This window comes from Zingiber officinale, chromosome 7A (genome assembly GCF_018446385.1).
Source record: "Zingiber officinale cultivar Zhangliang chromosome 7A, Zo_v1.1, whole genome shotgun sequence".
Taxonomy (NCBI): domain Eukaryota; kingdom Viridiplantae; phylum Streptophyta; class Magnoliopsida; order Zingiberales; family Zingiberaceae; genus Zingiber; species Zingiber officinale.
The window spans coordinates 112,900,358-113,022,253 of record NC_055998.1 but is presented as its reverse complement, the minus strand read 5'-3'; the positions used below and the strand labels follow the sequence as shown (position 1 = coordinate 113,022,253).

Genomic DNA, 121,896 nt, shown 5'->3' with positions numbered 1-121,896 from the left:
GTAACTGACTCCTGCGGCTCCAAGCCGGACATGACATGGATCTGTCAGACGACGAGCGATCTAATCACAACATCGGCTCGCAGGCCGGAATAGGGACACGAAAGTCGAAGTACAATAGCGGCACGAAGGCCGAACACCCTCTCGGCTCGCAGGCCGACATACGACACGCAGGCCGGACAATACCAATAACTCAACGGCTCGATGGTCGGAACACAACACAACAAGCACAATACAAATCATGGAGGTCGTAGGTCAACCGATGGTGGGGGTGGCAGCAGTGGTCGCTGGAGGCTGAGACAGCGATGGTAGCAGCCGATGGAGGCGGCTGCGACAGCGATGAAGACCACCGGAAGCGACGTCGCCCGTTGGAGTCGACTACTGGATGTGGTCGCTGGAGGTGGCCGCTGGAGGTTGTGGCGGTGGTGACAGCAGGCAATAGAGGTGACTTCGACAGCGGCGGCGACCGCTGGTAGCGGAGACAACCTCCTGGGCGGCGTCGACGATGCGCGGTGCCGGCGGCAGCGGCGAAAGGTATCGAGGTCGTAGGAAGGAGGAGGTGGCCCCGAAAATGGTCGTCGTCGGCGGATTTGTCTGGCGGCCACGACGGAGGACTAAGGAGGAGCCGGAACCCCTTGTTGTGTTGGTTGAGGCGGAACCTAGCCCGAAGCAGCCCTCCTCTTGACGTTGGCAGTGCCAGCACGAAGAAGTCAGAGGAGAGGAGGTAGAGAAGGAGAGTGGTCGATCGCCGACGCCAGTGTCGGCAAGGAGTGTGAGAGGAAGTCAGTCCCTTTCTTCGTGGCCGCTCAAAGCACCGAACCCTCCCCCTTCCACAATGAACAGTGCGCCCTTAAAACAAGAACCCTGCTCCAGCCAAATGACCAAACTGCCCTCCTTCCTCTTTATTCCCTCTCTGCCCTCAAGTAATATCCGCATCAATAGTAAAATATTAAACTAGGTTATTTATTAAAACCTTCAAACAAACAAGTTTTTGTTACATTACCTATGTTGAATCAAACAACATTTAGTTATATTTTATTTTCCATAATCTTGATTATATGATTACTTGATAATTATATAATTAAAATTATATATGATAATTTGAACCAAACATACCTTAATAATGTAAATGGATCACTCAATAGTTTTTTTTTTTTTCGTCGAATATACAAGCCAACGCAAACACAAGTTACACAACCAAACAAAGACAATAAAATAAATCATTTCAGTTATCAGTCTTTTTTTCTGGAAAAAGGTTTTCCAACTTTTTAATGCAACGACTTGATCACGATAACCTCCCAAGTTGGATTAAGTTGAGCGTTACAGTATGATCATGCTTTTGAGATTGGAAAAAAAGAAAAGAAAAAGAAAGAGATCCAGACAAAATGTGTATTGTGTGAATGGGTGGGCCAAAAATTGCAAATTTAATTTAAATTATATTTTAGAATATCAAAATCTCTTTTTTTTTCCTTCGATTATTTACATTTTTAGACTTAAAATGGGCAAAAACATATGAACATTGTTGGTATGTCCATTTATAGAATGCTTATTGTATCTTACATGAGACAAACTTAAAAATAACCTCCTCCTCTAAACCCCATTTTGCTGATCCGATCCTAACATGACTTCTTAGGGTTCTATCTCTAGTTCCTCCATTCAAGTTCCTCTCGTCCAGGTTCATTAACCAGCCAGTTGAATTAATCGATCCAATCCGATCCAATTGGTCTGTTTAGAAACATGGTCTCCAACCACACCTTTTGTTGCTGGGAAAGGGCTATTCAAAATTCAGAATCTTAGATATTTTTTAAAGAAAAACGTGGGTGCTTTAACATAGTTAAATAGGTGATAAAGAGCTGAGGGTCAACCACTTCTTGTGATTTAATTAACAATGTATATAAAACTCCAACTAAATTTAACTGTTCCCCTGTTTTTCCTTACAGGAATCAGATTGATCGAGCTCCAAATATTGTTGTGATTGTTTGTCGAAGCTGCAATTTCTTGGATTGCATTGTTATGGAAAGATTTATCCTTCTTCTGAGTTAATTTGTAAGAGAGAAAAAAAGGGCTCTTCTTTGAAGATTGAAGTAGAAAAAGAAAAGATTATAAACAACTTTGCAGAAGAATAACTCAAGGAATTGAGCTCCCTGTTTTTGAGCTTTCATGGAAATTATTGACAAGTATATTGCTTCTTATGGCGGGCGGCGCCGTTTTCCTCCAAGACCTCGTCTGTCGTCTTGTCGACGAAGAGGAGGAGGAGAACAGCGTTGAGGATGGAGTTGAAGACCCACGCGCCGATGCCGTTGCACCCGCCGCCCTTAGCGAAGTGGAGGAGGAGCACGGCGAGGTCGCAGACGAGGTTGCAGCCGGTGAGCGTCGCCTGGAAGGCCAGCATCAGTAACGGTCCGCTCCGGGAGGCCGCCGGCAGCCCGACGCCGACCCAGAACCGGTGGCCGAAGACGACGGCCTGCGCCAGAGTGGAGCAGAGTATGACGACGACTTGAAACGACTGCGAGAACTCCAGCCAGAGGAAGGACATGCAGAGGCGGGCGGAGTGGCGAAAGACGCCGGCGAGGGTGCGGCGGCGACGGCGGAGGATGTGGAGGAAGGTGCGGAGGAGATGGAGGAACCGGGAGAGGTAGAAGGCGTAGGACCAGAAGAAGACGCGGCCAGAGGGGCGGGTGCCTGGCGGGAAGCAGAGGAGCCAGCGGAGCGGGGTGGTGGCGGAGCGGCCGCCCCAGGACCAGCGGGTGTCGCGGATCTCGGCGGCGACGGAGAGGAGCATGCCGAGAAAGATGGCTGCGGAGGAAAGGGACATGGCGAAGGAGTGGACGGCGAGAAGAGGGCCGAGAGGGAGGGGTTGGTGGATGCGAAGGAGGCGGAGGAGGAGGTTGAGGGAGGCGGCGGCGAGGGCGTTAAGGATTAGGAACTCTACGAGGAAGGACCAGGTGGACCCGAAGGAGTGGGCGTGGCTCCACCGGAATCCGACGATCACCGGGTGCTCCGCAAGCCAATATGTGATTCCGGCGGCTGCTGCTGTTGCTGCTCCTCCTCCTACTCCCCTGGTCGTGCTGATGCTTGTGGTCATGCTGCTATTGATCGCCTTCATCTCCATCGATCTTATCCTTCAAAATCCAAACCAAAATCGCAGCTTGAACGCGTACGTTCATTAGATTTCGTCAGCGTCAGAAGATGATCGATCACATATAAAGTGGCAAAGGCAAGCTTTTACCCAGCGCCCACGTCAGGACAAATATGGAGGAGCTCAATTGACTGAGAAGGTAGATGGATGATCGATCACATATAAATTACAGGAAAAATACGGTCAGTCAGTCTCATGACCATCAATGAAAAAATAAATCAAAAAAATTGTAATTAACCTCTAGATAAATATCATCTTCATATGTCAGACGTTTTCCAAATATTAGTAGTATATGTAATTTAACTCCACCGGGAGCCAGCATAATTACTTTTTACCAAGTTCTGTCCCTAAAAATTAACTTAATTTTACCTGGGTGCTAATTGATCACATATTAAGATCTTAGGTCTGGAAAGGAAACTTATTTTCAACGAGAAAGGCTTCGGATTTCATGTTCAGGTCATTTCATTAAGTTCTGTTATCAACATCTGAAAACGATATCAAAATTTTGCATCTGCGGCGATTTAGTTTATTTAAGCTGTTGTTTATATTTTCATAAATATAGGACGTAAAAATTAATTTATCCCTATCTAGAAAATTAACAACTCCCAGGCCACGTGACCCAAATCTTTTTGGTTTATTTTCCAATGAAAAGTCAAAGTTGGACGATGAAATTCTAGATGAAATGAAGCATGTTTGAATTTCAATGCTTTGTTTTTAATAATAATAATAATAATAATAATAATAATAAATTATCATTCTCATTTTTTTTCTTCCTGCTAACAAATATTTTGTTTTTTTTATTTGGTTTGTTATTTATTTGTTTTTTAAACACGTTTATTAATTAATGAATTGGTAGAGCCATGCTTCCCCTCTGGATGCTTCTAGAATTGATCGATGACTATTTATTTTCTAGATTTGCTGAATTGATTTATCAATTTCAAAGGAAGAAGAGTAAGGTAGATATGTTTGCATAGAATTCCTTGGCCCTTGCCCAAACTCATCTAAAAACATATGATTTGTAAAGTTCAAAACGAATTATCATATATTTTTAAAACAATTTTGACTCTTATTACATATTTTTAAAGAGCGAAGAAAAGTAGGAAAGCAAAATAAAATATCAAAAGAATTTCCTTTTTTTTTTCTTTTTTCTTGTAGTAGGATATGGCAAAAGTTGCTATGGATCTCGCGTGGCCTCCGTTCATTTTCCAACGTGAAATCCAAGCTTGGATGGGTCGAGAAGCAGCAACCTCCACCTCTCTAAAGGCAAAGCAAAAAATCGATCGGGTGTGACTGACTACCCATCCAACCACTGTGTCTATGTTCTATGTGCGCCTCTTAACTTAAAGTTAATCCCACAGAGTTATCCAAGATGATAAATGATAATTACGTTTGCAGCTAAGAACACGGAGTCTAATCATAAGGATGTCGAGACATAAATCTCCGAACCCTGTGTCTCTCACCCCATCCACTTCTTATCCTCTCGATTATCATGATTTATCTCTCTAGTGATATCTTATATTGAGTGCGACAGGAGCACTGGAGGAGCAATTTCGCCTTGTGCAACCTCTTAGCTTAAAGTTGCTTTGTAAACAATGCAAAGTACATTAAAACCTACCGGAGTCGCACTATTTTATTTCATTCCATGGTAAAATCTTAGCCAGCCATAACTTCACCACCTTATCCCAATAAAGTTAAAAGTGGTCATTTTCCCTCTGCCCTAATGCCTACCAAACCTGGGAGGAGGTTGCTCAATCAGCATCAATAACAGAGAGAGGGGCATCCTCTATCTACCAGCCCAATAAAAATTGATATCATACTCAATAGTTCGTCCACACTAAATTGTAGGCCCCTACTCTTTGTTCATGTTCGGTGTCAGAGAAGTAAACAGGCCAACTTACAAGTTGTAACTTATATTTATTTTAATTGCAAAACTAAAAACAATCACTTTTACCACTTTCTAGTGATAACAGAAAATACAGCAGCCACTCGTAATTTGCTTAATGGAAGGCTATAATGATTTGAAAAAGGTGGAGTGGTTAAAGGATGAAATGGTAGCGATAGGCGTTAGCATTGGAGAATTTTATAAAGATATGAAAAAGGTAGAGAAGTTGTAGGATAAGGTGGTAGCAATAGGTTTTGAAATAAGAGAATAGTATAAAGATAAGGTGGACAGGTGGGAGGAAGAGATGACAGAAAGACAATTCGTTCATCCCAGTGCCCTCGCCAAGTGCCCTCGCCAAGTCATCTTTAGACCATCACGAAGGAAGTAAATCACGGATGACTAACCATTAGTGTAAGTGGTAAGGCATGAAGAGAGACATGCTCGGACACACCAAGTGTTATCCCAAAAACCTTATGTGACAACACTCAATGCCTGTACCGCCCCGAGGGGACAGTAGGAAAGAAATATAGAAAGGTGGGGAATGAGTGTTAGCATATGAGAATTGACTGTGACTTATTTATTTTCTATGAACTGAAAAGTTGAAAACACTGCCATGGATAAATTAACATGGAAACACGGCAACGAAATCACATAACAAGGAAGCAATGGCGTTATTAACTTGACATCAAAATATGAAGCATGACAAGAAGATAAATTAGGTGGCACTGGAATCCAACGCATAGAAATTAAAACGTTGGTTTATGAAACAGCTCGGTCAAATTACTCATCCAAGTAGACATTTAACGTTTGAATAAACTTTAGCACATGGTTGGGATAAGTGAACTGTAATCACTAGCTCCTCTACTTGCTGAAAATACACAAACTGAATTGAACCTGAAATCTAGAAAAATAAGGAAAATTAATGTAGAGAATATTGACTATAAAAAGGGCATAAAATAGGTGCAACAAAAAAGTCAAATTTCACCAGTTTGTTTGGGCCGATCTATCTGTATTGCCAAAACTTCAGCAATTACAAACTACCAGAATGATAATTGTTTGAGCAACACATAATGAAAAAAAATCATCCAATATTGAAGATAGTGCAGTAGTTGATTACACGTAATTCTTCTGCAATGATTGTAGTTCTCATCCATGTCTCCTTTCCCCAGAACGAGAGCTAACGAGAGCTACCAAAATGAAATAATTTGAAAGTTGGAGAGGCATTCCACATCCAACAACAATCTCAGACGACTGACTAGGGCGACAAGCTAACTCTACTGATTGTGGGGAAGATTATGAAACCTGATTTTAGTATTTATGGGCAAATAAAGAGAGCTAAGCTTCCAAGCTTTAAGATAGAGATGTAGCAAGTATACAAACTAATAAATCATACAAAGTTGCTTCAGGAAGGTGGAGCAAGAAGGGATCAGATTGGAGGGGGTGATAATTCATTATGGCATTGGGCAAGTGAGCTTCACTGATGATTGCAGTTGCAATTTATGAGAAATGCAAGTGAGGATCACCAAAGCAATCAGAATTATGATATGGTCATGGTTGATCCAACTCATGAACAATGAATTTCTCCTAGCAATGACATAATTGACCAAGTTCCAGCAAGGGCAACCATATGCAGCCTCCAATGACTGTAGGTTATGAAAGATGTGCGAAAACGAGAGGAATCGAGAGGATCTAACTTATAAGGAAAAAAATTCTCTATGATCACTATCAAACAAGAAATTTCACAAATCTAAAAGATGGGCAGATAAGGCTAAGAAAGCAAGAACCTGGAAATAAAAAGATCCATCAAAGCTCGAGCTTGAGCTCCTCCTTCTCCTTGGTCAGGAAGTGGAGGACATACGGGGCGAGGCGGATGACGGAGACCCAGGCGCCCATGAAGGCTAGGTGAGTCCTTAGCTGCTTGTAGGCCGTGGCCTTGTCCGGGCGCCGCGGCATGTTGAACATGGCGAACTCAAGGCAAAACCCTAGCCGACGATCGAAGGTTTCAAGTGCGGTTTACTGCGTCCTTAGTTAGCGTGGAATATATATAGTGTGCCCTTGTCGGCTTAATCCATGTATCGGGTTTTGGGCTGGGCCAAGCTTCCGTCCATCGGCTTTGAAGCCCAGAAATATGATGTTGATTTTGCCTTGTTTGCAAATCAAGAACTTGAACCCCCAGAAAATTAAATTAAAAGGAATCTACATATTCAAGTTTTGCAATTGCTTGCATTTTGCTCTTAAAAGGAACTCGAAAAAAGTTCAAATAAAACTTAAGAGTGAATCAGAACGGAAGGTGGTTGAATTGAACATAAATACCAAGAGGGGCTGCACAAGCACAATAACAGGAACCATTGCCAGAAGCATGTTCATTTTCTTAAACAGTTCGACACACTTAAGAGACGTGAATTTAACATCAAGTTGACAGGCATACAAGTAGACCAAATTATAGCCATATTACCCATACCATCAATATTTTTTCTCCCATAACTAATTTGAATTTCTTTTGTTTACTTTGAGTCTTGCATTACTACTGCTTAAGGTGGGGGAAGCACTGATAGATATCATTCTTGGGATGCTTTGCTTCAGCGTGCTCTCTACACTTGACTTCTGACGTAGTACACATAAAAGTCTGCATGCATACCTTGCACTGGATTCACATCAACAAGCGTATAGTTAGAAAAAGAACACCATCAGCTTATTAAATAATAAATAATGAGACTTCTACTTAAATGGTTGATAATGAAATAAGAAACTAATTCACAGATAGCAGTAGGTGAAAGGACTTCGACATTGTTGATGTCCAAACACTGAGCATTGCTTCAAGAAATATGGTAGTAACTACACTGCATCTTAAAACAAGCAAAACAAGGGTGCATTTTTTTTTTGTTTAAAAAAAACATTAGCTTCATCTTTGATTTTAAGAAAAAAATGGCATGCCACAAATCATTTTAAAAGGGATGTGTAAAGGAGTTGTATCCAAGTTACATTGCAGTAGTCACATAAGCTAGGATAAGTAGTCGTTTAGCAAACACGAATTTGGTTGGACAAGACAAACACAAAGGTTACCAAACATATGCATATATTGCAAGTGATTTTTCGGAAAAAATGATAGAAGCATGGAGTTTGATGAATCTTTAACCGGTGCTTTACACCTATCTTCCCTTTAGATATATTGACTCTTTGCGATTGTAACAAACATACAGTAAATAAGTAACCTCTCTTTTTCTAAAAACAATAAGTTGGAGAGTATTAATGTACTAGCAACTAGTTTGGTCAAGATGCCCAAATTGAAGATTGAAGTGATAAGAATATGGTAGTGCATAAGCGACCGCATGAACGACTTGTACAAAACAATGGATCAAGTACTAGTTGTAGCTTATACTGATATTACTTACTAGATTAATTATTACACAATAAATGAAATTTGCAATAGAACTTAATACGAATATTGTAGCTGCTGCTAACAATTAAAGCTAACTTTCATAAATTTCAGGTTTATAAAAAGCTTAGAGGTTGCATCATAAACAAAATGCATTCAACAATTATATGACAACAACAACAACAACAACAACAAACACAGTTATTCCCAACTACTTGGGGTCGGATACACGGATCCTTAGATATTGAACTATAAGCAAGGCTAATATCTACGGAAGATCCATGCTACACATTTAAATTACCGTCTCAGGAAAAACATTGATTAAACACTCCATACGAAACTGACAGCGAATTTGCACAATTTTGTCATGGATAGTCCACAAGCTTCCAAATACGCATCCACTTAATCTAATTCAGAATCAAAAACCAAGGAATTCCCTCCAACTATATCCCAAATCCTCCATACTCCAACCAGAAATCGAATGAGACAAAGACAATCTAAAGAAAAAGAAGAGCGACAATAGAAAAATACAAGCAAAGGAAGCAAACCTGGATGGTCATAGACTTTTTGTTCGATTCCAGCTGACTCCCTGCCCAACGAAACAAAAATGATGAAGGATAAAAATAAATCAAATCCTCAGGCGACAAACAACACGGATCTGGAGTTACCCTTGGTAGGCTTATTCTTCTCCATGTTCTTCTCGCGGGCTGCCTTCGACTTCTGGCCATTACCGCCCCCCATCGCCGATCTCTTCTTCGCAGCTCTTTTTTCCTTTTTTCTTTTGGATCGAATCAAAGCCGATCTGTCGGCAAGGAGAGTAGAATTTGGTAGGAAAGAGAAAAGCGTAGGTTGGGCGAGGGATAAGAAGAGCGGATGCAAGAGAAGGAGAAGAGACGTGTGCCGTTAAAAAACTGTGGGCGATGCGTAGGAACGGCTCCGATGAAGCAATATATCGGGGCCGGGCCTTGGTTGATTTGATTAGGCTCTCATCAATGTGCGGAAGGTTCAAATTTACTTGGTCTCCCTTTTATATGTATCTAAATCATTTATTTAAAAGGGTTAATAAATACATTTAATCTGACGTCCATAACATATTTTCTCAAACATATTCACATTTTCAAAAAAAAAGAAGTAAATATAACTAACGTTGCATGACGAATTATTAGATAAATTTTAAAAAGAATAGGTTACATTTAACATATCTTTTTTTGCCTGAATAAATATTTCCGTAGTTTGCGAGGAAATTAGTACACAAGATTAATGGAATAAAAAGCATGTAAAATAACGACATTTTCTTATCCTACATAACAAATATATATATTTTTTGATCAACCATCCCAAAATTTACTTACCTTTTCAAAATACTCCCGGGGTTATTAGATTGTCAAAATATCCGCAAAGTTTTCATATTCTATCATTTTATCCTCCAACCAAGACCGTTAAGTCAATCCAATTATGAAATGACAATTTTTATTCCAATAAAGTGATACTATGATTGCCACATTATTACTCCATTACTGGATGAATATATACAACAGTTATTTAAATTACCAAGGGCGCATGTACCTTCCAATGCTAAACTCCACTACCCTCATTCGGCAGCTTTGCGATAAACCCATAGCATGAGAGTTCTTGGAACCGTCTAGCAGATATAGTGGCCAATGATCTGTATTGCATTTGTCGTATCAAGTTGTGTTTGCTCCAAACTATTTGGAATGCTGGACGAAATCAGATATGACATGTCACTGTGCATAAGACGAGCTTGAAACACCCCCAACTATAGCAGTTGGCAAGAAAGCAATATAAATGCTTCAAAATTTCCATGTTTCTTCAGGCTATTTCTGTAACCCAACTCACTATCAATGCAATCCCACGAAGGATATGCTTAGTTGAACCTGTTCAACATTACATGCACTTTCAGAAAAGTTGCTTGCATTATCATGATTTTAGAAAAAAGAAATGGCTCAAAGAATAAGGTTAGTTTCAATCACAGAGCAAAGGAGAAAGAGGGATTCAATACCCTGATCGTCGTCTCAAAAATGAAATAGTTTCTCCTTTACTGGAACTTCAAATTATATCCAATTATGTCATCTGCTGCCACCATCGGCGAATGCTAAAATAATAAGGCTCAAAAAAATCCTTAATTTTCCTTTGGCTCCTTTTTGCATGTTCAAGATCTAATGTCCGGTACGCCAGAGCAATCAAATAAATAGCAGGATGTAATCTCCTGCATTTAGGTTATCATGAACCATAAGATTGCTAGTTATAGATTCTTATTAAACATCAGCTGTGGAAAGATAAAGTGCTTCTGTGATGCCAATAAGACCAATGGATACCGTTTTCTACTTCAAGTAAACAAAGTATTATAAGTTCAATTTCCAATTTATAAAAATGTAATTCAATAAAAACGTTCAATTTCATCTAAGCATTTCTCTGCTCGTTTCAGATACATATAAAGGAATTGATGTGTAAATAGAAATCATGTTGGAAGTTTGCATATCATATAATGCAATCTGAGGTGTAACCTACACATTTCATTCATCAATAAGAAGGAAATGGAATGATGAGAAAGAATCATTGTTAACCATAAAATCCTCACAGAAATGAAGGGTGAGATAGACACCAGTGATTTAATTACATAGTGAAGTGCATTCATAAATGAGATAAGCAGGTGCTTCATACAATTATAAAGTATGAATTGTGGTTATGACTAGTAGATGAATTATAAATAAAAATATGATTCTAATTTTTTAGGTATACTCATTGTCGAAGAGATAGGAAATGAACATCTGAGAAATTATGATCTAAACAGAGTCCATGGACTTACTTTTCAGGGTGTTCAATCATACCATCCCACTGTCTTCTAGATAGGATGGTCTTTCCCTTCTTGTTCCGTCCATATGTTTCAATATACCAGCCACCAATATCATGAAGGCTACATCGAGGTTCAAACAGCCAATATCTGTAACATCATCTTGTTAATACCAAAGACAATCAGGAATACTGTGCTGCTAAACCATTACAACTAGGAAGTAATAGTTCAATATTACAGCCTTAAAGATTTTCCAATTTCAAATTCAACTAGGACCGATCCAATACTGAGTTTGAATGTGCAATTTTGAGGCAAACTACTCCAAGAATTGTCACAATTATGGAAGATTTCTTCATTGTTGTCATCAGTGTCAAGTAATTGTTCCAATTACCAATGGGTAGTAAAATAAATCTCATCCTCTACTGGCCTCTGTATAACACCATATCACTTGTAATATTTCAATCAATTTTATCATTTTATTTCAATATATGTTCACCAAATCAAGTATCAGGCACAATGCTAGATTAGAAAATAAAAAAACCATTTGCACAAATTTGTGTTTGCATTCAGATGATCCATCCATCTTTACATTTTGAATCGAATTTGTATTTTAGAGTTTAGATTTATAACCTTTATTATTTTCCTATATATATATATATATATTTTTTTTTTTTTATCATTTTAAATCTTTTATCTAACTTTCTATCTTCATTCATTAGTTTTGTTCTAGGCTAACCCAACAGGAGGGTTGATTAGCCACCTAGGCTAGTCCTACTTTACATTATTATCTTAGAAATATCCAACATCATGATGGTATGGGTCATCTGCAGATAAAAGTGATTGATATGCAAGAATCAAGTTGAGTAAAGAAATTAATGTAAAAAAAATTCAAGAATCCATTTACAAAATATTGATCAAGAATGGTCACACTTGGTACAGAAATATATATCTCATCTTTTTCAATAAATAAATAAAGGCCTTTTCCAAGTCTAGCAATCTTTTAAAGTATAAGGAAAATAATTTTCATTTAATGCCTACCAGCAACTATGAATTTAAAGACAGAAAACTAGTTTTAGTAAACCTGAGTAAAAGTCCTCATGCAGTTTATGTAACAAATAGAACCATGACTAACATAATACCTACTTGCTAGGTGGTAAGCAAGCTCTACTACATCGACACTCACAAGTTAAAGCTTCATCTTGAACTTGAAACCAATGCATGTGTTTAACCTGGGATTATGAAGGCAATCTCAAAGCGCAAATTGCAGTAAATAGATCAAAGTGAGAGATGCTGAAACAGAATGAACAAAAATGACATCTGTCCTGAAAATAACCCAAAGTCAACTTGCATCTTTTACCTTTATCATACCAAGTGAATCACAAACTAATCTGCTTGATACAAATGATTTTATTTTCAATTGTTACAGATGTTTCTGTATCCTATGTGGTTCTAACATACTGTCTAAAAGTGAAGTAATGAGAAAGAAATTCTTATCTGCAAAACAGAATAAATGAACAGTACATCATGTAGGAAAATTATTGTATTAAGTTTGGTATGATGCATTAGAAAATGCAAGTGAATAATATTAGATACATGATCAACATGTAGCTGTGCACCACAAGAAAAGGATTGCTTGTATAAACAAAAGAGAAGGACAAAAGAGATTTGTTATACATGAAGCATAATAAAGTTCCAAAAAATTGCAAAATATATGCACTGAAAATAAAACAATGATATTCATGTTAAGCAGTGAAGCATAAATACTGCACTATATCCATGTTAGAGACCAAAAACCGGCCTTTCTTTTTAAACATAAAGTAGCCTTGTTGTATGATATAATTGTTTGTAAAATGTATCGTTGAATTTTAAAAATAAACTACTACAATTAAAAAAAGGCAGCCCGGTGCATGAAGCTCCCGCCATGCGGGATCCCGGGAAAGGATCCATTGTACGCTGCCTTACCTGCATTTTGCAAGAGGTTGTTTCCAGGATTCGAACCTGTGACCTTTTGGTCACATAGCAACAACAATTTTAAAAATAAACTACTACAATTGAGAATACAAAAAGGATTCGAATGCTAAAGATCATTTGAACTGCTTGTCCCAAAAACTTCATCTTTTAGCAAAGGGCTCAAATTGTAAGGATGAAAGTATGTGCACAAATGTACCTGCCACATTGCATTCCTGTGAAAATCCATCTAGCCTAAATTGTAGTGATAATCTTTTGCATATATGCCCAAATCCAGACATGTTTAAATATTCAAGAATCCAGATAAATGGAGAGATTCCAATTGTTGTTGAATAAACTAAAAACAATTACTATTTAGTCAAAGTCCAGCATAATATTTTCTATGTTCCTTTTTCATTTTTACCTTTTCTTTAAACAATAGAAACCAGGTTTTTATATTAGTTTCCCATTTTTTAGTTTTACCTGTCCTATGCTTACAAAATATCCTCATCAATTCTCACATTTTGACATGACTATTGGATGAAAACTCAATGGACATGGACAGGACCATTGACAGGCTTGGACAGCAATTTTTGAAGCAGAATAATACTGATGGACAAAAACTGATGTCCACTTTAAGTCAGTATTCAATCCATTTTCTACCCGAACTAAAAGGATAAATGGAAAAAAGACTGTCAATTGTTCCACCTGTGACCTTGTCTATGATTTGTTCCACTACTGGTGTGGCATAGATGTATTCAATCTGCATATTATAACAATTATAGAAATTTAATTATTTAGAAGTATAACATATTGGTATTTAAGTACACAAACTGCTGGAAAAATAAGACCAAAAAGAGGTAGCCGATGCATAAACAGGGAGAGGCACAAACCAGTAAAGTTCTATGCTTCATAATCACGTGCGTTTTAACCCCAGTTCTATTATAAACAGAGCATGAATCTTCCTCCGTGCTCGTCCCAAGTCCCGTGACTATTCCCAGTAAAGTTCTTGATCCTGAGGAACCTGACGAAGCTGAGTTTTTGGCTCCATCTGTAGGCAGAAAGATATGTATATGGTCTTCTGAATCCACTATTGGCAAGTCAATGCATTTGCATCTCTGACTTCTGTTTGCTACAGCAACTACTCTCCCAAAAATATGGAGCTCAAGGTCTTTATAAGCATCTGATTCAGACACACTGCTTTGAGCCATTTCTGTCCCAGAAATATTGGCATTCCTTGAATGAGCAACCTTCCCTTCCACGATAGACTGCTCAACATCTTCATGAGCTCCATGAACCATGGAATAATCAAAATTGGTTATTTTTTCATGGAAAATATAAGATAATTCAGGAAGTCTGTCCACCAAATTAACAATTCCAAACAAATCACGTCCTGAGACTAGCTGAAGGACCTCTGAAGTTTCATATCCAGACCTTTCTTCAGCCTCAAAACAATCAGGAAGTAGATCAATAGACTCAATTGGTGGCCCATAATATGCCATCCGTATTGCCGAGTAGAATTCATTTTCTAGTTTATCAAAATAACTAGTGCCCGTTGCTACTCTCCTCTCCATAATAATATCATCAACAACAAGTCTGTACCATTTTAGCCATTCCACTACATTGCTATGTCTTGCCATCGTTAGTGAGGAGCTCTGGGAATAGATGGGTGAAGCAAATCCACACCGTTTTTGAAATGTTTGCCTTTGAGCAAGTAAATAGCTATCATAGTCAGCTCTTTTCTTAGAATCGGAAAGAATCTGCAAACAATCATAATGGACATTGAGTACCATTTTACATGTTTCAAAACAAGGTTCAACTGGATGCCGGGTAATCGTGTGTTGTACTTAATGTTTATTTCTCAAGACAACAATATAAAAGGATTATGGATAATGAAAAGCCCAAAGATATATTCGGACTGCATTAATCAGATGTTCGTCAAACGAATTAAAGAAACTAGAGACGACTAACGAGTGAAAATAGTTCATCCATTGATGTTCTGGGCTGAATCATGCTGTTCAAATTCTAACGATATGCCAAACAGACTACGATCCGCGATAATTACCTCATAAGCGGCGAGGACGTGGAGGAAGCGATCGGAGGCGGCAGCGTCGTCAGGCGAACCCGATGCGACCATATCAGGGTGGGTTTCCTTGGCGAGCTTACGGAACGAGGCCTTGATCTCCGCAAAGGAGCTCGACTCCGGTACCCCTAGCACCTCATAGGCGCTTCCGCTGTGGAACTCGCCGGAGGCGCCAGCATCAGCGGTGCTCAGCAGCCGCTTCCACCTTCCCCCGAGAGGAGCGGTGGAAGCGACGAGACGAAGGATCCTGCGGAGATCGAGCGCTCGGAACTCCATAGCCATCGAAGTCGTGGTAGCCAAGCGCCGGTCATTTCATCCGGTTGGTGGCTACGCGGCAGCCATTCACTGATGGGCTTTTTGGCCCATTTGCCATTTTTTTTAATCTTCTCGTAGTAAAGTTTTTTATTCTAATAAAAATATATTAAACTAGTATTGTGCACTTTTTCACACGTTGAACAACAATTTATTATTTATTATTTATTTTTATATTTTATTTTTCAATTTTGATTCCAGACCAACAATTTCAATATTATTAATTTATTTAGAACAGAAATAATTTGATTTAAAATATGCAAATGAAAGAATAATTAGCAATCTCATCGACACGTTAAGTGCCCCAAGGAAAAAAATATATATATCAGTGGGCCCAACCTTTTTCTACGCATTACGTAAAGTATTTGTTATCGCCTACATCTCTTCTTCTTCTTCTTCTCGCCGCGAGAAAAAGACAAGGCCACCGTCACCGATGGCACGCGACGCGACATCGACGTGGTCCGATCTCCTCGGCGGCGTCATCTCCGAGTCCCACCGCATCGTCGCCGCCCACTCCCGTCACTTCCTCGCCCTCTCCGTCCTCTTCCTCCTCCCTTTCTCCTCCATCCTCGTTGCTGCCCCTTCATTTTTCTTCACCTCCGCCCCCTCCACCTCCTCCCTCTTCTTCTCCCATCGCCACCGCCTCCCATCCCTTGCACCTCCTGTCCTCTTCTCTTTCGCCGCCCTATTCCTTCTCTCCGCCTCCGCTGCCATCTCCGGTAGCGCCCACCATGGCTTCTACGGCCGCCCCGTCAAGATCCTACCCGCCCTCCGCTCCCTCCCCGCCCGCCTCGCCCACCTCACCGCCACCCTCGCAGCCGCCCTACTTCCCCTCGCCACTCTCTTCCTCCTCCTCGCCTCCCTCCTCCTCCTCTCCCTCAAAGCCCTCACCTTTCTCCACCTCCCCCCTCGCCTTTCCCCCTTTCTCTACTCCATCTTCGCTGCCTTCGCTTTCCTCGCCCTCCTCCACCTCCATCTCACCTACTTCCTCGCCGGAGTCATCGCGATTTTGGAATCGAGTTGGGGTTTTGCGCCGCTCCGCCGCAGCGCCTACCTGATAAAGGGGATGCGGCCCGCTTCCCTGTGCCTCAATCTCTTCTTCGCGGTCGCCATCGGGCTCACTCTGTGGGGCTGCGCTGTGGGAAATCCGGGGAGCATGGCGGCGGCGGCGGCGATCGCCCGCACGGTGTTCGCGACGGGGATCACGGCGGCGTTGCTGCTGTACTGGATGGTGGCGGCCGTGGTGGCGTACATGTACTGCAAGGCGTTGCATGGGGAGCTCGCCGGGGAGATCGCCGAGGAGTTCGCATGGGAGTACGTTTCCCTCCCGTTTCACGACCGCTCGGTGCCGCATGCTGTTTCGGTGATTCGCCGGTGAGATCGCAGTGGAGTTGTTGAAGAAAGTACAGTCAAAGGAAGATTTTATCGAATCTTAAAAGATCTTTATGCGTAGATTTTAAGAAGTATCTTTGTAAATTTTTTTCATGATCTTTGGTTCTTTCCAGGCCTCTCAAATCAAATCACATACACTGCCGTTGTTAATCTCCGACTTCAATTTTCATTTTCATATATAATGTTTTAGCAATAAAATCTAGTGGACAACTGTGCTAAATGCATAATGATTTTAAAGGCAACTGATTTATGGACGAACTTCAACGTAATCAAGTTTTATTTTAATAATAATAATTTCAAAAGTATACCGATAAAACATATGAATTATAGTCTTAAAAATATCCGGGGTTATGGTTTATGTTCAGTTGTCCCCTAAATACATCAGATTTGGATTCAATGAGTCTTGCTAACAATCACCGCCGCTTAATAAAAATATTAAACTGAAAGTCCATGCAAAATGAATAATCAAGAAAAAAATGTTGAAGATTGTTGTGACAAAAAAATGATTCATTCGTCCCAGTGTTTCTGTCAATTATGACAACACCCCATACACTAGCCACTAGTCCATCTCAAGAGGACTAATGGTCAATTAAGGGGAGGTTAAATAGTTTGATCATCTCAACTTGATTTTCTTTTTAAAATGTTAGTTGTACAAGGGAATAATAATTGAAATAAAGTAAAAAAGAAAAAAAATTCTAACAAGATTATGTAATATGGTTGTGCTCCTATTCCATAATTTATTTTTTAGGTGGACAATCTCTTAATTTTTTGGTAAATTAATCCTCGATAATTTTCAACTAAAACTTACTCCTTTTCGATGAAGTGAAACCTCTCACGAATTTCTCTTTCTTTTTACCAGATAAAAACTTAGATTAGAAGGGAAAGAATTAGCTTGGAAGTTTCAAGGAACGACTTGGAGTATTTTAGCAAGAATTAGTAATCTCCTTCATCTCTCAAAGTTTCTTTAAATAGAGTGGAAAGAGTTGATCATATATCAACTCAGTTCCTGCACACCAGTCGACTGATGCTATCGTTGGATACAACCAACAACTACTTCGCAGAATCAGGGACTCTAATAACGGTAAATAACAACTACTTACCACTCGACTAATAAAGATATTAATCGATTGGTCGTTGCTGGCTGAACGAACAGAATGCTTTTGTTTGCTCCCAATTATCTACCTAGTATACTGACCAGTCGATTGGTCCCGGTTACACACTCAACTCTCATCCTATCTGGAGTCGTCCTTAAAGTCCTCTTCCTCAGCCTTTGTCCCTCAGACGCACTCGAGCTCGCGGCTCCTCTCTGTGTCATCCTTCACGTTGTCTTGAAATCCGCTTCCCTCTGACCCACTTCATTGCTCCTCATTCTGCGATCTCTCGGATGCATCATCCTCCACCGATCACAAGAACTCGAGCCATAGGATCAACTTTCCCTAAACTTGGTTGCACCAAGTTTCTTGTGTGTGATTTTACCAAGTCTTGCATAACTCAAACACACATATCAAACATATATAAAACATAACTTAAACTCTTTGACATACACATCAAAACTATAATCGTACCCGATCAAACCTAGGTCGATTGCTCCTAAAAAAAGAACATATGCAAATAATGAAGAATCATAAGACTGAATTACCTGAGATGTCTGTTTCTATAAGAAACCTCGGAGCCACCCATTAATACTAATATAACTTTGCGTAAAGTTTCCTCCTGTAATATGAGTTACTACTTCTTAATCACTTATAGTACCCCAAACATCCGACTGCATTTTCCAACTGAAATGGAAAATAACTACCAAAATATAGTTGTACATCCAGAATAAACCTAAGAAAAATGATAAACTTAATTAGTTTTATTGACTAGGTCTGGAGATGACCTAGAATATACTTAAGAAGACATGATCCCAGGTGGATACTCGACATGTCCACCCTCTTCCAGATCTATGGAAATGAAAATTAAGACTTACTTTATCAGGGATCCAACGAAAACTACGAGTAACTAAAAATACCTTTTAGCGGTATCAATATAGTTACATGGATCATAAATACACGAATATGATAGACTAAAAAAATCTACCGTTCCTAATAGAATAGGTAACAAAGCAATTTTACTGACTACTACTACCACCCAGAGTTGTTATGCCAAGTGCTAAAGCATGGGTATTTTAGACCCATTGAGCAAGGATGGATTAGAAGGGGAGGCTTGATGCAAGATAAAGTTGTTGCTTTGTGATCAAAAGGTTACAAGTTCGAATCTTAAAATTTCAGTACCATACTTCACGCTGCCTCATCGATTCAGGTTTCGATCGCCTGCCTCCTCTTCGCTCCATCTCCTCCACGGATCGAACTCATCGGCTGTCTTAAATTTCATAGGAGATGTGCGGAATTGCTCTCCTTGTTTCAGGAATCGATATCGTCGGGTGTGATCTCTGCAGGGAATCCCTCGACCCCCCATCATTCGACGACGACGAGGTGAAACTCTTATGAAATCTCTTCCTTGCTCAAACGGTGAAATCTAATCGACGAGATGACAACTGACTTACGTTTTTTAATTTCCCCAGCCAGCTCTGGTGGTGGAGGATCTCAAAGACGCGATCGGAAGAAGAGGACCCGATAGCCTTGGCTCCAAAAAGGTTTTCCTTACATTAAAAAGTGCACAATCTTCTCGTAAACACGGTGATATATCTGTGGACATCCTGTTTAAGTGTTACTTCCTTGCACATGCTGCCGATTGTATATGCTTGTGGCTTCTAACTGGGAAAGACTTGATTTTTAGATGAAGGCCGCGTGGAGGAGGATTTGGATGTATCTATTGAGGCAGATGCAAATGAAAACCTCTGTTCTAGATTTGAAGGTGTTAAAGTACGTGATCATAGTAATAGCCAATCATATGGGGAACTTTATTTCTTAGGCGCAACACTGCAGCTGAGGGGTGTAAGTCACATTATTCAGCCATTGGTGGATTCATCTGGAAATATTCTCCTCTTTAATGGTGATTTCCAAATTCTTTCTGGCATGCTGATTATTTACCATTGCATTCACCATGTAAATTGTTCTTTCATGTTCTATATGATACTCTTACTTTGCTGTGGATTGCAATAAGAATGACCTCCTGATGTTACTTGTCATCTAAATGCCTATGACTTGGGACATTGGTGACAGGTCCGCAATATTGCTTGTAGCCAAGCTATAATCGTGGATTTTAAAGAAGTTGAAACCTTCTTCGTTCCAAATTCAAGGGACGGATGCCAAGTACATAGAATCCATTCATTTTAAATCCTCAGTTGAATTTTCTGGACTATCATCTCCATTAATGATAGTAAAAATTTTCTGTTGATGGCTTGACATACTGATCAATAATTGATACTTGCAATAATGATACAGAATTTCATATAGTTACAGCTTGGACTATTGTAATATGTCATTCTTTCTGAAGGTATAGCTTGTTGGCTAGAGTCTTGGGATGACTCAACTGTAAATTGGTCAAGTGCCTAGGTTCCCTATTTTATACTCACACATATGTGTACGAATGTATGTATACTTATCCGCATTCCAAGGTAAATTGTAGAAGATTGACGATGCCTGCATTATGTTCTTAGGCTTAGTTCAAGCTTGTTGTACAGTTATTGCACTAGATATTTAATACTTGTCCGGCTACCTGGATTATTGTTATATGTGAAAAATGTTGATTCAAGTAATGTCGCTTTTAATTTTCCTCATCTAATGCTCCTTCAGATCTGTTTTGTGCTATATTTATTTTTTCTTTGACTCAAGATTGGTTCTTTGTTACATTTTTCATTTCCAAAGGTGAAATATTTGGTGGAATTCATGTTAGTGATGATAGAAATGATGCTGAAACTCTTTTGCATGTATTGGAAAGACATTGCTGCTGCAATGACAATGGAAAAGAAAAAGTTTGTTCATGCAGTGAGGCCAAGGTGCAACACATTTCTGAGACTATTTCGATGATCAAGGGCCCTTGGGCCTTGGTATATTGGCAGGTAGCTTAGTTATTCTGTTTCCTCTAGCATACTCTGGATGAGATTTTTTTGATGCTTTTTGTATAACTCTCTGCTGAATACACTATTCACACATTTGACTCATAGAGAAAATCAAGAACCTTGTGGTTTGGGCGAGATGTATTCGGAAGGCGAAGCCTCCTTGTTCACTGGCCTACTTTGGGTGACCCAAGACTTCTTCTATCTTCTGTATCACCAGCTTCAGCTATAAGGAAGGCTTCTTGTAAGTATAATATTTTGGATTCATTACTAATTAGTTTCATAAAATTTTCTCATTGCAGATTCATAACTATTTATTTAAGCTAGCTGCATGTTATCTTAGATATTTGGATCCTCTTTTCTAATTGTTTTATGGAAATATTTTGTTTATAGTTGCTGTAATATGATCTTTTCAGGTACTCTTGTTAACATCCTTTTGTCTTTCTTATCATTGCTTATATGCTTGTAGGCACCCAAACCAGTCTAGATACTGAAGCTGAACATTCAACTACTATAGGTTCTTACTGGGAAGAACTTCCTTGTGGGATATACAGTATTCATTTTAAGGCTTTTGAGACAAGTGTGAATCTTGAGAAAAATCTTGCTGGCGAGGTTAGAAAGCACAACTGGATTGATACTTCATTAAATAAGCTAGTCAAATGGGAAAGAACATCCATAGATCCAAAGATGGAATTGTTTTCCTCCAAACATCATCAAGGTCAACCAGAGCAACTTGCTTTGCCTTCAGCCTTTCTCAAAGGAATGAATCATGCACGAGCAAGTTCAGATATTCATAACCACATGCCAGGTTGCTAATGCTGGACAAACTGTTTCTTTTACCATTTGAAAGCATTTTTCTAGTTAAAACCTCTTGAATGCTGGTATTGGTGGTCAGGTGATGTTCAGCCAGCAGAAAAAGTACTCAGTGCACTAAGAAAATCTGTGAGGCGACGGACTGTAAACAGATTCATTCAGGTAAAAGTCATAAATTATTATATTGGGATTTTCCAATAAACTCCTTGCCAGACGTTGTTTGCTTTAACTTTTAATTTGTAGTAAGCATTCATAATTTATCTGGCTAAATTTTCTGAATCCTGTTAAATTAATTAGCATCCTTGGCTTTCTTAAGCCATTGTTTCATCTGTGCATGCCTGTGCTGTCATCTTTTTTATTTTATCTATTATGTTAATGTTGACATGATCACAATATAATTGAATAGCTGTCTAAATAAAATTGAATGATATGAATTTAACTTATCATGATTCTCATCTTGATTAATCTGTCTGGAAGCTAGCTAGATTGATTATTCAACCTTGCTATAGAATGGGCTGAAAGGGATCCATTGTCTCTTGTTTGTCTGATGATGGAGATCAGTATGCTCATTTTTTTGTAGACCCCCCAACATCAAGTTGGTTTTCCATGTGCCTTCTAGAAATTTTAGTTTGTGACCAGTCATATTTGAAAATTACAACCCTGCATGTAGAACTTGTGTTTTGAAGAAAACCTCCTAGACACCATGATTTTCTATATATATATATATGGTGTTATTATATTGAGGAGTGATGTAATTTTAAATCATGATAATAAAAGTTTTCCAACAGTAGGCAACTTGTCAGAAAGACAAAATGGATGATCATGCACCTATTGCTGTTCTCTTCTCTGGTGGGCTGGATTCCATGATACTTGCAGCAATATTGGATCAATGCCTTGATCCTGGATGTAAGTTCATCTTAAACACATGTCAATGACATGCATCTTATGCGATTTCTCCTTAAATTAAATTTCATCAATTTGCCAATAATGTATCTTAGAAAGTCATTGTTTCTGTGATTATGTTAGCTTGATCATTGTGCATTATTCCTGATGATATATTCATATTTGTTTCATTTGGATACATTTTTTATCATAATAAATTAGTTTTTTTTGAACTTGTCATGAGATACTTCAATTTTGGATGTGATTGTACTAGATCATGGGTCACTTCTCTATGACATCCTTCATTCTTGGATATGATTATGCTAGATCATGGCTCACTTTTCTATGGAACCCACACATATGTATTGTATTTTATACACTCTCAATTTGGCGATAAAATGCTTTTCTACAGATATAAATGATTAGTCAAAATAAAAGGAAACTCTAGTTGTCTTAATAGTTTTAATTGGTAGTTGATTGCTTCAAAAAAATGGGTCTTTTTTCGTTCCTTTTCTAATCTTTCTAGAATAACTTCTATGGACATAGGAGTTTGTGAAATGAAAAGCCAAACACATTGCTGTGTTACCCAAATCACAGTTCAATTTGTTCACAGTAGGTAATGAGTGCACAATGATATGTTTCTTTATAACAGAGTGCACACTGCTTTCTTTCAGTCACTTCTATAGGCTGCAATTTTCTTGCTCTATTTCATGTGTCCATATCATCCAGCATGGCTAACTATAAATATCACATACTGAACTACCTTTTACACCATATATGGAGATATTCCAGTAAGAAACTTAGGCCTTCTATGCCTGGCTTGCTATCTTCTGTGCTTTGTGTAAATTTTCAAGATTCTGATATTCCTTCAGTTCACAAGCCCCTACCTTTTTTTTTTTGGCTTTTATTTGATAGAAAAAAATTTCTTTTCGATTGTATCCTTTTGTTACTGCATGTTCCTGATGGAATCTTTTAACAATCTGGAAATTTCATCCAAACTAAAATGGTGAAGATCTTTTGCAACTGATTTGTATTTTACACTGTAGAGTATCTTAATTAACTTGGAGTCCTTTGCAATTGTCTTTTTTTTTTCCGCTAGTGTGTGGGTGTGTACTATAGCTTCATTTCCTCTTCATAAGAATTTTAATATGTTTTTTTATCTGTTTCATTAAATACTCTTTTTTTGTCAACTAGGAGGTGTACTATAGCTTCATTTCCTCTTCATAAGAATTTTAATATGTTTTTTTATCTGTTTCATTAAATACTCTTTTTTTGTCAACTAGGAGTGAAGACTAACAGTTTGTTGTTATATTCTTTTGCAGACACAATTGATTTGCTAAATGTGAGTTTTGATAGCCAGCTTGCTCCTGACAGAGTTTCTGCTAGGACAGGATTGGCTGAACTTCAAAAAATTGCTCCACATAGAAGGTAAATCTCCACCAGTGTATATGTATACTGTGACTTTGTCCAAGAGAATGCATTTACAAGTCTGCTTAAAATAGTACTCTTTTGATGTTTTGATGTAAGATCAGATGTTATTTGTGCATTGTCCATACAAAATGTTCATTTCAAGAAACAAACGCATCATAGGATGTTTTTTTTGGCTGGTATATGCAATTTGTGTATCTTAATCACCCTACTTGGAGAATTTTGTTTCTTTTGTCCTGTCTACTTTGAGGTCCTTCCAGAACCCTGAGATCCTTGGAACTGCAGGTACATCAATGTACATGCATTGAGTCATTAAAAATCAAGATTACAGCTTGGTGACTTCTTTACTATGAAACAAATGTCTCCATTTTTAATAATTAATCCATGTGCTTCGCAATGTAAGAAACCAAGAATGATTGTTAGAAACTATTCATTGTTAAAACATAGCAACTGCCTGTTTAGCTTATATAATTTCCTTTGTTCATGATATTAGTCCATTTTACCATTTTATATGGCTGTTCTTCACATTCTATCTGCTTAATGGCTGTGGATGTGCAGGATTGACCTTCAACCATTGAAATATGCCTTTTATGTACCATATCACCAGAGTTCAAAAATTTCTCCTCTACCATTAGAAATCCTAATTAGTGCATGCCAATTGGAAGATTCAAATTGTTGCTCCTTTTTCCAGCAATTACATATTGTTATTATTCGACTTCTTCTTCCCTTTGTCAGACAGGGTTCTGTTAGAGACTTAGAGAGAATACAAAAAGACTTATGATGTCTCTAGTTGAGGGGAGGAAAGAGGGAGAGAAAGGAATAGTGTGAAGGGAGGGAAGAAGGGAAGGAAGAGGCATTGGAGCTGTTTTGTTTGTTTTGCCTACTTAAAATGATATGAAAGAAGAGAATATGGGAGAAATGTCGAATTTAACCTTTTCATTTTGCCATTTGCAAGGCTTGCAAGCTAAACTAGTAAATTAAGACTTTTCATCTCCCTCTATTTGGGCTTCCTCTGTTTTGGGCTCTTCCATCTCTTAATGTCTTGGGTATTCCATTAAATGTTTTTCATATAACTGGTGATGTTTTTAGATCTAACAAATAAGGCATCTTGTCATATAAATCTGCTTATTTCTCATTCTGATTATTGGCATCTTTAGATAACAGGTGGAGGCTGGTGGAGATTGATGCTATTCTCTCTGATTTGACATGTGAAGCAAAGCATTTATTATCATTGATACATCCAGCAAAGACCTACATGGTATCTCTTTCATTGATGTTGTTAAGAAATATGTTTCTTATCTTGTCCAGTTTCTCTCAACCCTCTTGTTTAGATTGTTTCCAAATCTTGTTCTTGTCGGTTCTTTTATTTTACTTATACATGAGGGTTGTTCTATTCTGTTTGGGTCATAATTAGACTTGAGTCTGTTTTAGTCAGGTTGTGGAAAGTAAAAAACTAAAAAAAGCTTATATGAGGGTTCAAAGTGATTGCATGAGAAATTTTAGCATTGAAAATTGTTTGGGTTACTGAAAATGTTGTTTGTTTATCTCTAAGTTAATGTATTTGACAATCATGGAATGCAGTAAATCCTTGAATTTGTTATCCAAGTAGTGGAGTTGAGTGATGCAAAGGTCGTGAAAGTAATGGTTAAGTAGAGTTATGATCAAAGGAGAACTGAATTATAAACCATGTATGTAGGTGTATTATATACCTCAATGAGCAATACTTGATCATGATTAATTCAAAACTCCAAAAAATCCTCTCTATCTCTTATTGAAGGAGGCATGTGGTTCCCTTCTCAAAATGAGCCACATGAGATCTTTTGTTCTCTCTAAATGCTATATATCTCTTATTTGTCAGTTCCCATTCTTGTCCGTAGGCAATTTGCATTCATGTTTAACATGCCATGACGATCAGAAAATGCATTTGTAATATAACAAAGGTTTGGTTATGATGGTTGTTGTCTCAGGATCTTAATATTGGGATGGCATTATGGTTGGCTGCTGGTGGTGATGGCTGGGTGGATGGGAGCCTTTGTAATTTACAAAATAACAACCAGAGATATCAATATAAGTCATCTGCCCGGATTCTTATAGTTGGCTCTGGTGCTGATGAGCAATGTGCTGGGTATGGCAGGCATAGGACGAAGTATAGGCTTGGAGGGTATGTTTGGCATGGGATAGATGCATTTTCCTGTTCTTTCTCCAATTTCTTGATTATATATACCTTTCCTTGCATTACTTAATCTTAAACTCAACACTCTATGTACATTCTACAGATACTACTACTAGGCATGCCTTCCATTTCTGTTTGGCATGTATTGACTTTGTTCATAAAATCTTATGTAGTTGATATTTTTTTATTCTTGTGCTGAAAAGAGTTTATACCTGTGATCTATTAAACTTATAATTGATCTGTTACTTTGTTTCACTGCATGGTACTTTGTGACTAGTTCAGATCCTCAGTCCCGAAATAACTCTATCCCCATGTCCCTTTGTCGATCGGACGGTCATGACATCCTTAAGATGTGTACGGTATCCTCGTGATGTGCAAGACATCCTTGAGATGTAATATGATTCGTCCAATTGGCAAGGGGACACAGGACAGAGATATTTCGGGACAGAGGATCCGAACTCACTTTGTGACATCCACTTCCCGAAGCATAATGCTTTCTTCTTCTTTTTTTTTACTACTTACTCAAATATCGTATCCAGTAATCCTTTAATGCAATTTTTTTTACATTACTTTGAGCCTTCAGTTGGGTTGCACTTCATGAAGAAATGAGATTAGATGTGCAGAGAATTTGGAAAAGGAATATGGGTAGGGATGACAGATGCATTTCTGATCGAGGAAAGGAGGTATTCTTTTTGTTCCATTAACACTAAACCTCCTATTGCACCTTTTTTGCTTATACCATTTTTCGCTTTTCAGGCTAGATTCCCATTTCTCGACGAGGATGTTATTAGAACTCTACTGGAGCTCCCTCTGTGGGATATTGCTGACCTTGATAGACCTGTTGGGATAGGTGACAAGAAGATCCTCAGAGAGGTTTGTCCTGCAATTGGAATTTACAATTCGTTTAATTGTTGTAGATTCTCTAGTATATAATAATTGTCTTGTAACTCCTGTAGGATATTCAGATAAAAGCATTTTTTTTATATGCATAATTTTAAACATTGACGTATATGTATACACATTTGAAAAACAAAAGATCAATGAGAAAATATAGGCTGATTATGAAAAAGATGACTGATAGAGTCTAGTTACGAGAATAGAATCTATTATGAGGCGTGTGCCAAATTGAGTGGGAAAAACAAATAGAAGGAAATAAAGGGTAACCCAGCAAGATTCTCTTGTCTACATTCGATAGAAGAGAAAAACAACGAGACAGGATGGAAGAGTGTAGGAAACATTGAATATTGATGGGAACACTAAAATCCTGCATGTTTGGGAATGACAAACTCCATTCCCAATTACTCTTCCTTTCTGTCTCTTTCTCCTACAAGCAGACACACAGAGTAGAAGCTATAGTCCATTCCCAATTACTCTTCCTTTCTGTCTCTTTCTCCTACAAGCAGACACACAGAGTAGAAGCTATAGAAGATAGAGGTAGACAAAAAAAAAAATTAAATATGTAATAAAAAGTAATTTAATTGATTTGAATATTACTAACAATCTTGCATAAAGATTAATGGTCAAATTAATGTAACCAGTTCCAGATAGTAGAGACATAATTTGTGTCAAGGTGTGTTGAATTTGGTTGCTTTATCTCTTCAAGGTTTCTCGGTTGCTTGGATTAGAGCAAGCTGCTGCAATGCCAAAGAGGGCCATCCAGGTGCTTTATTTTTTTTTTGTCTAGATTGACGTTAGCTTCAGCTGACCACCAATTTATTTTGCATCCGACTAAGAAATTGTGATATCTTCCTGTACTGAACTCTTTGCAGTTTGGTTCGAGAATTGCAAGAGAATCTAATCGAAAAAACTTCGGAAGCAACCGGGCAGCAAACCAAGCTTCTGCTGGCAGTGTTGACATCCATCAATTGATAAACTAACACTAAGTTGGAGCTTTGTTATCTCCATCTGAGCACCGTTTGATTCTGCATCTAATTATCTCTCAAAGTTTCAGACGTTGCAAGTTCATCTCATATTGAACTCTTTACAATTTGATTCAAGAAAAACTTTGGAAGCAGCCGGGCAGCAACCCATGCTTCTGCTCGAACTGTTACAAGATCCATCACTTTGTAGCTTCAGCTGAGCCCCAATTTGTATTGCATCTAGTTATCCTTTGGAGTTTTAGACACTCACTGCCATATCATCATGTGTTGAACTCTTTACAGTTTGCTTTGAGAATCACAAGATAATCAAATAGAAGAAAATACTTCCGAAGCAATCATCTTGTGTTGGTGTCTTGAATGAATATCCTTTTCCTGATGAAATCTTGTGTAAAATATTGTCTGAGTTATCTCACAAGTATCCTGATGAATTAACCTTAGTCAAACAATTCTAGTTATTATTTTAATTTTTTGAAGTTAATATAACTTGCACACCATCTCAAGCAAACAAAGCTCTAAGGCTCTGTTTACCTGCTGAGGAAGAGAAGAAGATTTGATCCCTTCAGACCCATTTTACATGCAAAGAGATAAGTCGATCATTTTATTTCACTTCCTTTTTAATGGTGGCAAAAGACGAATACATTCGTCCTCAACGTCTTTCAATCTGTCCCAGAATCAATACAGAGGAGGTAAATCATGGACGGCTATTAGCCTTTGGAATAGTGACTAACACATAAGAGAGGTATTTACTTCGATTTTATCGAGATTCGAATTCCAGATTTCATGATGACATCACCTTATGTACTAGTCACTACATTCATCGGAGGCATTTCACTTCCTTTTTCATGCTTCAAATCAGTGTCAACTGATGACAATAACATCTTCGTGGAGTTATTCTCTGCGAGGATTGTATTTTCTTAACCAAAAAGGTGAGAAAAATAAAAGAAAACAAAAATTGAAGACGACGAGAAGATACGTACATACAACGACAAATGTAACAGTTCGTATTCAAACCAGGCCAAAAAATGCCATACTCAATTGAACATAAGTATTTAAGATTAAATTTTACTTTTATTTTTTTGTTTACCATGCTTCCAAATAAAATATAATAAATTTAGAAAACACATCCTTTTATTCTCTCTCCCCAATGTTTTTTTAAAGATAGATTTATACCATTCTTTTCCCTTCAAAAAATAGCACAAAAGAGCCATTTTGTACCTTCTGGTTCCTCACATTTCTATCCCTCGTAGGAAACAGACTATCTGAGTTTTGATGATGGGCCTGAAATTAAACAAACTGGATCCATAAATTCTAAAGATGCACACAAACTGAAGAAATTCTCCATCTCTAGTTTACAAACAAAACCTAATAACTATCAGAACTACATCTCCTACACCTACAAATAAGCAAGCACAAACATTGCTGCTACAGGTGAATTAGAATGTGAACATCATAGGTGTCACCTAAAGTACATGCCACAGCATTACATGAGTTAAGTGCGAGTTCCATATGAGTGTTAACTATTCTGATTCATTAATGGCCTGCACATTCTCAGCATCTGTCTCATTCTTCATCTTCTTCGTCCTCAGCTTCAGCCAATTTGGTCAGCTCCTCTTGGATTATGAGCTTTATCGATGCTTTCCGGGGGTTCAGATCCGCTCTATAGTGCGTAGCTGATGGAGAATTGACAAAATTATAACATTGTAGAAATTGATGAAAGAGAAGGAAAAGATAAGGGTTCTAAAGTACATACCAAGCAGCTTCAGAATATCTGTGAAAGTTGCCTGAAACAAACAAATAGGACGCTCAAAGTGATTAATAAGATCCAAATTCCAAAGAATTAGAAAGTTATCTGGAGATGGAAGAGAGCGCAGATACATAAGATTGGTATTTACCAAAATGTGGTCCAGTAATTTTTTTTTTATTCAAAAGGTGCCCAGGGTTCATTTTTCTCCATAATAACCAAATTTACCTCTAAAAGAAGCCACAAAGTGACTTATAACTATAAATTTATCTCATATTTGGTACTGAGGCATTTTCAAACTTGTAGATGTTGAAAATGAATTTTTTGGCTCTAAGTTTTGCTGTGAATTGATTTGCAAATTACCATACAGCACATTCTTTTATCACAATGCAACCTGATTTGGAAATTTGATTGAACCATAAAAATTATATATTTATCAGATGTTCAACTTTTTTTTTCTTCTAAATTTTGAGATAAACCAATTTGCAAATCACCTTGCACAGTCAAATAATAAATTTATTACATGTTTAGTTTTGAGACAGACACCCCAAGTTGCACATTTCAAGTTTTCAAATGTCTACATATATCTTTTGGCCCTAAATCTAGCCCATCTGTAGATCAACTCCAGCAGCTGTAGTGTCATTTTCCACCATGAAATTAATTCACAAATCAACTTGCATTATAAAATTTACAAATTTATCTTATATTCACCTTTGACACACCTCAAGTTGAACAGTTAGGGTTTTTGATATCCAAAAATGTTGTTTTTTAACCCAAATTCTTGTTGCAAGCTGATTTATGAATCAACTTACACGACCTGTCGAAGAAAAATTAAATCACTACCAAAGCTGTCATAGTAGAATCTGTGATCTTCCTCACTGTCTATTTGAGTGTATTTAAATATTATTGCATTGTTACCTTCGTACTGCTCCAAAGAAACAATTGAAGTGCATTTCTGGAACAATCTAAGTAATCTACATAAACAAACAATCTTAGTATACGTAGCTCACCGTGTTAAAGTCGACTTCCTTCAGAATTTCACATATTTTCTTTCGTAATTCCTCCTTGCTTGGTTGTTGGGCTTTGGATTTTGCTTTATTATCTTTACTAACCCTTTTACCTTGATCAAAAGTGAAATGCATTTCAGAACAAATGCCAAAAAAAAAAAACTAATTGTGCTAAAATCCAAAAGCAAAATTCATTGAAACTTGAAGCTCCTCTAAAAAAAAGGCAATTTGTAACAAAATGGATTTGCAACAGAAGTACTATCAATGATTTAAGCAAAATTTCCAGAATAGTGTTGCAATATCATTATATATAAATTCCAGCTTAAATGACATAACTCTATTTAACAGAGAAGGATAGTAAAGACAAGGGTGAAAAAAAAATGTCCTAGATCTCCTGTAGCCAGACAAATTATAATGACAATTTATGGCTAATAGATTACCAGTATCCTTTTCTTTCTTTGCTGATCTAATGGTTGACTTTTTCTTAGGTGAATCAGTCATTTTTTTCTTCCTGGAGAAGACCTTTGTACGTACATCATCAGCAACATCCTTTGTTTTGGTGTGTAAGGAAGATGATTGTTTAGTAGAATCCTTGGCAGTTGCAGCAACTAACTCTGCCTTAGAGTTGGTCCTCACAGTTTCCATACCAATAGAATCCTTCTGTTTAGAAACTCTCTTCTTCTCTTTGTTCCCCTTTTCTAGATCCTCTTTTTCATGTTCATTTTCTTTGGACATGTCATTAGTTTCATCGTCATCTTCACTCTCAGAAAGCTCAACTGATTTGCCTTTGAGAGGATCACTTTCATTGACTTCATCTCCATCGTCCATTTCTGATGAGCTTTTATCTCCTTCACTCAGAGAGGCATCATCTGTGTTCTCTTTCTGCATGTGAAAGAAAATTAATCGTCAAAGAGGACATAATCTAACTTTATCAATCACCATAACAAACCTACATGATGAAATATGAACTGAATAATAATAAAAAAATATGAAGTTTAAGTGCAAAGGGAAGGACACAGAATGATACTGCTGAATGTTAGATCCATTTTTTTCTGATACAGACCTTTCTAGACCTCTTTGAATGTGCACCTTCAATTCTCTTTGAAGAACTTCCCTTGGCTAGTCTCTTGCGTTTTCTGGATTTTGTTGATTGCTACAAAAAAAAAAAAAAAAGTATACAATGAGCATATGAATGAATCCCATCCATCAACATTAAGATACTAAGAAATAATCAAATAAAGCATAAGAGAGTTGTCTGATTCAGAAATAGTACTTCATTGTTAGGGTGAGGGGCAACCAAGAAGTCCAACAACTTTTCTACAAGTTCTTCCTGCAATATGTCATCCGAAATATGAGACAATCAGAAGCAAGCATAGATGAGAAGGCAATTTCACTTTAGATTAGAACCTTAGAAGTGGAGGATCAACCTACCTTTCTAGAATTGGCTTTGGAAGCCGGTAAATCAAACAGATCGCATAGATCCAACAGTGTATCTTTTACATACTTGTCAAGTTTCTCCTTCATTTTATCTCTCTGCTTTTCCTGGAGAAGATGAAATTTAGCTTGTGAGGAAAAATGAATAAAGAACTAGCACTAGGGTAAGTGCAAAACAAGTTATTCTTGAAGAAATGAGCTCTTACATCACTTTCATGCCATACAAAACCTGAAAACTGGAGAATATGATGTTTGAAATTCACTGCCTGCACTAAAATAAAACAATATCTTTCAGAAAGGCATTGGTAATGGAGACTGATGGCATCAAGTCTATAGGTACAGACAACCGTAGCATATTTCCAATTATTCAAATTTGCAGCACTTACTAGAGTTACGCCTTCTTTCAAGACACTCACTAGATTGAAAACATTAAGTGGAAAGCTTTGATTTAAAGCACATGAACAATACAAAGCAAGAGCAACAAAAATTCCCACAACATTCTCGTATAGACTCAAAGATACCATTCTTAAATTTGTTTAGGGATGTAAACATGGGCATTAAAAACCTCAACAGATAGTGACACTCATGTACATAAAAAAGAAAGTAACACAGAATGTACACCCTAGTCATTGTGGGAATCTTTCAACTAATGGAGGTAAAAGGCCTGCCAAGTTACCATCTCGAGAACCTCCATAATTGAAGGTAATCTTATTGCATTGCTCAGTATCTAAAAAGAGTATCTGAGAATGTTTGTTCAGATTGACTACTGTGTAATTTTACAGGTTATTAGTATCCTAAGTACCCTATGCAAGCATCTATAAGAGAAGCTAAAAAATAAGAAAGCAAAGATAAGTATCCTTCTGTGTTGATTTTCTACTTCTCTAGACTCTGGTTTAGATTCTCTGTGGATATAGTAAGAGGTTGGTTTAGCCCTAGCAATGACTATTAACCTGGCAAGGTCTTCAAGAATAAGGGTGGGATGACCTATATTAGGCTGCCACCCCTTTTGGTTCATTTGTTTTTCTATGCAAGGAATCCATTTGATGAACTTCAAAAAATTTATCTAATAATAAATTTCAATTAAATGAAACATAATGTGAAAATTTTGAAAGTAAAACAATGTGTCTCACAGAAACACTCATTTAATGCAAATAGTATTGTCAAAAGGTTAATAAAATTTTTTTAGGAAAACTAAAAATATACAAAGTGAAAAATCACAACTTTATGCAAAGAACAAAGTTCAAAATAATTTCGAATAAACCAAGAAGCATAGGCATGCAATATAAATTAGCTAGCTATTCACAGCAATACTTTTGCACTCGGATTGTAGAACATTGAGGCAGCATCAAATCTTTGAAACAAACATAATCACTACAAACAAATTATAAGGCAATCAGAAAATGATACTTATGTTGCAAATAACTTAGGCTACTACTTAAGCCCTAAAAGTGCACCACGCCTGAACAAACCATAGAAGAAATTAGAAAGAATGACAAGATATTATAGAGAATAAAGAAAGCATACTCCGCACCTTTCCTCTCCTTCCAAAAAGAGTATGATGAATCAATTTAATATCATCAGGTTTCTTCCTTGCTAGCTTGTGAGCCACTGGAGTGAAGAACCACACGTGCATGAAATATCATATAGTTAGAACATACTTGAGATATGAAGGAAAAGAAAAGTAAACTGTAGATATAAAGATGTGGCCTAAACTATAATACAATTTTGGATTTTAGATGTTAAATTATTAGAATCTTGACAACAATATTTACTTTTGGATTTTAGATGATAGCTAAAAGTTTTCATCTTGTTTAAGGGAATAGTTAATGTATATAAAATAAATAAATTTAAATTGGTGAATAAGTATTTAATCAAGTGGTAATGGTATCCTACAAATACAATTGAGAATAATTTCTACATGCATCCTTCCAATTTGTTTTGTCTATTTTGCCAGATAAATCTAATACACCAACAAGTTGAATAATGAACATACTTCTAATTGACCAGTGAAGAGCAACAATAAAAATGTATATCATATATAATAGGGAAAACAATGTTGCATGACAACTAAGTGAAGCATGAACAACCATCTCTAAAGGAAATTGTGTTTATCTAACAAATGTAAAGCAAAACAAATTTGACAAGGAGCAAAACAATCAATGCATAAGGAATGTTGGTTACGAAGATAAAGAACCACAATAAATGAATTGGTAACAAGACATTTAAGCATATAGACCAACTGGTAAGGACAGTCATATACAAGAAGTTCCTCCAAATATGAGACAATTTCTTGGTGCAAAAAGGAAACACACAAAATCATACATAATCGGGAAAACAATGCTGCATGACAACCAATTGAAGCACAAACAACCATTTCTAAAGGGAATTGTATTTATCTAAAAAATTTAAAATAAAACAAATTTGACAATTAGCAAAACAATGAAGTCTTACAAAGTTAATGAAACAAAAAAAAATGAATTGGCAACAAGATACTTGAGCACATACTGAAAAGCTCAGTCATATATAAGAAATTCCTCTGAATATGAAACAATTTCTTGATGCAAAAAGGAGAACATAACAAAATTCAAGAAAACAAAAGGTTTCCATTTTAATGTCAATATGAAACTTCTAAATTGGAATATATCATAAATAACATACCACTTGGTATATCCTTCAATGGAGTGCCACGTCCCTGTAACAAGAGATATCTCAAATATCCATTGATTAAAATAGAAACCTCAAAAGGCAAGATTAAGAGAAAAGTAAATGCATAATAAAACACCTTTTCAACTTGGAACTCCCTTGATGCCTCATTTTCAATTACTTCTACCAATCTCTCTACAGCTTTTCTTTCACGCACAGGACGTTCAATGGATGAAGAGATAGGACTATTTAGTAACTCCTTGGCTTTTGTCACACTTACACCTCCTTCTCTCTTTTTAATTTGAACCTGCGATCTTTTCCTTTTATACCCTACAGCTTCATTATCCCTGTTATCCTTCTGTTCAGTATTACCATTTTCTTCACCCTCCATATGATTTTTTGGTTCTTGCTTCACGCCCTCCTCTTCTTTTTCCACTCCCTCATTTTTTTCATCCTCTGCATCTACCATTTCCACATCCTCAACCGTGATTGCTTTATCACCTTCCACAACAATCATTTTTCCATCCTCAACAGCCTTTATTTTATGACCTTCCGCATCAGTCTTTTTCCCATCCTCAGATTTGGCAGTACTTGGGTCCTCAGTTCTGATACCTTCTTTTGATTCTTCTACATCATTTGATTTTGCAGTGGTAGTTGTCACACCCTTACCTGCTTTATCACCTTCTTCCTCAACCATTTCCGTATCCTCAATAGTAGCAATTGTATCGTCAATCTCATTTTTGTCTTTTGTATTTTTTATATCATTCTGTTTGGCCATTGTATCCACACCCTCAATTCTATTGTCATCTTTCGATTCTTCTGTAGTAATTTCTTTTCGCAGAGGTCTTGCGTCCTTAATTGTGTCGTCTTCTTTTGATTCTTCTATAATACTTTCTTTTTGCATAGGCCGTGCATCCTCAGTTATGTCGTCTTCTTTTGATTCTTCTACAGAACTGTCTTTCTGCACAGGTCTCGCATCCTTAGCTGTGTCATCTTCTTTTGATTCTTGTGAAGTACTTTCTTTTTGCACAGATCCAGAATCCTCAACCGTATCATCTCCTTCCAATTCTTCTACAGTATCTTCATTTTGCACTGGTCTTGCATCCTCAATTGTGTCATCTTCTTTTGATTCTTCTGCAGAACTTTCCATTTGCAGAGGTCGTGCATCCTCAGTTATATCATTTTCTTTGGATTCTTCTATAGGTCTTTCTTTTTGCACAGGTCTTGCATCCTCAGTCGTGTCATCTTCTTTTGATTCTTCTAAGGTACTTTCTTTTTGCACAGGTCCAGAATCCTTAATTGTGTCGTCTTCTTTTGGTTCTTCTACAGTATTTTCATTTTGCGCAGGTTTTGCATCGTCAATTGTGTTGTCTTCCTTTGAGTGTCTGATATCATTTTCTTTTGCAGTGTCCGTTTCTTCAATGTCCTTCTGTTCACCATTCTCCTCTATATTAACTGCACAGTCATTTCCCTTATCTCCAGATTCGAACACAGCATTCCTCAGATCCGGAGGACCAGATCCATTATCTATTGTGGCCTTATCCACCGTGCCACATTTAGGTTTAGTGTCCAACTCTTCAGAATCAACAGATACCAAAGTATTACCTTCAGGTGACAGAGCAGACCCACTTTCCGTCATAATTCCCCCCACTTCAGATGATGGTTTGTCTTCTGCCGTCCCAACAGGTTTAGACGCTAGAACCGTAACTCGATCTAAATAACATGGAAAGATTGAAACTTTAATGCAGAGGAGCAATGTTATGCATCGGCAGAACAAAAACAGTTGAGTTTAGGATATGAAGAGCAAATTAAAATGCAAACAAAAACAACAATTTCTAGAGAAACCTAATTATGGAACCCTATCTCCTCCACAATTCATCACATACACGAAACGCGAGGCAGACCTAGGGTAAACCAGAAGGGGAAAGAAAAGACTAGTCTCAAACGGCCGTTTCCAAAACCCTAGCTGGATCAAACGTCATCGATCTTGTTCAAAACAATATCTAAATCATAGCAAAAACGAGGAAAACATCAAGAATAATCTGATTGAAGCCACTAGAGGAGGCACCTGAGGAAGATACTCGAGCTGAGAGCGACAAAAGTTGGGGCTTCAGAGAGCAACAGTTCAAACTCGCCCGCTATTCCTTCCCTCCCTATCCATTTGTACGAAATCTCTGCTTGTCAGCTGCAGCTGCCGCGGAGAAATAGTAATAATAATTCACTTCGCCCCCGTAAACTTATTAATAGTTTTACAAACCCTTTCTAGCTTTAAAATTGTCAAAGTAGTCCTTGAAAATTCTAAAATAAAGTAGAACGAGTTTAAAATTCTAAAAATATTTTGGATTTGTTCAGCCAATCATCCATGCACCCAAGGGATCAAAATGAAATTATATTAATATTTACTTTCTTTTCACACTAAAACTAATTTTTCTCTAATTATTTTTTATATAAAAAAACATCTAATGATTCTATTTAGTATCACATTTTAAGATTAATAACACTGTGAGTAAAAAAACTTTTATAAATATCTTGGACTTATAATATTAGAAAATATACCTTTCTCAATTTTTGACTATCAAATATGATATTTATTATTATTAGTTTAATATTTAATATAAAAAATTAAATTATTTTTTTATGAGGATGAGTCATCCTTGAATTGCACCATTACATTGGCATGACACATCCAATTTATAGGACACTAATTTATGACACCTTTACCAAATTTAATTTATGGGCATAAGATAATAATTTACATTTAAGTTTACATAAAAAATAAATACTGTTATAATTCTATAAATACTTTGGATTATGAAAATATATTTTAAAACTTTTTATTATTAGTTCTATTTAATTTATCTCAACCGTATGGAATGATTAATTGACTAAAGTTTTAATAAAAACTAAAGTTAACAAATAAAAAAAAGACAGAAGCCAAGCAGAATCAATCGCCTCACGCCACCATTACCACCTCTCTCGCGATGAGGATAAATTCTCTGGACTGTTTTTTACGGTACGGGAATGATCCCTAAGTATCTATTTATGGAATGTATGGTCTTCATTTATAAAATAGGTGAGAATTATTCATCCTCATCAATACATATCTAGGGACTATCCCATGGACTGTAAAAAGCGGTAGAGGATTCGGGCTCGCTCAGGATCGGCAATCATGTGCTTGCCACCTTCGTCCCCACTGGCCGGTCATCTTGTTCACGAGACCGGTGAGTCGCTGCCACCTCTGGTCCTCCGGTGAGCCTTCCGCACGAAGGAATGACGGCGACGTTTCCTACTTGCGCTTGCCATTGATGCGATAATCGACTGCTGCTCGCCTTGGCCGCGACGATCGAACGCTACTCGCCCTCGCTGCGACGAAGGAACAATCAGTTGCTGCTCGTCCTCTCTGCGGCGATCAGCCTCTACTCATGCTCGACGAACGAACGACCGTGACTGCTTGCCCTCGCTGTGATGAAGGAATGATCGGCCGCTACTCGCCCTCGCTGAACGATCGGCCGCTGCTCGCCCTCGTTGAATGATCGGTCGTTGCGCCCCCTCTCTGCAGCGACTGGCCTCTACGCATGCTCGACGAACGAACAAACAACCACAGCTGCTCGCCCTCGCTGCGACAAAGGAAAGATCAGCCGTTGCTCGCCCTCGCTGCGACAATCATCCGCTGCTCGCGCTTGACGAACGAACGACAATAGTCGCATGCATTCTCATGATTTTATTCCCATTTTGATGATGTGGCGGGAATGCATGCAATCACCCGTTTCCTTTTGGGTTTGTTTGGTTCTGGGTTTTCTTGGTTATCCGCTAGTGGTTATCAACGATAACGATAATCCTATTTGATTCGAGGTTTTTCATTATGAAGTTTTTCTTAATTCTCAAACGTCAATAAATATCATCAATTTAGACATCTGAACTGGAATCATAAAATATCGGGTTGTTGGGCGGAGTCACGTTTTGATTTGTTGGGCAGCTGTCCCACCCTAATTTTGTGTAAATATCTCTAAAAAAATGTATAAATTATAAAAATATTAGAATCTTATCCTATTAAAAAAAATAAAAATATGAACAATACTGAAAATTTAAATTATTTTTATAAATCAATTTTTTCTCTCTCATATCTCTCCCTGCAACCCACATCCCCACTCCCCATTTGCATGTTTCCTTGTAAGTACAAATGCCATGGTTGGTTTTTCATTGTTCAAGTGTTGGACGATAACAATTTTTGCCCCACATGGTATAATGGGCCTAGCTCCATCCTTATTGGCGAGGTTTTTCTCGATTCCAGAAGTTAAATAAAAAAAAAAATCTAAAATTAACCTCTGAACAATCGGAGCATAATCGGAGCCGAGTACAATTGTCAAGCAAGGCGATGCCGAATCGATAGTGAGGCAGTGCTGGAGGTGATAGCAGGCGGTGCCAACAAGCACATTGCTCCTTCATGCACGTAGGTCGTTGAGGAAGCTTCATGCGTGCAGGATCAACACGATGACTGGAGGTGGCAGCAACAGACAGGCTACAAGTGACGGATGACGAGCAATGGGAGCTATAGTAAAAGTGAGGAAAGAAAGATGACAAAGGATTTTTTTAAACTTTGTTATTTTAATTAAAATCTTAAAAAATTAAATCAATCAACTAAATTAAATAGATTTAATCTAAAACTTCATAAAATTATCTAAATTTTTTTAAAATAATAATAAAAAAATTACTTAATTTTATTTATTTATATCATTAATAATAATAATAATATTTTTATTAAACGGAAGATAATATGATAAAATATACTAGGTTATATACTATTTTTTTTTAAAAAAAATTATTGTATTATTTAAATTGAATCAAATAATATTAAATTATGCTACATTTCCCGTAATCAAGGTTAAGCATAATAACCATAAATTAAACGCACCCAAACGATTTACCAAGTGAGATTAAACAATATAACTTGGATCGAGAACCCCAATCAAACTCACCCTTAACAGTATAATCGGCTGGCATGTGCATTTTCAATCTCAAATATAAGAAGACAGTATATTATCGAAAAGGTCAATAGCATGGAGCCATTCCTTTAGATTGTCATTGCCGTGCTGATCATAGCATGTTGATCGATTTGATGGCAAATGTAAAGTATACATGAAAGCATTCCCCACGTAACCATTAATACTTCCAAAAACAAAAGCTTAACTTTCAGTTACATTTGCATTTTAAAGACACAAGGGGAGGGGGGTTTGCAGCAATTCACCGTTTCCTGTCCTCACCACAATAATCCTATGGCAATCAAGCAGTTACAACTTGCAACGATGTTCATTGATGCAATGAAGAGTTAGATTGAATTCAACATCTTAACTTTTATGATCGATTACATCTGCTTTAAGAAACCTTGGTAGCATGGTTAATGATCATGTTTGAAGGCGATAAGATAATACATTGGCTTTGATAGGTAGTTACTCGACGAATAATAAGCTTCTCAAGATATAAAGGAAACTCTTCAACGATCTTGCATAGGGGTGTAATCGAATCAAGCCGAACTCTTGGATGTTTGAGTTTGACTCGTTTATAATCAAATCAAGCTTGAACTTTATTTAACGAATATATTCATGGCTCATGAACTTATTCAAACTTTTATCAAGCCTAAACGAGCTTAATAAATATAAATTATAAATTTAAATATTCATTAAAAATTAAATTATATATTTTAAAAAAATTATAATATTCTTATTAAAATTTATAATTTTATTCTAATAAATAAATTTAATATTTTTGTCTATATTTTTCATAAGTAGAATGTAAAATCTATAAATTCAATATCAAAACTATTATTTTTTTATTTAAAAGTTGATTTATGAGCTTCACGAACATGTTCACGAGCTAACAAGCCGAATATTGTGAAGCTTGAGCTTGGTTTGTTTATCTTAACGAGCCTCATTAAACAAGCTCACACGAACTTTTATCGAATCGAGTTTCAAATAGCTCACGAGCAGCTTGCCTCATTTACACCCTCCTGCGCACAGTCAGACGAGCCAACAAAATGTCAATGATCTAAATCCAGAGTGAGAATCCCTGGCTAGACCTTCTGACGCTCAAGTCAATTTTCTCGCTCGAAGGTGGAAGAAAAACAGTAATGAAAAAATGCAAGAAAGTAGGGTTTCAGATGCAGATGTTTGCGCTGCGTACCTTGCCAGCGGAGAGGATTCTCCTTGTTATATCATCTTACATAACCTCCGCGATCATAAGATGGTCCCCGATTTGTTAAAATTTGCTAGAAGATGAGAAAAGTACAACCTAGACGTTGTACCATAATCCTCCGAGAAATCTTTTTTCTACCCTAGATGTACTTCCTTTATCGTTTATAATCTTGGGCCCTTGATGAAATACTCGAAGTGTATTGCTGCAACTGATTAATTAATTAAGAAGTTTCGAGAGAATATTTCCTGACAAGTTCGTCAGGCTATCATAAGGTTGTCGACTATTTGTCTGCTAAATATATCTCGACTAGTTATTAAGCCGACCGTATATTGAAAATACCCTCAGTTGAATATATCTCGACCGATCATTAAACCGGTCGTATATTGATAATACCTTCTGTTGAATATATCCCGACTGATCATTAAGCCAGTTATATATTGAAAATATCTTCTGTTAAATATATTCCGATCGATCATTAAGTTGGTCGCATATTGAGAGTACCTTTAAGCTCACTCGGGTTTTTCCCGATCGAGCGCACACAGGCAACCTTACGTTCGTTCAGCCTTCGCTCAACCAATTGTATGCTTGCTTTATAAGACTGAGTGTCTTTAAGCTTGCTCGAGCTTTGCCCGGTCGAACGCACACAGACAACCTTATGTTCGATCGAATTTATAACCGGTCAACCCTATCTGAGCATCCTGCTCGGGAGACACTCGGGCATGCTTTCAGGGTGATCAACAAAACCAGGTACCAAACACCACCCTATCCTAATCTTGATCACTATCTCACCTCGACTTTAATATTCCTATCATTTTCTGAATCCGCTCGTCATAACCCATATCAATTAAGGACAACGGATATTAACATAGCTCTAGTAGAGAAATAACAGCGGTCTATTGCACTTACGGCTGTCCTGGTCGTCTTAGATCTATACGTGATACCTTAAATCAACAGATCTAACAGCAGCTGCACTAGCGAAAGTTGTGTTGATTCAGCAGATCCACTGGCTCGGATCAGCAACTTCCACTGCAGTGGTGACTGAAATCTGGAGATGCATTAAGGGATCCTCTAATCATAGCGTGCCTTGGGATTGTCCTGAAGTGCTCCCCATGTATTCTCTAAAGGGTTGAAATTTCCTAGAAAATATGCAGCGGATATTTAATAGACGCAATAAAAAACCCAAAAAACAGTATTTTCATATATTTTATCAAAAAGAGGTAAATTTGTTGCAAAAATAATATGTATGTATATACATTGTGAAGGCAACATATGGAAATTTGATACTCATACTTTCAGCTGATGCCCGAGTAGTGAATTTGTACCACGTTCCATGACTATTAATTCACAACTGTTATGATGAATTTACACAAACGTCTAGGAGTTGCTCAGGCAGCAGTTGAGAAACTAAGTCAAAGGAGCCCAAGTTAGGAGAAGTTTAGTTGAGCTACGGTTATTAAATTAGTTCTGCCTAGGTATGGAGAATGAGATGAAGTAGCATTCAACTAGATATAATTGCTTGAGGTTCAGTGTTGATCTATCTTGGGCCACAGAAAAGGGATATGGGCTGATAGTAAAAGCTTGAGTCGAGATGATTTTGGTTGGTAGTCCACAAAAGTGAACAAAAAACAGTGGCTTCCAGTGGAACAAAGTGAGGATGGAGGATGCCCGAGTTGGGAGTTACTTCTCTGCCCTCGTTTAAATTCTTCTACAATTCCCCAAACAATTGTGGTTGCCCCCTGTATAGGTCCTGGGAGTAAATGCCCATTCAAAGCCACCCAACGATGCATCACCTAACTAATAGATGACCCAATTGTCTTCCATTCTCACAACACCCATATATCCTGAAGGACCTAGATGTGTGCTGCTCCATGATTAGATCAACTTTCTTCTCCTAGATCACTCACTGTTCACACCAGTAGCAGTCTTTACATTTGTCATAACGACAATCCAATAATGACAAAATTCGTAGTGTTGTCTACCCATATAAATTAACAATGAATAAATTGAAGGGCAAAACATTGATGCAAAGTGAAGATGTTCTAACATTGGATATAAGACACCAAGTAGTTTGGATATCTTTCAGACTCTCTTTCTCAATAGACCCATCCAATGCATTGATTTAAATTTGAAATTTACTGAGGGGTTCTATTGAAATATACTTGTCTAGGTAGGCAAATTACACCAGTCGAAAGAGTTAATTAAAACTAGCATGCATCTCTCACTGTTTCATATATGACACAAGGATGCAATGCAATGCATCTCCAACTGCCACAGTTAAAGTAGGCATCCATGCATTTAATACCACCCCATTCGTAACTCCATCTAAAATCTTACATGCACAACCTATATATATAAAGGAAAAAAACTTTTATTATTTTGATTTCTAACTGTAAAAGGTAGTTGCCTTTACATTTATAATTGTGTGAGGAAGAGAATAAATGATTTCTGAGCATTGGTTGGAGTGCGAACATGTAACATGCACTGCCTACATACTGCACCATGATGAGGTGATGATGAACCTTCAGGTTATAATTACGTTGTCTCTCCGATGGACTCCAGTTGGTCGCATGTTAGGTTGGGAATAAATAAGGCCAACCGCCATTTTGAACAGGTTTTATTTTTTTAGCAAAAAATAATGTTCAATGCATGCATCCAGACATAATAATAATAATTGTTGATACTGGCAGCGGATATATGAATGATAGAACTTTGAAGAGACATCGTTATAAGCCTCATATTAATTTGCCTACAGACATTGTATGCCTACTGACATGTTCTTCTATATGAAATTTAAAAAGTCTCCAAATGATCCGTGGGAATTAATCAGACCATTGCTAGCTCGTTAACAAGGCAGAAACGTGTAAAATTTGAACATTTTTCAAAGCTGTATAACAGGACATGGAAATGTATTGACCAATCAAATCTTAAATGCTAAAACACACTACATTATGTATAGATAAGATATGCAGATATACAAAGCACAAGCACTACTTCGGACGAATAAATTATATACTTTTCTCCTAGTTTTTGCTGTATTTCAATTAGATGAATGTAATCTAATCTGCAAGGCTGTCATTTTAATCTCTCAAACATATAGATATTTTACACTCAGTTTGTTAAATATTATATCTTATCTAGCTACAGTTTTGGACATGTCAAGGATTAATGCATATATAACGTTGCCTTGTGCTATATTTTTTGGTCAAATTTTATACTAAACCTTTTTGATGTGCAGTTGTTTTATTTCCTACAACACGTCAATTTGTAAATCAAGTTGTGATCAACATATCTAATGTGAATATTATAGTACACTATCAAAATAGACGCATGCCTAGTTTTCCTTCTGATTTATTAACTTAACGTGTAGTTTATTCACTATTTACATGCATGGATGGAAGACGGCTACATTTGGGTGCCCATAAGCATCGCCACAACCATGCATTGTAACTAGGAAATGAAATCCCATGGAGAGAACCTCCATAAGATTGCTACGAGGGTCCTTTCTTTGCAGCAACATCTAATTTGGTTTTGATGTAATTTAGATCCAATTGAATCATGTGGCCAGGAAAGAGCCCTTTGTAGCAAATCCTAGACACTCCCCAGGATTTGCATTCATCAAACAAACTGAAGACGCATTTTGGTATGCTTTAACTTATACCATTAACTCACTTCCCTCCATCACATTTGGCATCCATTGGCAAACTATTCTTCCATTTTCCTAAATGATTCTGCCTCTCTAATCACTCAGCTCCTTCACATTGTCAAGATTAGTCTTAGAATCTTTTTTTTCTTAATTAGTATTCAAAATTAGTCTAAATCGATTCATATTCCAAGTAATATCTACATTAAGCAAGCATCTCACAAAAATAAGAACCAATCCAATCCCCCTCTATAGACAACTTTATATAATCTAGTTATTGTAGTTGTTCACAATATTGTAATATAGAGTGATAGCTCAATAGATTTAACTAAATTAAACCTTCTATAATTATTTCTTCTTCTGTTTCTTTTGACTTATATTAAAAAGAAAAAGAATGTGCATATGCAATTCGAAATGCAGTTGAGGAGTTAAAGCACATATATTCATGTGGGGTGGTAGGCATGTAGTCCATACATGTAGTACTCCCGCAGAGCATGTCTCTCTTCCTCACATGGAAGCTGTGAATGTGATGATCACTGAAACCCCATGTGAGTGCCTACAGAGAATTTATCGCCTGAATTAATGTCTACATATGGCAAGGTAAGCCAACTTGACAAATTATTAATACTAACAGACTCATAATTAACTCCCCAGCTGACAGTTTCGTTAATTATTTGTAGGACCACAAGAACAAGGTCCCCTTTTAAGTTGATCCCAATTTTCACCTCATGAAGGATATATCTGTGGACTAAGATAAATCTAAATATGGTAGTACTTAGGCTCCAAACACACATCACATGCTCGCCTTCAATTGGTTGATGGCCCACGGCTCATCGTACTGCCATGCTACATCACGTGATCCTACTGATGTGGCACCATCCATCTCCGCCATGTGGATTTTCACTTTCCACATCAGATAATATATGACTATAATCTGCCTTTTTATTAAAAAAAAAAAGATTAGGATATCATAAAGTTTTAGAATTAATCATCATTTGCACTTAATTAGTTTGTTTTAAATTGACTTCTACTCCCCTATAAAGTTCTCCCACTGGTGCTTAGTTCATCACTTTGGATTCCACATTTGCCAAGATGTCCAGCAGAAGGTCCAGGATCTCAGAGGAAGATATCAATGAGCTCATCTCCAAGCTCCAATCTCTTCTCCCCGACAACCGTCGCCGATGTCGTGGCTCAATCAGAGTAAGTTAATTGTAAACACATCGTGATCATGCAAGTAATGTAATAATAACATGTACTAATTAATTATCAACTGCAAAAATAGAATGCATGAGGCTTACTTACACATTGATGCAGGCTTCCGCAGCAAGTCTCCTACTCGAGACGTGCAACTATATCAAGAGCCTTCATCAAGAGGTCGACGACCTCAGCAATCAGCTCTCAGCGCTCGTGGAGACCATGGATTTCAACAGTGCCCAGGTGGAGTTGCTGCAGAGTCTCTTCCTGTCCTGATCAATCAGAATACTGAATTTAGCGGCATCTTGTTTCTAGTACAGATCTACCACATGCAAATAGTATCCCATGCAGATTGATGATCCGCACAAGTTCTATAGCTCATAAGACTATCTATGTTTAATATGCTAGGCAAGTAGCTAGTACTGGCTATATCTTATATTGGCTTGTCTTCATGTACAATTTTCTGTCTTCTGGTTCATGTTGATCATCTATAGACAACTGACCAATCACTAATTAGATTAAAGCATTCTACTGTCACTGCAACTTTTGCTTGTTTATACCAATGGCATCCATCTCAGTTCACAGTCAATATAAATTACAACTGCCTCTCACATTTAATTTGACATTAAGGATCCTAAATTGTTTCATTAATAAATTATACTAATGTTCTATTCATATGTTCAATATCTAATGAATATTAATATTATCCAGTGATCACCTCATTCTGTATTGACACTCAAATCGGTTTGACATATGGACCAATTCCTTTGAGAGTATTATGAACTTTTTCATTGACTTTAACCAAGTTATAAAGAATTACATATATGGAAAAAAGAATACGATAACAAGCTGAGAATATCCAAATAAGTTGAACTTTACTGATAACTAAAATCTTAAAACAGTTAAGCCTTGAAAAATTAGATCTAAGAACATCTACCTAATTTGTATACAGGCAGAAAAAAATACAGATGTAAAACAGTTGGAGATATTCTGAAGGAAAATACAGAACCAACAAATTGTTCCAGGTTATATATACTAAGTGTGATAGTGAATTGGAAGTTTCAAAAAGGAAATAAGATAGAATTTTAAATTTATAGTTTAGAGAAGCAAGTTGTTTTAATCAGAGAGTTATAATACAATGAAGAAAGGTTATTGTGGGAGTAATTGTGTAGAAAAAACGAAGAATAAAACAATGAATGAAAAAGAATAACACTTAAACAACTACTTGTGAAGTGCAAAAATCAGAAGAGTGAATATATATATATATATATATATATATATAAGATAAATTTTATGAACAATTCTTTTTGAAGGGTACATGCAGAGGTATGGTATTTATCACATCGTAATGTGAGAAACTTGATATATCTCACTGAGACATTCAAAGCATACATCGTTCAATGATGATATTAGATTCATATAACCAAATCAAAATATTTGTGAATCACCACTTCTTGACATTGTTAAATTCAAATGCAAGCTCATAATGCTCCACCGCAGTATGAAAATTGTCATTTGCCTCCATTGTTCCCCTATAATCTTCACCTCATAACCCAAACAAAGTATGATTGTACTAAATTTGTCAACCATCAAATCACTAAACTTATCTAATCTTATATCCCTGCACAACATCTAGCTTATTAAGACACGCCATTGTATAGAAGAAGTGCTGAAAAGAAGGTAACCTTACTGATAGAAAGAAGTCAAATCATTGTTCCCATCTATGGTGTTGATTACACATTTACAAGAGAAAAATCATGATTATAAATAAAACAAAACACCCAAAGAATATCTCCCAAGGTTAAATTTTCTCCATGTCCTAGATTACTCACATTCATATGAAATTATACCATAATTCAATAAACCAACAAGGTGGAACAATAATGACATCTATTTTGAGAAATTGGTATTCAGTCTTCAACTAGAGTGACATCACAATGTGGAAAAGATTTACTACTCATATGGAAGAGGAATCAGATTAATGCTTAGTTGGCACACTAGGCCCATTCCAGAGGTTCCTTTGCTCAAGAAGATAATAGACGGATTATAATGTACCAAAGTATGCAAATTCTCTCATTTGCTTCAGTGAAACAGAGAAGGCCTCTGGGTTGAACTACCACATACCCCAGTTTTAAATGAACATAAAACACAAAATCCCGTGATGTGGGAAAATTGAGGTCAAACAGATGCTTGATACAGTCGGAAAAACATTCTTATTGATGGGCAATCTCTCAGCATGTTATAGCTTGAAAACTAATAGAAAAAAGTTGCTTCCAGATTCCAGGACTAGAAGGAAGCGTATTTAGAAAGTGATGATGAAAGCAACTAGAATTATCTTAAGCAATTACGTGTCGGTTTCTACTTTCTAGACGGTCAATGGTCATGCACCCGATTAACAATTTTTCCCCCCTCTCAAGGGGACCATTTCTCACTTCAACTAGGAATGCATAACCACAAGACAACCTCCAGGGCCTGTCACAAACTGATTCGTGACAGAAAAAGACCACCCCATTTGCCATCAGAATTCAGAGACTTACAAAATACCACTAAAGATTAAACTGCAAATCTTCCAAAAACTCGAATCCAACAAATACATTACCAAAAATACTCTTTAGGGCAGCTAGCTTCCATGTCCATGCGTCTAGTTAACGATCAAGCTGAGGAGCAAAAACCCTAGAACACCGAAAAATCCTTTCCGAAAACCGATTCTGAATCATCTGACGGCTCAAAGAAAGCAGCTGGAGGACCGTCGAGGGCGCGAAAAAGGAGCCGTGGCAGGCGTTTGGGAACACAAGTCGTCCTATTCTCACGATCTCATCTCTCATAAGGCGATAGCCGATAGCCCATGCATATCAAAAGTAAATATCTTTAACTCCTATATTTTCTATTAAATTATATTTTACCTCCTATGTTGAAAAAAATAACACTTAAAAAAAATAAAAAATATAAAAGAGAATTATGTACTTATATTTTTATCATTTTCATAATATTAAGAGGAAAAAATATATATTAAATTAATGTAAAAAATAATTATATATGTTTTTAAATAGACTCTTTAATTATTAATTAGTTAGATAATAATGTACAACGGAAGAAAAATATACATAAAAATACAAAAAATATATAGAAGCATGGTACTCTTCTTCACTCGCTTGGATCTAGGGGTGAGCATTCGGTTAATTCAGTTAATTTGATATTAATTTTATATAAATTCTGTTTATTGTTATTTTAAACAAATTTAGTTAATTCGGTATTAACTGAAATAACTAATTCGATTAATTTAGTTTTAGTAAAGCTTTGATTTGATTCGGTTAATCAACACTAAATCGATTTTCGGTTAATTCGATTAATTTATGGACCGAATTAACCGAATGCTAACCCCTACTTGGATCTATGGTTGATATCGATTTGTCAGTGTGTCCGCTCTTAGTGTCCAACAAAATAAAGCTTGTCAGATGAGAGTTGACATTGTCGGTGTTACCCTCTTTGATGGTCAAGCCAGTTATGAACTGGGATGTGATGCTCGCGTGCATGCATGAGAAAGTAAAATAACTTGAAGAAGATGAAGAAAATTTATCTTTGTGTAAAAAAAAAAGAAAATTATACCTTCACCTATTTTCGTGGAACCTTATAGAATCGTAGACATAGGTGGATTTAAAATTTAAAATTTATGGAAAAGTAAAGAAAATAATTATTATATAGGTTGTCCGACGAAAATATACATTCTAAACTACTTAAATTTAATTTATTTATATAATTAAATATTAATTTTTATATATTATTGAAAGTTAGATATAATTTATTAATTTTAATTAATAAATCAACAGTCAATATTGAAAATATCAATTAAAATCTTAAATTATCTAGACTTAGTTCATATAGATAAAAGAAATAAAAATGAACATAAATTATTAATAAATTCAGTATAATTTTTTTCCCATACGATTATCAAAAAGATAATGATATAATTAACTTTTATAATTTTTTTATATTTAACTTTAGTTAAAGGAGATTAAATATTATTTTAAAAATATAAAGGTAAAATACTACTCGGTAGAAAATAGAGAGAATTAAAGATATTTTCTCCTATTCAAAACAAAGTAAAAATGGAATTGGCAAAAATAAATAGATAAATAAATAATGCTAAAGTCACAATTAACTGGCATTGTCACTGTTATTTTAGTTATTATGACATTTTAATTTTTAAAAGATTAAAATAGTGTTTTATCTTTTTATTTATTTTTAAATATATATTTTTTATATTATAAACGAAATGTTTAAAAGTAACACTTAGATCCATTATGCTATATACGACTGAATATTGAAATATAAATCAAGTACACGTGGAAAAACAAAACATAAGCAAAGTAAAGAAAATAAGAGTAGTAATAATAGAACGGTCTATTTAGATTGATCTATCATATTAGTCCATCATAATAAATAATTTAAATAAATTATGTTAAAATTTTATTAACCTAAGTCCAGTGTGGCCTGACTCGCCTAGGTTCATGACCTGTACATTTTATGTCAATTTATTATCTTTCTTTATTATAATTTTAAAATAAAGATAATATTTTTTAATACTCGTTTGTGTCCATTTATATTTAAAATATTTGTTTCTAGGTATATTTGATTGATGAAATCTTTTCAAAGTAAAATATTAAAAATATGAATTTTTTTTAAATTTTTGATAGGCACACGGTTTGACCTACCTAACCCGCCTTAGATTGTGTTGGTTAGGGATTTCCCAACCCACTAAGATGACGGACTGACTTGTGATGTCCCGCCCTGCCAAATGGTTGGCCCACCACTGACCTTCCTGCCCCGTCACGGGTTGACTCGTCTGATTGCTTTATAAGCGTGCTTGCACACATGCCTAAACCCCAAACTCTCAAGTCGCTCGGTTGAGTTACTGTTAGTGCAATTTCCCCTGGGTCAAGGTTAACTAAGCTTGAGTTAGCTGAATCTTGAGTCTTGATGTTTAAGTTTCGATATTTGACAATATATGGATATTACAGGTGAAATTATCCATATGGGAGATTGACGGTCAAAGGTTTATCAAAAGAGTCAAGTAGGTCAAGGTTGATCAGATTATTGGGACCTTGATGCCCAGTTAGAGGGGGTGAATAGTCTATCACCTAAAACATTGCTTCCTACATTCGTTAGTACACAGCGGAAATACAAAACAAAATACTAACAAGGAAGCTAAACCCTAAACAATAAAAAGACAAGAAATATAAATCCAATGACACGTTTATGTAACGTGGTTCGGAGATTAGGGCTCCTACTCCACGGTTGTTCGTAAGGTGGACGATCTCGATCCATCGGTGGGTGACTCCTCGAAAAACTTTGGCTAGCTCAAGTAGCTCCTTATGGGCGGAGAAACATCGCCACAACCTCGCACAAGTACACTTGATCATATGAGAGCTTGGAAAACTCTAATAGGGGTTAACCATCTCTATTTTCATTAACCTTAGCTAAGCACTCTGAGCTCTCTTAAATAGAGCTCGGGAGGAAACACCTAGATGTGTTTTCCGCCACCAATCGGCTAGTAAAATCACCAGTCGACTGGTCCTCTGTGGAATTCGATCGTTACATGCCAACGGCTCGATACCAGTTGACTGATTAATAACCTCCCTGGCTGTAACCAAGTAAATATGTTGTGCCTCTTTCCTTTTAGTCTCTTTTATTATTCTTATGCAAGTGTTATTTTAATTAAGTTATAAGTCGAGAAAGGTTCATTTGCTTAATTTATGTAGGGGCTATTCACCCTGCATCTTTTTGAGTTTTAATCTGATCAAAACACAGATTATGTGTTATCTAATCATTGGAAAAGCTAGTGTATAAGCCATGTGCATTTAGCCCAAGGAACATGGTTGGAAATTAATTTTAAAAATCATTTCAAAATATTTTTGGAAAACCTTGACAAAGGTTATCTTTTGATAATAACTATCATTGTATAGTTAAACATAAACTAGGAAGAAATATTGAAGTTTTTAATAGTTTTAAGTTTTGTGTCAATCTTTAAAAATGAGATGTATTTTCATATAAAACTATTTTTTTCATGATAGTATATGACTTAAATAATGTTTATACAAAATTTTATGATTTTTGAAAAATCGTAGAATTATTTAGGTATTTTTGAAATTCGACGAAAAGCTGATTTCAGAAAAATCAAAAACCCAATCGATCAGCTTGGAATCTATCAGTCGATCGATTGAACTAGGCTTCCCGCGAGCAGAAGCTCGCAGAATCGATCGGTTGATCGATTGACCCCTGTCTGGATCGATCGATTGATCGATTCAAGTGCTTTTTCACAAACAGAGCCTTGCTGAATCGATCAGTTGATCAATTGAAAGACTTCAATTGATTGAGTGCCAACTTTAATTGATTGGAAAAGCTTATTTTGGTTGTGTTGTCTGATTTCAGTCCATTAAGCTATGTTTAGCCGTGTTAACCATTCCTAACCCTAAGAGATTCATTTATGAATATTTAAGGGTTTTTCTTGATTAAAATAAGAATGTAATGGTTAAAGGAACTAATTTGAAGTTTAGGATGAGATTTTGTTTCAAAGTTCAATTTTTTTAACCTCAAAATTTCAAATTTTAGATTTCCTAAAAGTTTAAAAATTCCAAGTTATTATTAGTGCAATGACAGAAGTTTAGAGTATATTTTGAGGGGGAGGGGGGGCTATTCCTTAAAGACATGATTTTGATTTTATTCCAAAATAATAAAACAATGGAAGATTGGAAACTTTCATTGTGATGAATGCTCAAGGTTGAGTACTGGAAAATAATGAAAAATTGATATCTTTATTATAGAGTGTGAATGCTCTAGGATGAGTATTGTTTGATGGGTTAATGCTCAAGGGTGAGTATTGGACATAAAGAAGGGTATGATACCTTCATTGTGATATTGTGAATAACAAGTGAGGTTGTAAATAACATGTGGATAACTCTTTAAGAGAATAGTTTTTGATGTGGGCTAAAGAGGGGGAATGTAGGATTTAAGTTAGGCTTTCATTATCCAAAAGGATAGATTACCCTCTTAGAAAGGAGAAGAATGAAGGAAACACTCATTCATGTTTAAGCATGAAGAAAAGTTGAGGTTATGGGATTGACCTAACTTAAACATATTGTCAAACATTAAAAAGGGAGAGATTATTTGTGTAATTTCTCCCGGGTCAAGGTTGATCAGGTTAACCAAGCATGAGTTGGCTCAAGCTTGAGTTTTGATATTTGAGTTTAGATATTTTACAATATATGAATATTGCAGGTGCAATTGTCCATATAGGAGACTAACGATCAAGGATTTACCAGAAGAGTCAAGTAGGTTAAGGTTGACCCGATACTTGACAGGGAAGTCCTAACTAGAGGTTAGACAAGGGCGAGTCCAATGGGAAGATTAGAAGAAGAAGAAAATCTAAATGGGCCAGTGTTGATCGGACACTTGGTGTAAAAGTCCTAGTGAGTGAAGCTAGGCAACTGTAAAGTCCTGGTGAGTGAAGTCAGACAATTGGAAGGCCTAATAAATGAATCTAGGCAGATGGGAAAAGTCCTGGTGAGTGAAGCTAGGTGAAAAGCCTTAATGAGTGAAGTTAGGCAGTAAGAAAGTCTTAGCGAGGGAACCCAGGTTGTTGGGAAATCCTAGTGAGTGAAGATAGATAGTGAGAAAGTCCTGATGAGTGAAACCAGATAGTTGGTGATAGGATTCTTAGATCAAGAGATAAATATTTGGTTGGATCATACATAAGATAAATGTAGAAATATTTGTCAGAACGGAAGCACGGATGAGCCACATCTCTTATGAAAGAATTGGATCCTATTTGGTTTAGTCATGAATTAATTTGATTTAGCCATGAAGCAACTTGATTTAGTTATAAACCAAACTAAGGGGTTAATAGGATAATTTTTAGTTAAGGCATAATGGGTTGAATTGAGCTTTCTAATCCAACTCATTAAAGAGGACTATATATTGATTGGTTAAGAGAGAATTAACACACAATTCATTATTGACTTGTTTAGGTTTTAGAAATCTAAACCTAATACCTCTTTCTCACTCTCCCTCTTTCTTGCCACTGACCACAACAAGAGGATCTTCTCTTGTTGCTGTGAGCCATCCAAAGGAAAAAGATCTTCCTTTTGCTTCTTTTTCTTCTTCCTCTTCTTGATCCTTATCCTTCGCTCATGGCTAGTACCTTTCGAAGGCAAAGCTTGTTCTCTTGGAGTTGTCTTGAAGATCTCAGCGTGGATACAAATAAAGGTGATGTTTGATAACGTCGCAAAAAGGTTGATGCTTTTCTCATTACAGATTATCGTAAGGTATACCTGTTGGTGCAATATCCCTCAGGTCAAGGTTGACCTGGTTGACCAAGCTTGAGTCTTGGTTTGAGTTTCGATGTTTGACAATGTAGTTGTGCATTTGGGAAGATTGTCTGGTGCAATTCCCCTCTGATCAAGGTCTGATCAGGTTGGTTGAAGAAGAGTCAAGTAGGTCAAGGTTGACCGGATACTTGACTAGGAAGTCCTAACTGGGATGTTAGGCAAAAATGAAAATCCTGGTGAGTGAAGCCAGGTGAAAGACCTAGTGAGTGAAGCTAGGCAGGAGAAAATCCTAGTGAGTGAAACTAGGTGAAAATCCTGGTGAGTGAAGCCAGATGAAAGACCTAGTGAGTGAAGCTAGGCAGGAGAAAATGCTAGTGAGTGAAACTAGGTGAAAGTCCTGGTGAGTGAAGCCAGGCAGAAGAGGAAGTCCTGGTGAGTGAAGCCAGGCACGAGAGAAATCCAGATGGGTCAAGATTGACCAGACATCTGGTGAAAGTCCAAGTAGGTCAAGGGAGTAACCGGATACTTGGCAAGATGAAGAAAAGTCCAAGTAGGTCAAGAGAGTGACCAAATACTTGGCAAGATGAAGAAAAGTCCAAGTAAGTCAAGAGAGTGACCAGATACTTGGAAAGATGAAGAAAAGTCCAAGTGGGTCAAAGAGATTGATCGGACACTTGGTGAGGGAGTCCTAGCAGGTCAAGGGTGACCGGATGCTAGGCATGATGTTCCAACAGGTTAAGAATTGACCGGATGTTGGTTTGGGGGCTTTGGGACTTGGTTTTGGGCAAAAACAAACAACTGGATCGATCAGCCGATCGATTGGCTGGAGCTAAATCGATCGGTCAATCGATTGGGGTGTCCCTGCGAGAAGCCTTCGTCCCAATCGATCAGTGGATCAATTGGGAGGCAGTTGCGAGCGCACAGAAGCCTGCTGGATCGATCAGTGGATCGATCCAGAGGTCCCAATCGATTAGTGGATCGATTGGGAGCTGCGACTTCACGCGATAAGCCCTGGATCGATCAGCCGATCGATCTAGGCAAATTCTAAGAGCACAGAGGCGCTCTAGATCGATCAGTGGATCGATCCAAAGCCTCCCCGATCGATTGGGAGCATTCCAATCGGTCGGGATCCGACCGTTGGCGTCGATAAAGGCCGCAGGTGTTCATTTCCTTCGGTATCGCTTCACACGATTCATCACCGATCTACAGCAGCTTCTCCACAGTGATCTATCACTCTCAACGCCAGTTCTTGAAGGATCTTGGAGGTTCTTCCAAGTCAAGAGGCGTGACTACTACAAGAAGAAGAAGGTAGGGTTAGGGCTTTTGTACTCATTGTAAGCTTGTGCTTGTATTTCATTACCTTTCCCTTTCTTCTTGTATTGAGAGTCTTGAAGGGCTTCTTCGCCTTTGGTAGTAATCATAAAGGAGCATTTTATTAGTGGAGGGTGTGTGAGTAGGTGTGGATCCTTAGACTAGTCACCTCTTGTGAGGTGGATACCAAGTAAATCATCCTTGTTAGCGTTGTGTGTTTTTGTTTCTTGTATTTCCACTGCATATCTCTGAAGAAACAAGCAACGATGAGCACTTAGCACGCGAAGAGCTATTCACCCCCCTCTAGCTACTTTTCGGTCCCAACAATACCTAGAATAATTGTTATTCAATTTCGTTTTACTTTATGATCTTGTCTACGTGATTGAATCTTGCATGCATGTGGTATGTGTGATATAATAAATTAGTTTATTTATTTATCATTAAATCTTCCATTATGCACGTTTACGAAACATATTTTTAGCACACATCGCATCGGGCATATCCCAATAGTTGGGAAGTTCTAGTGAGTGAAGCTAGACAGTGAGGAAGTCCTGGTGAGTGAAGCCAGACAGTAGAAATTTAAGTGGGTAAAAGTTGACTGGACATCTGGTGATGGAAGTCCAAGTGGGTCATGGATAACCAGGCACTTAGCACGAGATGGTAAGTCCAACTAGGTTAAGGTTGATCGGACACTTGGCACGAGGAGAAAAGTCTAAGTGGGTCAAAGGGTTAATCGAAGACTTGGTGACAAAGTCCTAGCAGGTTAAGATTGATTAGATGCTAGGCAATAAGGAGTCCCGATAAATCAAGGTTGACCGAATGTTGGGCATGAGAACCATAGACTTGAGTTAAGCAAATTAGGGTTGGTCAATCGATCATGTCATCGATTGAACCAGAGCCCAATCGATCTATTGGGAGAGTGCTGTGAACAAAGGTGACCCAATCAATCAGCTGATTGATTGACAACCATTCTCGCGAGCATAGAAAGGTTCCGAATTGATCAACTGATCGATTGATTGATTGGGTTGGATTTTCTCGCGAGATCATGAGGTTGCTGATTGATCAATTGATTCCGGATCTTCTATGAGAGCACAGATGCACTTTGAATTGATCGATTGGGATGTGACCATTGTACAAGTTGCAAGTTTTGGATGGTTGTGATCGCTGGGATCTGATGTGACAATCAATTGAGAACAGACCCAATCGATTAGGAGCCTTAAAAGTGCAAATATAAAGGTGACGACTAGTTTAAATTCGACATCTCTTCTCTATAACTCTTCATCGATTTTTCTCCACCATTATCGTCGGTTCTTGAAGTTTCTTGGAAATAAGTGTTGTTGTACTTCCAAGGTTCAAGAGGTGATTACAAGCTATAAGATATCAAACAAGAAGAGGTTTTATTGTATTTTATGTGCATTTACTTCTTGTTTTGAGTTATATTCTTATGTGAGCTTGTACGAGGTTTCTCCACCTCCGGATTGTTCCGAGAAGGAGTGATTTTCATAGTGAAGAGTGTGTGGATCCTTGGATTAGTCACCTCATCTTGAGGTGGATACCAAGTAAATCCTTTGTGCTAGCATTGAGGAGTTCGTTTTGAGTATTTTCGCTGTAAAATATCATCATCGACTAAGTGAGTGAGCTATTCACCCCCTCTAGTTTCAGAGTGTCCCAACAATTATAAGTGTGTTTGCTCACACCCTTGAGTCCCAGACTCTCGAGCCGCTCGACCGCGTTATAAGCGAGCTTACTCTCGTGCCCGTATTCCAAATTCTCAAGACGTTCGGCCAAGTTCTAAGCGAACTTACTTTCGCACCGAAGTCTCATACTCTTGAGTCGCTTGATCAAGTTATAAGTGAGCTTGCTGATCTCACACCCAAGTCCTAGACTCTCAAGTAGTCTGGTCGAGTTATAAGTGAGCTTGCTCTCTTGCCTATATTCTAAACTCTCGTGTCATTCGATTGAGTCATAAGGGAGCTTACTCTCGTGCCCAAGCCCTAGACTCTTGTGTCAATCAGGCAAGTTATAAGTGCATGAGCTTTCTCTCGCACTCATATTCCAGACTCTCATGTCATTCATGCAAGTCATAAGTGTACTTACTCACACGCCTAAGTCCCAGACTCTCGATCTACTTGATCAAGTTATAAGCGAGCTTGTTCTCGTGCGTAAGTCCCGGACTCTTGAGATATTTGACCGAGTTATAAACGAGCTTGTTTTCGTGCCTATATTCCAGACTTTCTTGTCGTTCGACCAAGTTATAAGCAAGCTTGTTTTCGTGCCCAAATCTCAAGTGCTCGTGCTGATCGACTTGGTTATAAGCGAATTTACTTTCACACCTAAATTTAAGACTCTCGAGCTGCTCGCATAATAATAAAGATAAAGATATTAAAATAAATATGAGGGCATATAAAAATTGATAAGATAAAAAAAAGTAAAAAAATTAAAAATAAAATAAAATAGTGTTTATTGAAGAGAAGCTCTAAGGGAATATTAAGATAGATGAAATTGATAAGATTCAAAATAAGAACATTAAAAAAATTTAAAATATATTTCAACAAATGTGTTTAAGATGTCATATAGTTAAGGGATTAATAAATCTATGAGATTAAAGAAAACTTAATTAATAATATTAAAAATTATTTAAATATTAAAAAATGATATAATAGGATATTATCGAATCCGATGTTTAGGGATCGGATCCTCTGACTCCCTTGTCCTAGTCAGCTCCTGGACTGGGACAAGGGGATTGGTGAAAGACAATGATCTCTATCTGTTAACAAGTGGAGGGCCATTGTCCCCCACCAATGTAAAGACTGGATCATGAATTGATCCAATCTTTATGGACCAGAGGATCCGTCCCTCATGTTTGTCATGTAATCAATCTAGGATAAAGATTTTATTATTATTATTATTATATTTATTTCAATATTATTATAATAATTTTAAATAAAATATTCTCCTTATCTTTCCCAATCTCCATTCCCAGTAACAACACTTTATAACTTTCATAAAAAAAAAAAAAAGTATTTAAGATACCACTATGCACTCCTAAATTAACTTCCAAGTACTCCAACAATATTGAAAACTCACTATACCCCTCAAACTTCAACTCTCATTCATACTAATGCTCTGCCTTTGGCCTTGGCAGCAAAATAAATTAACGGATGAATTATACAGGATATCAGCAGCTACAAGTACCAAGATTTTGTGGGGGAAAAACTCCTCCCAATCTTAGCACTTGGCGGTCGGCTACCTCCTGGATGGGTTATGAGGGACGCCTGGGTACAACTAAGATTTTGTGATCTGAAATCTGAATACTGATAATGGGAGAATTTTAACATCTTGCTTTATCAACTTTCCTTGTGCATTGATTATTGGTGCAGTTCTGGACACGGTGAATGATGACATATCTGTATAGGCCAAACCAAGATAAGGCCTGGATGAATTATTTTAAGCTTCTTTGCATGCAATGTAATGGCTCTATGATGTGAAGTCAATGCCTAATCATGTTTGATCAACGAAATAAAAAAATTGATGGTGAGTTATCAGAACGTTATCCAAAGTACTATCAGGGACTGAAAGTGGTGCTTTCATGGCTGTTGGTGCTATCCAAAATATCAAGCCTGAATGGTTATTCTAATACAATGATAGATTTAAAATGTGATAGTTTAGGAAATCATTTCCGTTTTATTAAACGTAATATTACTTGTCGATTAGAAAGCCGAACAGCAAGCAAGATAAGACGGACGAATGACAAGCTTGGACTACTCAAACATGGACTAGTTAGGGAGGATGAGGACAAACCGTGGTGGTTAAATGCGATTAGGTAGGTTGAATAATTTGACGGATGGATTATATTATTGTAGATTTGGATGTTGATGGGTCAATATATTAAGGTGAATGAATGTACTCAGAAAGTTAGAATGCCCACCAAAGTATTATGATCAAAGCTTTGTCTCAAGGGGGGAATTAAGAGGATTGTTGCCATTGGAAGGAAAGGAGAGACAGAGACTAGTTATAGTTAATGCTACTAAATAACTTAATCCCTTACATAACTATAGATGTGAGACTATAATTTTTCCAGGAACCTCAGAAACTCTTCTTCTCCTCTTGTCTCCTTTCTTCTCCCTTCTCCCTGGCTGTTTTGTAAACTCTTTTTGCAGTAGTCATTGCTTATTTTGAAAATTTCCAACATGAACAGAAGGACAACAGACCTAAAAGTAGTGAACAGGTGGAGCAGCTGAGTCAGGCGAAATGAACAACCGAGCAAATTAAGCAGCTGGACAAACGAACCAAATAGGCATTGGGTGGACTAGCTAGGAAGATATATAGAATGGGCCACGCTGATCTTTGTCATGCTGCTGCTATATTAGCTGGCTGGTGCCACACGGTGCCATGCATCAGCTACCCATTCTTTACTTGCAGCTGCTCAATTATGCATTGCCTGATTGCCATCTACATCAACATAAAGTCGGATCCTAGATTTCCCACTAAATCTAGAAGCATTATTAACCCGCAACCCAATTCATAAAATGTAAACACAACCAAAAGAATCTATAGGGATGGAAAGAAAGAATTTATATTCTAAAATTGTAAGAAGCTCTTCCTTCTTTACTCTTCTGAGGCATGTAATTGAGTTACTATATATTGTTTTTTTTACTTGGTTGATGGATACAACAAAGCCTTCTTCAATTTTGTTTCTTTTCCTTGGACTAATTAAAAGGGTAAATTAACATAGCGTAGTAAGTAGTGTGCAAGTAATAATAGAGGATATATAAGTAGCTAGCGAGGACAAATTAATTCAAGTAGACACATTGAGCACGGAAGCAAACTAAAACGCTCACTTCCTTGTCAGTTTCCTCCCTCCGATCCATCCTCTACTTTTCTGTCATTATCCATCAACTCCCTGCAATTTACAGAGCAATGGAGGAGATCTCTTGCACCGGAAAAATGCATGGTTGGATCAGTCTTTGCAGCTGCTTTCCATCGTACGCAGGCCTCTTAACTCCCCACAGCTAGCTCTTACCAATCACCCATCTCATCATCACACATATATATATTTTTATATTTATATAAATACGTACCTTTTTTTAGATATTAATAATAATAATAAATTTTGATGAGGTGAGTTATGTTGTTATGTCAATCTCTATAATTCGAAGAAGAAAAATGAGGGGAAAAGACCATTAAAAGTGTGTTTGGCGGATTGCATCCTCTGCTCGAGTTGAAGAGGAGTTAATGGTAGAAAAGTATAAGGGAAGTTATTGCATACCTAATCACTCTATTGAATGCAGCCTATTTATGGAGGAAGATTAGGTTTGAGCTTCGAGGAGCAGATCAATTTGGCAATTGGTTTTGTATTGAAATCTACGCTATTCTTCAATATGTTTTGATATATAATATCCTAGTCAATTAACACGAGCGTGGATATATGCATGGTACAACTTTTATACAACTTTTATACAAAACCATATATCTGTAGAAGTAGTGTCCCTTAAGAATCCATTGAGATAATTAAGACCATTAGACATGGTTGTGAGCCTCAAATTTGTATGTAATTGTATTCTTTAATGAGTATCGTATGCGCCAGGGATGAAGAACAAGGCATTTAACTTGAATGTGCGCAGTGGTGTACAATTTGCTTCTTCAATGCGTGCAATGGTCTGCAGTGTGTTTTTTCATTTCGATGTTTATAACTAGGTGACGAATGTATAATGATGATCTGCTCCGTGAATGCTTGTTTCATTTGCACATTATGCATGACCCCATCGTTTCAATCAACAGAGCAATAATAATAATACTAATAATCTCTTTTCCCATTCAATCTCCGGTCTAATTTTGATAATAATTAATCCGGAATACTTTTACTTTGAGCAGAATGGTCTGATCGAGTGAGAAGGCCGTGGAACATGTGGATGAGCAAGATGATATATGGAGGAGACAGAGACAAAGATGATAAAGAGAAAGGCAGCTGTGCGTGGGGGGGCCTTGCCGATTATATTGATAGGTATCACCAATCACGGTTGCTTTGCTTTTAGCTGCATGCATGCCCTAGCTATGCCTCAGTGAATAAGCTAAGCTAAGCTAAGCTAAGTTGAAACATTTTGCTGGGTTGGGAGATAGATTTGAACCACCAGCAGCAGCACCAGCACCAGCAGCAGCTCCAGCCTCCTGCAGCAAACTAACTCCAAGTGGGGGCGGAGCAAAAGATGTCTCTCCCTATCGTCTTAGGGAGGGGCTGGTCCAGGTTGAGGTGGAATTGGTTGGACCATCAATTCGGCCGAATTAACCACTAGGACATCAATGCGGGTCATGTGCACCTTACCACAACCGGTCCAGGCATTAGGCCGGCGAGGAAAGACACTGCCAACGCAGACGCTTATATATAATTCCCAAGGTAGGTGACCATCGAACTCCCTTCCCTGCCACTGCTACAAATCCTTCGAGAACGGGAGGAGGCTAGGAGTATGAGGTGAGAGAGAGAGAGAGAGCGAGAAGGATTAATTGGAGATGATGAAGAGGCATCTGGTGGTGCTGAGGAGGTACGAGCCGGCGGGGAGGGTCCATGGCGGCGGCGGGAGGAAGCAGGGGGGGAAGGTCAGGTACGCGGAGTGCAGGAAGAATCACGCGGCCGCCACCGGCGGCTACGCCGTCGACGGCTGCGGCGAGTTCATTGCTAGCGTGGGCGAGGGAGCGGAAGCCGAGCTCCGCTGCGCCGCCTGCGGGTGCCACAGGAGTTTCCACCGAAGGGAGGTGGTTCGCGTCGAGGCGGCGGACGCGGCGGCGGAGGAGGAGGAGGAGGACTGCGATTGCAGGAGCACACCCGCTCTTCACTAGCCCTTAATTAATTAATTTGCCTAATTTGGATAAGTGATTATTATTATTATTATTATTATTATTATTATTATTAGTAGGTTTGGGATGGTGATTTTGATAATATTCTTGTGTAATTGAAAGTTTGAATTATGGATTTGGTTGCAAAATATATATATATAAAATATTTTATAAGGATGTAATTTGATGAAAAAATATTCTGAGAAATTTCGATTTCAATACTGTATGCTTTGTCTCTTTTTCCTACAAATTGTGTTTTGAGTTTTAGATTTGTCAAAAATTTCTGCATGATGTTGTTCTTTTACTTTGCCATTGCTAATTTTGATGGAGTTTTATTGATTTTAAGATTCTTTTTGGGACATTTGGACAAAAAACAAAAGAGTACAGTGGGGTGGAATAGAATTTAGTGGAGCGTGAACGTTGAGAAAGTGATCGTAATGGTAGGATTTTATCTCTTCCTTCTCCATTCCTATTTATTATATTCAAATCTATATCTATCTTTATATCCATTATATATTTAACTTTCATATCCATTTCTATATCATTGAAAGATCAAGACATTCATATTCTATCTATCATCTTATTATTATTTACCATATTTCTTTTAAAAAAAAATAAATCACTTTAATATACAATTGTATGTTCTTCCTTATCTCATGCTCTTTTAATCTTGTAAGTATTTTTTATGAAAAAAAAAAGATGAGATAGGTGTTAGTGATCAAATAAAGAGATAAATTAAATTTCTTTTCCAAGACGGAATGTGTGCTAAATTTTTTTTCTTTTTAAATAAAAAATAAAGTGTATATATATATTGGGTATCGAATAGGATATAAGTAAAATTTTATCATATCCATCTCTATATCCATATCTAAAAATATCGATATCTGATTATTATAATCGGTAAAAATTTTTTCATGTCTTTCTTCATTCGGGTCGGATGTCAAATTTTCTGACAGATTTAGGAAAAATTATCATTCCTGCCCGGAAAAGTAAACTCTGTTTACTCTCGCAGATTGGAAAGGGCTTCCACGGAACAAATGGGGAAAAAAAAAATTAATGTATATAATAATTCTGCCCCGCATGTACACCTAATTAAATTAAAAAAAGGGAAAATATCATTAAAAAGAAAGTCTGGTTTGTCACTCTTCAATCTTCATTGTCAACCTCATAATCGATTGATTTGAGTGTTCATCCTTTCAACTAGGATGTGTTTTTGTGGGTACTTTCCTATTTTTTTTTTTTTTTTAGTGTTGATGAAAAATTTTTACAGCACTAAACTTGTCATTCTCAGATTAATTAGGCCAGAGACTTGAATACCTAATACCAATTAAAAAAAATACTCACGCTGTGACACGACGCCTAATCTTGAATCGACTCGTCACATCTTTTCTTCATCAACTTTGTCTTGCTTAGACATTGCCTGCCCGATGCCAGGTAAACAAAGACATTGACTGTGAAATTTTTATTTTCCTTAGATTTGTACCATATCCCTCTCTCCGCTAGTGGGGTAAATGCTAAACACAAAGGAATGGAAGAAAATTGGAATAAATCTAATACGTGATTAAATTTAAATTAAATAGTTTTTAAGGCCCTGAAAAGAATATTAACTTTCCAAATAGCAGTAGATATTAATATTATTAGACTTCGATTTGAATTTGCATTCCAATAGTGTCGCTTAATTATCTGGTTCCATTTGATCCGAGTCATGTCAATTGTCAAGGCACTGTCAAGCCAGCTATATAATTTACATATTGTTATTTAAAAAAAAATTATTAAGGAAATATAATTTCAAGGGCTTCTTTTCTATATTACAGAATATAATAGGGTAAAATAAATTATTATATTATTTCTAATGAATAATATAATTTATTAATCAAACAAAGAGTTTTGCGATTATCGGATTTCGCATCGTACCTTGTCGGATTTTAGGCGGATTCTGCCGGACATCCTCCACCCGCCAACGCCCGGCATTTTCGTGGTTGCGGTGGTCGGACCGGTACGAAGGATAAGGTTCCAAGGAGTGACCGTGTGGACCGCGAAGTGGAGGAAGAAGACTCAAGCTCCGGACTTGAAATCGAAATCGCTGGCAAACAGTAGGTTCTCACGATCTCCTGATTCCTCTACTGCTTTACTCCGCTCCAGCACAGTCAATCGATCCCTGCAACTTTGTAGCCCTAGTTCTGGTCAACTTATTGGCTTCGTTTGATTGCTAAGTTTTTGTCGCGGTGAAGTCAGGAAATTTAGAGATTTAACTTATCAGTTTGGTCGATGATTGAAATGCAACAGCGGTCATAACTCTACATCTGATGCATGTTTAGGGATCCAAGTCTGGTGTTTTACAAATTTCTCCTCCTCATGGACCTTACTCTTGAATGAAGATGTGAAAAGTTCCTCTTTTTATGATTCTAATGTGTTGGCGGCTCAGCTTCTACTAAATATGTAGTTGAATGTGAAAATGTTATCACTAGCTCCGTATGTACTGCCTTATGTGTATATTCAGAATGCAAGTCATAGAAAAAATGGGTGCATCTAAAACATGTTTTTAGAAGCATGAGATGAGAGAATCATAACCTTGTGCACATATATATAAATGTACTCTGCCAAATTTTATTGTAGCTGGATGAGTACAAGCAATTTGAGTTTAATCAAGGCTGAGTTTTGATATGTTCAGTTCGTCTGAAGCGACCCTTGTTCAGTCAAGGTACCTTATGAGGCTATTGAGTTTGGTTGAGGTGGGACGATGCACTTTGGCTTAGATGGGATTTGGTTTGCCCCCGATGGACAATGTTGGAGGTGAGCAAGGATAGCGTGCCAAGGGGAGACTTATAGAACATGGATCCTTTTGGTCTCTCTCACTCTTTTGAAAGCTACTAACACTCGATAGATGCTGAAGTGGTGCTCTTCAAGCCCTCTGCAAACGCTATCAAAAGTCCATGACAGTACTATAGTGCTGCCGTATCTGTAGTTATGGTTATGAGTTCCAGCCTATGCCCTTAACCCATGTATTTCCTGATTTGGTCCATCTACCACCTATTTTACTGTGGTTGGATTACTGTGTGGACAAGTTTGATCTATACACATATCGACCATCCAAAGTAGTTGGTTAATAGGGTTGCTTATCTCCTATCACACTGCCTATTAAGCATTATAACTTTTTTTTCCACTAAGGAGATGTTAGGTACGTGACTAATGATGTTTCTTGTTATTATCATTGTTAGCCTTACTCATCCCGGTTGTATATTATTAACTTTCTCATGTTTTCTTGTAACATGTAGGACATAGGAGAGACAGCTATTGATTATACTGCAAAACATGTTGGTTACCTTTTCTTCTATCCATGTTTGCTATATCTGCTCCTCGGAACCAATTGGAAGGAAGCATTTTTGTATCCAATGTAAGTGATATCATGAAATCTTAATACTTAGGCTTCTGCAAACAATTACTCTGTGTCATTTGACTTTATAATCACACAAAAGAGCAGCCCAACCTTGATCGAAGAACACTTTTGTCTCAGCTTCTCAGGAAACTTTGCTTACCAGGAGGATTACTGCGATCTCCAGTGGGACCACATTGGTTTCTGGCCTAATATACAACACCCTTGCATTACCTATACGGGCAGAAGAAGATAACAATCAAAATGATCCAAAGGGCGAGGGAGACAATGGGGCTTTTGGCACTATCAAGTCGATATTTGACCCTGACGAAAAAACAAAGACTGGAAAGTTATTGCCAAAGGCTTACTTGAAGGATGCAAGGGAAGTCGTGAAGACCCTTCGGGAGTCGCTGGAGGAGGATGTGAAAGATGCTTCTAAGTTCAGAAGGAGCGCAGATGCAGCAAAGGAGTCAATCAGACAATATTTGAGTAACTGGAAGGGACAATCGACAGTCGTAGCTGAGGTATGCCAGCTTCACTCGGCTTTGGAGTAAGAGTATCATGATATTCACCAAATGCAGAACTTTTACCATCCAATATTTTTTTTCATCTGCTGCTTCCTATTGTCATGTGATCTACTAGATCATTAGATAACAGTTAACGAAATGCCTATCAAATTAAATATAAAGTTATTTCAGCCACTTCATTTTACTAAGAATAACAATCATAACTCTAGAAGTTATTTTGAAAGAGGTAAATCTTAAAATAAAATGAGACTTTACTAGAATTTATTAAGTTGCTCATTTTTTTTTATTGTTGTCGATGTCTTATTGTTTATAGTACCTTTGTTTACATCCAATTTAATTTCTCAGGAATCATATGCAGCAATTGAGAAGGCGATAAGAACACTAGCTAACTTCTATTCAAAGGAAGGTCCCTTCGCAACAATGACAGATGAGGTGAAAGCCACTATTTTGGGCGATCTAAAGACTGCGGAGGACTTTCTCTAGTATACTGGATCAAGTTGAGCTAGTGGGTTTGCATCTGGCTGGCTCTGTGAGGTCTATTCATTATTGAATTTGTTAGTTATGTTCTCTTGCTCCCTCAATGTGCTGTACGTGAGTAATGAATTATTTCATCCTAAACAATTGAAGGATTTATAAAATGATGATGTATGGCAAAGTAATCACATTTGTGATCTTAGTGCCAAACCTTTACATTTTTATCTCTTCTTAAAGACAAAAGAGGCCCTTGTGTTCACACGGTAACTAAAAGGATATACTATTTATTTTAATTTTCAAATTATTTAATTATTACAAACGAGGAGTTTTAAAATGAAAGAGCCCTTTCTTTTAATGACTTGCCAATTATAAATAAATTGTTTAATGAAGAAAAAAAAACAATTTTGTGAACCTATTTAAACCATGCCTTTGTTCCATGAAATGGATACAGCTAAAGGGCTTCCATTAAGAAGAGATCAATGGAGACTGCGCTCTACTCAAGTAATTAAGCTAGCCATCAATTTCTCTTTCTCCTTCATCCGAGTTGGTATGTGATGGGATGCTTGTCACATGAAGTCGCGGGGTCGAAACTCAGGATAGTTGGGACGTAAATCCCTGGTCCCTGTGCATCTCATCCCACCTGTCACATGCTCACTCAGGATGCTGTGATTTACCTCCCTCGTGATGGCCTTGGGTCGGATATGGCGGGGACAAACGATTTCGCTTTTTGCTACATGAGTTATCTAATTAATAGGGTGTTGAGGAGGAGATTGTGGAAGCTTGGCACATCAAAGACAGTGAGGAGGAAGAAGATCACAGATTACCTAAACACTGTGAGCCCAAGGAATTTGTTTCCTTGCACAAACTTGAAGGTCTTCTTCTCTTCTTCTTAAAACACAGACTTATGGGCTTGATTAAGCTTCTAATTGTTCTTGTATATCTTGTAGATTTGGAATTCGGACTTGGAGAGTCGGCAGTGATTATGAAAATGAAGAACAGGTGAAACAAATTCGTGAATCCCGAGGTTACTCTCACAGTGTTAGTATATATATATATTCTCGAGATCAGATTTTTTACTTAGGTTTTTACTTGGTGGAAGGAAGGCAGATTTAACCAAACATATAAACAGTGTTGAGTTTTATCATGGTGCAGTGCATTTTAGATTTGCATCCAGAGAGGCTGCCAAACTTTGAGCAAATACTGAAGAAGATCTTTGTGGAGCACCTGCACCTCGACGATGAGATCTCTTATTGCATCCAAGGCAGTGGTAATTTCTTAATCAAACAGGCAGCTAATTAAATATTGACTAATTAAGTACCACAATTAAAGCCAAATACATAATTAACTAAATCTCGGTAATTGTTGGCAAATTAAAGGGTATCATGATGTGAGGGATGAAAATGATCGATGGATCAGAATAGCAGTGAAGGAAGGGGTCATGATCTTGCTGCCTGCTGGGATTTATCATCGTTTAGCTCTCGACCTCAATAACTACCTCAAGGTTTTCGTGGAGTTCGTATTTATCTCAACTATTTAAGCATCGGAAACTGCTGTTTTGATCAAATTAATTACTTGATGGATAACTCATCATCAGATTCTAATCTTCAACGCCGGTCCAGCAGTCGGCATCACCACCTATGAACGTCCCGGTGATGACCTTCCGGCGAGGTGTGCATTTATTTTGTCGGCACGGCCAGTAGATTGCTTGTTCTGAATTGAACTGGGAATTGATAGTTTGAACATGCATATCATACAGGAAGCTGTACTTGGAGACGCTCCACAAGAAGGGTTGTTGATGGAGATTCGTATCATTCAGTATCTGTAATAGCCTTCAATTTGATCTCGAGTCTGTTTCACTGTGCTTTATGTTGAACTTAAATGTTTGTTTTCTTAAAGACAAACACTTGCAAAGATGTCTATCGATTGATTCTTTGCGCTTGTCGTCGGAAGGACGATTACGAGAGAACAGCTCTTCAAACTTTCAGGAACCAAATTCCACAAAATGCTTGAATGTTCTCTCTGAAAAATAAAGTTTTTCCACTCCCCTACTCTATTCTTGGACGACACACATATAAGGGGAAATAATAGACAGTTTTAAAAATTTGCAGTTTTTCCAACTACTTCCACTAATATCTCTCATTCGTTCAGATCAAGCAAGACCAAATAAAAATTTTCAATTCATAAAGGAAAAATGATTTGTGCTACAACAAGTGTACTAAGCAACCACTCATCCCGGTCAAGTCACAAAGACCAAATAAAAATATTCAATTCATACTTAAGGAAAAATGATTTGTGCGATAACAAACGTACTAAGCAATCACTTGTCTCGGTTAAGCCACAAAGACCAAATAAGAATATTCAATTCATATTTAAGGAAAAATGATTCATGCAACAACAAGCATACTGTGCAATTGAAGATAAAAAAGTTGTCACACTTTATATAACCGCTTGATACAGATATGAGTATGGGGCAGGGAAGGGATTAAAGGAAAAAGGAGGGGCAATTTGGTCTTTTCATTTGGTGGAGAGTTTTGAGGGTTTAAGGTGATACTGTAGCATGCACGTAAAAAAGGGGGGGGGGGGGGGGGGGGGGGTTGGCGTTTTCTCTCCGCCGCCAGGGAAGGAAACAGCCAGCTTCTTTCCTCCCGCGCGCAGCCCCTCGCCGGCGCCGGCCGTCGGCTCCTCACGCGAGCTCCCCTACTCTCCTCCTCCTCGCGATGCATGCACAACGCCTTCACCTCTACCCCTCTCTTTCTCCTCACCGACGATTACCTCCGCCACTCCTCCCTCTCTTTCTCCTGTGTTGTCGCCGCCGCATGGGTGCGGGTTGCCGCCGCCGCACGGGAGCACGTCGACGGCGTGAGGGACTGACACCAGCAGCCACAGTCGCGCTCGGACCACGCCCCTTCTCCTCCTCTCGACGCTGCCGCAGGGCAGACCGGCCGCAGCTCCCTCTCCTCCTCCTCGCTGCTTCCGCCGCCATCACGACGCGAGGGAGATCGCCACCACAGGAGCTGTTCTCCTCCCCACGCTCCTCGCCGGAGCCGAGGCCGGCTGCCAACCCCTTTCCTTTCCTTCTCCTCTTTGCGACACCCCAGCTTCTCTCCCTCACGCTCACCTTCTCGCCGACGCCGAAGATAGCCAGCAGCTGTTCTCCTCCTCGTCAACCTCCGGCCACACCACCGGACAGACCAACCTTTCTCCCTCCTTCTCCCCTTCGCAGCGCCGCTACCGGCGCTGGCCATGCCCGGCCAGATCCCCTAGCACCGAGCTGCCCACTATTATTGTTGTCATGGATTTGAGCGTCTTCCGGTCTCGTTGTGTGACGGCCTTCGTGCCGTTATCTCGTTCTCGCTTTGTATGATGTGGTGATGTGGTCTTCATGTCTCGGTTATTATTTGGCGTCACTGATTTAGCCGTATTCCGCTCTCGTTGTTTTCCCGGCCTGCGTGCCAACCTAGTGTCCCCGCCTGCGTGCCGGTCTCGTTTCCCGGCTGCGTGCCGGTCTCGTTTCCCGACCTGCGTGTCGATCTCGTGTTCAGGCCTGCGTGCCGCTAATACCCCCGGCCTGCGTGCAGGTGTTTTATCCCGACTTGCAGCTCGTCTTCCGGTCCCGTGCCACGTCCTGCTTCGCGTCGTCAGATCCAGCTCTATAGCCTGATCAGAGTCAGCTACTCTTCCGGGTCGCGACAACTCGAGCCGCGTCCCATCCGAGGGCGCCCCTGGGCCAGGGTACGTTTTCCGTACTCACCCCTTATTTATTCCATTATTATATCATTAGTCGATTACTCATATATTCGTTGGATCCGCCTCGAGACTCGGGGTACCGGGGGCCGGGTCAACCCGGTCACTGGCTGCAGGTAGCGTTGGCCAGAGGACTTCTAAAGACTTGGTCAACACGGGAGTCATCTCAGCACACCCCCCTCCGGGATGTCGCGACTCAGTCAACATTTCATCCACCTCACCCGGCGGTCCGTCCGACTCAGCTTCCGGACGGGATCACCGCTCATTAAAATAAATTGAAGACGTCAATATTTTGCATTTACCCTAGATTAAATAATTTAAATCAATATGAGTGATCTTGTTTGAAAGTGGAGGAGATAGCGCGCTGGGTACATAGGTGGCGACGCTGCTGACCGAGAAAAGACTTAGAACTGGATAAAAAGCTGATGGACTGGCGTGGAAAAGGGCTCCAAGCGCCTCCATAAGTTCAGTCGAGTGTTGAGTCGACCAACTATATACTGAGAATCACACTAGCAGTGGAGGACTGCATCCCATATGCTCGACCGACGCATTAAGGCCGGTCGGATTTTATCTGTGTATTTTGTTGATGAGTGGAACCACAGTCCTTTAAATTTGAACGACCGTAGGGCCAACTGACCATATACTGAGAGTTGTGCTCTAGGAATGGGAAGCTAGGTCCCTTGCATCTGCACGTATATAGGTCTACTCGGGTTAATGGCAAAGCGACCATCTATTAAACCTGATCAGTTAATGGCTGACCAAATATATACTAGGTATCTTAGTACGAGTGAATCACTAGGGCCCTCGAGTCCAGTCGTCCCTTTGTCTAGTCACCCTTGTATCGAGGCCTTAGTGAGGGATGAGGAGCGAAGTCTTGGTGAGAGTGACACGCTGGCTGCCACACCCCTTTGACTTTAACTGCCATATCTCCTTAATTTTAACTACCACGTCATCCCTGGGTTCACTCGTAATATCCCGTATCACTAGCCTTCTCTTCAAGTCTAGTAAAAGGAGGCTTGTAGTCGACTGACTAGACCCAAATCTCATTTTCATCTGATCGACCAATTTATTGGTTTGACCGGATAGATGTTCTTCTGCTCGCCCGTTACCAACCGCCTGTTAGAGCTATAAATTATCTTTCTTGGAAAAACACATGTCAGATTCTCGGTATGCTAAGTAGTGCGACAATGATATGTGGGAAGATGTTTTTCAGCATAATGATTCGACTGCCTCATCCATCATAAATGTCCATTTATGGACAAACGACGCGTGTTCCACTACCTCATTCTTTGAAGCGACTACTAACACACACCTTTTTATATAGACCAATGCCACTCCTATTGCAATTCAACAACCCCCAATAATTAGGCTATTTTTATCAAATGGTTGAGATTATAAAATATCTCACGACTTTTGATTAAAACCCCTAAGTGATATGGAAACCAATCACTTGCACTTCGTCTTCTCTGATCTTCTTTCCAGTGATTTTCATCAGAGACCTTCTTCTTGCAACCCGTGCTAGTAAGTTCCTCGATCTTCTTATGCTTTCCCTTCGTTTATCCATGGCTCAAGAATCTTTTGCTCCTTAGTATACTTCCCCTGTTCTAACTTTGATAACTATGATCGAGAGGTGCTGCACCTACAATTAGAAGTCCCCAAAAATTACTGCATCTATATTCCACCCCCAGGATCATCCTCATCGCCCTCATCTTATTTTTATTACCTTCTTTAAAGACCAACTTCTTGCAGGTTTACGTTTTCCCGTCCCACATTTTATATCTGAGATAAGCCATTATTTTAATATTCCTTTCCAACAATTTGCATCAAACACCTTCTGCACCATGTGAGGAATGTATATTCTATTTTGTTTGTGCGATATTCCTCTGACTCCCCTTAGCTTCTACTATTTTTCCTATCCCAAGAAATCGGAGTTGGGGTTTTTTTGTTCCAATCTCACCCTAAGGTAGTGTTCTTTAAAGACTTGTCCTCTTCAAATAAGGGATGGAAATCTCATTTCTTTTTTTTATTCAAATGTTCGAGTCCGTTTCTTGGCTGATCAAATGGCAGTCCGACCTTCCACATATTCCTAACCTCGGAAATTATAAGCGCAATCCATCTTTTATTTATGCCCGGAAGAAGCTGAGCGACATACAATTTAAGGTTGCCAAGTTGCTGCGTGAGGGCTTACTTTACTTGTTCAGACTGAGCCCCGTTCAAGTGCCGCTTCCATATTTTTTTGGTAAGTCTTGACAACTTAGCTATTATATTATCACTAACTTGTTGGTGCAATCGACCTCTAGGGTTTCGAAGTTTGATAATATAGCTAAGTTTGGTCAACTTGACCAAGGGTTAATCCAAACATGACTTAATGTTTAGGAGAGAGAAGTCTAGTCAGGACTAGATGACTAGAAAAGGTAAGTCCTAACCAAAGGTTAGACAAAATGGAAGTCTTGGTGAGTGAAGCTAGGCCCTAGTGAGTGAAGCTTGGTAGTGAAAGTCCTGATGAGTGAAGCCGGTCCCTAGTGAATGAAGTTAGGTGGTGAAAGTCTTGGTGAGTGAAGCTAGACCCTAGTGAGTGAAGGTAGGTGGTGGAAGTCCTAGTGAGTGAAGCCAGACCCTAGTGAGTGAAGCTAAGTGGTGGAAGTCTTGGTGAGTGAAATCGGGCCCTAGTGAGTGAAGCTAGGTGGAGGAAGTCCTGGTGAATAAAGTCAGACAATGGAAATCCTAGTGAGTGAAGCTAGGTAACCCTAGGGGGAGATTACCCTAGGTTATATGTGACCGACTGGTTTTCGGTCGACCACGCGCAGTCGACCGTACCATCGAATCTTGAATTATGTTAACACTATTTTACCTTACCATTTTATCTATTGTGCTAACTCAGTGTTGCAAGGAAGTTCAATTAGGTCGACAGACCGATCAGATAGCTGGCACGAAGTCCAAACTGATCGACGGGCTGATCGGATGTCTGGCAAAAGGTAAGTAAAGGTAAGTCACTGGAGGAGAGTGACTATGACAGTAGGCGTCAGTCCAGTTTAAGTCCATTTGGGATCCCTAAGTTGAGACCTTAACCAGTTCCTGGTCCTGGGAGGACAGGAATTAATTACTCTTTTTTATTTGTCTATGTTTGTGCTAATACTTGTCTTGCAGGGTATTTGGACTAACACGTTTTGTGCAGGGCAAGCAAGAAAGCAAGTCTACCTTCGGGTGAACAGTACCCGAAGGCGCCTTCTATGGCTATGAAAGGCACCTCGGTATTCTTCATAAAAGGCGTCTTCCATGGCTATGGAAGACGCCTTCCGTAGGATAGATTTTGACACAGTTGCAGATAAGTGCCGATTTGTTCGGGATAAGTTTTTCTTTATTGGAGGCGCCTTCCATGCTTATGGGAGGCACCCTCCAAGCCTTTTATAAGGCAGTCTCGAGTATACACTGAAATAACAACTATATAAGAGCTAGTGTACGTTCATTCAAGCTTCCAACTGCTCCCGATTGTTGCGACGACTCTACTATGAAGCTGATGGGCCAGACGATTGATCCGAGGAGTTCCTGTCACGTCCAGCAGACAGATATCAACACAAGAAGAGCTCTCATTTTGATCCATAAGAGTGTTGGTAACTTTGTCTTTTTACTTAATTACTATAAAAGAACAAGTGCAGTGTGTTGCACTTGACCTAACTTTTTGTACTCGATTCTCTCTTCCGGGGGTATTGGAAGAGGTTTTTTTATGGATTGCTCATTGATAGGTCTGTGAGACTTGGGCCTTGGAGTAGGAGTTGTCGAAGGCTCTGAATCAAGTAAAAATCGCCTGTATTTTCTTGTGTTTTGGTTTTTTGCTTTCTCATTTTTGTTTTTCACTGCGTACTCTGCTTTTAATTTTTAAAAGAAAATAAGTTTTAAAAAACACGTGATTCACCCCCACCTCATGTGCATCACGATCCAACATAACTAAGGTATTTTTATTTTATTTTATGCAGTGTATGCTTTCTTCGAGGCCCTGATCTCCTATCATATTCAATTAGAAGATTAAGAATTTGCTCGACAAGAGCAAATGCTTTTGGCAGAGCAAGTTTAACAGCCGACCCACCCTTCTAGCGAGGCAATCAAGTAGCCGGGCAGTTTCATCTAGTGAGGCAACCATACTAGCAAAGGAATCCTTCGACCCTCTGCCGAATTAAAGGCCACCCATACTGCCTGACTACTTCTAAATTTGAGTTGGCCGGATTTTCAGCCAAACTGACAGCCTCTTGGGCGGAGCTAACCGCCTACCGAATAGAAGAGGACGATCGGTTCAAGACAAATAAAACAACCCTCCTCTAATCACAAGACTTTAACATGCCGATTATTACTTCTATCAACAAAGCCCTTTTTCTTGGGACTAACGATACAATCACACAACTCTGGGAGGGGGCTACTTGGTGTCCAAACCCCGTGCTCACTTTCTAGACCGCTAGAAGCTAGTAAAAGAACGTCCTCTAGGGTTATTCTCTTTTCTCAAATAATTTGTTGTATTTTAACTTTCCTCTGGGTTGAAAACTCTGTGTAACTAAGGTTTTTTTATGCAACAAAGACTTTATTAGGTTTTGGATACTATTAATTCATGTTTTATTGCCTGAATGATGTTATTTATTCCAAGTATTTGTGATGACTTTGTGCGTCTAAAAGGAGGGCTATTCTTAGTTCATTTTATATATTAGGTAACTTAGAAGTCCAAGCACTTAATTATCAAGCAACAGGGCATCGAAGGTCTGATCAGATCTTGAGCCGATCGTGAGTATAATAAAGATCGCTTGGATAAGGATGGAACATTTATGAACCGTTCGAAGTTACATCCGTCTAGCCTTAGAACAGACTGTACTTTAGATGACTTCAACACTAAAATGGTTCGACCAGTCCTCAGGCCAATCGATTATGCAATAAGGAATACTTAAGAGACAAGAGAGATGAAGCCTTAACCACTTGGCAGTTCAATTTTATATATTGGATAACTTAGAAGTCCAAGCACTTAATTACTAAGTAACAAGACATCGAAGGTCCGATCAGATCTTGAACCGATCACGTGTATAATAAAGATCGCTTGGCTAAGGATGGAATATTTATGAACCGTCCAGAGTTACATTAGTCCAGCGTTAGAGCAGACTGTCCTTTAGATGACTTCAACACAAAAAGGTTCAACCAACCCTCGGGTCAATCGTTTATCCAATAAGGACTACTTAAGAGATGGGAGAGGCGAAGCCTTAATGGCTGGTCAGAGTTAAAGCTGATGGGCTTTTAGGTAACTTGGTGACTAAAAATGAAAAGTGGTTCGTATTGGTGCGTGCACCAACACTTCGGAATAATGATTCGTTTGTCACATTCATTATAAATGTGCGCCCCCTATTGTTGACACATGTTCAATACTCTCATTCCTTTGACATGACAATTGGTTCACAATTTTCCATACACATGGTGATTTACCTTCCTTTTGATCCTATGGTCACGATGTTTAGCATGCCTTTTTATCATCACAATCAAACAATCCCACTTAAAAAGGGGCTCGTACGATTTCCTTAAAAACCCTAGTGCCCTCATCTCCATGCATTCTTCTTTCTCACTAAACCTTCTGTTCTCGTGAGTTTTGTTAGATTCCCTCTTTCTTCGTTCTCCTCTAACCTTACCCTTGAATTTATATCATGGATGTTCTTGGCGTATTGTATACCCTACTTAAATCGAGTTTTGATGGGGTAGACGACCTTCGATTGATGTATGAAGTCCCCGATTCTATGCATTTGGTTATACCCATCAAACGGGCTCATCCGTGTGTTCCTCCCATGGGTTATACTACCTTTTTCAAAGAACAAGTTCTTGTGGACTTGCATTTTCCTATTCCCTTTTTTTTGTCGAGGTGAATCGATATTTCCGCCTCCCTCTGCAGCAATTGGTCCCTAATTCCATTTGCATCTTATGCGGGGTCATCATTGTGTTCCACTTATTTTGGTTGCCCTTAAATCCTCGAATATTGCACTACTTTTACCCCCATCAAATAACTAATGGTCTCTTTTGCTTACGAGCTCGCTCAAAAGTTACTCTTTTTGTTAAAATCCCTTATCATGCTGTTGAGTGGAGGGGCAAGTACTTTTTTATTTGACTCCCAACTCTCGTATGTTGGCCCACCAAGTGATAGCTGTCTCTTTCTCAAGTACTAGAGCTAGGTGATTTCCACTAGGATCTCACCTTTAACGAGGCTGCAAAGAAACTAGTCAGCTTGTAATTTGACATTTATATGCTACTTTAGAAAGGGATGATATACATGTTCGTGTTAAGCTCTTTCCGGCTAGGGCTGAACGACACTTGTAAGAGGTTTTAATTGTTTTTTTCTTTTGTTTTAGGCTGAAACTTTTTCTTTTTCTTGTCACAGCGACAACCATTTCCAACGTTCTCCTTTGCAAAACTGCCTGGCTGAATGACACCACATTAAACTGAATAGGAAAGGAAATTTTAGAAGTGCTTGAGGAAGGGCAAGAAGCTTCACAACCTAGCCGTCATCGAATATCTATTGCCACCCCTGAATCTCTGGACTCAGATATGCCACTTGCCTTTAGGTGTAAAAGGCGCTGAACGGACGCCCCAGCTCCCACTGAAAGGCTTAGGACCGAGCGGATCACTACTGTTATGCTTCATGCTCCCGTTGCCCAAGGAAAAGGCCCAAGTACAACCAACCTTCCTCCGGCCGAGCCCATTGTCCTGCGATCGATCGGTCCTTCTTTCGTGCCATCTACATCTGCACAACTGGATCGATCGACCGAGCCTTCATCCTCCGTGCGACCTCTCCAACTGATCGAGCCAAGCCACATACCTCCATCTTCTACATGCCCCGCACCACTAACGGGCCCTACCCCTGGTGCCTCTTCTTCAAGGTCGGGCTCCCCTCATGACCAGGATAGATAATTTTACTTCACCACAAACAGGGGATGATTTCCACCTCTTCGCCATCTTATGAGGTGGTGAAGTTGAAAGGGTCACTGGCTGAGCCCTAGACTAGCACGAGAAGATGACTAAGGGAATTCTTCATCTCCGAGCACGCGGATGAATACACCCAGAACATAACATCGGTAAGTTCTCATGTTTACTCTTTTTTTGGCAAGTAAAACCTCTTAATGTTATTCTTTTTCAGCTTTACACCGCCGAGCTAAACTTGAGCCACCTAGTGGTGGATTTGGAGTGGGATAATAAAATCCTAAAAGAGCGCGTGGAGGAATTAGAACTTTCTGCGTTTAACCCTAGCACTTAGGTGACCTTAAGAAATATTGCATCGATATCTCTCGATTATATTTTAGAGATGATTGCATGTTGCTACTAATCACTAATGAAAACATAACCCTTAGAGGTATCAAAATATCTTATAAAGATACACTTCTTACCCCTAGATCCTAATTTTTTATATTTGTGAGTTTATCATGGACATAGGTACATCAAGGTCTTAAATGACATAAATCTAATTTTTTGTCTGTCCAACGTTCATATGGGAGAGATGGAACATATTTAGAAGACACTCGATTAAGCATATAGATGACTGTTAATAATGCATCTCCCCAATAAGAAATATGCAAATGAGCTCGAACTATCATAGACCTAACCATATCTAGAAGAGTTCAATTTCTTCTTTCAATAACCACATTTTGTTGTGGAGTTCTTAGGATTGCTAATTGTATAATAATCATTTTATCATTATATATTATCTTGAACTAATCAGACAAATATTCATCCCATGGTGAGTGTGTAAGATTTTAACTTTATGATCTAATTGATTCTTAACTTCGTTCAAATAACATTTAAAGCAATTTAGTGCTTCAATTTTATGAGAAATCAAATAGACATGATCAAAACGTGTGAAATCATTAATAAATGTAATGAAATAAAAAGCTCGATTTATGTCTAGCCTTCAGATTCATTAGACTACAAATGTTCGAATGAATTAATTGTAATGGTGGTTTAGATCTAATAGTCTTTTCAAACAGTTTCCTAATTATTTTTCTAACAAGACAATGCCCAAATATAAATAGGTTAATCTTAGCATAAGTACCTAGCAGACCTTATTTAGCTAATTTATTCATATGTTCTTGTTCGATATGCCCTAATTTATCATGTCAATCTCGAACATTATTATATCAACATCACTAGTAAGAGCAATATTTAAAAAACAACCAACAATTCCATAATCAGTATACGATCTACATCAAGAACTATGAAAACTATTCGTTAAAAAAAATCATATCTCATTAATACATAGTTAATAATAAGTTTTACACACCTACTGTAAAAGTTCAAATTGTATCCCAATTCAAGAAGACATGTAACAAAAATCAACTTTTGTCAAATTTTAGGAGCATAAGGGATATCATATATAAACAAGGTACGCCCTCCACGTAGGTTGAGTTTGTATGTGTCAAGTCCTTTGACTTCAATACTTGTATTGTTTCCCACATATATCTACTTATTGTTAGTTGGTACCTGAAGGTACTTTATGAATATAGTTTGTTCATGAGCTATATGATTTGTTGCTCCTGAATTTATAGTTCACAAAGGATAAGTGGAACGTCCCTAAACTTCCCTCAATTTTTTTGTTACAACAAGAGACAACCTTCTAAACCTTTGCTATAAAAATAACCGTAGAAACAATCCCAACAGAATAACCACTTTACAGAACGATAGCATCCCAAACATGAGGTTAATTGAAAAGGTGCAAGATAACATCAACATGATTCCTTATACAAATGAAGAAGGACTCATAAGAGAACTAGCCTACTCAGCACTCCTAAGGCATCCGGACAGTGTGTCGTGCATCCATCTCGCCTCCTTGTCTACTCCGTCTGCATGCCCCCTATCATATCCTCGGAGGTATCTCCCTCACCTATAACGTAAGCATCGTGAGTTTATGAACCCAACAAATACAATCCAATATAAATAATATGACATCCATTAAGTAACATGTGCAATAACTAATAGGTATAGAACATAAACTCAATTACAAAATAGAGAAGGGAATTACGGTATGTAAAAGAATTTAAATAGCTAATACGGGTGGATATGTCACAAGGTGGTAACCACCATTTAAGTCAGTTAATCAGTCTCATGACCCTAGAGGTATTCCCTAGGAGAACATGCAGTCATATTATCAGTAATTATCAGTCAAGTTTGGAAGGACCCTCCCCGGAGCTCATCCCGGGGCATCCATTTGGTACTGTCACCACCTATGCTCATACCCATCCAATTAGCCCTAATCAATAAATTTAATCTACCCTTATCATTCTTTGCAGCCATACATGAACAGTAAAGGGATTTGGCTCTACTCACTCTACAGTCATGCTCATTTCTAAAACAATTAAAGAAGAACACTCTACTTTAAAAAAGAGAAGCACACATACACGAAAGAGAGCTAAAAGGGAAAACAAGTTGTATTCTATACCTACACATGTACACAAAAACCATTCCACACTAACTTCATGCAATACAGAAATAAATGGAAGAACAACAGTAACGCAAGAACTTACCTTAAAACCTAATCGACATTATAGAACCAAATGAAACAACAATCACATCATGACTCACTATATGCATTCACGATTTAAGATGCTAAAATAGAAAAGGAAAGCTTCAACATTCACATTCCAGATCAAAGTGAAACATTCGTTTAGAACTTCTTCGACAGGGACCAAGAAAACTCGAAAGAAATCGAAGATCACCATTAAATCAACTAATCGAAACAACCGAACAACTTAAAGTTGAACTCACAAATTCCATAATTAATCGAAGAAGCAAAACACATCAATTTGAATTCACACAAAGTTCGCTACAAAATGATGAAACAGAACATGATGCAAAACAACATCGAAGTTGAATTCCTTCGATCCCATAGGAATCCAATGGTGTAGAACAGAACACACAACCACTTCGAATTGAATCCATACTTCACAAACCCATCTAGTATTTCAGAATCAATGAGAAACAACAAGGCATCTTTGACCATGACTTAGAACTTCAACATTTGATCCAAAACTTTCGGAAGCAAATAGGAAAAAGTAAAACATTGTCCATCTAATCGAAACTACCACGATCTTGGTCCAAGACTCAAACCGCCAAGAAGATCCAAACCAAAACTCAATTCAATCACCAAACCCTAATCCATTGTAAGGGAAATCGGATAGAATCCCCTAACGGAACAAGAAAAACTCATGAAAATCAAATCGCAACTCATACGGTCAATCAGTCATCGTAAGCAACAAATCAACCTCTCCTAGGTTCCTACCCTTACCTCATTGGACCTTATACAATCATAGAGGAGTGAACTTGCAATGAAATCCTCATCATCCCAAGTTATGAAATAAAACAGTACACCTTCGAATAAAATCCATAGAGAAATCACAATTAACCGGAGGATTGACACATCATCGAAATGAACCTACTCATTTCCAAATCCGTTCAAGGTTACTGGCACAATAGATCACAAGAACATCATCGACCAAGGTCCCAAAACTGCACAACGTTTCTGAAGCAATAGGTCAACAAGTATCTCATCGATCAAGACTTAAAACTTCCACAACAGGAATTATCCGAAACCCAACCAGTAGAACCAAAATGGATCGTAAGAGAAAATAAAAAATTATGGAAATCAACAAGGAAACTGCACAATAAGACAAGAACAAGCATGAATATCAAGAACATCATAGAGAAAAATCATATCACAGTTCATCAGTCAATCGATCATCACAGCCAAACAAGTCCGACTAGCAATTTCGAAACCATAGGAAACCAAAGCTTGACTAATCAGAGCTTAAAGCACCGACAATCACAAGTACTCAATTGAAACTAGCCAAGCAATGGGAAGGAGTCGATACCAATGGAACCCCCAAGAACCCGACTCAAACGAGAATGCCCTAATCCTTACGGAAATCCCATAGGAGTCCCCAGCCAAAGCAAAAACCCCACGGAGTCCACAAATCTAAACAAGAATCTTGTGGGAAAACACAAGTAGGAGCATAAACATCTCAAAAACCTCAAACCAAATCAAACATCACGGAAAAACCTCAATCACATCTCATTCTACCAGTAAATCTTCATGTCAGACAATTGCCCTAACCCCTAAGCATCTATCCTTACCTCGCGGATTCCTTATCAACATAAATGATGTACTTGCCTTTCCCTCACTTTCCCCCTCCTCGTGCCACCTGATCTGGAAACCCACGTGCGGTGTTAGCGCCGCTGGTAAGGTCGTCAGAGGTCTCAGCGTCCGATCTCAGTGCCCCCCCTTGGGATCGCCAGCGTGGTGTGCTCCGTCAAGATCGACGGGAGTGGTGAGGTGTCGGTGATTTTAGGGCAGGGAAAGAAAAGATTCGAGCGGATCTTATATCACGCAAATTTTGGGTAATTAACCCAATCAACTCTTAATTTAATGGGGTGTTGTCTAGGCCTCCATCAATATTAATTGTTCTATCCTCTTAAACATGCCATACCGGTTCATTTTAAACCCCCCAAAAAAAATTTCTAAAAATTCGTAGAAAATTTTTGTAAATTAATTCATTAATTATGGCTTGTGTGACCTTACAATAAGAATCAATTAACAATACTGTACTAGAAACATAATGCTCATGAATAGAAGATAAATGTATATCTACCTTTTTTGGTTCAGTATATTTCCAAGCAAAGTGACCCTTCTTGCCACAGTTATAATAAGTTAGCTTGCTTTTAAGTTTCAGTTCATGCTTCTTCCCTTTAAATTTCTTTTTGTTTGGGCCTAACCCAGCAACAACATCAGTACTAGCTTCTTTTTCCTTTCCCTTTTAAATATTTTTTTTTATTCTTGGATCCAACAGAACCTTTAGCTACAAAAGTCTATATAGAAATCCTTACGAATTCTATTATCTCCGCCTCCAGTTCAACATGACATGAGATATCAACAAAAGTTTTGATACTTTTACTGAGAGTAAAATTCTATTTCATTATTTTCCAAGAATCGGAAAGGGAATGGATTATTGCCTAAAATTGTTGTTTATTAGTCAATTCATGACCAACATCGTTTAGCTCCCGAATCATATTCATTATTCCCTCAGGTGTCAGGCCATGGTGACATTCGGGTGCTTCTTGCAGTTGTCAAATTTAATAGTCAGCTGTCGAAATTTGTTCAAGTTTACTCCATTATATTTCTCTCTAAGGGCAACCTAGATAGCATGAGTCGTTGGTAATTGCTTATACTCACAAACTGGGTCATCATCCATAGAACTAATCAAGATTCCCTTAACAATAGAGTCCTTCTTCCATACCTTATGGATATCAAGACACACTTGTGTTGCATTATAGAACCATCAGTAGGTTCTTCTATAACCTGATTGACAATCTCAAGAACTTCATGTTCCTCAAGTACATGTCGCAACTTGAGATGTCATATTTTATAGTTATTTCCATTTAATTTCTCTCCTTTATTAGTTCATCTATGATATTCTTATTGGCCATAATCTTACATAAATAAATACATCATTTACCAATTCAGTGTAATCATAATGTATGTATGCAACATGATTAATTTAATGTTAATTTGATTTAGTTTACAAAATTAAATGGTAACAATGTTTTCACTTCATTCATGCGGTCAAATTTAACCAATATTGTTCAATTATACTATACACAACCTATCTAATTTATAATAAATAAATAAATCAGTTATAATAAATATGTTGTTAGAGTATCCACAATAGGAGAATATTTCTCCCCAAATATTTTTGGTCTTCAATTCCACATTACTTTTCAAATATCTCACTCTTTAAATATACCAAATCTCACACTCTAATATTTCACTAATCAAATACTTATGGTCTCATTCATTAAATATTTCACTCTCAAATATCCCTAATTTCACAATCAAATTTCTGGCCAACTAAATATTTATGGTCCTATAATCATTTTATTAATTTATATCTAATTTTATATTTGAATAAAATTAATTATATTTTTTAATTCTTTAATTTAATATATTTCATCTATTATTTATCTATAAATATTTTTACATATTATTTAATATAATATAATAAATATTTAATATAATTATTTTAATATTAATATTTTATTTAAAAAAATCAGTACAGACGTTGATTGAATTTTTCAAAAACTGACTGATTTTTTTTTTAAATAAAGCAATGTTGATTTTTTTTTTTTTTTCTAAAATATTGATTCATTCCAACATGATTGAATTAGAAAAAAAATTGACCGTCTCATCAAAAGTAGATCCAATTGCATGTCACAAAAGAGGAATTACTGGGTATAAATACCTTTTAAATATCTTCATCCAATGAGAGGATATTTGAAAAGGAAAATATTTAGAGATGTATTGTCTTCAAATATCTCCTATGGGATGCTCTTAACATATAACATCTTTTCAAGTTTTACATTCTAAAAATAGTAACGTACAAAATTCAAAAAACAGTTCAAATAAATATAGTGACAGCAACATGAACCATAAATAACTCTAAGAGAATAGATATGTCATTACTCTTTCCACTAGAATTAACAATAGTACAGTAATAACTAACATAATGTCTATCGCTATAGGTTCAACAAAGATATTGAACTCAGTTATATTGACATCAAAATCTTTTATAGAATTTTCATTCGGATCTTTTTATGGATCATTCTTAAACTCATCAGGATCCTCTCGAGGAGATGATACATCTTCATTTTCATGATTTATATTGACGAAAAAGCTCTATGATCAATTCCACATATGTGAAGTATCTTTCATAGCGCCGTCATATATAGTGTGTTATTTAATTTCTTCGAGATGTAATCACATAAATGGTGTGCCTCTCATAGCGCCCTCGTATATTATCAGAATTTTTTTTAAGTGAACAGTTTGATTTGACAGCACATGATTATCGAATATGATCATATAACTTGGACATCATGCATTCCAACTTTAGAAAGCGCTCATACCAATGTTGAACTTAAATATATGAACAGTTTGTTTTTTCATAAAGACAAACACTTGCAAAGATGTCTATCGATTGATCCTTTGTGTTTATCATCGGAATGACAGATTACGAGCGAACAACCAACCCTTCAATTATTCACGAATCAGATCCCACAAAATGCTTGAATGTTCCTTCTTCTAAAAAATAGAGTTTTTCCGGTCCCTCTCTAATCTTGGACGCCACATATAAAAGGGGAAATGAGCGGTTTTAATCCAACTGCTAATTAAAATTAAGATAGAAATTCACTGTAACTCCAAAAGCTTTTGTTTGTCGTTTAATTACGTACTTTTACATGGCCGCGTTCACGGCCTCATATGAATTCGATCTAGACCGTCAATCTGCAAATAGTCGGCAATTCTTGTGGAATTGGACGTTCAGTACCGCAAATCCAATTGGACGCAATCCTCTCCCTCCCTCCATCCTCAAAGGGAAGCACGCGATTCTTGGCCTCCTCTTTCTCTTTCCTTTCTCAGCGATTTCTCGTAACGAATCCACCGGCCAGTGCGAAGAATCAGTGAGACTGGTCGTTCCAGATCCATGAGAAGGTTAGCTACGATTTCTTCCATTGGTATCTTAGCTTGAACTTCTTTCCGCTCTTCCAATTTGGTTTCCCCATTTAGTGGTCTCGTTTCAGTAATCACTCGCCGGCCTCCTAAAACGCTGGGCCTAACATATGCTGTTTGGAGCCTCATCCATCTTCTTGACTCAGAAGTTGTTGTTAGTGCCCATCTTGTGTAGATCTAAATGGATGATAAGGAAATGGCGAAGCTGTTTGATGCGACCGTGGACAGATGGAAAGAGCGCAGCTTGGCAATGAACTCAGCAGTGGTGGGTTCTCTTGTGCAGTTCCAGAAGAATATCCAGAATTCTTTGGAGGTTCAGTGATCTCGACATCTTAAGAGTGTCAAAGCAGTCGTTTTGCTTCATGCTTCAATGATGAATATTTGCATTTGTTTTTATATATATCTCTATTTAATTAGGGACGTTTGAGGCAACTGGTGAATAGCAAACATCCAACTGATGCTACAAGGGCTCTGGCGCTGTTGGAAAATGAATCAGTAATCGGCTTGATGAAGGCCAGCTTTGAGAAGCAGCTTGAGGCCTGGAAAGTGAATCCATTCTGGGTTGATCAGCCTCCAGAGATCAAGGTGCTATTCTTTTATACATTACTGGAGCTAATTAAGATGTAAAATAAGCATTTAGTCATGCAGATGGTTTATCAAAAAGAATATATATTCCAATTTGAGCCAGTCCAAATGTGTCAACTTTAATTTAATTCTAAGTGCTTAAGTAAGATATATTTATGTATCTGCAAAAAAAAATTAATTCTAATACCATATTATGATTTTTGAAATTATAAAATTAATCTTACTAGAATGTTCTAATCTGTTATATCAATAAAAAAACAACAATTAGTCAATATGTTTGTTGTATTTTTATAATTCATCCTACTGGAGTTTAATTTAATTGTGTTTATAAATATTACAAGTTTATTACTGAAAGTAAACGCTTAGCGTGTTTTGAAAGATGCCAGCCAAGTCAATACCGCACAACATCTATCATTGTGAACGGACTTCAAATCTTGGCCTTTTCATATTCTTGTCTGTTTCTCTCTTTTTTCTTTTACTGAAATATATTGACGTGACAAGCTAGTGCTTTTTTTTTTTCTCCCTTTAGTTCCTGGTAAAATTTTTATAGCATAAAGATAAACAGTACGAAATAAACTGATAGTTTTTAATAGTCAAGCCATTATTTTGCAGGTTTCTGTACCTAAAGGATCTCTCTGTAACTTGAATGCCAAATTCAATGTTGGATTGCCCCCAGAGTCTGTTTTCAATATTGTGACTGACCCAGATAACAAAAGGGTGTTCAAGAACATAAAGGTATGATAAGATAAACAAAAAGGTTAATTATGCTTAATGACATTGTTTTCTTTAAAATGTAAAGTAGAATCTCGAGTGTTTGTTGTATATTGAGTTACTTAAGATTTTTTCTTTTTTTTTTTGTCAATTATTTGTATTGACTTCTAAAAGGGTTACGGTTGGTATGCTTTTGATTGTGTCAAACAATTCTACAGTGGGAAGCTAAACTCCATTGCATTTGTTCTAGAATAAGACTTTTATAGCTGAAACATGGCACTCCCTCCCTTTGTAGGAAGTGAGTTCAAGAAAAGTGCTACTTGATGAAGGTTTAAGGCAAGTTGTTGAGGTGGAGCAAGCCGCGATATGGAGGTTTCTTTTGTGGTCCGGGACTATAACAGTCAATCTCATAGTCGACCAAAACCGGAAAGATTATACAGTAAGAAAAGAAAGATCACGCTTGTTAGAACATTCAAACAATATCTGAGTGAAATATCTTTCAAATTTCTTGATGAAGGTAAAGTTCAAGCAAGGAAAATCTGGATTCATGAAAAGGTTTGAGGGTTGCTGGAAAATAGAACCTCTATTTGTCGACGAGCAGATGTGCAGACCATACAAGCCAAGAATGTGGAGTGATTACGATTCTTGCACGCAGGGGAAGGGAAGAGTTGGATCCGTAGTGAGCTTAGACCAACTGATCCAGCCAGCTCTAATGCCTCCACCTCCAATTTCATGGTATCTGAGGGGGATAACTATAAGAACCACTGAGATGCTTGTGAAAGATCTTTTTGTAGAGGCTGCTAGGTTGAGGTGCACAATGAATAGCGAAGGAGATAAAGGAGATCTGGAAGGAAGTGTGCACCATAGTATGCTTGATTCAGGCTATGGATTTGTCGACATGAAACAGAGATGGCATGTTAGAAGAAAGGAAAATAGAAGAAGAAATAGAAGGCTTTTGTTGGCTCATTAACAATTCATACTTTTGATGTCTACAATTTTTGCTATATTTTGTATAGTTTTGACAGACTTGAAAATTGAGGATTATGCATTTGGTTGAACAGACACATTGTTGTGCGCTGAAGAGCTTATATAAGAACTTAAAAGGAAGACAACATTCTTAGCTAGCGCATAATTTGTTTAAGGCTGTTCCTACAATTTCGTTAACAAGTTGCTTAATCAATCACATAACACTATCAACTTCAACAGTCACATACATCTTAATGGCAAACCTGAAGTACATAAAAAATGACTGAAAGATACATAACTTTAAGATCACAATCATCTGATCTGAACATATAGACGTCATACATAAATATAGTATGATACAAACTTCTTATATATAATAATAATAATAATAATAATAATAATAAAACCAGAGACATCTGATGTTGACATGTCTGATCCTATAAGATTCTGCTTTCTGATATCCAGATAATGCTTACTGCTTTCCAGTTTGTGCTCTTATAGCACTAGCTAGCTGTTTCAACTTTCAACCTGTCAAAAAGGCAATCCAAATTTATTAATCGGCATTAAGCAGTTTAAGGCAGCAAAAAGTGCTTCGAATTTTCAGAATCCCAAAGTAGTTTGTGAAAGTGACCCTTAAAAGAAGCAGCTTACCGCTGCAGGTATTACATAGAATTATTACACACTGCAACTGATATATATATTCCAGAGGAGAGATAATTAAGTTTATTTTGCCGACCATAATTTGATCATGACGATGAAGATAATATATATATACCTTTGTGGTTGGAAGCAAAGTAGTTAGCATAAGGCATTTGGCCTGCCTCAATACGCATGATGTCCTCGATGAGCAGCTCGTAGTGGCGCTTCACTTCGTCCGCTGTCTTCCCGCCCATGGCACGACCAATCTTGTGCCATCGGTCCGGCGTGTCCCTGTCGTACAGCGCCAATGCCTTCTCGAACATTTTGTTGTCCTTTGCGGTCCATGACGAGCTCGACGCCATCGATGTTATCTCACTTAATGTAAAACAACTAAGAATTAGTTACGATGTTTGGTCTCTAGCTAGATCTAATAAGCTAGCGATCAAACTATTGCAATGTGTTGCCTGTCAGATGGTATGGCCTCGGCCTCATCTTATAAGAAGCACAGGAGGTGATGAGGGTGAGTGGCAAATGTGAGGCTACATTGGAGAATAGAATGCTACATGGAGGTCCACACAAGCTAGGCCAGAATATTAATAGATTCTGAAATAGAATCTGAAGACAGTTTTTGGGGAGCTGGAGAATCTACCTCTTGTGTATAATTTAGTTTCTTCCCCATGCATAATCCAAGTCTTTGTACAAGAATCTAGATACGTACGTCTGCAAATCAGAATCATATAGTTTTGATGGAACAAGCTCATCATTGGAAACTTGTAAACTGCAAATATAGCACACTAAAACTGGATAACATGTCAATGCACCATATGCCAATTGAATATCGATCTCAAGTAATATTCTCAGTTCAAAGTTAGAATTTGCATGCCAAAATATCCGTTGGTATGGTATGGTGCATAAGTCAGCTACTTGTCATATACACCTCCCCAGAAAAATGTGCCTTGTCCATCAACTAGCAAACGGCACTGAGCTTACATATCGCTCTTAAATTTCGACATTTCATCATCGATCCTCCTCCTCATTGAACCATGCATGTTTATTCCCAATGTTGGAGATTGTCCATGCGCGTGGAGCTTATCCCTCCATGGAACTCTTTGCAAGGCTCCTAAACTTCCACATCTGCAGGATGGAAAAAAAAAACCGAGAAAGATCAGTTATAAGAATCAACATCCAAAATCATTTAAGAGGGATGATCAACTTTCGGTGGTTAATTGTCAACGTGACAAGATTCGTCAATGTAATTTTCAAGTGGATACGGAGGACCTAAATCTTGTAATTGGACCATTTTTGATACCATTCCAAGCAGCTGCAAACTTGATTCCAATTTGCCTCTTTCAGCATTGCTCAAGAACTAAGAGGGTTCTTTTGTCAAGTTGCTGGTCCATTAAAAAGACAATATATAAACAGTGTATATAAGATTCTCAACCCAAAGAAACATGAGGATATATTGTTATATCAATGCTGTTGTGTGTATGTTCGTGTTGTATTGGATCAAATCTTTAAGCAATCATCATATGGTAGGCAATTGAAGCAAAATCAAAAGGAGAGTTTCTTCTCCTATGGCTTAGGAAGGCAATTGACAGGCCTACAAAATTTTCACTTGATCTGTGTAAAATCAAAAAATAAAAATCTGGTAGTTTGAGACATGTGGAAGATTAAAATCCATAGGAAGGGGCGATATGTAACTAATAGATGATCATTGGCAGAGCCAATGATTGTAAAGCAACTTTATAAGAATTTGGATTAGTGCAATGAGGTGTCTCTGTAGATACAGATTCCAACTGACTCTGAGAATCCTTATCATTCCCCATTGCCCACCATCAGAAAGCAATGGTTAGATTCTCAGTAGGTGGGAGGATGGTCCCTTTTCTAGTGTGATTCAATATGCTTAGTTGCTAACTGATCGTGGACTAAATTTAGCCAGCCAACATAAATTGATTCAGTCTTAGTGTCCTCGTCTATTTTGTGGAAAAAAGAATAAGAGAAAAAAAGGTTTCGACTTCCAGAGTTAATTATATAAAGATAAGGTTAAAAGCTTGAGTTTGATATCACTTTCCCGGTAATGTTGTAACAGATTCATTTATTCACCAAATAGATACTTGGTGTGAATGTATCATCAGAATCTTACAATAAATAAATATTTAAGGTAAAAAAAAAATCTGGAATCAAAGAAAAGGAAACAAGCGTACGTAGTGATTTTACAATGGCTTTTAAAAAAAATTAATTGTTAAAGTTAATTATCTCTGTTTTTTTTTTAAAAATTAAGCTGTTTTTTTTAGCAAAGAGCAGCCATCTTTTTTTTTTCTTTATCCAAAAGAGCACCCTAATTTTAAAATTATTAAAAAATATTAAAAATAATATTATTTCCTTCCCACCTCTCCCAAATCTTCTCTTTCATCGCTTTCCAATGCATCCCTTCTTTCTAGGATTAAAAAGGATATGATATTTTCTCATATCAGACATACTCCAAGTCTAATATGATCTAATATCAAACCCAACTGAACTTGATATTTTCCATATCAGACCCAACTTAGGCTTGATATTTTCCATATCTGACCCACATTGGGCCTAATATTTTCTCATATCATGTATGTTGGGCCTGAAATGAAAAATATCAGGCCCACGCTAGACTTGATATTCGATCATATCAGACCCATGTATTGAAAAATAGCGTTGGATTTAAGAGGTTAGGGGAGGGATAGGAAGAGAATAATACTATTTTTAGTATTCTTTTTGATAGTTTTAAAACTAGGATATTTCTTTTAGTAAATAAGGAAACATGTCCGTTCCTTTTCATCAAAAGTCAAAAATTAAGATATACATTAGACATTTAAATAGTAATCTGTAACAATTTTAATTGGCTTTTGAAAACAAAATATTAAGTTACTAAATCTATCATAAATTTTAGTTTTAATAGTTTCAACATTAATGGTGTTATCTAAGAATAGATAGATCCTCTAACTTAACGACCCTCTATTATTGATTTCATGGATATAGAGAAAGATAAATATAGGTACATATATATTAGACGTATGATGAAATAAATCCGAGGTCATCAATTCTTAAGAATTAATTCTTAATCATTACGTTAAAAATATCATACACCATCGTTTCTACTATGCCCCCTAATAACTATGTTATCTAAAGTTAGGAGACAAGTTTGTTTCTTTAAAAATATAAATTGAATATTGCATGGTTGATAATGAATAGAGATTATTTTTTAACTTAGCTAATGGAAAATCATAAAAAGAATTAAATATATACTTTTACTAGATCTAGCAACATAATATTTTTAAATTAAAATTTAGTAGTAAATTTGAATCAGGTTTCATCTCGACCACTCAAAGAGATTTAATAAAAATATTATCTATATAAACCTCTATATTCCACCTAATCTACTTCTGAAATACTTTATTTATTAGCCATTGGTAAGTTGTCCTTATATTTTTTAGTCTGAATGATATAACATTATAATAGTAAGTTTCTTTAGCAATTATGAAGTTAACTTTTTCGTGATCTTCTATGGCTAGCGGGACCTGATGGTAGCTCTGACACGCATCCAATATGCATATCAATTCACAGCCAGAGGTTAAATCCACCACTTGATCTATGCGGGCTAAGGGATAATAATCCTTAGGACATGTCTTATTGAGGTCCCTGAAATCTACACAAATCCGCCATTTATTCCCGAGCTTAGATACTAATACCATGTTGGCTAATCAACTCGGAAATTGTACTTCGTAATATAACTGATCTCCAATAATTTATCCACCATCTCCCTGATAACTTTATTTTATTCAGCTCCAATGTCTCGCTTTCTTTGTTTGACCGGTCGAGCATCTGGGTGAACGTGTAGTACATGCTTCATAACCATTAGTGATATGCCTGTGATTTCCTTGGGTGTCCAAATGAAGACGTCGTTATTGCGTGTTAGACACGTGACTAGCTCTACTTTAAGTTCTCGGGCCAATCAAATGCTATTTGAGTAGTTGCCTCCGATTAGCCCTGTTGAATTTGTATCTCCTCTTTTTCTTCATAGATGAGTGTAGGAGGCGTTTCACAAATGGTATTGACCTCCATCCGCTAGTTCTTCCGAGCAGTATTTGTTGGTTGCTACTCGGAAAACCTAGAGGTTCCACTGTACAAAAATTTTGTACAAAGGTCTGAACTTTTTCCTAGCTACCATGTGTTCTTTTAAATTAAATTTTGGATCGCCTGCGGAACTTAACACGTTTGATCCAAAACTTAATCTATTTGTTCTTTTATGTTTAGACTTGGATATCCTACGGAACTTAACACGTTCGATCCAAATCACCTAAGTTATTAATTCCATTAAATATTAATTTCCATAATTAGTTCCCAGTACTGACGTGGCGAGGCACATGACCTTCTTGGATATGGGAGCAACCACCACCGACTAGACAAAACCTTTTAAGGAAAGCTAATATTTAATTTCCTAAAATAACTTTAGGTTAACCAAAAGGAACAATCAAATCATAAGGAAAAGAAAAATAACAAAGAACACAACATCGAAAATAAATTCGAAATACTAGAATCGTAAGCCTCTTGTATTTGATATTATTTCCAAAAATAACTAGTATGATGCGGAAAGGAAAAATTACTAGTTATACCTTCTAGAAAGACCTCTTGATCTTCTACCGTATTCCTCTTCTAACCTCGGACGTTGTGTGGGCAACGATCTTCCGAGATGAGAAACCACCAATGCACCTTCTTCTCCTCCTAGCTAGGTTCAGCCAAAACAAAAGAGCTTCACCAAGGATGAAGAAAAAAAACACCAACCAAGCTCTAAGGGATACAAGCTTTCTCTCCTTCTTCTTCTTCTTCTCCAAGTAGTATCCGGCCACCACAAGAGCTCCTAGCAAGAGGAAGGATTCGGCCACCACAAAGAGAAAGAGAGGGACAGAGGTTGGCCGGCCACAACACCAAGGAAAAGAGGGAGAGAATAATAGAGGTTGTAACCCATGAAGGCACCCTAACCCCTTCTTTTATATTCCTTGGCTTTGGCAAATAAGGAAATTTATTTATAATAAAATTTCCTTAACTTTCCTTGACAACAATTAATTAAGAAAAATTAAATAAAATTTCCTAATTAATTGTATGTGGCCGACCACCTCATATAGAGAAAATAAGATAATTTTAAATCAACAATTAAAACTTCCTTATTTGTCTTTGGAAATTTTAAAAAATAAAATTTCCCTTTAAAATCCCTTCATGGTTGATAAAAGAAATTTCTATAATTTTAATTTTTCAACATGTGAATAATTTTCAAAGAGAAAAAATAAAATATCTTTCCAATCTACAAATAAGGAAAGAGATCTAATCTCTTTCTTTAATCTTTTGTAGATCCTTTTTAAGAGAGATATTTTAATTTTAATTATCTTTAATAAATTATATCTTCCACATAATAAAAATTAAAAATTAAAATTCTTTTTAATTTAATGGGGGCCGGTCACCTAAGCTTGGGTTCAAGCTAGGGCCGGCCACCCATGAACCAAGGCTTGGCCGACCCTAGCTTGAACCACAAGCTAGCTTGGTCGGCCCCCTTCTCATGGGTATGAAGGTGGGTATAATACTCTATAAATAAGAGGCTACGATAAGGACCGAGAGGAGGAATTGGTTTTGGTCTCCCGATAAAATTAAGCATCCCGTGTTCGCCCCGAACACACAACTTAATTTTATCAATAATAATTCATTCTACTAGAGAACTATTATTGAACTACCGCACCAATCCCAAATTACATTTTTGGGCTCCTTCTTATTATGAGTGTGTTAGTCTCCCTGTTTTTAAGATGTCGAATGTCCACTAATTAAGTGAGTTACTGACAACTCATTTAATTAATATCTTAATCCAAGAATAGTACCACTCAACCTTATCGTCATGTCGGACTAAGTCCACCTGCAGGGTTTAACATGATAATCTTTATGAGCTCATCTTGGGGACATTATCAACCTAGATTACTAGGACACAGTTTCCTTCTATAATCAACAATACACACTATAAGTGATATCATTTCCCAACTTATCAGGCTTATTGATTCATCGAACTAAATCTCACCCATTGATAAATTAAAGAAATAAATATCAAATATATGTGCTTGTTATTATATTAGGATTAAGAGCACACACTTCCATAATAACTGAGGTATTTGTTCCTTTATAAAGTCAGTATAAAAGAAACAACTTCAAATGGTCATACTCAATACACTCTAAGTGTACTAGTGTAATTATATAATTAAGATAAACTAATTCCTAATTACACTACGACCTTCCAATGGTTTGTTCCTTTCCATTTTAGTTGTGAGCTACTGTTTATAATTTATAAGGTACTGATAACATCCTCTTCTGTATGTGGCACCACATACTATGTTATCTACAATATAAATTAATTGAACAACTACAACTAAATGTAGACAATTTGACCAAATGTGATTCTTTATTCAAAATAAATGTTTACAAAAGCTTAGGCTTTCAGTATACATTCCAACAGTATTAGCCTCAGTCTTGATGATATCAACATAGTACTTTCATGTCACCAAATGATTTCTCTTGACTTCCCTGATTTGATCATCCATAGAAAATTTGATCTTCTGGTAGAAAGTTGAGAGAACCACCCGAAATTCATTTAAAGCCAGTCGATCCAATATTACCTTATATGTTAGGATGCGTCCACCACTATGAAGGTCGACCAATGAGTCCTCATTAGGGATTCTTCCCCTAAGGATATGACTAGCTTAATCTGACCGAATGACTGAACCTAAATGCTTGTGAATCTATACAAAGGCATCATCATGGGTTGGAGCTCTCTATTATCAATCTACAGCTGCTCAAACGCCTTCTTGAAGATAATATTGAGAGAGCTGTCTATGTTAACAAAAGTACGATGTATGTTATAATTGGTTATGACAGTCTTAATAATCAAAGCATCATCGTGAGGTACTTCCATCCCCTTTAAGTCATTAGGCCCAAAACTAAACACGGGCCCTTATGCCTGCTCCTGGCTACAACATCCTGCATGGATCTCTAGTTGGCGGGCATGCGACTTTCTTGTCCGGTTGAAATCTCCATCGGTCGAGCCTCCTGCGATCATCCCAATACCCCCTAGTGGTATTATGGCGGGTTTCTTCTTGCTGCGTTAAGGGATGCTCTTGTTCAACCTGGGTGGGGGCCTGAGCTCGGTTATCTTGTTGTTGTGGTGTTCGTTAGTGCTTCTTAGCGCCTTAGTAGTTTCTTCGGGGTAGTCCGTTCAGCTGCACATAGCGACAGTGATTAGGAGATGACAAAAATTGGCAGAACCAATGTGGTAAGCCGCCATATGCTTCTCTTAATTATAATGGTAACAGTCTTGAGTGTTGTGCGTCTCAGATCGATGGTAGGAATATAATTTTGGATCCCATCTAGGGGGGTTAGGAAATTGCATCCGCCTAGCCCCCACGTGCTGTATAGCGTGAGGTCGCGACTCCAGAACAGGCGGCGAAGGGCCCACTCAGGTGTTGGTGCAACCTTAGGTCAAGGTTGACCTGGTTGACCCGACTCGAGGTGACTTGACTCGAGTTGTATTTTGATGTTTGACTTGGGAAGATTGTCGATGCAACCTTAGGTCAAGGTTGACCTAGTTGAGTTGCATGTTGATGTTTGACACTCGTGAGAGAGTTCTATTCTTGATATGGGACAAGAATAGATGTTTGGGAGGTTGTTGGTGCAACCGTAGGTCAAGGTTGACTTGGTTGACCTGATTTGGGAAAAGTCCAAGCAGGGATCTTGGCACTGGAAAAGTCCAAGTATGGAGACTTGGCACTGGAAAAGTCCAAGTATGGAGACTTGACACTGGAAAAGTCCAAGCAGGGAGCTTGGCACGCGAAAAGTCCAAGTATGGAGACTTGGCACGGGAAAAGTCCAAGTATGGAGACTTGGCACGGGAAAAGTCCAAGTATGGAGACTTGGCACGGAGAAGTCCTGGTGAGTGAAGCCAGGCAGTGAGAAAGTCCTAACTGGGATGTTAGGCAGTGTGGAAATCCTGGTGAGTGAAGCCAGGTGAAAGTCCTGGTGAGTGAAGCCAGGCAAGGGAAAATCCAGATGGATCAGGGATGATCGGACTTCTGGTGTTGGAAAGTCCAAGTAGGTCAAGGAAGTGATCGGATACTTGGCACGAAGTGGAAAATCCAGATGGATCAGGGATGATCGGACATCTGGTGTGGAAAAGTCTAAGTGGGTCAAAAGGATTGACCGGACACTTAGCGGGGAGTGCTAGCAGGTCAAGAGAGTGACCAGATGCTAGGCATAATGTAGATTGACCGGATGTTGGTTTGGACTTGGTTTAGGCGAAAACCATGAGCTGGATCGATCTGGTGATCGATCCAGTGATACCGCGAATATTCTAATCGGTCTGGTGACCGATCAGTAACACATCAGTAGCATACTGTGTGATAACTGATCGGTCTGGTGACCGATCAGGAGTCGATCAGAAGCCGAACAGGAGCGAGGCGCAAGAGGGGATGATCGGTCCCCAGACCGATCAGGAAGTTCCCTGATCGGTCTGTGGACCGATCAGGGACGGAACAGAAGCGAAGGCTTCTTCCCTGATCGGTCCACAGACCGATCAGGGTTCTAGCCGTTGCGACGCAACGGCTAGTTTTTTCGCTGTTTCTCCTTCACAGGTATAAAGGATCGAGGGCATCTTCTGTGCTACTTACTTCCTACTTTTCCTCTCTTCTGCTGAAGATTTGTGGGCTGCGATAAGAGCTCTGTTGAGTTCCTTCCGAAAGCTTCGCGTGAGCTTCCCCTGGTTTTTGAAGCTGCTGCTTCATCTGGACTCCAGTCGACGAGAAAGCAAGATTGGTAGAGTGCTTGTGTATTCTTATTGTATTTCTTGCTTATTCTTTGTACTTGTACTCCTGTTTGCTGTTGCAAATAAGTGTGGCGAGGTTTCTCCACCCAGAAGGAGTTTTTATTAGCCGGTTTTCCGGGGACTCATCCACCGACGGATTGATTGGGTTCGTCCACCTTACGGACACGCCGAGGAGTAGGAGCATCATCTCCGAACCTCGTACATAGCTGTGTTAAGGTTTGATATTCTTCCTTTCGTTTCTAGTTTATTTTTCCGCTGCGCTAACACGAATTGTAGGAAGAAACGAGCGATTTGGGGCGGCTATTCACACCCCCCCTCTCTAGCCGTACGAAGGATCCTAACAAGTGGTATCAGAGCGAGGCCGCTCTTCGACGGATTCACACCCGTGGGAGCACAAGCTAGAGATGGATCAATTCGGAGAAGACATCACCATTCCACCCTTCTACAACGACAACTTCGCATATTGGAAGGTAAGGATGATGTATTTTCTTAGGACTAATATGTGGAACTGGTTTTGTGTACAAGAAGGGTTTACTCCTCCAATGGATAAAGAAGGAGAGCCTCTAGAGAAGAACAAGTGGACGAAGGAACAAGTTCACCAATCCACGATCAACAATGAGGTAACTAAAACAATTGAATTTTCATTACCTACTAATGTTTTGTGTAAGATAGGTAAATACAACAATGCCAAGGAGTTGTGGGATAACTTGGCCAAGTACCATGAGGAGAGCTCCACTTCAAATCATGAAGAGGAGACAAGTGAGTCATCGAGTAGCTCACATCATGGAGGAGAGGAATTAGAAGTTGAGGGTTACTCAACATCTAAGGACGAAGAGGAGGAGAGTTCTTCTTCAAGTTCGGAGCAAGAAGAAGAAGCTTCTACCTCCGAAAGGGATGAAGAAGAGAGCTCGCATCCACCCTCAACCCTAGGTAACTCAAGCAATTTAAGTTCAATTAAATTACACATTATGTGCTTTGAGTGTAGGGAACATGGACATTACAAGAGTAAGTGTCCGAAGAGGGTAAGAAAGACTCCACCGGCGCCAAAGGTCAAGGAAGCCGGAGTCCCAAAACGCAAGGGCAAGGAGCACATCGTGTGCTTCCAATGCAAGCAAAGGGGACACTATAGGAGCCATTGTCCGAGGGGGAGGCAACCTCACAAGGGCAAGAGACCGGGCACATCGATAGGGGGAGCTAAGGCAAACCCTAAGGTAACCTCTAAGGTTCATTTTTGCAATTCTAATAAAATGCATGCTAGGAATTTTATTGCACTTGTCGATAATAACAAGCATGATAACCTTAGGAATCAATACATGTGCTTAGGAGCTAAACATGTGAGTCTAGATAAGGATAATTCTAGAAAGGCTAACCCTAGGATCAACCCATCTAAGGCTAAGGATAACCTAGGTAGGAATCCTAAATCAACTAGACACATGCCTAGGAACACCTTAAGAAAGAATGACAAATCAAAACTTGAGGTATTAGAGAAAGAAAATCGAATCTTGAGGTCAAGACTTGACTCTATAGAAAAGGCTCTTAAGGATTTGACTCTAGGGTTTAAGGGTCAAAAACCAATGTCCAAGGACAAGAAAGGTTTGGGTCACAAATCTAAGTCCCAAGTGGTCAAGCCCACTTATCACAATGTTCCATTCGATTATGGAACAAAACCTAGGGCTAGGAAGACCACCACCAAGGTCACAAGGGGAGTCACCCCTAGAGTTGATCTTGATGAGTCCCAAATGACCAAGGCTTCAAAGCCTAAGAGGGTCATTAGGAGGGTTGCTAGGGAAGTTATCCCTAGTGAATATTTAGTGAATCCAATGAGCTCAAATAGGTATTGGGTTCCTAGGAGCATCTTCTCTACCCCATAAATGGGTTAGAGAGTGTCAACTCCAATAAAAAGGGTAGTTAACCCAACTTTGAGGAAATTGACACTCAAGGAGCATTTTCAAGGTTTTGTGAACCTTTGAAAATGAAAAAGAATTATTATTTACTCCTTGAAGAGTAAATTGTGCCATATTTGAAAAATATCGATTTTAATCTTATTTGGCACAATTTAAGAAAACCTAGAGAAATACCATAATTGGGATTTTGGTTTTCTCTTAGGGATATATGGGCAATCTAGGGTTAGATTTTAGGTTAGCAAAGTGGTTAAGGATACTTAGATAGGTAATCTAGGTATATTTATTTATGCTAAATCTTGCCATGATTGTTTGCCCTCACATGTCATGACATCATGTTTAGTTTTATTATCATTTGAAATGTCATGATAATGCTTAGGCCAGTTTTTATGTCATGTTTATTTAAGTTTCAAACTTTATGCCATGACATCATGACATTGGCACATGTTTTTATTTATGATATTATTTCATGCCATGTCATCATCTCTTGCATTAATGATCAATTTAAATTGATTTAAGGATAGAAACACAATTTGATAATGAGATCAAGTTGATGTTTAGAAAATGCATGAGAACTTAGCCTAAGATGACCTAAACCCATATCTCACATCAAAATTAACTTGGATGTGTTTGATACACTTTAGATGTGTGTGAGATCTTAGGATCATGAGTTAGGATCAAGGTGCATAGTTCTTGTACCTAGATTAGCCTAATTCAAGAAATGGGGGATCATAGGGAAAGCTTATGTACAAGTCATGTACATATAGCCCTAAGATTGTGGTCCTAAATTAAAAGGTTTAAAATCATTTTAAAATTTGATTTGAAAAACCTTGATGAAGCTTTCCTAGTGATAGCATTCATCATTTGAACATTGTGATACAAAGTTGAGTTAAACTTGAACTATTTCAAAGTTTTTGAACTTTGTATCAAGATTGAAAAATGGAAGTTATTTTCATAGAAAACTATTTTTCCATGATAGTGTATGATATGAGGAATGTATCCTCAAAGTTTCGTAATTTTTGGAATTTTCTTGAATTTATTAGGAGTTTCTGATTTTCCGGAAGGGGAAATCAGAAGTTCTGATTTCAGTGGCTGGATCGGTCCGGGGACCGATCCAGGGAAGATCTGATCGGCGGACCGATCCAGAAGTGTGGATCGGTCTGCGGACCGATCCAGGGGGTTTCTGATCGGTCAAGTGACCGATCAGTGCGTGCCAATTTCTGATTTTTCAACTGTTGTCTGAAATTTCAGTTATGGAAGTGGTGTTTTTGGATTTCTAAAGGTTTGGAACTCACAAAGACATTGTTGGTGCAATGGTCAAGGGGAGTTGACCTTTAGGGGGAGTTTTACCTAATTGTCAAGGGGGAGTTGACTTTTAGGGGGAGTTTTTTACTACTTAAGACTTTTGAGGATTAGTGATATGAGATTATCACTAAGTTGATTATTGAGTTTAGTATCAAGGGGGAAATTAAGAGTTTCAATGAAAGGTATGGGACTCTCATTAGGAAGAAACTCTTGACCTTGATACCCTCCTTTTTCTTTTTGATGTGTGTCAAAAAGGGGAGAGTGTTCATTGGAGAATTATTGGAGAACCCAAGTTAGGTTATCGGGTTAACCTAAGCTAGAGGAAGAACATTGGAATTCTTTTTTATGTATGTCAAAAAGGGGGAGAATTATTGGAGAACCCAAGTTAGGTTATCGGGTTAACCTAAGGGGAGAATGTCCAGAGAATGAAGAACATTGGACATTGGAAGATGGTTGGAAAACCTAAGTTAGGTTATCGGGTTAACCTAACTTGATTATGGGTTTTGTCAAACATCAAAAAGGGGGAGATTGTTGGTGCAACCTTAGGTCAAGGTTGACCTGGTTGACCCGACTCGAGGTGACTTGACTCGAGTTGTATTTTGATGTTTGACTTAGGAAGATTGTCGATGCAACCTTAGGTCAAGGTTGACCTAGTTGAGTTGCATGTTGATGTTTGACACTCGTGAGAGAGTTCTATTCTTGATATGGGACAAGAATAGATGTTTGGGAGGTTGTTGGTGCAACCGTAGGTCAAGGTTGACTTGGTTGACCTGATTTGGGAAAAGTCCAAGCAGGGATCTTGGCACTGGAAAAGTCCAAGTATGGAGACTTGGCACTGGAAAAGTCCAAGTATGGAGACTTGGCACTGGAAAAGCAGGGAGCTTGGCACGCGAAAAGTCCAAGTATGGAGACTTGGCACGGGAAAAGTCCAAGTATGGAGACTTGGCACGGGAAAAGTCCAAGTATGGAGACTTGGCACGGAGAAGTCCTGGTGAGTGAAGCCAGGCAGTGAGAAAGTCCTAACTGGGATGTTAGGCAGTGTGGAAATCCTGGTGAGTGAAGCCAGGTGAAAGTCCTGGTGAGTGAAGTCAGGCAAGGGAAAATCCAGATGGATCAGGGATGATCGGACTTCTGGTGTTGGAAAGTCCAAGTAGGTCAAGGGAGTGATCGGATACTTGGCACGAAGTGGAAAATCCAGATGGATCAGGGATGATCGGACATCTGGTGTGGAAAAGTCTAAGTGGGTCAAAAAGATTGACCGGACACTTAGCGGGGAGTGCTAGCAGGTCAAGGGAGTGACCAGATGCTAGGCATAATGTAGATTGACCGGATGTTGGTTTGGACTTGGTTTGGGTGAAAACCATGAGCTGGATCGATCTGGTGATCGATCCAGTGATACCGCGAATATTCTGATCGGTCTGGTGACCGATCAGTAACACATCAATAGCATACTGTGTGATAACTGATCGGTCTGGTGACCGATCAGGAGTCGATCAGAAGCCGAACAGGAGCGAGGCGCAAGAGGGGATGATCGGTCCCCAGACCGATCAGGAAGTTCCCTGATCGGTCTGTGGACCGATCAGGGACGGAACAGAAGCGAAGGCTTCTTCCCTGATCGGTCCACAGACCGATCAGGGTTCTAGCCGTTGCGACGCAACGGCTAGTTTTTTCGCTGTTTCTCCTTCACAGGTATAAAGGATCGAGGGCATCTTCTGTGCTACTTACTTCCTACTTTTCCTCTCTTCTGCTAAAGATTTGTGGGCTGCAATAAGAGCTCTGTTGAGTTCCTTCCGAAAGCTTCGCGTGAGCTTCCCCGACTGGAACAGCTGCTGCTGTTAGGGTTTTTGAAGCTGCTGCTTCATCTGGACTCCAGTCGACGAGAAAGCAAGATTGGTAGAGTGCTTGTGTATTCTTATTGTATTTCTTGCTTATTCTTTGTACTTGTACTCCTGTTTGCTATTGCAAATAAGTGTGGCGAGGTTTCTCCACCCAGAAGGAGTTTTTATTAGCCGGTTTTCCGGGGACTCATCCACCGACGGATTGATTGGGTTCGTCCACCTTACGGACACGCCGAGGAGTAGGAGCATCATCTCCGAACCTCGTACATAGCTGTGTTAAGGTTTGATATTCTTCCTTTCGTTTCTAGTTTATTTTTCCGCTGCGCTAACACGAATTGTAGGAAGAAACGAGCGATTTGGGGCGGCCATTCACACCCCCCCTCTCTAGCCGTACGAAGGATCCTAACATCAGGATCCTTTGTGAGGAAGAGGCAGAGGAGGAGCTCAATGCTCAAGAGCAGGTGCTGGTGTGGTGACCTCTTTTTTCGGAGTAGATTGGACTTCTTCTACATTAATATACTTGGTTGCCCTTCCAAACAAGTGGTTAAAGTACCTTGGGGGCTTCTTTATTAGGGAATAAAAAGACTCACTATCTGTAAGCCCTTGAAAAAAGGCATTCACCAGAATTAGAATATCTATGACCACTTGGTTGATTTTTTTGATATAAGCCTTTAGCGTCTCCTTGGGCCCTTGTTTAAGGGAGAATAGGTTAACTGTGGTTTTTTTTTATATCGATGGCTGCTGAAAAAGTGGTGAAGGAATGTCTTGCAAAAAATCCTTGAAACAGCAGATGGATTAGGTTGGGAGATGGTTAAACCATCTCTGTGCCAAGCTGGAAAGAGTTGTAAGAAACACTCGACATTTTACGTCATCCGTGTACTGGTGTAGGATAGATGCATTTTCAAACTTAAGGAGGTGGTCATCTGAGTCTATCGCTCCTCCACATTCCCCTATCGTCAAGGGTCAAAAGTGGCTCGACAATTTGTCCCTCAGTATTTCCTAGGAGAACGACATGTTAATCCGTTCAAGAGAGCCACTAGAGATTGTAGCCTTTCCCTTTTGTGGATCTCGAACAGGAGCATCTCCCAAGATGATGCTTAAGTCCTTTCTGCTCGACCCATTTCCTTGAAACGCGTACAAAATAATGCTCGATGATATGCAACTAGGGACGATGGCACAGGCGGCAAATTGATTGACTGTGTAGGTGCTTGCATGAAGCCAACTGTTGGTGTAAGAGGGGTCGACTGGAACCCAGTTGGACCTTCTACTCGGGTCCCTCGTTCGGTATGAGGGCCCATCATCGATGCAGCTGGTGTTAGGGTCGATTTGTAGCTAGAGGGAGAGGGGGGGGGGGGGGGGGAATAGCTCATTGATAAGCGTAGCCTGTCACACCCGCTAATCAAATTAATAATATAATATTCACTGAACCCCTTAATTTTGCAACAGTGTTGTAGTAACGAGCCTAGGATCGATCTCTCGAGGAACAAACGGTAGGATGTAATCTTAGGATCGTATTTTATTCCTATTTTGGGGTTTTAACATATAAAAAGGGGGTTTAAGCTTTAAATCTAAATTGAACAAATGTAATGCAAGCAAATAAGAAGCTACTCTACTGCTGAAATTAAAGCTAACTAAACTACAGAAAACTAAATTACTCACTAGTACTGAACCCTAAGCTAAGGCAAGATTAACAACAACTTTAAAATCAATTGAAACTAAATTACCCAAAACACTAGAATTAAAACAATTAAGCTAACAAGAACTATGCTTACTGAATCCAATAACAGAAACTGAAATCTAAGTCTATCAACAATAAAAAGAATGCAAAAATTAAAACCTAAACCATCTCTACTCCAAATCAATCTTCATGACAACTTCTCCTTGCCATCACACAAGGAAGCATCCATGAAACCTCATCTCAACAATCGGAGAAAACATCCTCAGAAACTGAACTCAGCTCAGCCTTCACCAGCACCATCAGAGACCTCTCCAAACGGAACTAATGAAGATCGAAGCTGCCAACTCCAGAAATCTGCAAATCTGCGAACTCCGTTCTGATGTAGAGTCGATGGTGGATGAAATGTTGTCGGAATGGTTGAGTAGTAGTGGAGGAACATCGCCAAAGCTCTCGGATGGAAAATAAAACCACCAATCGGAGGAACACCTCCAAATGGCCGGCTGTAGAAGCAGAGTTCGTGGATATAATTCTCGCCGCAGGACCACCTTTGAGCGAGGTTAGATCACCAGAAGCTGGTCGCAAGCATCTGAGGACATCGTCGCCGATGAAAATTGGTTGGAAAACTAATCGAGAAGTGGAGATGGGGTCGAAATCTGAAGAAGTGTCGCGCGACGCGAAGAACAGTGCTGTGAAGGAGTCGACGAAGAGGAATGCTACTGTAGCTTCTCTTTTGAATCTGATCCAAATCTGAACGGACGGCTGCGATTGATTTGGCGCTAAATCAACGGTGAAAAGCCACCCAAAATCCAATCCGGAGGTAGATCTTCATCTAGGGTCTGGATCTACTCTCCCTTAAGTCGGATCGACCAGATCTTCACTGGATGGTACAAATCTACCCAATCTTCGATGAACGGTCCAGATTAATTCGGGCTTGATCAATGGCTGTATGAATTCAGATCTAGATCAAAACTTTCGGATCTTCATCAATGACTCAGATCTGCTCCTCATTAGGTCGGATGAGCCAGATCTTCAATGGATGACTCAGATCTTCTTGATTCTTGATGAATGGTCCAAATCGACCCAAAGCTTGATCTTCTCGTTTAAACTCCGATTCGAACCCAATTTCAGTTCGAATAGATCCGAATCCAAGATCCTTCGATGCCTACAAAATAAGAATCAAATATTAGCATCAAATAACACAAAAAATAAGATAATTTATAATTAGGTCCAAAAATACATACAATGCACAAAATATGATATAAATCTAGGTTTTATCTATGAACATAACATCAAACCATGCATAAATGAATCAAAATAATACAGTAAAATCATAGCTATCAAATCCCCCACACTTAGTCTTGAACGTCCCGTGAAAGTTAAGAAAACTAAAAATCATCTCCACAGAAAATTCCCTAGCAATATCTAAAAGATGGTAAGAAAAGAATTTAACTAAGACCATCTAAAATCATAAACAATCATGAATACAATCCAAACAATAATCAGTAGGTATGGTAGTTGTTAGAGTGTATACTAAAAGCCTAGTTTTTGGTATAAACATTTATCTAGAAATAAGAATCACATTGGTCAAATGTCTACATTTGTGATAAATGTAGTTGTTCAATTAATTTATATTGTAGATAACATGGTGTGTGGTGTCACACACAGAGGATCATGTTATCAGTACCTTATAAATTATAAACAGTAGCTCACGACCAAAATGGAAATGAACAAACCATTAGAAGGTCGTAGTGTAATTAGGTATTAGTTTATCTTGACTATATAATTACACTAGTACACTCAGAGTGTATTGAGTAGGACCATTTGAGGTCGTTTCTTTTGTACTGACTTTATAAAGAAACAAAGACCTCAGTTATTATGGAAGTGTGTGCTCTTAATCCTAATATAATAACAAGCACATATATTTGATATTTATTTCTTTAATTTATCAATGGGTGAGATTTAGTTCGATGAATCAATAAGCCCGATAAGTTGGGAAATGATATCACTTATAGTGTGTGTTGTTGATTATAGAAGGAAACTGTGCCCTAGAGATACTAGGTTGAGAATGTCCCCAAGAGGAGCTCAAAAGGATTGTCATGTTAAACCCTCCAGGTGGACTTAGTCCGACATGACGATGAAGTTGAGTGGTACTACTCTTGGAGCTAGATATTAATTAAGTGAGTTGTCAGTAACTTACTTAATTAGTGGACATTTGTTATCTTAAACACAGGGAGACTAACACACTCATAATAAGAAGGAGCCCAAAATATAATTTGGGATTGGTGCGGCAGTTCAATAATAGTTCTTTAGTGGAATGAATTATTATTGATGGAATTAAGTTGTGTGTTCGGGGCGAACACGGGAAGCTTAATTTCATCGGGAGACCAAAACCAATTCCTCCTCTCGGTCCCTATCATAGCCTCTTGTATATAGAGATTTATACCCACCACATACCCACCTTCTTACCCAACCAATAGGGGCCAAGCTAAGCTTGAAGCTCGAGCTTAGGGCCAAGCCTAAAGGTTGGCCTTAAGGTGGTGGCCAAAGCTTGGAGCCCAAGCTTGGGTGGCCGCCACATTATATTAAAAGGATTTTTATTAAAATTATTTCTTATGTGGATATCATAGTTTTAAAGAGAGTTTAAAAATTAAATCTTTCCTTTTAAAGCTTTCTAAAAGATTAAGAAAAGATTTGAAATCTTTCCTTATTTGTAGAATGAAAGGAGATTTTATTTTTAAGAAAAACTTTCCTTTTAACCATGATAATAATTTAAAAGAGAAGTTTAAAAATTAAATATTCTCTTTTATTAGTTTCTACAAAAGATTAAGAAAAGATTTGATATCTTTCCTTATTTGTAGATTGAAAAGAGATTTTAATTTTAGAGATAACTTTCCTTTTGGAAATTATCCACATGTTTAAAGAAGAATTTTAATTTATAAAATTTCATTTTATTAACCAATCATGAAGGGATAAAATTATTGGAGAAATTTTATAAATTTCTAGAAACAAATTAGGAAGTTTTAATTCTTGTGTGAATTAAATTTTCCTTGTTTTGGGGAATTAGAAGTGGCCGACCATTATTATTAAAAGAAGAAAATTGTTTTTTAATTAAAATAATTTTTCTTTTTTATGACAAAAGAATTAAGGAATTTTTTATTAAAATTTCCTTATTTGTCAAGACCAAGGATTATAAAAGAGGGGGTAGAGGTGCCTTCACGGGTGATCAACTCTATTATTCTTCTCCTCTCTTTTCCTCGGTGGCCGGCCTTAGCTTCTTCCTCTTCTCTTCTTCTTATGGCCGGCGGCAACCTTTCTTGGAGCTCTTGATGGTGGCCGGTTCTAGCTAGGAGAAGAAGGAGAGAAAGGTGGTTTTGTTTCTTGCATCCCTTGGAGCTTGGTGGTGGTGGCCGAACCTCTACTTCTCTTGGAGAATTGTGGTGGCCGAAACTTGCAAGGAAGAAGAAGGTGCTTGGTGGTTCTCATCTCGGAAGATCGTTGCCCACACAACGTCCGAGGTTAGAAGAGGAATACGGTAGAAGATCAAGAGGTTTTTCTAAAAGGTATAACTAGTAATTTTTCTTTCCGCATCATACTAGTTATTTTTGGAAATAATACTAAATACAAGAGGCATACGATTCTAGAGTTTCGAATTTGTTTTCGATATAGTGTTCTTTTGTTTTTCTTTTCCTTGTGATTTGATTGTTCTTTTCGGTTAACCTAAAGTTATTTTAGGAAATTAAATATTAGCTTTCTATAAAAGGTTTTGTCTAGTCGGTGGTGGTTGCTCCCATATCCAAGAAGGTCGTGTGCCTCGCCACGTCAGTACTGGGAACCAATTATGGAAATTAATATTTAATGGAATTAATAACTTAAGGAGACTTGGGTCGAACGTGTAAAGTTCCGCAGGAGATCCAAGTCAAAACCTAAAAGAACTAATAGATTAAGTTTTGGATCAAACGTGTTAAGTTCCGCAGGCGATCCAAAATTTAATTTAAAAGAACACATGGTAGCTAGGAAAATGTTCAGACCTTTGTACAAAATTTTTGTACAGTGGAACCTATAGGTTTTCCGAGTAGCAACCAACAGTAGTTTCAATCCAATTGAAAAATTAAGCAAGTTGCAAACTCATAAGGTATTTACCTATTCTATCTCTCACACTCAAACATGTGTATAAGTGGAGCTCACTCAATGCAACTCACAACATTTCACTACCATAAGCTTGCTTATTTTCTAATTCTCCACCACTATAAACATAGCATACATGAATCAAAAGGAATTTTATCAACAAGAATCGAAATGGAATCAAGAAGAAAAATGGAAGTGAATGAAATTGGCAAAAGAAAAGAATTCAATGAAAAATTGAGAAGATATGAGTATTGGAGGAATATACTTGATGAGTTGACCATTTTGATGTGAAAAGAAATGAATACCATTTGTCATTATCAATTCAAAGTATCAAGCTAACCTCCCCTTCAATTTGATGGACATCCAAAATTCTTGATACTCTATTTTCACATTTGATACACTTCTTGATTTGCCAATTTTTTACTGTTTCTTTCACTGTTTTTCCACACTTCCAGAATTTTGAAGCTAAAAGCAATCTCAAATCATGAAGAATAATTTCCTCCCCCACACTTAATGTGTTGGCCGTCTCGGACAATGAAACACATCATGCATTCAATGTATTAACACTCTTGAACCACTGTTTTCATTCTTAATTCTGTAGATTCAGTCCCTTTTCTCCCTGTGTTTCTGTGGTGCTTCGCATCATAGTAGTAGAAAACTCCATTTCTGAACATTACAACTCCTATCAGATCTCCAATAAAATTGATAAGGTTTCAGAAATTTGGACAAAGAAATCAGCTTCACAAAATCCTGTTTCAGCAATTTCAGCAAGAACTCGGATCATTACAACTATCAAAGAATAAGAATTTCAGCAACTTGCATATCCAGATTGTGCAAAAATCACACTGTCTCAGAACTGCAATTTAAGTTATACTCTGCAGAATTCACAAAACTACAGCAACAAATCTTATCATTTTCTCAGAAACAACATAGTTTCAAAATCAAAAATAACAATAGGTTTCTGCAGCTCTAACTAGTTACAATCCATTACCCAAATTGGCACAGAATTGCAAAATTATCTGCAGAATTCTACATTTCCTAAATTACTGCACTCTGCTCATTCAAGCAATCCCACCTTTTGTTAACATTCAATTGAACTCATTCATTTCTATATAATAACAACACCATAGTAAGTTAATCTTCAACAATAGAATTCAAGTTGCATACTCATCAATTCTAGTTTTGCCATTCTGCTAACTTGTTTCTTCAGCAATTACACAGCAGCAAGATAAAGCATTGTGTTCAGTTGCACTTTTTTTTTAAAAAAATTTTACTACTGAAATAAGGCTCAACAGAAAACCTTCTCAGCAACATCTTCATTCGAGTGTCAGATTTCTCCCCATGAAGTCTTGCTGTTTAAAAGCTTGCAACAGAAATTTTTCACACGACATATTTAACTAATAGTATTGCTTCCCACTCTCTGTACTGCATTCAAGTATGTTCATTCAGAAATCAATTTACTGAAATTGCATGCCTTCTACAGGTTGAGAGCTTTCCAAATTTTTGAAATTCAACTTCTGAACATTCCAAGGCTTTTAAGTTAATAAGAGGTAGCTTTATGAAACAAATGGAACATCACATGACATTTGAAAAAACAATACTCGACTTGAACAGAAACAACCATCAAAATTCACTGTTTCAAAGTTCCTGCATTTAAGTTTCCAGAGTTTAAAGAGTTGAAGAGTTCATGGAAAGGTTAAAATATCTATTTGTTTCTGCATCTTATAAGACTTTTGAATTTTAGCACACCATTGATACAAAATTCTGCATTTCTGAATTTCCCAGCATTTCTGAACCTTCCAGCACTGATCAGATTCAATCATTCTCCCTTCCTAGTTGCTGATATAAACTTCATTCTCCACTTCCTCTACTTCAAATTAAGTTCTTGAATCAGCCAAGCAATTTCAAAACCCTATAACAGTAGCAATTTCTGGAATTCATTAGCATTAGCATTCCACATTTCTTTTTTCTGAAATTACTACTAAAAATAATGTTTCATATTTAATCAGTTTCAGAAATTCAGGGGCAGCAACACCAACAAAATGCTTAGAATTCCTCATTTTCAAAACCTTCTCCCATCATGTCTCCTAGTGTTTTGATCATTATTAAATCCTGAAATTCCAGTTTACTAGATTACAACTGCAGTGTGCCAAAATTCTATCAGTTTGCAACATTCCAGCAACTGACTTAAATTCAGCAACTCCACCAATAGTAGTTGCGAAGACTCCAAGATGGCTTCAATCTTGAAGAGAAGAGAACACCAGATGTCTTTCACAAGGGATCAAAAGCTTCATTTAGACCTCTCAATAATTATAAATTTGCACACCAAAATTGGCACTCACAACTAAAATCCAATTCACCATTCAACTTCTTAACAAATTCAGTTACCACTTAATGACTTTCAAGTTTTGAAGTATAGAGAAATCGGGAAGGGAAAAACACTAACCAACAATGAGTAATCAAAAACTCTACTATAATTCTTCAGTAATTAAGGAGTTTCAGCAAGAGGTTGTTACTCAATAGTCTAGGTTGATACAAAGTTCACTGTTGAAAGCACTTCCCATATTTCTGATCCGTTAATATGACTTTCCATTGGGATTTTCTTTTATTTTTAGCAAAAGAATCAAAGTAGATAACTAGTTTCAGGTTTCAATTTCAGCATATAAGCTAGCTTCTAAGGAGTTCAGGCTTCAAATCAAAAGAGTCAGTTACAGAATTCTAATTCCCAATTTCTTCTCTAACGCTTCAACTTATCAAACAAACACAACATTTTCAGAATTGATCTATAAATTGAATTCTCACTTTCAGAATTAAGTTCACAGAGTAACTTCAACTTAAAGACTAAGGAATTCAGCTTGTATTCTAAGTACCTTCTGCCATAATTAACTTGAATGTTTGGCATAGGATTGTTTTGAAACAGAAATTACTGCCTTTCAATTCCAGAATTCAGATTCAGCAAACAACTTAACTCATTGTCAATGTTCACACCTTTTAATAGACCCATCATAGCTCCTTGGATTAAATTTCAGAAACTAAAAGTTCCTGCATTCCAGCATTTGTTTTAGGAATTTGAGTTGGCACATTGCTCCAAAAGCCAAACAGCCCATAGAATGAGACAACAGCCAAATACTCATCAAAATCTAGTCCAAACACAGGTTTAATTAAGGTATGCAATTCCAATTTTGGATCTGAACTATAGTTTCCAGATTCTGCTACAAAGTCAATTCTGTAACATTTTCCAGCGAGTTGATCTCTAAAAGATAGTTCCTTTGACACTGAATCAAAAAGACTTTGAATTCCAATTTTCAAGAAAACTTTGGCACAAAACTCTGCATTTCCAAACAGATTTCTACACATTTCTGTTCTTATAACCCTTAGCACAGATTCTTTGGACACCAACAACCCTCAAACACCTCTGATTTATGATCTTCTCCCTTATCAGAAATCTATTATCAGCTTCCCTTGTTTCTGCACTTTAGTATCACTGATTCTTATTTCTTCCACTGCAGTAATGTATAATCTGATACAGATTTTTAGTTCTGAAATAAAAATGGTTGTAGACATTCTCCAACAGCAACATCCAAAGCTTAGCAGTCACTCCATGACTTGGAAATGCTGGAATGCCCTAAGATGAAATTAATTTCTACAATTCATGTCTTCAAAACAGATTCAGAAATCTGTATTCAAATCCAGACTCTGATTCCCTGTCCAACAACAACCTTCTTTTCTACTTCGAATTCAAATTCTAAAGCAAAAGTTGCTAATGAACTCTGTAATTTCAGGAATTCATGAACTTATCCCCAGCAGCTTCAACTCTTCTCAGAACAAAATTGAACTTATTTTACTAAGTTACAGACTTCCCATCTAAAAGGCCAATTCCGAAACAGAACTATGACAATTCCAACTCATGCCAACCTACTGAATTCTTGCACTGAAATTTGCTGGTCAGATTCAGAAATCAGACTCACACTTACATGCCCTTATACAAGTTCAAACATTCTGCTTTAAATTGAAATCAGCCTTACACTAGCTTGTAGACATTTCCAAATTGGCACATATGAATCAAGAGCACTTGTTTCAATTGATTTTCAGATATTCAAACACTAAGTAAATGCTTTAATTCCAGTTTTAAAACTTTGAATTCAAGGATGTTCTGGCTCAAATCATCAAGAATTCAATTGGCAATACCGGAATTAATCTTCTTATCTAGTTCTGGAAATTTCAGCAAACAATTTCAACATTTTCAGCCAATTCAGAATTTAATTTCCTTGCATTCCTCTCTGATTTGTAATTCAGCATCCGGCAAGCATTAGTAGTCCCTTGCATTTTGCATTTGGTAGCAGCAAAAATAGATATAACTTCTTGGATTCAATTCAGGAATTCATTGCTGGATTTTCGTGTGATACTAAATTCCTGCTCTTCCAATAAGTATCATTCAACACTAAATTAATAAAAACTCGAATCCTAAATGCTGCTGTTCAAAAACAGCATGAAGAGTTGGCACATTGCATCAAGTTCAGTAATTAAACTCGAACAAACAACACCTTAAATTATCCAGCAACTCTAGGAAATCAGCAAATTTAGAAATTCAAATCCCCTTCATTCTTCAGTTCATGCTTCAGATCTTCTGAATATAAATTCCTAATATCTTCAAGCCTTTTTAGTAAATAAAGAATTGTTTGATGAAGGGTTAAACAAAATTCCAGCAGCTCACAGTTTCCTTTTCAGCAGTTTCAGTAATTAAATTCAATGAGATTGCAGCACTGAACACGAATGTTAAAGCTGACACATTCAAAATTGGCAGTGAGCAGTTTCAGAGATAAAAGTCATTGGAAACGTGAAGAAGATTTGGTACAAAACATGTATCAAAGACACCTTCTTCCCAGATTTTGGTTATGCAGATTTTTTTCTATTTCTGTTGGTGTTTCCAATTGAAGGATAAACTTCAACTTGCACCTCCGAACTTCAAGATTCCTTTAAACTAAAGTGCAAGCAGCTTCAACTTGCTGGATTTAATGTTGGCAATGAATACTTAGAGTGAATCCAGCTTGAAGCATCAGGAATTTATCTTATCAAATGAGGAAAAACATCCCTGATCATTCCTGTCTCTGCACAAACTGGAAATTGAATTCAATGGAGTCTGATTTGGGTGGAGAAGCAAACAAGTATGGTGTCAAATCAATAGCCACAGATTTATACAAATCTGCACCTCCAAACTTTGCAATATACTGATTTCAGATGGTATAGTTTGAGTTCTGAAATTTTCAGAAGAAATTGACGTTCAGTTTTTGAAAATCCAGAACTGTACTTAGTTTCCAGCAATTTAGCAAACTCATTTCAGAACCTCCATACGGTGCAAGCTAATTTCTGTGTTCAAAGCTCAATTCAACTCCCCTTTTGCAGCTGCAAGCTTTTGTCTTCAATTTTCCTTTTAATTTACATTTTCTTTTGCACTTGATCTTAATCAAAACTGCATCTTATTTCTGTTCAATGGCAAATCTCACACAATGCAGAATAGTTAGCTGCAAAATTGACTTCTTATTAAGAGTTTCGACTTTGTATCAACTTTCCCCTGTTTAACCTCCAAAAATCTCAATACTTCTTCATCTTGCTTCTTAAGATCCCTATCAATGCATATCTGAGAACTTTCCATTTCCCAGCAGCTTTTGCTCATCACAACTCTCATCCCAATTTGACACAGAATTTACTCACTATTCATTTTGTAAAATCTGCACTTCTTGGCTTTCTGCACTATACTCATTTCTGTTATTTCAGCAATACTTCCTTTTGTTTTCATTATTCCATTTCAGATCTGACATTCCATTTCCTTGTATTAAGTATCATTTCACACTTGAAATCCATCTCTGCCTTCTTTTGTTCTTTTTTGACACCCAAAATCATCCTTCAATTGCTATTAAATGTCATTGATGTTCCATCTTTGTAGCTATTCAAATGAATCTTGGTAAAAGCTTATGATGCCAACATTCATTTGTTGCTTCACGTTACAAAACTTCATCTAAGCCTCTCCTTTCCCTGAAATCATTTATGAATTTTTAATACTCCATTCATTCCAAATTATCTGGATTTGCAAAGCTTTCAACTCTTTCTGAATTGCACACAGAATTCTGAAATTACTGCTTTTTTTTTTGTACTTCAAGCTTAAACAATTTATTCCCATATAATTTTTTAAATCATTAAATCAAATGATAGCTTGAAAACAAAGTCAACACATGACACATAAATCAACAACTTGGCACAAAAACCAGCAACTTGAATTGTCTATTTCAGAAACTCTGAGTTGCAGAGCTTAGTTTTTCCTTCTCATTGATACATTGGCTTTAAGGCTGCTCCTAAATTTCGGCACAACTTTGATACTAACTGCTCATTTCCCTGTTACTATAACCTTCAATTCCCTGCAGAATTCTGCACATTTCTGTTCTAAAACAGCTTCTTCTACTTCAGATTTCAGAACCTTGAAGTTGTCCAGAATAAGCAATGTTCAGCAACCAAATTTCTGAAATTCACAATAGATTTTTCAGCATTAGGCTTCCACATGTTGCTCCTAAAATTTCTGCTAAAAACAATGCTTCAGATTTCAGCTTCATTTCTCATCTTTCTGCAGAATTAGCACATCCACATCTTTTTCCCACATATGTCTCCCTAAGTTTTGAATGTATCAACATAGTATCAAGACTTAAAATTCTAAGCCATTGAAACTTACTCTTAACATGATAAAACTCAAAATATGGATACATTTAGCATAAAACATTTAGAGCCATTCATTCACAACCAAATTTTCAGAATTTTGCACTATAAACACCTCCTAAAATCAGCCCTTGCTCAAACAATTTCCAAACCTTGATCCATTTCCGGATTGTACAGAATTCATACACCTCCCCCACACTTCAATCTTTGCCCATCATCGAACAATCTAACTCATCAAGATAGTCAACCATAACTCTCAATGAAATAGAGCAAGTAAAGGTAATTAAGAATTAGAATGCTAGATGAGAATGTTTCAAGAAAATTGTGGAGAAAGAATTAGGAAATAAGGGAACAAGAATGAAAAATATCCTTCATTTCCATGCACACAAATGCTATTGTGACTTTGAAAAGAAATTAAGCAAGTTCTAGAGTTCAATTGTTGTAAGTGCATGCCACACAAAAGAAAATAATGAAGTATAAGCTAAAAGTGGACCTCACTAGGTATTTTCATGCAATCAAACTTAATTAATCAAATTGGAATCCACTACCTCATTAACCAAAATCATGTAAGTAGAGTATCCAATCATGTCCCATTACCTAAAATTGATGGTCCAATTTAAGAAACTTTTACCATCTTAGAAATATTACTAAACAATTCCATAGAGACTTTTATTCAAAATGAAAATGCTATGTATACCAAACTAAATGCAAAGTATGAAAATAAAATGCAAATGAAAAGTATGAAAATAAAGACACGTATAAAGCAAGAATTTATTAACAAAGCATGAATTAAAATGCAAAAGGAACCGAAATTGGAACCAACTCCCCTTTCTTTCCCGGTGGTTGAAGAAGGTTTAGAAGAAGAAGCCACCCCAGAAGTGGAGTATTTGTGGTTCCATTCAAATTCTTCTTATTACTCATTTTTCCTTTCAAAATTCTCTCTGGAGGTCTAAGTCGGTTCAGTGTAAGCATCCACTCCGGACGCTTATGTTCTCCTACAACATCAATCAAAGAAAACACCTCCCACACACGTGTGAAGTAAAAAGAAAATAGGAGAACATTAGTGTGTGTAAAAAATATATCAAGAAATGAATCACATCTAATAAAATCAATAAATGATACCTCTATGAAATTTTCTGATGTATCACAAACAATACTTACCTTATCGTTTTGAAAGGTACCTGGAGTAGAGATTATTACCTCTTTTTCATCAAAAAATGGCTCAAGCTCTCGTTTTGGTGAATGCACATCTTCATGTAGTGATTCTTGGGTGCTTGGCTCCATAGCACAAGTCCCTACACTTACATCTTCAATTCTTGGTGATTCTTGAGGTAATGCTTCCAGTAAACACTCCCCTACACTTAAATCATCTTCTGCAACAAGACCTGCATCACTCACATCATCTAAAGCAACATCATTAGTAGTATCAGGAATTTTAACAACTACATCATCACAACAATAAAAAGTACTTAAAGAATCTAGTGAAGTAGTAGATGCAGTGTCAGGCCTGACAAGATCTCCACAATCCATCTCTTCACTGGCGTTTTGTGTTTGTAACTGATTAATGGATGATGCAATCTGATCTAACTGACTCTGAATATTTTGTATCCTTGCAAATTGTTGCTCTTGATGTTCTCTCATTTGTTGCATAATCTCGTTGAATTTCCAAACTGACTCTGCAAATTGTTCTTGTACATCCTTGTACTGGTATTCAGGCGCATAAATCCCAGTATGAGGCTGATAATAATGACTCTGACTCCAATCTCCAAAATACTGATAATATGGATCCATGGTCAAAAGAATTTCCTGTTCTTACACTAAAACACTAGTAAATAAAATCAGAAGACTTAGGAACATATAAAATCAAACACATGGATATATAATCATGAAAGCAATTAAACAACAATCCTAAAAACACCGCTACAATGTCCCCGACAACAGCGCCAAAATTTGATAAGCGTAGCCTATCACACCCGCTAATCAAATTAATAATATAATATTCACTGAACCCCTTAATTTTGCAACAATGTTGTAGTAACGAGCCCAGGATCGATCTCTCGAGGAACAAACGGTAGGATGTAATCTTAGGATCATATTTTATTCCTATTTTGGGGTTTTAACATATAAAATGGGGGTTTAAGCTTTAAATCTAAATTGAACAAATGTAATGCAAGCAAATAAGAAGCTACTCTACTGCTAAAATTAAAGGTAACTAAACTACAGAAAACTAAATTACTCACTAGTACTGAACCCTAAGCTAAGGCAAGATTAACAATAACTTTAAAATCAATTGAAACTGAATTACCCAAAACACTAGAATTAAAACAATTAAGCTAACAAGAACTATGCTTACTGAATCCAATAACAAAAACTGAAATCTAAGTCTATCAACAATAAAAAGAATGCAAAAATTAAAACCTAAACCATCTCTACTCCAAATCAATCTTCACGGCAACTTCTCCTTGCCGTCACACAAGGAAGCATCCATGAAACCTCATCTCAACAATCGGAGAAAACATCCTCAGAAACTGAACTCAGCTCAGCCTTCACCAGCACCATCGGAGACATCTCCAAACGGAACTAATGAAGATCGAAGCTGCCAACTCCAGAAATCTGCAAATCTGCGAACTCCGTTCTGGTGTAGAGTCGATGGTGGATGAAATGTTGTCGGAATGGTTGAGTAGTAGTGGAGGAACACCGCCAAAGCTCTCGGATGGAAAACGAAACCACCAATCGGAGGAACACCGACAAATGGCCGGTAGTAGAATCAGAGTTCGCGGATACAATTCTCGCCGCAGGACCACCTTTGAGCGAGGTCAGATCACCGGAAGCTGGTCGCAAGCATCTGAGGACATCGTCGCCGATGAAATTGGTCGGAAAACTAATCGAGAAGTGGAGATGGGGTCGAAATCCGAAGAAGTGTCGCGGGACGCGAAGAACAGCGCTGTGAAGGAGTCGACGAAGAGGAATGCTACTGTAGCTTCTCTTTTGAATCTGATCCAAATCTGAACGGACGGCTGCGATTGATTTGGCGCTAAATCAACGGTGAAAAGCCACCCAAAATCCAATCCGGAGGTAGATCTTCATCTAGGGTCTGGATCTACTCTCCCTTAAGTCGGATCGACCAGATCTTCACTGGATGGTACAAATCTACCCAATCTTCGATGAACGGTCCAGATTAATTCGGGCTTGATCAATGGCTGTATGAATTCAGATCTAGATCAAAACTTTCGGATCTTCATCAATGACTCAGATCTGCTCCTCATTAGGTCGGATGAGCCAGATCTTCAATGGATGACTCAGATCTTCTTGATTCTTGATGAATGGTCCAAATCGACCCAAAGCTTGATCTTCTCGTTTAAACTCCGATTCGAACCCAATTTCAGTTCGAATAGATCCAAATCCAAGATCCTTCGATGCCTACAAAATAAGAATCAAATATTAGCATCAAATAACACCAAAAATAAGATAATTTGTAATTAGGTCCAAAAATACATACAATGCACAAAATATGATGTAAATCTAGGTTTTATCTATGAACATAACATCAAACCATGCATAAATGAATCAAAATAATACAGTAAAATCATAGTTATCACTCATCGCGCTTTGTTTGCTTGCTTTGATATTGTTGATTTGTAGTGGAATACACTTGAAACAAGACTTACAATGCTAACACATAGATTTACTTGGTATCCACCTCAAGAAGAAGTGACTAATCCAAGGATCCATACACGACACGCTCTTCACTAATAAAAATACTCCTTCTCGATAACTACCGGAGGTGGAGAAACCTCGTATAACACTCACACAACATACAACCCAATGCAGGAAGAAAAATACAAGTACAGAAACGAAAAACCTCTTCTTGCTTGACCTTGTTGTAGTTGATCGTCTCTTGAACCTTGGAAGTGCAGCGGCACTTGCCCCCAAGAGCTTCCAAGAACTGGTAGAGAGTAGGCAGAGAAAGTCGTGTGAGCTGGAGAAGAAGGGTTTCAACGTTTGAACTCATCGTCGCCTTTATATCTGTGCTTCTATGGTTTCCCAATCGATTGCCACGTCAGATCCCAACTATCTCAACTGTCCAAAACCTACATCTTACGCAATATTCGTATCCCAATCAATTGATCAATCGATTGGGGAGGCTTGAATCGATCGACTGATCAATTCAGAGTGCCTCTATCTTCTCGCTGGAAAAGGCCTGAATCGATCAACCAATTGATTCAGGCTTTCTCGCATCTGCGTAAGAAAACCAGCCACCAATCGATCGACCGATCGATTGGGCTGCATTCTGTGCTTATGATTCAGGCTCCCAATCGATCGACTGATCAATTGGGCTAGCCTTCACTAGCAGCACACCTCCAATCGATCGACTGATCGATTGGATTAAGGTTCAATCAATTGGTTAATCGATTGCCCTTCCTTTAACTTGCTTAACTCAAGCTCAAGGGTCTCCAAATCCAACATCTGATCAATTATGATCTGTTGGAACTCCTCATGCCTAGCATCTGGTCAACCTTGACCTGCTGAGATTTTTTCACCAAGTGTCCGGTCAATCCTTTGATCCACTTGGACTTTTCTCCTCGTGCTAAGTATCTGGTCAACCTTGACCCACTTAGACTTATTGTCTCGTGCTAAGTATCCGGTCCTTCATGACCCACTTGGACTTTCTTCCACTAGATGTCCGGTCATCCTTAACCCATCTAGATTTCCTTATGCCAAATATCCGATTTGTCCTTTGATCTACTTGGACTTCCCAACACTAAGTGTCCGGTCAACCTTGACCTACTTGGATTTCCACGTGCCTGACTTCACTCACCAGGTCTTTCCATTTACCTAGCTTCACTCACTAGGACTTTTCATCTGCCTAACTTCACTCACCAGGACTTTCAACTACCTGGCTTCACTCACCAGGGCTTTCACCTAGCTTCACTCTCTAGGAATTTTCCCATTGCCTAGCTTCACTCATTAGGGCTTTCACCTGGCTTCACTCACTAGGATTTTCCAACTGCCTAGCTTTCAGTTAGGACTTTCCCAGCAAGTATCCGGTCAACTTTGACCTACTTGACTCTTCTTCACATCAAACTAGTCAAACCTTAACCAGAGAGGAATTGCACCAACAATCTCCCCAATCAAACGATTGCACCTGCAATCTCCACATATTGTCAAACATCGAAATCCAAACATCAAGACTCAAGCTTGAGCCAACTCAAGCTTAGTTAACCTAGTCAACCTAACCCAGGGGATATTGATATTATACCAACAATCTCCCTTTTTGATGTTTGACAATACCTTTAAGTTAGGCTAATCCCATAGCCTCAACTTCTTCTTCATGCCAAAACATGAATGAGGGTTTCCTTCATTCTCTCCCTTTCCTAGAGGGCAAACTCCTTCTTTAGGTGATGAATGCCTAACTTAAACCCTACATTATCCTCCTTTGGCACATATCAAAAACTCTCCCCCTGAAGAGTTACTCATATGTTGTTCACAACCTCACATGTTGTTCACAATACTACAATGAAGGTCTCATACCCTTCATTATATCCAATGCTCACCCTTGAGCATTAACCATTTCATAATGCTCATCCTAGATCATTCATCATTCCAACAAAGAAGGTCTCATACCCTTCATTATGTACAATGCTCACCCTTGAGCATTAACCCACTTCAAAATGCTCATCCTAGAGCATCGACAACTCAACAATGAAGATATCCACTCTCCATTATTTTTCAATGCTCAACCTTAAGCATTTACTCTATTGAAGATTAACCACCTTCCATGGTGTTTGAAAAAAAAATTTTAATTTTCATGCCCTTAAAGAGTGACTCCCCCTAAAGTCATGCTCCAAACTTCTGTCATTGCACCAACAATGACTTAGAATCCCTAAACCGTTAGGAAATCCAAAACTTGAAGTTTTAAGTTTTAAAATATTCAATATTGAAACCAACCTCATCCTAAACTTCAACCTAGTGTTCCTTAACCATTTCTCCTTATTTTCATTATGAAAACTACCCTTAAATGTATATAAATATATTCTATAGGGTTAGGAGTAATTAAAGAGACAAAGAATGACTTAAAGTGCTGAAATCAGACTTTCCCAGCCAAAATTAGCCTTCTCAATTGATTTGGGTTGGGACTCAATTGATTGAAGCTATTTAAATTGATCGGCTCATCGATTCCCCGTGCTTCTGTTCGCGGAGAATGCCTTTGAATCAATCCACTGATTGATCCAGACGTGAATGAATTGATTAGGTGATCGATTTAGTGAGCTTATGCTCACGGGAAAAACATCTCAATCGATCGGCTGATCGATTAAATCACTCTAATCGATCGACTAATCGATTGAAGCTCTGATTTCCTGAAAGTGAATTTCAGCCGAAATTCATAAATGCCCTAAAAATTCTATAAAATTATAAAAATCATGAAATTTCTTGTAAACATTATTTAGCATATATACTATAATGGAAAAATAGTTTTCTAAGAAAATATACCTTATTTTCAAAGATTGACAAAAAATTGGAAACTTATAAAAGCTTCAATGTTTCTTCCAAGTTTGTGTTTAACTTTTCAATGATGATTACAATCAAAATATACCCTTCACCAAGGTTTTCTAAAGAATATTTAAAACAATTTTCAAAACTAATTTCCAACCATGTTCTTTGGGCTCAATGCACTTGATTTGTTATTAGCTTTCCCAATAATTGGAGTACACATAACTATGTGTTTTGATGAAGTCAAAACTCAAATAGATGCACTAAATCAACATCTTGAGTTTTGTTCATCATCCTAACATCTCACTTGTATCTAATGTGCACTAAAATATATACAAGTCAACTTATAGTCTTTGTGAGATGTAGTTTTTGGTTTTTCCCTAAACTAGGAATCATGCATATCTATCTAGGTATTTTAGGAATTATGAACATCCACCTAGGATGTCACTTGTTAGTAAATGTCATTATCACGCCCCAGAGGAGTCCCTGTCCGAAGAAATTTCGGCAGCATCTCCCCTGTACGACGGACAATCTGAAACTTCTACATAACACATATACCTCAGCCACAGGCGGCTGGAATTATAACAATAAATAAAAACAATCACCACGCAGTTTATATAGATATTCAGCCTCTGGCTGTCACAACCACGCAGTTAATAATAGTAATCACAAACAATAGTACTCTGACTCGAAATCCACCCTACTCAACTACACTCATAAAGCTCAAATCCGACGAACTCACCTCTTCTGCCGTCCAGGCAGGCATGTAGTAGAATAAAATCCAAATCATACCAAAAGTCCATCAAACGGAAGGATTCCATACAATATCCATATGTAAAATCCAAAACAAGACTAAAACAAAGTCTGATAGAGAAAAGCTAAAATAAAATAACAACTCAAAACTAGCAGAGAACTAGCACTACGTGCTGTGGGAACCAGCGACTGGAACTGCTCAACCTGAAAAT

The 121,896-nt window shown here is 37.8% G+C and overlaps 12 protein-coding genes and 1 long non-coding RNA gene across 26 annotated transcripts; 7 read left to right on the top strand and 6 right to left on the bottom strand.

Moving 5' to 3' along the window:
• Positions 1–2,040: 2,040 nt before the first annotated feature.
• On the bottom strand, positions 2,041–3,570 carry LOC122002050 (elongation of fatty acids protein 3-like). Its single transcript, XM_042557083.1, has one exon. The coding sequence runs from the start codon at positions 3,107–3,109 to the stop codon at positions 2,165–2,167; it is 945 nt and encodes a 314-aa protein (XP_042413017.1). The 5' UTR covers positions 3,110–3,570; the 3' UTR covers positions 2,041–2,164.
• A 3,784-nt stretch (positions 3,571–7,354) lies between these two features.
• On the bottom strand, positions 7,355–9,288 carry LOC122002051 (uncharacterized protein At2g23090-like). Its single transcript, XM_042557084.1, has 3 exons — positions 9,063–9,288; positions 8,943–8,983; positions 7,355–7,662 (listed from the first exon to the last, which is right to left on the bottom strand). Exons 1-3 carry the CDS (start codon positions 9,133–9,135, stop codon positions 7,543–7,545), a joined length of 234 nt encoding a protein of 77 aa, XP_042413018.1. The 5' UTR covers positions 9,136–9,288; the 3' UTR covers positions 7,355–7,542.
• Positions 9,179–15,576, bottom strand: LOC122002047. 7 transcript variants are annotated; one of them, XM_042557076.1, is made up of 7 exons: positions 15,219–15,568; positions 14,047–14,913; positions 12,350–12,435; positions 11,222–11,356; positions 10,415–10,621; positions 9,961–10,289; positions 9,179–9,431 (listed from the first exon to the last, which is right to left on the bottom strand). In XM_042557076.1, the coding sequence occupies exons 1-5, from the start codon at positions 15,516–15,518 to the stop codon at positions 10,477–10,479; spliced, it is 1,533 nt and encodes a 510-aa protein (XP_042413010.1). In that variant the 5' UTR covers positions 15,519–15,568; the 3' UTR covers positions 9,179–9,431; positions 9,961–10,289; positions 10,415–10,476. The 7 variants fall into 7 exon arrangements, with proteins under 7 accessions (XP_042413010.1, XP_042413009.1, XP_042413011.1 ...); XM_042557075.1 differs by lacking the exon at positions 9,179–9,431 and having other exon boundaries at positions 9,848–10,289; XM_042557077.1 differs by lacking the exons at positions 9,179–9,431; positions 9,961–10,289 and having other exon boundaries at positions 10,569–10,621; positions 12,390–12,435; positions 15,219–15,573.
• A 302-nt stretch (positions 15,577–15,878) lies between these two features.
• On the top strand, positions 15,879–17,092 carry LOC122002049. The gene has a single exon (XM_042557082.1). The coding sequence runs from the start codon at positions 15,982–15,984 to the stop codon at positions 16,924–16,926; it is 945 nt and encodes a 314-aa protein (XP_042413016.1). The 5' UTR covers positions 15,879–15,981; the 3' UTR covers positions 16,927–17,092.
• A 2,031-nt stretch (positions 17,093–19,123) lies between these two features.
• On the top strand, positions 19,124–28,437 carry LOC122002046 (asparagine synthetase domain-containing protein 1-like). 2 transcript variants are annotated; one of them, XM_042557074.1, is made up of 16 exons: positions 19,124–19,241; positions 19,316–19,414; positions 19,504–19,618; positions 19,719–19,934; positions 20,750–20,943; positions 21,049–21,184; positions 21,410–21,748; positions 21,836–21,915; positions 22,545–22,659; positions 23,958–24,063; positions 25,228–25,321; positions 26,031–26,224; positions 26,820–26,919; positions 26,993–27,109; positions 27,840–27,896; positions 28,006–28,437. In XM_042557074.1, the coding sequence occupies exons 2-16, from the start codon at positions 19,319–19,321 to the stop codon at positions 28,111–28,113; spliced, it is 2,067 nt and encodes a 688-aa protein (XP_042413008.1). In that variant the 5' UTR covers positions 19,124–19,241; positions 19,316–19,318; the 3' UTR covers positions 28,114–28,437. The 2 variants fall into 2 exon arrangements, with proteins under 2 accessions (XP_042413008.1, XP_042413007.1); XM_042557073.1 differs by having other exon boundaries at positions 19,133–19,414.
• Positions 28,438–29,400: 963 nt separating this feature from the next.
• LOC122002044 (trichohyalin-like) lies at positions 29,401–37,155 on the bottom strand. The gene is made up of 12 exons (XM_042557072.1): positions 37,010–37,155; positions 35,081–36,654; positions 34,957–34,990; positions 33,830–33,906; positions 32,505–32,564; positions 32,296–32,406; positions 32,138–32,194; positions 31,928–32,017; positions 31,305–31,746; positions 30,868–30,977; positions 29,867–29,897; positions 29,401–29,786 (listed from the first exon to the last, which is right to left on the bottom strand). Exons 2-12 carry the CDS (start codon positions 36,578–36,580, stop codon positions 29,677–29,679), a joined length of 2,622 nt encoding a protein of 873 aa, XP_042413006.1. The 5' UTR covers positions 36,581–36,654; positions 37,010–37,155; the 3' UTR covers positions 29,401–29,676.
• A 4,819-nt stretch (positions 37,156–41,974) lies between these two features.
• LOC122002043 lies at positions 41,975–48,812 on the bottom strand. 2 transcript variants are annotated; one of them, XR_006117561.1, is made up of 3 exons: positions 48,564–48,812; positions 46,073–46,236; positions 41,975–42,266 (listed from the first exon to the last, which is right to left on the bottom strand). It is a non-coding gene; the product is annotated as an uncharacterized LOC122002043 (long non-coding RNA). The 2 variants fall into 2 exon arrangements; XR_006117562.1 differs by lacking the exon at positions 41,975–42,266 and adding an exon at positions 45,156–45,326 and having other exon boundaries at positions 45,403–46,236.
• On the top strand, positions 45,845–46,521 carry LOC122002042 (transcription factor ILI5-like). The gene is made up of 2 exons (XM_042557071.1): positions 45,845–45,970; positions 46,085–46,521. The coding sequence occupies exons 1-2, from the start codon at positions 45,863–45,865 to the stop codon at positions 46,238–46,240; spliced, it is 264 nt and encodes an 87-aa protein (XP_042413005.1). The 5' UTR covers positions 45,845–45,862; the 3' UTR covers positions 46,241–46,521.
• A 13,052-nt stretch (positions 48,813–61,864) lies between the features above and the next one.
• Positions 61,865–62,649, top strand: LOC122002041 (mini zinc finger protein 2-like). The gene has a single exon (XM_042557070.1). It carries the CDS (start codon positions 62,107–62,109, stop codon positions 62,431–62,433), a length of 327 nt encoding a protein of 108 aa, XP_042413004.1. The 5' UTR covers positions 61,865–62,106; the 3' UTR covers positions 62,434–62,649.
• A 1,723-nt stretch (positions 62,650–64,372) lies between these two features.
• Positions 64,373–67,022, top strand: LOC122002040 (photosystem II D1 precursor processing protein PSB27-H2, chloroplastic-like). 4 transcript variants are annotated; one of them, XM_042557066.1, is made up of 4 exons: positions 64,373–64,523; positions 65,706–65,824; positions 65,945–66,327; positions 66,676–67,022. In XM_042557066.1, the coding sequence occupies exons 2-4, from the start codon at positions 65,743–65,745 to the stop codon at positions 66,811–66,813; spliced, it is 603 nt and encodes a 200-aa protein (XP_042413000.1). In that variant the 5' UTR covers positions 64,373–64,523; positions 65,706–65,742; the 3' UTR covers positions 66,814–67,022. The 4 variants fall into 4 exon arrangements, with proteins under 4 accessions (XP_042413000.1, XP_042413001.1, XP_042413002.1 ...); XM_042557067.1 differs by having other exon boundaries at positions 64,379–65,608; XM_042557068.1 differs by having other exon boundaries at positions 64,380–64,527.
• Positions 67,023–67,505: 483 nt separating this feature from the next.
• LOC121999618 (1,2-dihydroxy-3-keto-5-methylthiopentene dioxygenase homolog 2-like) lies at positions 67,506–68,625 on the top strand. Its single transcript, XM_042554277.1, has 5 exons — positions 67,506–67,654; positions 67,752–67,842; positions 67,957–68,071; positions 68,181–68,305; positions 68,399–68,625. Exons 1-5 carry the CDS (start codon positions 67,506–67,508, stop codon positions 68,516–68,518), a joined length of 600 nt encoding a protein of 199 aa, XP_042410211.1. The 3' UTR covers positions 68,519–68,625.
• Positions 68,626–84,951: 16,326 nt separating this feature from the next.
• LOC122000383 lies at positions 84,952–87,499 on the top strand. Of its 3 annotated transcripts, none has more exons than XM_042554794.1 (6): positions 84,952–85,087; positions 85,163–85,418; positions 85,523–85,690; positions 86,303–86,425; positions 86,697–86,840; positions 86,919–87,499. In XM_042554794.1, exons 2-6 carry the CDS (start codon positions 85,287–85,289, stop codon positions 87,369–87,371), a joined length of 1,020 nt encoding a protein of 339 aa, XP_042410728.1. In that variant the 5' UTR covers positions 84,952–85,087; positions 85,163–85,286; the 3' UTR covers positions 87,372–87,499. The 3 variants fall into 3 exon arrangements, with proteins under 3 accessions (XP_042410728.1, XP_042410730.1, XP_042410727.1); XM_042554796.1 differs by having other exon boundaries at positions 85,013–85,087; positions 85,281–85,418; XM_042554793.1 differs by having other exon boundaries at positions 85,019–85,087; positions 85,177–85,418.
• A 100-nt stretch (positions 87,500–87,599) lies between these two features.
• LOC122000382 (protein RADIALIS-like 3) lies at positions 87,600–88,484 on the bottom strand. The gene is made up of 2 exons (XM_042554792.1): positions 88,143–88,484; positions 87,600–87,895 (listed from the first exon to the last, which is right to left on the bottom strand). The coding sequence occupies exons 1-2, from the start codon at positions 88,366–88,368 to the stop codon at positions 87,891–87,893; spliced, it is 231 nt and encodes a 76-aa protein (XP_042410726.1). The 5' UTR covers positions 88,369–88,484; the 3' UTR covers positions 87,600–87,890.
• Positions 88,485–121,896: the final 33,412 nt, after the last annotated feature.

Bases quoted from the DNA above. Each gene is read 5' to 3' on its own strand.
- LOC122002050 (XM_042557083.1), bottom strand. From the start codon at position 3,109: ATGGAGATGAAGGCGATCAATAGCAGCATGACCACAAGCATCAGCACG.
- LOC122002051 (XM_042557084.1), bottom strand. From the start codon at position 9,135: ATGGGGGGCGGTAATGGCCAGAAGTCGAAGGCAGCCCGCGAGAAGAAC. The intron at 8,984-9,062 runs GTAACTCCAGAT...TTCGTTGGGCAG, and splicing joins GAAGAATAAGCCTACCAAGG to GGAGTCAGCTGGAATCGAAC. The intron at 7,663-8,942 runs GTTTGCTTCCTT...ATGTGAATCCAG, and splicing joins AAAAGTCTATGACCATCCAG to TGCAAGGTATGCATGCAGAC.
- LOC122002047 (XM_042557076.1), bottom strand. From the start codon at position 15,518: ATGGCTATGGAGTTCCGAGCGCTCGATCTCCGCAGGATCCTTCGTCTC. The intron at 12,436-14,046 runs GTTTGTGCCTCT...TCATAATCCCAG, and splicing joins TGAAGCATAGAACTTTACTG to GTTAAACACATGCATTGGTT. The intron at 11,357-12,349 runs GTAGGTATTATG...ATGATGTTACAG, and splicing joins GCTTGCTTACCACCTAGCAA to ATATTGGCTGTTTGAACCTC.
- LOC122002049 (XM_042557082.1), top strand. From the start codon at position 15,982: ATGGCACGCGACGCGACATCGACGTGGTCCGATCTCCTCGGCGGCGTC.
- LOC122002046 (XM_042557074.1), top strand. From the start codon at position 19,319: ATGTGCGGAATTGCTCTCCTTGTTTCAGGAATCGATATCGTCGGGTGT. The intron at 20,944-21,048 runs GTAGCTTAGTTA...TTTGACTCATAG, and splicing joins GGGCCTTGGTATATTGGCAG to AGAAAATCAAGAACCTTGTG. The intron at 25,322-26,030 runs GTATCTCTTTCA...TTGTTGTCTCAG, and splicing joins ATCCAGCAAAGACCTACATG to GATCTTAATATTGGGATGGC.
- LOC122002044 (XM_042557072.1), bottom strand. From the start codon at position 36,580: ATGACGGAAAGTGGGTCTGCTCTGTCACCTGAAGGTAATACTTTGGTA. The intron at 34,991-35,080 runs GTGTTTTATTAT...CTCTTGTTACAG, and splicing joins GGGAGTTCCAAGTTGAAAAG to GGACGTGGCACTCCATTGAA. The intron at 30,978-31,304 runs GTAATCTATTAG...CTTTTGATCAAG, and splicing joins AAAGAAAGAAAAGGATACTG to GTAAAAGGGTTAGTAAAGAT.
- LOC122002042 (XM_042557071.1), top strand. From the start codon at position 45,863: ATGTCCAGCAGAAGGTCCAGGATCTCAGAGGAAGATATCAATGAGCTC. The intron at 45,971-46,084 runs GTAAGTTAATTG...ACATTGATGCAG, and splicing joins GATGTCGTGGCTCAATCAGA to GCTTCCGCAGCAAGTCTCCT.
- LOC122002041 (XM_042557070.1), top strand. From the start codon at position 62,107: ATGATGAAGAGGCATCTGGTGGTGCTGAGGAGGTACGAGCCGGCGGGG.
- LOC122002040 (XM_042557066.1), top strand. From the start codon at position 65,743: ATGTTGGTTACCTTTTCTTCTATCCATGTTTGCTATATCTGCTCCTCG. The intron at 65,825-65,944 runs GTAAGTGATATC...CTTTTGTCTCAG, and splicing joins GAAGCATTTTTGTATCCAAT to CTTCTCAGGAAACTTTGCTT. The intron at 66,328-66,675 runs GTATGCCAGCTT...TTAATTTCTCAG, and splicing joins AATCGACAGTCGTAGCTGAG to GAATCATATGCAGCAATTGA.
- LOC121999618 (XM_042554277.1), top strand. From the start codon at position 67,506: ATGGCGGGGACAAACGATTTCGCTTTTTGCTACATGAGTTATCTAATT. The intron at 68,072-68,180 runs GTAATTTCTTAA...GGCAAATTAAAG, and splicing joins TTATTGCATCCAAGGCAGTG to GGTATCATGATGTGAGGGAT. The intron at 68,306-68,398 runs GTTTTCGTGGAG...ACTCATCATCAG, and splicing joins ACCTCAATAACTACCTCAAG to ATTCTAATCTTCAACGCCGG.
- LOC122000383 (XM_042554794.1), top strand. From the start codon at position 85,287: ATGGATGATAAGGAAATGGCGAAGCTGTTTGATGCGACCGTGGACAGA. The intron at 85,691-86,302 runs GTGCTATTCTTT...ATTATTTTGCAG, and splicing joins ATCAGCCTCCAGAGATCAAG to GTTTCTGTACCTAAAGGATC. The intron at 86,841-86,918 runs GTAAGAAAAGAA...TTCTTGATGAAG, and splicing joins AAAACCGGAAAGATTATACA to GTAAAGTTCAAGCAAGGAAA.
- LOC122000382 (XM_042554792.1), bottom strand. From the start codon at position 88,368: ATGGCGTCGAGCTCGTCATGGACCGCAAAGGACAACAAAATGTTCGAG.